We start from the raw sequence: 144179 nt of genomic DNA on the forward strand, positions 1-144179 counted from the left end.
TTGTTGTTCAGAGTCAGAATTGGTGAAAGATGTTTTCTCTCTTTTAAATGTTGTTAAAAGTTTTGCAATGTTTTCAAATTGAATTTTCAATTCAGATCTGTAGTGTTATGAATCATGTTTAAAATCTTTCTTACAATAGTGAGTGGCGACTCTATCTAAAGGATCTCTGAATCATTGTAGATCAGTGATGTATAAATTGTTTTAAAGAGTTTTCATGGGAATCAAGCAGATCTGAAAGTTAGATGAATTTGCAAGCAAGAAGAGAGATCTATTATAAGTTTCTAACAAATAAGTCTGGAAGTGTTGTTTGATCTGTTGTCACAAGAATTTTAATGATAAAGATGAATCACAGCTTTGATTTCATTTCTCTCTTCAATAAGATGGAAACTCTGTAAGGTTATGATCAGTGGTGTGAGGACTTCATGTTAGCATCAGGCTAATCAGCAGATCAGTGGTTTCATATAGCAACACTTGAGGTATTTGATACTTTCATGCAATTTTCTTTCCCATGAAAGTTAGTTCTACATATGTATTCTCCATCAAATGAAGTTTAAGCACTAAGATGAGGAGAATAGTTTTATGTTTTATACATTTCGTTGGATTTGGTTTCAATTGTTGTTTTAAATTTTTGAAGTATATTTGAAACATTTATTTGGTAGAGGGTTGTGAAGATCTACTACAAATTATGAATTCTGAAAGTTTTTAATGATGAATGAGTCTTGAGTTGAAGAATGTCGAGTTTCATCTCATCTAGTATGCAGCCTGTTAGTGAAATTCCTAGATCCATCTCCACCAGGAGGTATATGCCATTAAATTTTAATGGTATCCATGGTTTCCCGAATACTGTGCCTTGTAACCTCAGATAGTATTTGCCTAAGTTTGGTGGAAACCATGAAAATTTAGCCAATCATCATGTTCAGCTGTTTAGTGACTTGGTTGGTGATTTTGAAATTGCTCGTGAAGACATTCAAATGAAATTGTTTGTTCAAACTTTAGAGGATGATGCTAGGGACTGGTTTTCATTTTTACCAGCATGTTCAATTTCATCCTAGGATGAATTACTATTAGCTTTCATGATGTAGTTCGGGGAAAGAGTAAGCATCTCTGATTATTTTGATAAGTTTTTGAAAATTGAAATCAGGAATGGTGAGTTAGTTCCTAAATTTAATATCAGATTTACAAAGATTTTGAGTGAATTTCCTAAAATTTACAAGCCAGATGATCAAATGTGTTTAGTGGTTTATCTCGGTGCATTTGATAAAATGATGAACTATCTGTTGAGAGATAAGGAACCTAGAACTTTGCATCAGGCATTCATGATAGCAATAGAGATTGAGAATTACATAAAATATGGCTTAACTCGGAGTCACTTCTCTAGAAATTTTTGCCGGCAAGATGAGGTGCAAAGAACAAATCAATGTCATATAGAATGTTTAAATTCAGATCAGCAAATAAGCACTCCTGTTATTGCAAATAGTTTTACTGAAAATTCAGAAATAAAAGCTTGTGAACATGATATCTCTTTGTTGCAAAAAGGAAATGATTGCATTCGTGCTGATTTGAATGCACATGTTTATGGTATTACAACAGCGAATGATAGAATTGATTCATTTGATGAGTTATCTAGGCAAGATATAAATCCAGTCATTCATTTTCCCATTGATGATTCACATTATGTTGAAAACATAATGAATCAGAAAGAGGAAAGGTATTTATCTTAGTATGAGAATGAAGAACCTGGAAGTGATGCATCAAGTGATAAAGATGAAATTGCTGATCCAACATATTGTGAAGAAGCATCATGTGAAGACAATGGCAACACTTTTTTCTCAGAGGATTGTGATAGTACATATGCGTCTTCATGTGAATTAGATGCTGATTGGGAAGAAGAAAGTAATGATAAAAGTGAGTGCTCATATGTCAGTAAAGGTATGAATTCTTTTCTTAAATCTGAAAGTAAGTGTCCATTTCAGAATTGTGTAAATCAGTTTGAGATTAAAAGTTATGAAGAAAATGTGTCTACACAATATGAAGATAAAGAGGTTATCTATAAAGACGTATTACCTAATTGTGTAGAAGAGTGTCTTGAGAAGGAATGCAGTGATGATCAGTATGTGATTGATCCTGAGATTAATGCATCAAACCCTATTGATAAGATAAATGATGATTTTCTTGCAAGACATTGTAATCACCTATATGGAGACAATGCAAGAAACTTTGATTTTAATTCTACATGCTTCGTTCACGGAGTGGATGTTGAGTCTTCATATGATTCTAATTTTTCTTCTTCATATGCTGAAAGTGTCCATGATAGCGATGTTAGAAATGCTTTTAAAGTTTTCACTAATCCGTTATATGGTGAGGAGTTTGATGTTGATCAGCACATCGCTTATCCTAATGTTTACAAAGGCGCTTTGCATGGAATTATCAATCCCCTTTTTGAAGAGCACATGGAAAATTCAGATTTAGTCGAGAACGAGTTTGATGATGATACCTTGTCTTACTGTTGTAGGAGATTGGAATGTTATGCTTCTGAGTTTGATAGTGAAACTAATGATTATGTTGCATCTAAGGAGGTAAATGACAAGATATTTGATGAAGACTAATCTATTTGCTGATTGTGAAGAACCATTTGAGGATATGGATTAGTTTCAGATTATGATGTGGATGACATATGTGAATATCAGTTAGATTGTTCATTTGATTCCTATCCGGTTATGCAAAGGGATGCACATTTTGAAGGTATGAGTGGTCTTTTTCCCCAAGTTGAATATGAAGCCTTCATATCCAAGAATGATAGCATGCATGAGCCATTAAATGAAGAGAGTTTTCAGTTTCAATTTGATATGTTTAAGCATGCTAATCAGTATCTTCATAATGAGCTAACGGTTGAAGATGAAATAAGTTCTTATATGTATTGTGAAAATAAGAGTGATGATTTTGTTTTGCCAATTGATCTGTTATATAATGATATATGATTGATGAAACTGATAGGAGAAGAAATTTCAGTTTACCTCATGAAAGTTCAGATGAGAATCATGTTTATGAAAGAGGTAAACAATTCTGTTGAAGTTTGGTGACTCGAGGTCATCGTTTGTAAAGAGTAGAAGTAGTTGTTTCCTTGCTTTCAATAAGTTTTTCAAGAGAAGTTTTGTTGTTTTAGGTATGTGGTCTACTTCTCCCAGAGATCTGGGATCTTACCATGCCCACAAGGGACATGTTTCCCCAGACAGAGCCACTATTGGCGCTCAAAATTGCATTCCCATTCTGAGCATCCATTTGAAATTTTGAGAAAGTCAAGCCCTATGAATGCCAATAATTGAATGTGCACTCAGCTGTCCTTTTGAGGTCCTTAAGATGTTCAATGGCTCAGAAACTTTCCATTCAGTTTTCCTAAGCCTTCCATGATGATAATTTGTCATTCTGAGTTATATGACAAAGTCTTATTTTGAACAAATCCTAAAATCTGCTTTCTACCCCATTTAATATGTAGAGTTCAGTCAAGAACCTTTCCTTATACAAATCCACCAAGTCCTTTGGAATCCTTTAGCCCCTTCTCCTTTTCTTACTTAGAGCATGCCCTTTTAAACCTTCGGCAAACTTGAAATAATGTTTTGATTAAATCTACTTTAAGTTTAAGGTAATCAGGATTTACACCTTTTTAAATCCAAAAAGTTGTTGTTCAAACTTACCATGCAAGTCTCGGCGATCATAGATCTTGTTTAGATCGACGGACCACACATTCCCAAATTTTCAAAATGCGAGGCCATTATAAAATTTGGGGAAGCGCAAAGAGGGCATGTAGCATAGTCTGATTATGTGGGTCCAAGATTTTTCAAAAAGATTGACTCACCGTTGATCTTGGTCGAGATCACCAGATGCTGCTTGGCCGCAGAATGAAGATGAGCATGATTTAAATAAAGCTGGCAAGTGCATAAGTGACATCTGTCCCTTATGAAGACACAAGGAGATGTTCGTATGAGTGCAGAAGACAAGTTATGAACATCGTCGATATATGTGAGATAGACGGATGAGGCATTCCCGCATTTTCAAGATGATAGGCAGATAAATATTGCTGGCATGCCACTTTGCGACGCGTGGCACAGTGGGACCAAAATGCAAGGAAGTAACGATGTCATGGGTGCTGAAGTCTTGAATGCCATGGTCAGGCTTGTCAGAACATGTGTATTAAAATGTATTTTCTCATTGGTCAGGATCATGGTGATGGGCCGCCTATATTTGAAACTCTGAATCACCGTCGATCTAAGCTAGCATCAAGGGCTAGTGTTTGCCTGCATTATTTTATCTCCTTATGATTTTATAATGCAGGTAAAAGGATTGTAGACCCATGTTGCAATTAACCAAATCATTCCATTTTGAAATATCATGTGTTTTGTGATAAAGGAACAGTGCAATAGTTATTCAAAAAAAAATTCATCAACCATCGATCTTCTCTAAATTGACGGAAGGCGTTGGCCCACTATATCAACATGCTCGCAAGATATGAAATGTGGGAGTGCACAAGCCTGACATGTGGGGCAGACTCAGGTCATTGATTCAATTCAAATCTGTGGTTCTTGCACGTTTTCATTTCTTAGAAGCAAGAAGCGCGCACTAAAAGATAAATTGCACACATGGCTAATTATGATTGGGTTATTCTGGACCAGCTTGCCTAGTGGATTTTGAAGCCATCATGCTCACATTTTCAACTTATTTAATCTTCAAGATAGATGATGCATATTTTACTATTGAAGGTGTTATCATTATGCATATTAATGAGACATGAAAACCTTCGCATGTGAAAGTAAAGAATAGGGTGTAAAAAGTGAGATTTTCCCAATATCAACTTGTGCGAGTAGAAATTTGTGAGTCATCTCTGAGCAGAAAAACTACTGCCAGGATTGAGATAAATTTGGCACGAGTGTCAAGTAGTTAGCTCAAGGATAAAATGCAGAAGTTACAGAGATAAAAGAAAAGGCTTTAGGTAAGTTTGAATACCAAAGTCTCTGCATTTTTTAGTCCAGGTGATTTATTCAAAAGATGTTTCTAAAGATTTCACTAAGTCTATTGGTATAGATAGTGGAAGGATTTTTCGTTAAGAGTAGTTGGTTCTGGAACACTGATACTTTGAAAAATGATTTATTTATTTTTAGAGGATGGTTCAGAGAAGGAAAATGGTTAGCTTCATATGCCTGTGTATGGTTTTTTGATAGAGGAAACGTAGTAATCAGGTGTCATAGTCAAGTCACCAAGGTGATAAGAAGAACAAGGAATAGACTTTGTAAGCTAACAACCTTTTTAGCAGAAACATCATCTTTTAAACAAATTTTCAAAGCATCTTAGTTTGATGCCAGGGTAGCAAAGATATTTGAGACCCTGTGCATAGTTTTGGAAGAAGGTGAAGAAGATTTTATACCCTTGGGTATAGTCTTTTTCAATTTTTGTGCGTGTCCCCCCTTTTTGTGTCAGTAGATGGAAATTTATGGCAAGAAGTTGGTTAAGGAAGCAGACATGGTTGGGGATCAGAGCATCCCTATTTTGTTATTTTTAATAACCACATTGTTTTCTGGCTTATGTACTGTATGCTAAGTAATGATTCTGTTATTTCTGAACCTTGGCATGATCAGTAAAGAGTGGGAAGTAAAGATGATTCTCATTCAGTAGTCATCTTGTCAAAACCCATGGGCCTAGGTTGGTGCATATTTTTCAGAGTTGATTTTGTCATTGATAAGGCAGTCTTAGCAGTTGCGCATACAAAAAATCAGTGGTAGAGCCGAATCAGCAAAAAGTGGTAACAGAAAAGAAGCTTACAGGAAAATTTTTGATCTACACGATGTTCTGTTAATCTTTTTCTTCTTTCTCCCATTACAAACTTGTCATATCTTTTGTAAGGGACACTTGTTAGTTCTCTATGCCTGAAGCTTGTTGCATCTCATAGTATTTAAGTTAGATCCCAAGGCTAGAAAAAATGGGGGGGTTGGTTGGTTGGTTTTCTATTCTTCTAGTTTTTAGAGCTCTGCTCAGGCTGTGAAAGCCATATACCCAGCATGTCTTGTATGAATAGCATATGGATTTTGCAGATAGTTCTTATACAATAGTGTGATCTTGTATCTTGTTTTATGCATCCCTAATGTACTTATTTCAAGGAGATAAATACAATGTGCAGAAGGTTTTGAATTTCAATATGACTCTGTCTCTTTTCTTGTTGAGTTTGTAATGTTATATGTTCAAGAACAAAGATCTTGAACCTATTTGCAATTGTCTGGTTGTATGTTTGAAGTTTGCTTGCCTTTGACTCAAGGAGTCATGTAATTGTTTGTGGTTTTAGACAAGGTTGCAGATTCAATTAAGAAGGATGTGAGAAAGTATGGACTTATATTGGATATTTTTGTCTAATTCATAAGGTGAACAGACTGAACATGAATATATTAACATATGCCATATGTTGATTGATGTTCAAGGATGCATAATTCTAGAGTGTAGGGTTGCCCTAATGGATAAGGCACTGGTCATTTGTAGGGTCATTAAAGTTTTTGCTGCATATTGAACATGATGTCTTTCCTCAATATAAATCAAATTTTTCCCTTCATGTTGAAGTGGACATAAAAGTTTTAACTATCATTCAGTTATGAATAATATCGATTTGCATTTAGCTATTGTAGAATCTATGTTGTTTCATAAACCACTAGGAGATATTAGGGGTTTCATCTATTTTTCTAGATCCTAAAAGTTGTTATTACACTGGTCGCATAGTCTGATCTAAAGAGGTTCACCCGCCTAGGTTTTGCAGAGCCTGAAGAAGAAGAAGGGTCATGCGTTATAGTTTTCCCTGTGTGTAAAATGATATGTTGATAATGGGAGTTAGCTGCCCCTAGATGTGTCATGTTCTCATGGGGATAATTGGAAATGGGTAACATTTTCAAACACCAACATACCCAAGCATCTATCCCAATAGGGACCCTTTTGTCTTTGACATACTAACATACCTCTACCACCTAGTGACACATCGCCAGACTCATCAGACATAGAAATGTCAAAACTAAGTAGACATAGTTCTGACCATAGCAAATGGTCTACACATAGACGTAAAAGACTTGAAGGGAAGGCTATCATGCAAAACCATAAGGAATAATTATTACAACAACTCAAAAAACTTTCCAAATAAGTTGAGGCATTGGGAGTCGAAAAGAAACAAGCTCTATACATAGAAAGGAACCTACATCCTAATCCATTTGATAAAAGTCTATATATTTCTCCATTCCCAAAACACTTTGAGGCTCCAAGATTCAAAAAATACCAAGGAAAAGGCAACCCCATTGATCACATCCAAGAATTTTGTGCTTCTTATACCAAACTTAGTGATGAGCTCACTTACCTCATGAGATTGTTCCCTCATTCTCTAGGCATGCCCGCACTCGAATGGTACTCCAAACTTCCTAGAACTATCAAATCTTGGTCAAAGTTGGAAAACAAATTCATCTCCAACTTTTCCTTTAACATTACAAATGAGGTGACACTCTCTGATTTGTGCTCAACTAAACAAAGACAAGAGAACCATTTATCACATTCCTACTAAGCTAGAGAAGCTTGGTTAGTCAATGCTCACTAGATATTCTTGAAGAACAACAAGTCAACCTATGCATTGAAAACCTAGTCCTCAACTTAATGTATGAACTCAAAATAAAAAGTCCAAGCACCATTTCTAAACTAATGAAGGAAGGGGCTAGTATTGAAGATGCTCTTATCCATAATTGAATCCTCAAGATGAACAAGGAAAATACAAACACCAACTCATCTAATGACAAGGTAAAATTTCTCTCCAAAAGCAAGAATGTGGCCAATGATGGCATTGTGGATACACATACAATTAGCATAGCACAACCCCAATTAACAAACTCCCAACCAAACATCACCTCCACGATAGAAAATTGAGACTTCCATGAAGGATGGACCTCAGAGACATCCTAGAATGAAAGATAGAAAATTCACACCATTGGGATACCTCTTGAGATTACACTTCAAAAATCACTTAGTAATGACTTCCTACTATTACCCCAAATCAAAGGTGAGCCACTAACTAAAGCATCTTGGTGGGATGACAAAAAATTATGTGATTACCACCACACCAAAGGACAAAAAACCTCATCATGTTTCCAACTAAAGAATGCAATATAAGACCTTATTGATGATGGTGTAATCATAGTTCATCTATCACTGTTAGACTCTAACTCTAATCACACTATCTTCAAAGATCCTTTGGATAATCATGACAAAGAGAAACACTCCAGTTCAAACTCAAACTCACAAGGTAATGCGAATTACACGTGCACTGGATATGACTACACTATCAATTGTTTCAATGAGTCAAATTCCCACATATCCACATTTACCTTAAAGCCTAAAGACTCTCATTACACTAGAACTACATGCCATACCTTGATCACCCTATCTTGAGCTCCATCTAGACATACTACTTCTACTAGACCCACACCCCATAGTAGACCTATTGCTCCTACTTCATCTCATTATAGCCTTTTTGAATTGCTCAACAAGACCCCTACGAAAATATCCATCTTGGACCTCCTAAGTGCATCTCCCACACATTAAAAGATCTTAGATCAAGCCTTTAAAGAGTCAGAAGTCCCAAATAACATTGATGTTGCCTAGTTCCAATCCATGGTGGGGAACCTATCTGCATCACAACATATCGCTTTTTTACCCCAAGATATTCCTAAAGAAAAACTCAACCAAAATGATCCCCTTCAGCTTGAAGTATTTATCCATATGTACCCTTAATGTTGTCAAGGGTTTGGGTTATTTTCAAGATGATATGGATCCCTCTTAAAGAATCTCCCTCTTGAAGAATCACAATAAAGGCCTATGATGATGGTGAACACTTCTTCAAGGGTGTCATCATATTCCCTATTAGAGTTGTTCTAGTTACTAAAGATACATTATTCTAGGTCCTAGATATTGAAATGAATTGCAACATTATACTAGGATGACCTTAGCTTCATGCTATGAAAGAAGTGCCCTCTACATATCATCAATGTCTAAAGTTTTGCTATAACAATATGGAAATTACCATCCCTTGTGATCAAAACCCTTTCAAATTTTTTGCTAATTTACGAGATGCTACTACATTCTAGGTCCCAACAAATAATGAAGTGCAAGACACAAATTCTTCTAAATATGTAGATGCAGATATACTCCTTAGTAAGGCCAAAGAAAAGACAAAGATTAAAGACAACGAGTGTGGAGAATACTTTATGTCTCAAGTATCTTTCAAGCACAACATTCTGAGATTAGTACAATAAATGCCACTTCTATCGATGAGAATACATTTGTATGTACTAAGAAATCAAATGAACACAAACCCACTTTAGCATCTCCTAACAAGTATGGATCTGGGATTATTATCATGAAAAAATAAGGCTATGATGGCTATAGTAGTCTTGGATGTCAAAAATAAGAAATAATTGAACCTATCACTACGAAAGGACAACTTGATATTTTGGGTCTTGGATTTAAACCATTATGAATAGGTCCTCCTAGTACTACAATACCTATGTGTGAGACTATGGATGTTTTGAATGATGAAAAGGCATCTAAGGATATCCAACTTGAAACCGACTATCCTCCAACTTCTAAGCATGACCCTAATTAAACCACTAATTATCTTCATTATTTTTCCATTGATGTCAAACCTACTATATGAAAGGATGATATTTTCCTACAAGATCCATGCACTATCACTTAGTTGATTGATGAAGAGGATTTCATCAACAAGACGTAACAAGAGCACCTAAAGGAAGGGTTGAGTTATGATATTGTAATGAAGTGCAACAATTAGTTAAGACAATGGTCAAGTAATGTATTCATGACATACTCAAAGATAAAGAGGTTGGTCACACTTAGATACATTGGAAGAAGAAGTTGTAACAAGGTTGACTGCAAAGCTTTAACTTTGATCATCAAAAGGTGTTGAGCAAGTCGATTGAAGCCAAGCAAATTCTTAATAGAAGCCAAGTAACAAAATTTTAGTTAGTTTTGAGTGATCTTAAAGTTTCAAGTAAAAAATAAGGTGCCAAGCATCAAAAAAAAATTTAGTTACTGTCGAGTGATCTTCAGGTGCCTAGCATCAGAAAAAACATAGTTCATGCCGAGTAACACAGTATGTGCCAAGCACTAGTATTTCAATAGCACCGAGCTATTGCATTATTTCAAATAATGAAGATTCACCAAATCTAAGCTGACATAGTGGTTGCATTGAATTTTTTGAACAAGTTGGAAGATAACGATGATGAATTGTTGGCAGACAATCTTATGTAAACCATTTTTGGGAAAATTCTAAAAGATTAATAAAGAAGTTTCCAGAGGAAATAGAATATGGGATAGATACAATGTATCCTACCTAATCCATGCAAATTGAAATTGAAAAATGGAAGAATCAAGCAGGAAAAGGTATTTCAAGACTTCTATTTAAGAAGTCATAGACCAAGAAGCAAGAAGCTACTGATCATGTTTCTATAGAAGTGCCAAAATCTGCAAAGTGATTGAAAGGGTGTCAAGAAGGAGACATCTAGGAGAAGGAAGAGCATAGAGGCTATGCTTCTACAAGTGGTCATGAAGAGATGATTGCACTGGTACATTGAGTATGGAGACTCAAAAAGATAAAGCTTGAAAGAAAAATCAAGTAGTTAAGAGTTGCAGAGATAGAAGGCCAGGCAAGGATATGAGCTGAGAACTGATCTAAAATTTGCAAGATAAGTTGTATGTTGTAGTCAAGTCAATATTTTCTAATACTCTCTTGCAATTTTATTAGATCTAAAAATCATATGCACTTAGGTTGGCCTGACAACCATTTGTAAATCCTTTAACAGGGTGGCATTCCAAGTGAATGGTCTAAAGTCCTTTTACCAGGCCCACTTCTAATAGGGTGGTTAAATCCTCCAACGAGGTCACATTTAACAGTGTTTGTTGTAAGCCTTTAACAAGGTAGGCCTTTCATGGGACATCACTTCAAAAGGGTGAGAATTGAGTAGCATGTTACTAGTGGTTTTTCCCAAATTGGGTTTCTACGTAAATCACTGTGTCATGTGTTGATTTCTTGTGTGTTGTACTTGCATGTTGATTTACAGTAACTTACTATTTAGAAAAGTTATAGTTTACATGAATGAATGATTGAATGGATTTATCACACTCTGGAGAAAAGTGTACAAGGGACATTTGGACCTTGAATAACTGATTCACCCCCCCCCCTCTCGATTATTCTAAAGAAATTCTGAAAATTAGTATCAAAGCCTTCTGCTGATTCAGTTTCAAGCTATTAGAAACAAGAAGATCAAGATGTCCAAGAGAGAAGTTCCCAAGCTTAACAAAGACAACTTTGATGCATGGTAGATTTTGATGAAGTTGCAGCTTGGATCAATAGGTGACTATGCACAAACATCAATTGGAACAAAACATATAACTCTAGGAGGACCTCCTACTGTAGATGATTTGAACAAAAAGGATCAGAATCAAGTAATGCTGCAGATTGCCTCTGCACTTAGCTATTCAAAATATGATGATGTCAAAGATTGTGATGCTACATTCAAGATGTGGAAAACTCTATTAGATATCTATAGAGGAGATCAAAATATCTAGAGAACAAAAAGAAAAAGCCTAAGAGGGAATTTTGATGACATGAAGATGGAAGAAGGTGAGAATGTTGCTTAGTATGCTACAAGAGTAAAAGAAGTAGTGAGTGCAATAAGGAGTCTAGGTGGTCAACTAGAAGAAGAGACATCCATCAACAAATGCTTCAGAACTCTACTTCCTATCTATTCCATAAGAGTTTCAGTCATTCAAGAGTTAAGGTGTGTACAAGGGAACACACTAACTTTTGAAGGAATAGTTGGAAGACTGACTGCATTTGAGCTATCCAATTTTGAATATTACAGACCTAATAACCTTGAATCTTCTTTCAAGGATACAAGGACAATAAAAGATACTAAGGAGGAGACATCAAGCAAAAGAAGAAGAAAAGAAAAACATGCATCCAATGATAGCAGCATAGGTGAGGAAGATGTGGAACAGTTAGAAGTACTACTGGCCAAGAGATTTCATAGAGGTAAAGGTAAATTCAAAGGTAAGCTTCCTATCATATGTTTCAATTGTAATGAAGTAGGTCATATAGCTACAAGATGCCCATAAAAGAAAAACTTTAAACAAGGAAGCAATCAGGAACAAAAGAGAAGATGATAGCAAAGAGAAAGGCAAGAGATGCTACATTGTTGAAGAAGATTCTAATGAAAATGATGATGAAGCAGTCTATGTAGCCTTGAAGGATGAATTAGACAAAGATGAAGATGAAGCAACATCTTTGGTTACCTGTGTGAGAAAGAATGACAAGTGGATCATAGACAGTGGGTGCTCACATCACATGATAGGAGATAAAAGTAATTTCATTACCTTTACTCAATATAATGGAAATAGCATTAGATTAGGCAATGATGCCCCATGTCAAATCAAAGGAAAAGGCTCTATCTATTGGAATTAAAGGTAGAGTAACTAAGAGGGGGGCTAAATCAATTACTCACAAAAATTCATCCACAGATCCCTTAGATGTTTTGAAGATCTAGTTACTGCTGATACTCGATAAACATAACCAAAATGTTGTAACTCAATAAATCAAACACTTATTTATGTTCAAGAAAACATGCATGCAATTGAAAACAAAATGAACACAAGAGACACCAGATTTAACATGGAAACCCAATATGGGAAAAATCAACAAGTAACTAGTCACCAATTTTTCACTCTTCTAAAGTGAGCCCTATTAGGAGCCAACCCTATTAAAGGTTACAATACACACTGTTAGGTGTGTATATGAGCAATGTTAGTATGCTAATAGAAACCAAATTTAAATAAAGCTTCTACAAACTAAACAAAATTCATAAACTTCAAGATAGACTAAGATGAGCTCTCAATTGAGAATATGAGCCATTAATGGACTCTCTCAATAAGAAGCTCTCTTGTTGAGTAGCTTTATCTAAATGGATAGGATGTATGCTCAATATGCTTCCAAAGGCTTCAATGGATGATTATGGATTTTTGGTGTGGATAGATGGCTTTAGTATGGATTTGGCTCTCAAAATAGCATTATAACTTTACTTCATGGATTGTGTTATTTTGTAAAGGGGAAGGATCCAATTTATAGGCAAGAGGCTTGAGGGATTGAGGGCTAAGATGCAAGGATGGGCAAAAGCTTATGGAAGGCTCAGATTGCATGAGAGGAGAGCACATGGATTGTGCTTCCTTATAGCCAATCAAGGAGTGACACATGTCACATGGTCAAAGGATGGAGGAAAGGGAAAGGATGAGTCAACAAAGGAGGCTCAAGAGATAAAATCTTCATAAAGACCCTCATAATGACTTCTAAGAGCAATAAAAGGGCTTGTAAGAGTCATTTATGACCTAGTGGACTTCATAAAGTTTTATGGTTGAGATATTTTGAGGGTGATGAGAGAAAATTCGACTTGGACTTGATTAGGAAGGTTTTAAGCTTGCTTAGGCTTGTGCAAATGATTAGAGGATGGATTAGGATGGTTTAGGATTAGCTTAGGGATAGGCAAGTGGATGGCATTTAATGAGGGTGGGTGAAGGAGGAGATATTTGTTAACTTTGGCTTGGGTTAGTAAGTCTTAACCCATGTTTAGGGAATGTGACAAGGTTAGGAGGGGATTAGGATTAGGTTTAAAGACATCTTCTAGAAGAGTCTAGATTTTGGAGGAGGATAAAGACTTTCTAGAATAGTCTAGAATTTCCTAGGATGAGGATGAAGACTTTCTAGAAGAGTCTAGAACTTCTTAGGATGAGGATAAATTAGATTTTTAGGAAATAAATAAAGTTTTATTTATTTCAAGGGTTTGGGTTGAGGAGATATTTATTAAAACTTTTTTAATAAACATGAGGATTAATATTTAATTTTAATTAAATATTTTGAGTTGGGATTAGGGGTAGGAAATGATAGGATTAGCCTTTAATCAAAATTAAAGAAGGATTAGAAGATTTTGGAAGAGGTTATTGGTCATAAGGAAATTGGCCAACTTTTGGGAAAAAAATAAATTTTTTATTTATTTTAGGATTTTTGGTCAATTTATTAATTAAATAATTAATAAATAAGGAAATAATGTTTAAATAAGATTTAAACATTTTAGGGAGGGATTCCTTAATTAAATATTTTTAATTAAGATAAAAGGATTTAATGGCATAAAAATTAATTAATTAATAAATGATGATGTCATCAAGAATTTTTCAGAAAATAAAAATACTTTATTTTCTAAAGGATTTTTAGGTGTCTAAATTTTTCCCCTCTTTGATGTGATGCCGCAAGTGGCATGACATCAAAGATAAGAAAATAAGATGCCCAAGGCTAGAGCAGAAGAGGAGAGAATGGACTATGAGATGCCCCCTCAAGAAGGCGGCGGGGAGAGAAAGCGAGGCTCGATGGCTTCTTGAAAAGTACAATAATCTCGGATGAACAAGGAAACTCAGATTGGCAAAGAGAAGGGGCTGAATTAGCTCAAACTCTCACTATGGGAGAATGATAAAGGAGAATCAGATGCACAAGAGGAAGCAAGCTTAAGACTTTAGGGAAGGTGGAGGGTGAAGGAGCGGAGCGCTATAAAAAGGAATCTAGGATAGGGAGATGGATGAGGGGATTATAAAGCTGATGCAATAGGATTTCGAAGAGTCAGATTGGCGAAAGATGGGTTTCGGAGATCCCTAGGACTAGGATTGTGGATCTCGAAAGATGAGGCTTGGTGGATTGATTTGGATTCGTGGATCCCTAAGACTAGGATTGTGGATCCCTAAAGCTAAGAGTGATGAGTGATTCAAAGAGATACTGATGCATAAGTTGGGGTAGGAGAGACGGATGCTGGATATGGATGGGGGATAATGGAGATGAAGGAAAACCATTGAAGCTTTTTGAGCGGGGGGATACTTCAAAGAGAAGTACCACCTTGTAGTTGAGCACTAGATTTGCTATAGGACTATTGGTTAATTGCCAAGGTTACCAAGAACATCAAGGCCTTTTCACCAACCGTCCAAAGGACTGACAAACTAACTCAAAACAAACACACAAGGATTGCCCCAGCATCACACATGAATATTAGAGGAAGCAGCGTGGAAACGACACTGGAGAACCCACAAGCAGAAAAGAAAAACAAATGAAAGACCTGATCAAGACCTTACGCTCTAATTGCCCCATTCACAGCATACCATGATATAGAAGATCGTGGCAACCTTGAGGAGGGAACAAGGAGATTGCTTGGAAAAGATACTTCAAGACCCAAAAGGGAAGATCCCAAATCAAAAGAAAGTGAAAATCCAAAAGAGAGCCGTTTGCCAACGAGATGGGTAGGACAAGGCACTAACGGACCAAGATCAGACATGAGGAAAGCTATATCCTGCAAGGACCTATTGGAGAGCACCGAAGCTGGTGGATTTGGATGAGTGATGCATCTGGCAAGCTGAACTAAGAAAGATAACACTTTGGTGACAGGAAATCTAGCTAAAGGATGCGTTGGAATAGCTAACCAAGATGTGTGATGGGTGCAAGATGCTGATCAAGGACAAACTGACATGAACGCTGGATAGATACAATGGTACTAAGTTAAAGAGGATGTACAAGCTGATGGACCAAGATATGTTACAAATGTACAAGTTTGTTCATGTTTTGGTTTTTGTGAGATGGAAATGTTTGTGAAGGATGGGATGTCTATAATAGGTGATAGGTGGATAGGTAGATGGTTTGCGAAAAGCTTAAGGAAAATGGAATTCTTTGGGTGCATGTGATAGGATACAAGCTAGGATACAAGATTATCTACAATTTGGAGTATGGTACAAGCTTTGGACAAGATTTGGATATACAAGGTATGGTACAAGATTTACAAGGTATAATACAAGCTTTGGTACAAGATTTACAAGCTGTACAGGAGGTATTTACAAGCTTCATCAGATTTTGGATATTTGGTTGGAACACCAAGGGAACAAGCAAGTGTGTCTTATGGGATGGTGGGTAAATGGATGAGGGATAGGATAGTGATAGATAATGGATTATTCTTTAGTACACAAGGCGCCTGAATTACCAGGTTTTCACCAAGGTACCTATCCAAGGTGCTTGAATTGCCAAGTTTTCACCATTGGACGCTTGTTTCTCTTTACTATTTTTTTTCTTTTGTATTTTTCAAAAGCCTGGTATACCAAGGATCTTCAAGCATAGAACTTCTTGAGATGAATGATGTTAGTAGGATCATTCAAGAGTTCTCCTTCTGGTGTAGATAGCTGATAAGCTCCAGAGCCAAAGGAAGCAGTGACAACATAAGGACCAAGCCATGTAGGTTCAAACTTGCCTTTCTTTTCTCGATCTGCTTGGACTTTCATGTTTTCTTTAAGGACCATGTCACCTGGCTGAAAGTGTCGTGGAAGCACCTTCTTGTTGAAATTCCTTTTGAGATGAGTTTGATAGACTGTGAGATGATCATAGGCTTGTTGTCGCTTCTTGTCTAAGAGATCTAGCTGGGTGAGCCGAGCTACTCTATATTCTTCATCTGATATTTGCCCTTGCAAAGATATGCGCAAGGAGGGAAGTTCAACCTCTATAGGTAGTACTGCTTCGGCACCATAGACTAGGGAGTATGGAGTTGTGCCTGTGGATGTACGGAAGGAAGTTCGATAGGCCCATAGGGCTGGATTTATTTGTAGGTGCCAATCACGGCCGGAATCATTGACAACTTTCTTTAGAATTTTGAGGAGGGTTTTGTTAGTTGCCTCTGCCTGACCGTTACCTTGTGGGAAATATGGGCTAGAAAAGCGGTGATGGATGCGAAGGGAAGTGCATAATTCTTCCATGTTGAGATTTTCAAAGTTACCTCCATGGTCGGTGAAGATGGTGGATGGGATGCCGAAGCGGCAAACAATGTGGTACAAGATGAACTTGGAGACCTGAACTCCTGTAGCTGAGACTAGGGGGACTGCTTCCACCCATTTAGTGAAATAGTCTGTAGCTGTTATTATCCATTTATGTCCATCAGATGAGAGGGGTGTGATAGTTCCAACTAGATCAAGGCCCCAACAAGCGAAAGGCCAAGGTGGTGCAATAGGCTGTAGATCTTGTGCTGGAGCGTGCACAAGATTTGTATGCTGCTAACATGGGAGACACTTTTTGACAAAGTCACTGGAGTCTTCTTCAATGGTAGGGCAATAGTAGCCTACTCTAAGGATTTGTCACACTAGGACAATACCACTCGTGTGGGCACCGCAAAGTCCAGAGTGTACTTCCTTTAACACCATCGTGGCCTCATTTTGGTCTAAACATCTAGAGAGAGTATCATGATAACCCCGACGATATAGGGTATTGGCTATGATAACATAGAGGGATGATTTTCGGATGAGGTTCTAGCGTTGGGTACGTGTGAGGTGAGGGGATATGATACCATCGTTAAGGTAAGCGTGAATCTCATGGTACCAAGGGGATTGGGGACCAACCAAGATACAAACATGGTTTGAATCCTCATTCGCATAGGCGGGTGTGAGGAGTTGCTCCACTAAAAAACTCATACTGTGTAGCTGCTTGGGGAATTTCCAAGAGCGAGCCTATAGTAGCCATAGCATTTGCTGCTTTGTTCTATATTCGAGGCACTTGTGTAAACTGAAGCTTTGTAAAATGTTGGGTTAGCTGATCAACTAGCTCTTTGTAGGGTAATAGCTTTTCATCTTTGGTTTGATATTCATTTAGGGCTTGCTTGATGATGGGCTGAGAATCGCCAAAGATTTGTAGCTCAACAATGTTCCATTCTGCAGCTATCTTTAATCCTGCTATGAGGGCCTCATATTCAGCTATATTGTTGGTGCTAGGGAATTGTAGCTTGAAGGCTTTTGGAATGTAATCTCCTTGAGGTGTGACCAACAATATTCCTGCCCCTGATCCATGAGATGTGTATGAGCCATCAAAATAAAGTTTCCATGGGGGTTGTTCTTCAATTAGACAGATATGCTCATCTGGAAATTCTGTGATCAATGGATAAGCATCTATTAGAGGTGCATCAGCTAGGTGATCTGCTATAGCTTGCCCTTTGATTGCCTTTCTATCCACATACTGGATGTCAAATTCACTAAGGAGCATAACCCATTTGGCCAAACGGCCTGTAAGTGATGTTCTAGAGAGCATATACTTGAGAGGGTCAATCTTGGAGACTAGTTGGATGGTATGACTTAGCATGTAATGGTGAAGCTTTTGAGTTGAGAAAACAACTACCAAACAAGCTTTTTCCATAGGAGTGTAATTGAGTTCATAACCAACTAGGGTTCTACTGATGTAGTAGATGGCTCTTTCTCTATTGTAGTCATCAAGCTGTGCTAAAAGTGCCCCTAGAGCAGTAGGTGTTGCTGATATGTACAAAATCAGGGGACGACTAGGAACTGGTGGAACCAAGATAGGGGGATTGATGAGATACTGCTTGAGATGGTCAAAGCTTTGCTGACATAAAGGATCCCACTTGATGTTCTCATTCTTCTTTAGTAAATGTGAAAATGGTGTACACTTATCTGCAAGTTGGGAGATGAAGCGCCGAACAGATTGGAGCTTTCCTTGAAGAGAGCGAAGTTGTCGTAGTGTCTGGGGAGGAGGCATGTCTAAGATAGCCTTGACCTTCTTGGGGTCGATCTCTATACCTCATTTAGAAACTATGAAGCCTAGAAGCTTGCCAGATGTGACCCCAAAGACACATTTCTTGGGATTCAGCATGAGATGATATTTGGCTAACCTATCAAAGACTTTCTCCAAGTCAGCAAGATGATCCATGAAGGTATGAGACTTGACCAAGATATCATCCACATAATCCTCCAAAATGCTATGGATGAGATCATGAAAAATGGCTGTCATAGCTCTTTGATAGGTAGCCCCAGCATTCTTTAGGCCAAAAGGCATCATGTTGTAGCAAAAGGTTCCCCAAGGGGTAGTGAATGATGTCTTATGTTGATCCTCTTCTGCAATCTTGATTTGATTATACCCAGAAAATCCATCCATCAGGGACAAAATTTCATGTCCAGCTGTAAGATCTACAATCATATCTATGTTGGGCAAGGGAAAATCATCTTTTGGACAAGCTTTGTTAAGATCTCTAAAATCAGTGCAGATTCTGATGTCACCGGAAGGTTTAGTGACAGGGACCATGTTGGAGATCCACTCTGAGTAGTCGATAGGTCGCATAACCTTAGCAGCTAACATTCTTTCTAATTCAGCTTTGACCAATAATGCCACCTTGGGGTGCATTTTTCTAAGCTTTTGTCTGACGAGCTTGATCTTTGGATCAACTGCAAGATGATGAACTACAAGCTTTGGATCAAGTCCTGGCATGTCCTGATATGACCATGCAAATCGGCCAATGTTCTCTCTTAAGACCTCAAAGAGGAGGTCAGCTTGGTCTTGTGATAGGGATGTAGCAATGTGAACAAGTCTGGGGATCTCTGAAGAACCAATGTTGACTTCTCGAGTATCCTCAATTAGAATAGAAGACACCTTTGGTCGATTATCTTTAGGAGGCAATGCATAATCCTCATGTTCTTCTTGTGGCTCTGGATTTTTTTGCTGAGGGGTTCTCTTTATTGCCTTAGCTAGTCTCAGATTCACCTTAGTTCCAATTTTGGGTGTATCGGAACTAGGTTGGGGATTTTCTCCAAAATACCCCTTGGGATCTAGCTTGTAGATATAGGCAAAATCTGGCTTTGTTTTCTTGTGAGGAGTTTCAGCTCCCATGAATCTTAGAAGTGCCTCCTCTGATGTGAACTCATCGGTGTGTATGACACTTGGTTGGTCCCAATCTATGAGTTGTGGATGGGCGAGTGGTAGGTCAATGAGGTGGATGGATAGTTCTTGGAGAAAAGAGTCTCCGAGGGAGATTTGGTCTAGGATATTGTCGTAGGCTCTCTTTTCAACTTCCTCAGGAATGTCTTTGATTTCGACAAGGTTGTGGTGAATGTTTAAAAAAGCATGACCATTCTCATTGGTGCCCCCAATTGTGGGTATGCCAAAGCCAAGACCTGACTTCGATTCCCACTTGTGTGCGTCGATGGGGCACTGCATGCCTCTTTCTTTTGGTCCTAGACCACCACCTTGATAGTTCCATTTTTCAATGATGAGCTTATGTTCTTGGGGATACTTTTGGCTGAAGTGATCAAGGCGTGCTTGATTTCTTTGAGGTGCATCCTTATGTAACCATTTGTTGATATCTGGAGTGAGCTCCTCATGAAGAGGGATTTTTGAGGATACAAAGGTTGTTGGGCCAAACTGTTTGTATCGAGGAGGTGGAACCTCCTTAGCTTTGTGATATGTCGGTCATCCATGGGCATGTGGATCAAGTGGGAGTGCCCTGACAGCAAATGCATCTGACAGACTATACTCTCCACAACCTTTGTTATTGATCTTCATGGTAGACAGGGTAGAGGCGAGGATGGTTTCTGGGTCATTATAAGTGTGGGATGAGCTGGCAATGGATGTGCCGATATCAATTCCAGGGCAATGGTTTGTATATGAAGCTTCAACCGCATTGCAATAAGAAAAGGGTTCTAGATCGGCATGGATGGTTACCTCAGTGCCTTGATGCAGAAATTTGATGCACTGATGGTAAGTGGATGGAACGGCTTTCATGGCATGAATCCATGGGCGACTGAGGAGGATGTTAAATGGTAGGTTTAGATCAATAACATGGCAGAGTGTCTCTTGGATGACTGGCCCAACCTTGATTGGCAGCAAAATAGTTCCTTCTGTGGTTCTTTCCAAGTTGTCATAAGCTTTGATGGTGATAACCTCACTGATGATATCTGCCTCAGTATACCCAGCTTGTTTTATGAATTTTAGGGTACAAATATTCAAGGCTGATCCATTATCTATCATTACTCTTTTTACAGCAAAGTTGGATACCATGATGGCTATGCGAAGTGGAAGGGTGTGATCTGGCTCGACCACGGGTATGTCGGTGGGTTTGAACGATAGGGCACGTGAGGATGAGAGGTGTCCAAAAAGATTATGAAAATCAGTAGCATTGATATCAGAAGGGACACGAGATTCTATGAGAGCACTGTCAAGGATGTTCTTGTACACAAGACTAGTGTGAAGAAGGTCTAAAATGGAGATTTGTGCTGGCATGTTCCCAAGGTGTTCCAAGATATTGTACTGGCTTTTTGATGGAGCTGATGGTGTTGGTGTAATAGGTGGGCCTGCGATGTTAAATTGTGCTCTTCGAGTGGTGACTGCACACTCATTGTTTGGTCCTTGGATATTGATAACATTGACGGAAGGCTCTTTCTCGGATATACAACCTATAAGGCTACCATAGTCTATATAGGATGAAGTGTGGTCATTGTTCTTCCCATGCTGTTGGTTTGGCTGACGGTTGTTGGTGTTGTTGTTGTTGGTTTGGATAGGTGCTTTTCCAAGATTTTGGTTGTGGTGTGGAGGAAAAGCATTTTGATAGATCTGTAAGCCTGCATTGGGAGAGGTTTGGGCACCAACAGTGATTTCCTTCCGATCAATGAGGTCCTGCACATAGTCTTTCAGTTTCATGCATCTGAGGGTAGTGTGACCTTTTACCCTATGAAATTTGCAGTACTCATTATCTTTGTACCATGCAGCTTTGGATTGGCTTGGGTCAATTTTTTGGGTAGGAGGAAATTTGATGAGGTTTTCTTTGAATAATTTCTCAAAAATGACATCCAATGGCTCACCAAGGGGTGTATAGTTTCTAGGTGTAGGTTGGAATCTAGGCTTTTGTCCTGCAGCTACATTGATGGCATTAGCTTGATTGCTAGACCCTTGAAAGTTGGGTCTTGGAGTTTGGTTTTGATAGCTTTGGTTATTCTGTTGTTGGTAGTTGATAGCTTGTTGATTTTTTGGTTGATATGGTGGGTTGGACTGGTTGTGAGAAGGACCAACAATATTCACATGTCTGGTGCCAGTGACGCCATCTGTTGCAACGTGCTTGTTTTTGTTCCAATACCTAGACTTGTCATTGGAATGTGATTGATTTTGGTTGGCTTCCTTGTAAAGCTTGACCACACCATCTTTAATGAGTCCTTGCTCAAGGATCATTCCTTTCTCTTTGATATCTTTGTAGGTTTGCAAACAGTTCATGGTCATGTGGTGAGCTAAGCTAGGATGGGCATTATCAATAAACATTTTCACAACATGGCATTCTGGCAAGGTGCAGGATATGCGGGTGGTAAGGGTTTGCCATCTTTGCAGGTATTCGGCAAGGCTTTCTCCACCTTTTTGCTTGGTGTGGACAAGATCAACTATTGATAGCTCTGTTTCAACAAGATGGGCATATTGGGCTACAAATGCCTTAGATAATTCAGCAAAGTTTTTAATTGTACCATAGGGGATTCTATAAAACCATTCGAGAGCTGGTCCAGCTAAGCTTTTGGGAAAAAGGCGCAAGAGGAAGACATCATTCTATGCTACATCCTGGCAGTGCATGTAAAATTCTTTGATATGTGTGACAGGGTCTCCTTTTCCTCTGAATTTGTCAAATTTGGGTACCTCAAAGTGTTTGGGAAATGGTGTCATGGTAATGGCTCTGTCAAATGGGTAAGGACACACATTCTCAAACTTGAATGTCTTGATATCATTCCCTTCTTGGATGGCTTTCAGAGCTATCTTCATTTGCTCCCATTCTGAATTGATAGGTGATGGCTGGGGTGCCCCCAATGTAGGAGTGCCTTGAGGTAGGTATGTACTAGATGGGGCCACTGAATATGGATGGCTATGAGGGATTTGTTGATAGGGATTGTACATTGTTTGGGCAGCTGCATGGTGGATGACAGGTTACTGAGGGGGAGGTGGTGCATATTGCTGCATGTGCTGCGAGGCTTGCTGTTGATATGGGATTTGAGGTTGGGATTGAGGAACATAAGCTGGCTGTGGGATAAATGGATTGCTTTGTGGAGGTAAGGTATAAGATGGTTGAGAGGCTTGGGGAAAGGATCGGGGGGCTTGTGGGGTTTGACCAATATATGTGGGTTGTGCCCCCATTTGGGATGGTATCTGCAAATAATTGGTGGTTGGCTGGGGTGGTGGATTACCTCCTAGAAGTGGCATTGAAAAGTAGTTGGTAATTGGAGGTAATGGATTAGTTGGTGGTGGAGGTGGTGGGAATTGAAAGCTTGGGAATGGAACTGATGGGGTTTGATAGCTTTGTGGTTGGATTTGGAAGCTTGGTAGAGTGGTGGCAGGGGCTGGGGTCACTTGGGAGTTTGGTAGAAAATTTGTAGTAGCTTGTGGGATTTGATAGCTTTGTGGAGTGAGGGTAGTAGCTTGTAGATTTGTGGCTAATGGTATTGAGCTCCCAAGACTTAATGGAAATGATGGGATTGTGCTTTGGGCTGCAGTGAACAAGCTGAGGGTGATGAAAGGTTGATTACTTGGCCCCATGGGTGGCATCCCTGTTGTATATTGCTGAGGTTGGCCAAAGATGCTAGCACTGATTTGGGAGATGGGTGGATTTGGAAGGCTGGGTTGGGGAGCAGCAGCAGCAATAGTGAAGGGGGTGAACGGTGAGCTGTTTTGGGTAAAGGGGGTTTGGAGCGGAGAGGTATGAACCAAGGATGGAGTGGTGGTGGCTGGGTTGGCTTGCGGCATAGAGATTTCAACTTGGGTGGATGATGGTATGTTTGGGTCTATTGGATCATATGGATTGGCTGGAGGCTCTTCTTTTGGCATATATTGAGGATAATTTGGATCATAAGAGCCTATGGGTGGTGGTAGCTACCCAAACAATGGGTGAGATGGATCTGATAATGGAGGGGGTCTTCCAAAGTCAAAGGTTCCTACATTTTCCCTTCAAAAATTAGCCATGATTGTCTCTTTGTTCTTGTCTATAATGGCATTTACCAATACTGCATTTCCTGGTTGGTTCATGAAAGCTTCAATGTCAGTACGTGATGGCATAGCTTTCTCTATGCTGAAGGATGGCTGAGTGCTCAAGGGGGGTGAGGCTGTTCGATCTAAATGATAGGGCTCCATTGTTTCTTTCTTCTTGGCTAAGTGAGTGACGGGTGGCATAAAAAATGCTCTTAGGGATGAGATGCAATAATGCTGATGGATGCAAAAGGGGGAAGGCTTCTCTATGCAAATGATTTCCTAGGTTAAGGCAAAGCTATACGACAAAACCTAAGGAGGATTGGGTTGGAGATTCTAACTTCAAAGATATGTTGCCAAAGCACGAAAGGTTTGCTTTCCTATGTGTAAGCTTGGTGGTGATTGTGTCAACTTAAGGATAGACTGATGATCCTTTAGGAAGAACACGAGATTGACCACTTGTGGATCCCAACCTTTAGCTCAAGGTGATGAGGGATAACAAGTGACAAAGCTGGATCACCCTAGACAAAGCTCTGTCAAAGGGATAACCTTGGTGAGATTGATGGATTTGGAAGATTTTAGGAGTGGCAAACTTTTGGCAAAAGTGACAACAATTTTGAAGGCTTGGATGTGAGGTTTTGGTTGTTGGCTAGATGGTTTGATTCTAAATGAGATGGATGAGCTAATAATTCTTAAGGGGATAACCTAAGATGGCTGGCTTTTCTACAAAAATGACTCTAAAGTGAAGCTTATCCAAGAAGATGTGGAGAAACAAGGGTGTCTAATCATAGAAATCATGCCTAGTTGGTAAGGCATAAGCAGGATTAACTCCTGGATGTTGGCTAAATTTGATGGTGTGCTCTAACCAGGCCTCTTGAAGTGCTTCGTCGGTAGCTTTTGCCTCTACTTTATGGAGTTTGGCAATTCGTGGGCTTGGTGTTATTTCTTTTCACTTGGCTAAAAGTTCTTGGTATGCTAGAGATGGTTTGAGTTTAACTTTGTGGAACTTCTGTTTGGGTTTGGATTGCTCTGACATCAATTTCTGAATTTTCTTGGCTTTGAGAGATCTTGGTTGTTTTTCTTCAACTCATTCAACTTCTGGAATAGGCAGTGACTATGCTAAGTATGCCCTAAGCTAGGATTGACCAAGTTTGGCAAACATTCATTCAACAAATAAAAGATCAAGCAATAGATAGAAACAACCAAATAGAAGTTTTTGATTCTCAGAAAGTGATACTTGCGCCAAGGAGTGTGTATGTTCTACAAATGTTTCGATCAGTCACCTCAAACACATTAACATCCTAGATGGTTGTCTACAAGGCTGACAGTTGGTTTAGCTACGGAGTCCTCGATATACACAAGGTACGTGATGCCCAAATCTGTAGATGAAACCAAAAAGATGTCACACAGCCGAGAGGAGCGGTAACCCACTTCTCCTCTTTCACTTCTCAAGGGTATAAAGTTCCTTGAGGCTTAGCCCGAGTGACAAAATTTTGATCCCAAGAGAGGTGTCTTTGGATTCACCTCCTGATCTTTATACTCCACCGAAACGCTGGAGTTGAGGTCGTCCCAAGGGGTGATGAAATCCCCAAGTAGGCCTCCTAAAAAGCTAAGACAAGATTTTGGATCCTAATCTTATGCACCCAAGATGGCCTCGAAAGACGACAAGGGGAGAGAAGACTTGGATGATCTTGGGCTAAAAAACACACTTGTTCTTTTACCAACTGACGCTTGAGTTTTTTGATCTAGACTTTGAAAGCACTCATGTTTAAGATACAATGTTTATTCCAACTTTGAAGCATCAACAAAAATAAAATTGATCGAAGAATGCGAACAAGAAGAAGAGTTAGGGTCAACAAGAAGGTAAACTCATGTGCCCGGAGGCCCTCCACGTCAAGTATCGATTGATTTTTCTTTAAGGCATTCAAGATTTAGTGTGAGTTTATTTTAAGCCCAAAACAAAGGTGTGTGAGATTCAATCTCAAGCGCGCACCCGGAGGCCCTCCACGTCAAGATTTGTCCAATTTTTATGCCCAAATGAAGTGTGAGGGAGATTAATGTGCATTCAAGAAATTTTCTAACTTAGAAAAACCACTAAAAACCCAAGTGAGTGGAGTTTGATTTGCGTGGAGCACTTAACACCCTCTTAGGTGGACCCATACCCATAGAGGCACTGAGATTGCAACCAATGGTTAAATTGATGGGTGATTAAAGAGGGCGAGTCCAACGACAAACTCACTCAAAGCATTTTTATTTATTTTTATAACTTAAAAGATTACAAAAATGTAGATTCTTTTTATGCTCCAAAAGATGATTATTTGATCTATGGCATTCAAGATTGGATTTGTTGTTTTAATCATGCATTCAAGGAAAATTTGATTTTAATCCATGAATTTCAAGAGTGATTTTAGCAACATGCATTCAAAGAAAAGTGGTTAAACATTCAAGTGTTTTCTTTTGAGCATTCAAGATTGAGATTTTGTGTGTTATTTTAAGAACTTTGAAGTGCTTTGTTTTAACTTTAGATCATTCAAAATTGTTTTGGACTCAAAAGTGAAAATGACTCTTTGGACTCTGGTTTTCATTCAAGATTTTGTGTTCTAGTTTGCATATTTTAAGCCCAAAAATGATATTCCTAAATTGTTTTGATGCATGAAAAACCTAAGAAACATTCAAGATTTTGCAATAAGACATTTGTTTGGAACAAATAACAAAGCTTTTAGAACAATTTTTGGCAACCATTTAGGACTCTTACTTTTCATGAGATTTTTTTAAAAGAACTTTAGTGTGCACTTGGTGTTGATTTTGAACCTTTTGAAATGGAAACTTGAAGTTCTTTTTAAATTCTCAAAAATGAAGTGTTCCTAATTTTGCATGAATGTATCTAAAACCTTGATGTTGCAAGGATGTAAATGATTGGATTGGTTTAGTTTCACTTGTTAAAATATTTTTTCTTTTTTGCAAATTTTTAATTTTTCAATGGATTTAAGTATGATTTGGGGGTTCATTTTAAGCACTAAAAAGAAGTGTGTATGATTTTTCTTCCTTAAAAAAAAATGGCCAAGATCTCCCACAAGAAGAAGAAGAAGAAGTAGATGGAATAAGAAGAATATAGACAAGAAGAGGAAGAAGAATTTCAAGTTCTTTGTCCACCTATAAGCTTGAAAAATCTGCAAACACTATGAGATAGATTATGAGTTCCTTTGTCTTCTTCATGCTCATGTGGACCTACAAAACCAATTTATACAATCCTACCAATCACAAAAACAAGCAAAATTAGCCAAAATTAGAAAATGACATACAAAACTTGACTAAAAAAGCTAATGAAGATGACCCATGCGGGGTCCCACCGGGCGTGCCAAAATGTATATGAGCAATGTTAGTATGCTGATAGAAACCAAATTTAAATAAAGCTTCTACAAACTAAACAAAATTCATAAACTTCAAGATAGACTAAGATGAGCTCTCAATTGAGAATATGAGCCATTAATGGACTCTCTCAATAAGAAGCTCTCTTGTTGAGTAGCTTTATCTAAATGGATAGGATGTATGCTCAATATGCTTCCAAAGGCTTCAATGGATGATTATGGATTTTTGGTGTGGATAGATGGCTTTAGTATGGATTTGGCTCTCAAAATAGCATTATAACTTTACTTCATGGATTGTGTTATTTTGTAAATGGGAAGGATCCAATTTATAGGCAAGAGGCTTGAGGGATTGAGGGCTAAGATGCAAGGATGGGAAAAAGCTTATGGAAGGCTCAGATTGCATGAGAGGAGAGCACATGGATTGTGCTTCCTTATAGCCAATCAAGGAGTGACACATGTCACATGGTGAGAGGATGGAGGAAAGGGCAAGGATGAGTCAACAAAGGAGGCTCAAGAGATAAAATCTTCATAAAGACCCTCATAATGACTTCTAAGAGCAATAAAAGGGCTTGTAAGAGTCATTTATGACCTAGTGGACTTCATAAAGTTTTATGGTTGAGATATTTTGAGGGTGATGAGAGAAAATTTGACTTGGACTTGATTAGGAAGGTTTTAAGCTTGCTTAGGCTTGTGCAAATGATTAGAGGATGGATTAGGATGGTTTAGGATTAGCTTAGGGATAGGCAAGTGGATGGCATTTAATGAGGGTGGGTGAAGGAGGAGATATTTGTTAACTTTGGCTTGGGTTAGTAAGTCTTAACCCATGTTTAGGGAATGTGACAAGGTTAGGAGGGGATTAGGATTAGGTTTAAAGACATCTTCTAGAAGAGTCTAGATTTTGGAGGAGGATAAAGACTTTCTAGAATAGTCTAGAATTTCCTAGGATGAGGATGAAGACTTTCTAGAAGAGTCTAGAACTTCTTAGGATGAGGATAAATTAGATTTTTAGGAAATAAATAAAGTTTTATTTATTTCAAGGGTTTGGGTTGAGGAGATATTTATTAAAACTTTTTTAATAAACATGAGGATTAATATTTAATTTTAATTAAATATTTTGAGTTGGGATTAGGGGTAGGAAATGATGGGATTAGCCTTTAATCAAAATTAAAGAAGGATTAGAAGATTTTGGAAGAGGTTATTGGTCATAAGAAAATTGGCCAACTTTTGGGAAAAAAATAAATTTTTTATTTATTTTAGGATTTTTGGTCAATTTATTAATTAAATAATTAATAAATAAGGAAATAATGTTTAAATAAGATTTAAACATTTTAGGGAGGGATTCCTTAATTAAATATTTTTAATTAAGATAAAAGGATTTAATGGCATAAAAATTAATTAATTAATTAATAAATGATGATGTCATCAGGAATTTTTCAGAAAATAAAAATACTTTATTTTCTAAAGGATTTTTAGGTGTCTACAAGGTGTAACCCTGTTAGAGGATTTAATCACCCTATTAGGAGTGGCCTTTCTAGAGGTCTTTAGAACAAATCAACTAAACTATCACCTTGTTAGAGGATTTATAAAATGGTTATTAAACTAACTCTTTTAAGAGATTTGAAATCACAGCTACAATGGTTAGAAAGCAACAATTAATTAACTTGAACAAGATGCAACTGAATTTGATGACTACAGGTCTCTATTTAGCATCATTAGATCCTCTTTGATCAAGTATAGCTTTGCTACTCCTCAATGATCTATAATCATCGTTCAAATTCACTAATTAGTCTTCATATTACATTAATTCCACACAAACTTCCACTCCTTCACTTAGAATTTGCAACTTGACCTCTTAATTATACCATTCAGATTGTCAAGTTGGCCCATTTACATGTTACATTTACCAATAAACCATACATCAGTCGAAAAAAAATATTACTCTAAAAAAAAAAATGTTATTTCATAAAACAATGAAATCCTTTATTGGATGACCCTACTCGATAAATATTGCTTCCAAAAATTTCCTAAGCTAACCTTCTTGACTCGATTAACATTGCAATATCCATAAAATCCTTTGGCTATCGAGTTTACTTAGTAAGTACTGAATTCCTTCATGAGAGCTAGGTAAGAACTGCTTCTGCCACATTTCCTTTGATGACTGAGTGAGCTTGGTAAGAACTATTTCTTCCATATTTTCTTTGATGATCAAGCGAGCTTGGTAAAAATTGTTTACTCGATAGATACTGCAAGTTTTCTTCACTAACCTCCTAGGATAGGTAGATTCTATCCTTTTTCCTTGCTAACCTTTTGAGCTCAGTAGACTCATCCTTTGCCTTGCTGACCTTCTAAGCTGGATAGACACTCTCCTTTGCCTTGCTAACCTTCTGAGCTCAGTAGACACTATCCTTTGCCTTGCTCACCTTTTAAGCTCGATAGACTCTATCTAATGACTAATATGAAATTTTTGTGACATCAAGGACACCACACAATTGAACAATTATATCCAACACTATCAAACTTATAGAGAAAATTCCATGTGACAATGCATACTATATTGAAGGAATGAACTACAACTTGTTGAGTGTATCTTAGTTAGGCAATGTAGGTTGCAAAGTGCAATTTGGAAACAAAATGGCCAAGATCTATGATATTGATGGAAATTTGATAGGAAAATGTGAACAAACTAGGAGTAATCTATTTTACCTAGATACAGAAGAAACAAAATGTCTTATTGTTAGACTTGATGATGTGTGGTTGTGGCATAAAAGGCTATGTCATGTTAATTTTGATAATCTGATCAACATCAGCAGAAGGAACAAAGTCAAAGGATTGCCCCAATTAAAGAAAGCTAAAAACATAGCATGTAAACAATATCAACTAGGGAAGAGGACTAAATCTAGTTTCAAAAGTAAAGCATACACTTCCAATGAAGTTCTAGAGTTAGTTCATATAGATTTATATGGCCCAATAGAAGTACAAAGCTACCTAGGAGATAGATACATAATGCTATTTATAAATGTTTATTCCAGAATGATGATTGCTATGTTCTTAAAACAAAAATCTAATGCATTTCAAATGTTCAAGTGGTATCTAGCTAGAGTTGAGAAGGAAACTAGAAAGAACCTGAAACGCTTAAGGTCAGACAGAGGAGGTGAGTTCACATCAAGAGAATTTGAAGTATTTTGCAATGAAATAGGTATCAAAAGGATCACTGATTGACTGTGCCAGAACCTTGATGATGGAGAAAAATGTTGCACTTAAGTACTGGAGGGAAGTTGTAAGTACTATAGCCTACACACTAAATAGAGTTCAAGTCAAGAAAGGTACAAATGCAACACCCTTTGAATTATGGTAGACTCTAGAAATGGAAAGTTTGATGAAAAAAGTCATGAAGGAATATTTCTTGGGTACTCCACTAAAAGTAAGGCATATAAGTGTCTGAATATTAACACTTAAAGAGTTGTGGAGATTGCAAATGTAAATTTTGATGAGCATGCAAAAGTCTAGGATGCTGAGTCAAAGAAAATAGAGCATTATAGATCCTTTGTATAATTTTATGAAGGAATGATAGCTGAAGACAATGCTGCAAATCAAGTTGGGAATCAACAACAAACTTTAGTATCTTCTTAGTCTCGGCCTATGAATGTCAAGTTACATTTAGAAGCCAAGCTGCAGAATGGAAAGAATGAACAAACTGGTTCTAAAAATAGTATACATGAAATGAATGATGAATTATCTATTGAAGAAGAACAAAATGACTCTAAAGCTAAATAATCAAATGTGGAAAGAAGGATTCAACCCAAATTAGCTAAGTATGTAAGAAGACATCACCCTATAGATCAAATTATTGGTGACATGAATGCTAGACCAATGACAATGAATAGACTCAGAAATGAATCATGTCTATTGAGCAAGGTTGAACCCAAAACAATCAAATATGCACTACAAGATGATGACTGGTATAAGGCCATGAAAGAGGAGATATATCAGATTGAGAAAACAAAACTTGGTCTCTAGTCCCCAAACCAGCTGATAAGAATGTGATTAGTACCAAGTGGGTGTTTAGAAACAAACTTGATGAGAATGGTGAAATAACAAGTAACAAAGCTAGACTAGTTTGTGAAGGCTATGCGCAAGAAGAAGGACTGGATTATGGAGAGACATTTTCTCCTATTGCAAGAATGGAAGGAGTAAGAACATTACTTGCATACGATACATATAAAGGTTTCAAAGTTTACCAGATGGACATAAAGTCGGCTTTTCTGAATGATACTAGAAGAAGAAGTCTAGATAGAAAAACTAGAGGGGTTTGTTGATGAGAAGAACAAGAACATAGTTTGCAAACTAAACAAAGCAATCTATGGACTGAAGCAAGCACCAAGATCATGGTATGAAAGACTACACAAATATCTTGTATAGATAGGATTTGAAAGAACAGATGACAACAACAACTTATACATCAAAGCTAAGGAAGGTAAAGACATTTTGATTTCATAAATATTTGTTGATGACATAATATTTGGAGGAAAAGATGTTTTATACAAGGATTTTGCTAACCAAATGAAGCATGAATTTGAGATGTCAATGTTTGGAGAAATCAAATTCTTTGTTGCATTATAAGTACATTAGTTGAAGCATGGCATATTTGTAACCCAATCTAAATACATCAAGGAAGTACTCAAAACAGTTGGGCTAGAAGACTCAAAACCAGTCAACACACCAATGGCAACTAGACATAAGCTATCCAAAAATGATGAGTCTATTGAAGTAAATTAGACATTGTATAAGTAAATGATTGGAAAGCTGCAATATGTTGTACATAGTAGACTAGACATTGCATTAGTTCTTGGAATAGTAGGTAGATTTTTTGCCAATCCAAGATAAAACCACTTAATGGCAGTAAAGATAATATTGAGATACCTTAAACGAACTAATGACTTTGGTTTGTACTACGAAAAGAATGAGAAATTTTAATTGAGAGCTTATACTGATGCAGATTGCAGAGGTAACGTTGATGATAGAAAGAGCACTAGTGGAGGAGCACTTTTCTTAGGAAAAGGGTCGATTACATGGACAAGCAAAAAACAAAGTTGCACCTCACAGTCTACCACTGAAGCTGAATATGTGGTAGCTGCTATATACTGCACTAATATTCTGTGGATCAAACATTTGTTGCAAGGTATGAAGGAAGAGGTAATTAAGCCTATGACACTTTATTGTGATAATACAAGTGCTATCAATATATCAAAGAATCGAGTAATGCGTGCTAAATCCAAGCATATTGCAATTAAGTATCACTATGCAAGAGAGCTAGTAGAAGATAAACAACTGAACATGGAATATGTTAGATCAAAGGAACAAATTGTTGATATCTTCATGAAAGCACTACCTAAAGATTCTTTCAAGTATCTTAGAGGTAAGTTAGGGGTGATACCCCTAGCTAAAGCTACTTAAAGTAAAAGAAAGAATGCACTACATCAAATAAACCTAATGTTTAAGATTTTACACATTGATGTGGAGGATGTTTACTTTGGGATCCATGCCTAAAGTAATACAAGTACTAAAAACTTCAAATCAATGCGATCAAATTTCCACAATCCATCATAGTTATGTAAATCAATTTTTGGATTAGATTGTATCGAGATTTTTACCATCAACATTTTGAATCACACTATGTGATCCATCATCAGGATGAGAGAGCAAGAGATGTCAAAAAAAGTAGTATTATTCAAAATGTTGATGGTAAAAATCTACACACAATCTAATCTAGAAACTAATTTACATAACTTCAAATCAGTCACAAGCAAGGTGACAGAGGGAGACTGACTAAATCTATAAAAGCTACATCTGCATATTAAAGATACTAATATGACTTTGGCATTGTTGTTAAAGAGGGAGAAGTGAACAACTAATCAACAAGATTGTTAAAGATAAATGATCAAAGAAGTAGAAGGAGATTTCAGAGGTTGATCAAAATAGAAAAAGATGAATAATACAGAGGAAGAAAGATAAAGATAAAGGATACAACAGCAAAGAGAGAGAAGTGAAATGAAGATGTGGTGTTACAACTTACTTTTTGACATTTGACTTGCTGTTCTAACCTAGTAAGCTTTTGGTGGAATAGTTTAGTCTAACGGCTGATCAGTTTGGTTTGCCATCAATGCCAAAGAGGGAGATTATTGGAAATCTAATTGAAAAGATTATTGTTGTTGAAGATCAAAGAGGGAGATTGTTGTAAAAGATTGTTTTCAATCATTGTTTTTCCATTGATGTCAAACCTGCTATATGAAGGGATGATATTCGCTTACAAGATTCATGCACTATCACTTAGTTGATTGATGAAGAGGATTTGATCAACAAGATGTAACAATAGCACCCAAAGGAACAGTTTAGTTATGATATTGTAATAAGTGCAAGAATCAATTAAGACAATGGTCAAGTAATGTATTGATGACATGCTTAAAGATATAGAGGTTGGTCACACTTAGATACATTGGAAGAAGAAAATTGAAGCTGAGAAAATTCTTAATAGAAGTTGAGTAACAAAATTTTAGTTAGTGTTGAGTGATCTTCAAGTGCTGAGTAAAAGATTAGGTGTCGAGCATTAGAAAAAAATTTAGTTAGTACCGAGTGATCTTCAAGTGCCGAGCATCAGGAAAAATATAGTTGATGTTAAGTAACATAGTATGTGCTGAGCACCAGTATTTTTATTATTGTCCTAAGCTACTGCATTATTTAAAATGATGAAGATTTGCCAAATCTGAGCTGATATAGTAGTTGCATTGAATTTTTTGAAAATTTTGGAAGATAAGGATGGTGAGTTGTTGGCACATAATCTTATGTAAACCATTTTTGGGTGAATTCTAAAAGATTAATCAAGAAGTTCCTAGAGGAAACAGAATATGGGATAGATACAATGTATCCTACCTAATCCATGCAAATTGAAATTAAAAAATGGAAGAATCAAGTAGGAAAAGGAACTTCAAGACTCTTATTTAAGAATTCATAACCAATAAGCAAGAAGCTACTCATCCCATTGCTTCAGAAGTGCCAAAATCTGCAAAGCAATTGAAAGGGTGTCAAGAAGGAGACATCTAGGACAAGGAAGAGCACAGAGGCTCTACTTCTACAAGTGGTCATGAAGAGATGATTGCACTAGTAAATTGAGTATGGAGACTCAAAAAGACAAAGCTTGAAAGAAAAGGCAAGCAGTTAAGAGTTGTAGACATAGAAGGCCAGGCAAGGATATGAACTGAGAAGTGATATGAAATTTGCAAGATAAGTTGTATGTTGTAGTTAGGTCAAGATTTTCTAATACTCTCTAGTAATTGTATGAGATCTAAAAATCCTATGGACTTAGGTTGGCCTAATAGCCATTTGTAAATCCTTTAATAGGGTAGCATTCCAAGTGAATGTTCTAAAGTCCTTTTACTACACCCACTTCTAACAGGTTCGTTAAATCCTCTAATGAGGTCACATTTAATAGTGTGTGTTGTAAGCCTTTAATAGGGTAGGCCTTTCATAGGGTATCACTTCAGAAGGATGAGAATTGAGTAGCATGTTACTGGTGGTTTTTGCCAAATTGGGTTTCCACATAAATCATTGTGTCATTTGTTGTACTTGCATGTTGATTTATAGTAACTTGCTATTTAGAAAATTTAAAGTTTGCATGAATGAATGATTGAATGGATTTATTACACTCAAGAGAAAAGTGTACAAGGGACATTTGGACCTTGAATAACTGATTCACCCCCCCTCTTAGTTATTCTAAAGAAATTCTAACACTCACTCCTTCCAATCCTTCCTTATATCTACCTGTTTATCCACCAATCTTACTACCCAACTTTTCCAATAACCAAAAAACAACCTCTATACAAAAAGCCTTTGAGCACATCATCATCAATGACATCCAACAAAACATATCTATTGACCCATTTATCCTTAGACACCTTGATTTGCAAGAGGTAGACATTGTCTTACATACAGTACACAATGGTATATCTTGAGGTCTTTCTAGTGGTTTGATCTTAACTGCAGACTCAAAATGACTCCTGCATGGTTATGGTCAATTTTAGGTCTAGAGATTATTAGCTAGCACCACCAATAATAGATTTCTTATCAACATTTCTCAGCAATGTTCTTGATTCCATCTAAAAATCCTGAAAAATATATCAAAAAAAAAAGCAAAAAGTCATGAAAAAAGAAAAGAAAAAAAATGAAAAAAAGTAATGAAAAAAATGGATGCCTTGATGAAAACTTGGCAAATAGGTGTCTTGGCAAGAAAATTTGAGTCAAGAGAATAATTTTATCCAAATGTGAAAACCTAGCAAACAGGCACTTTGGGCAAGTACCATGGTGAAAACCTGGCAAATAGGCATCATGTGTAATTAGTTGTTGCTCCTCCATCTATCAAGATTCCATCTGTTTTTTTCCCATTTTGTCATTTCCTAATCATATCCTTTTTATTACAAGACATCCCTAGTCTCTTTTCATGGCCCTCAAACTAGTTAATATCCATTGTTATCTTACCTACAGGATTACTAGTCTATACACACTTTGGCATTGGCCTTTGTACATAGTTTGTGTCTTGTCTAGGGGCATATTACCTACATGGTGCATGAGTTTGAACTTAATCTAGGGGCATATCCCTAGGCACTTTTTATCCATTGGACTTATCACATAATGGATTGGAGCTAACACTTATATATGCTTTTACGATCTTCAAAAATCCTAAAAATTCAAATATGATCCTAAAAAAATCCTAAAAATTCAAATAGGATCCTAAAGAAATCCTATAAATTTAATTATGATCCTAAAAAAATTCTAAAAATCATAAAATCTCCTAAACAAATCCATAAAAATATCAAATATCTTGAAAAAAGCACTAAAAATCATAAAATATCTTGAAAATTACTAAAAATCATAAAAAGTCCTAAATGGGTTACTAAAAATCAAAAAATGTCCTGAACAAACGAGTCATACAAAAACATCAAATATCCCCAAAAACCCTAAAAACCACAAAACCTCTCAAAAATTTGTAATAAACCTTATACATAATCATCCCTTTTGCATAAACACTCACACTTGTTGTAGACTAAAACTCAAAACACTACACTTTGATGGCAATCGCACCTATTTGAGCAATGTGAACCAGTAATCAATCCAATATGTCACTATGAGCCTATCAACTGGATCAACTATCAAAACCATCACATGATCAACCTATCAAACACTATCTGAAGACTTAACACACTAAAAGGAAAGTAATAATGGACAAGAATAGTTGTTTGCTCATGCCATTTAGTGAGTGATTTGTTTTTTCTTTGTTTTTCCTTTGAGCGTGTTCCTATGCCACTCAATGATATAAACTAATCTATGAGAGTGGGCGAGATGGTTCATTGTCATCTTTTATTTTCTATCTCTTAAAATGTATCTTTAAGAGTCTAGGGAATGTATATATGCCTTAGGAAGGACAAGATCATTGTATGTCTGCATTATGCTTGTTTAAGCAAAACGTTTGCATTTGCGCTCTGGCCCTTTAGGCTATGTTGTGTTGCATTGCATTTTGCATATCAAAATAAAGCTCCATTTGACATATACTACATTTTCTAAAAGAAAAATTCTTCACCTCATTCTAATTGGTCCTCATCTCATCTCCTTGGTCTTCTATCATTCTTATCTTTATCCACCACCATGATCATGTGTTTCAATACACTAAATCATCTTCATCTTGCATTCCTACATTCATGCATCATCATACACTATCTATCAACCTTCTAGGGCTTTCCACCTAGTCCAGCCTCAGTCTAACATTTTCTTGACCAATTTTGACCAAATGTGACCATGTTTGACTAATTTTACCCATGTTATGACCTCTTTATATTATTTTGGACATGCACACAAGGTTTCAGGTCATTTTGAGTCGAATCAAGCTAATTTTGGCCCATGGAGCCTTCTAGGGCATAGTCTACACTTTTATAGTGCACTTGGGCTTCCCAAGTATGCCATGGGTGCACTTGATACTCTTTTAGTGTACTTGGGCTTACCAAGTGCACATTGGGTGCACTTGGGTGCATTTTGGGTGCACTGGGGGTTATTAGAAGCCCAAAATTACTCTTGGAGCCCCTATATTGCACTCTAGAGCCCATGACTTTTGCGTTTCAACTTTGATTTTCAATCTGTTGGTTGCATTGGATTTGCATCTTCATTTTGAACAAATTGAGCTATCATTTTCATTATTTTTTCATTTTCTTAAGTGGTAACCCTTGAAATTACTCTTGGGCCCTTGAAATTACTCTTGGGCCCCTGATTGAACCCTGTTTTGCGATCTGTTAGTTGGTATGGTTTTTTCTTCTCATTGTCGAGAAATTGACCAATCATATTCTTATCTCATTCAATTTATTAAGGGGGCACCCATATATATCATCCTTACCAAGGCATGTTGTTATGACTTTGACACAATGCTCAAAATCACATTGTATCACATATATATATCATCCCTACTAGGGCATGCTGTTATGACTTTGAAATAATGCTCAAAATCACATTGTATCACCCATATATATCATCCCTATTGGGGGCATATTGTTGTGGCTTTCTCATGAGTGTTCTTTGACACAACACTCTGAATCACATTATATCAGAGGGGCAAAATGTAGATGCTTAAAAATGGTTTGCATCTACGGTTTCATCACTTCTTCATACTAATTCATCTCATTTTCTCATTCCACTAACTCTAATCTTTTGGCCAACATGATCATATCTCAACATTATGTTTCATCATTTGCATCCTTTTTTACATCAATTTCATGTCATTTAAGAACCATTTCAAATCAACTCAAAATCATATCAAATCAACTCATAATCATCCCAAATCTACCCAAAATCACCTAGAATTAGTCCTAATCAACCCAAAATGTCTCAAACATCCCAAATAAATCATCATCTGTGCAATCCTAGCTATTGTTATGGCTTTCAATGCCTTGGAAACCTATCAATCTATCAAATCTTATCAATTTGAATTTAGTACTATCATGGCTCTCAGTGCTAGGTCAAACTATCATTCACACCATCCTATATTTGACATTGTTGAGTCTCTTAATGTTAGATCATGTCATTATCAACCATTTAATAACATTGATAGTGTTTATCAATATTATTATGATCAACCCAATCAACAATCTTGATCCTGTAGCATTTTACAATGTCAGTTAAATGTTACGTATCTTTAATTGATGTCATGTGTCCTTGGCATGTTATAAATTTTGATCAATCGATCAATTTAACCATGGCTTTGGTCTATCCATCATCATCCTAGTAAATCTCCATTATTTTCACATTTCATCAAAGGATACTATTGTACTTATTTAATCAAATTGGCCAATCATCTACTTATCTTCTCTATAGGATTAAATAACCCATAATTTAATCATATATCATTTCACTAATTATTCTTCTTTACTAACCTTCTCAATTAATTTATTTTATTAAATAATTGATTCATTATTCATGAACCATGCAAATTCTTAATTTCCTATGCAATATTTCAACCAGTAATTCCATTTTTTACTAATTTCTATTTGTGTGGAATAATGGATTCTTTAATTCAAATATTCCACATAATATTGGCATCACCATAACACATAAGCATGGCACCTCGTGGATTCTCCATTAACACTTGGTTAAGATATGTCATACTCCATATATTTTTTTTCTCTTATGCACATCCATATTTGGCTTACATTGTCATAGATTCTTGTCTTTAAGTGGCTTTGAGGTGTCATATTATGTGTCATAGATCCTCTTCCATCTTTAGCCAAGTTAGACTTCCAGGCATCATATAATCCTACACTTGGCATCTTGTGTCATATGTGTCATGGATTCTCAAAGGAATCTCTTTCCAAGTTGCATATCCAAGGTGACAATTACAATGCTCTCATCTTCCACGTTGATTATAAAATGAGCATTCTTTCCCTCATTTCCAGTCCCTAATTTTTAAGTCTTTTCAAGTCCCTAGTTTTCTTAGCTCTCTCTCTCTCTCTCTCTCTCTCTCTCTCTCTCTCTCTCTCTCTCTCTCTCTCTCTCTCTCTCTCTCTCTCTCTCTCTCTCTCTCTCATACTAAAATCACATCTTCTAGTATTCTCATAGCATTATCATCATCTTAGGCTTTTTGCTTCAACATTGTGTGCACTATAGGCAATTTGGAACTACATCATATAGATAAGAAAGAAGGACATGGGAGCTATAAATGAAAGAGGGCATTTTTTTAACTTTTTGTTTATTTTATTTTCATGGTAAACTAGAGGGTTTTGATGTACATTTATTGGGTTTGTAATTTTCTCATAGTATGTTAGACATTACCCTATTTTTTGGTCCTACACAACCCTCAATTGCCAATAATTTTTGGCCCAAGATCCTTGAAAGGATCTTTTGTAATATTTACTATTACCCTTTTGGCACAAACTTGCATGGTGTCAGTCCTAATAAAGATGTGGAAAGATAGATCTATCATCTGAATGTCTTTGACTTCCATTGGCACAAACGTGCATGGTGTCAGTCCCAATAAAGATGTGAAAAGATAGATCTATCATTTGAATGTCTTTAACTTCCATTACTTTTTTTTATGGTGTACTCTGCTTAATAGAAATATGGATTTCTCACCTTGACTTTGTGTTTTGTTGTGACCTTAGCTACATAAGTCATAGTTTACAAGTGCTTCCTCTATCTCCTTAATAACTTCTTTATAGTTTCCTCCTATCAAGAGATTAACTCTTCTTTTATTTCTCAACGAAGATTCAATACCCTTCATTATTCCAATTATATATTCATCGGTATTAACTTCACAAAATTTCCTTATCTTGTTTTCTCTAATTTTATTATCATCTCCAATAACTCTTATTCTCCTCTTAACTAGTTTGTTATATGGATCTTGAAGAATATTTTTCTATATATCTTCAAATCTCTTATTCTTTAGTATCATATTCCTGACTACAATATTTTTTAATTTTAGTATGTCCATGTTTCTATAAAAACTACAATACTTATTTAATTTATTCCAAGCTATTATCATTACATTAGGCATCCAAGGATTTTTCCCAATGGCTATCCTTGCTTATCCAATAACTTTTTGTGTGGGTATGTCCTATATTTTCTCTTCATCCTCTAACTCATTAGATATAGTCATTTGCAATTTCTTCCTCCTCTTGCCTAGTCCACTTTATAATTGTTTGGTCATTTTCTTTCTTGGTAACTCAACTTCTTGTTTTACCTTTGTGAGTCTTTCTAATTTCCTTAGAGGATTAGCTAATTCAACATAAGTAATTGTGACTTCCTCTTCATTAGTCATCTTGACCAAATATGTTGTAGAGGGTTGCACTTGAGCTACTACAACATAGGGGACAATAGGTATTTGAGAAACATATCCTACTGCTACTACCCGTACAAAGGGTCCTTCTATTGCAAGGGGCACGGCTGGCAATATCTATTTTTGACCACTTGCTTTCATTTCTAATGTAGTCCCTTTGAACTCATTGAATTCTTCTCTAGTCATACCAAATTCTTTCAGGATAATTTCTATCTTCTTATCTACCTTCTTCTTAATTTCCTTTCTATAGAGCTCACTATTAACTTCTTTCATATTTTTCTTCATATTTTACCCATCTAGGGCATTCCTTATCCCTATCAAACTCTAGGATGATCTTCCCATTAGCTTCTATCAATTGTGCACTCATTTCATATCCCATAGGGTCTACAAACTCAACTCTTGGTTCCATATCCTCCATGCATGTGACATCAATTTCAACCATGAAACATATGTCATCTTTATACTTCTCCACAAGAGATGGAGGGGAAGTAAATCTCTTCTTCATACTATATTGGAAACTCTTCATCATTATGGATGTTTGTTCAATAATCCTTTCTTTTGATTGTCTCTTGTAATGGTAAGTAATCAAATTCATTTTGCACTTGTTTCCATTCCATTCATGATCTGGCATACCTAGAAGCTTTTTGATAACTTGGGAAAATAAGTGAATTCACAAGACTTCAAATCTAAATATTGTGTTCTTTTTCTTGTTCAACTTCTCAATATTATCAAGCAATTTTTGCTTCACAATTTTGCACATATTGATCTTTTCCTTCTTTAAAGTCATAAGGTATGTTGCGTGGATGAATCTAGTAGGCATCAAGTTCAATCTTGTACTATGGTTCATCTTGTGGCCTATAATCTTACTAATTATTCTTACATCATCTTCCTTAATGAGATCAATTCTCATGTTCTTGGAATCTAATTTTGTCTTTAGATTGTTATTGATGAATTTTTTCACATTCTTCTCATTCACTAGATTACTCCCTTCATTGCCCAGCCCAGTCAACTAGTGGATCATGTCATTATCAATCATGAGAGGGATGTCTCCTACCTTGAACATTCTTGTTGAAAACATGAATGCTAATGATATGTCTATGGGGGAGAATTTTAGAAACATTATTAGATCATTATCATGATGATATGTTACATTCATGATTGTGTTTTTGATTGATGTCAACAAAGTAGTTTTCTATGGTATCTAATAGAAGAACAACAGTAAAGATCAAGTTGGTATGTACAGATCGTTGAGTACTTTGGCTAGTGAGGTTAAAGGGAGATTATACTAAGTGTCTAATATATGTAGTTAACTTCAAAAGAATATGATAAAAAGTCTAGAAAAATTTATGCAAGTTTTAGTGAGGACTATTTTGAGATAGAGTTTACAGAAGCTTGTTCTAGTAAAATTGTTATATATCTTAGCAGAGTTGTTATTCTAAGAAGGCAAAGTTAAATATGTAAAGAAGACATTCTAGACATGGTGTACCTAAGCTCACTCATCATAATATTACACGTATGGAAATTTATTCAAGGTACAAGGCAAAATATTAATGTTATAGCTAAGTGTAACATGTTCTTAATGAGGTCCTATAATAATTAATTGAGAAGGTGTAACAACAAACATAGAGAATAGTTGTATGGATTTGGTATAAAGGAAGGACATTATCCTTTATCACAAGTAGAGAAAAAAAAATTATTTTAAGTAGTACAAAGAGTGGAATGTGAATATAAGAAGAACAAAGTGAAGGTGAAGTATACTTCATTGCCAAGGTTTTATTCTATGATCTGAGGTTCATGACCTAATCTACAAGGTCTAATAGTGATTGGTCTAGTTGACAGAACATAGGAAAGAAGTTAAAGTATAGTACAGATAATTATTTTGCAAGGAATATTTGAGAGATCAATTGGATAGTGAGTTTAGTGGTCTTGCCCTAGAAGTTGTTTGGATACTGGGTCCTTCTATCTTCTGCAATTTCTAATAGGGTTGGAATCTCCTTATAGGGATTCAAAGTCTCCTAACAGGGACTTATATGTACTAAATATTGTAATAGACTCCTAACAAGATTCATCCTCTAAAAAGGAAAATTTATATTAGAACATCATCTTGTGGGCATCATTCCCATCGAGGTTTTCCCTATGATCAAGGGTTTCCCTAGTTAACATATCTGGTGTAATTGTAGGTGTACATATTTTTATGATTGTCTTTTACTTTGGTTGAATGGTTAATATTATTTAAGGTTGATAAAAGTTTTAATTACTGGATAATTGATTAACCCCCCGCCCCACCTCTCAGTTATCTTGTTGGACTATTATTTCTAACAATTCCTTCATAGGTTATGCTCAAAATTATTATGCTCTAATCATGGTTGTCAAACTCCATGTACAATGTCTACTTGATAATGTTCAATTATTCCAAATTATAAGAACTTATTACAATGATAAATCATTTTTACACACCACATCCATATCCTTATGAATATCATTATCACCAATGGTATCAAACTTATAGTGAATATATGCCCTAATATCTTCCACATGCAATACATTTTCTAGAACTTGCAAAAATGCTCCCAAGGGATCATCTTTCATTGAAACAAATGGGTGTTTTTGAATCTCAAACCTAGGGCTCTCATTCACATGACACATTGTGGGATTTTCCATCTGAAATTGATTCAAGAATTTTGAAAAAACGTAAGTGAGAAACTCCATAGAATATCTAAAATTGGTGTGACAAGGGCTTTTCTTACTTTGCACTGTGAATGCATAAAATTTGACTTTACTTTGTTGTCAAGTCACTCTCAATTTCCTCTTAATTCTTCACATGATCCAATGGTACTCAAGATATTATTCACATCACTTCAATCTTTTTAATTTAAACTTCAAATTGAGTGTGCATCTACCCAATTTTGTAAAATTTGTACTCCCCAAAGGGAATACGATCAGCATTCATGCTAATAGTATCTATACAACTTCTAATTCCTAGTATTCAATCTTTGTGGCTTGTTGCAAAAGCTCATTTACAAATTTTTGTAAATCTTTTTTCTTCCCATTTAGCTCTTCATTCATATTGTTAACAAAATTGTATGACATGGTAAATTGTTCATACAATGTTTTACCTTCCATCAAGCATCTTCTTAATTCTTTGATGAAAGCATCCAATTTTATTAGATCATTTCTAATATTTATGCACATTGTATCAAATATACGTGAATCATGCTTAGCATGTGCTTGGGTGTCTGTCACTTCTAATAATTAGGTGAATTCATTATGAAAAGTTTCAACCAATTTTATTTCTCTCATTTGAGGGTGTTATGCTATCACCTTAGCTTTTATACCACTATAAAAAATTTGAAAACTCCTCAAGTGTTTTCTCAAAGCTCTTGGCTCCTTACAAATAGTTTTCTCAAAGATGATATCAATTGCATCATATCATCATTATCACTAGAAAAACTAGCCAAAGATGATTTTAATGGTGATTTGGATTTAATGAGTGTTTCCAAGAGAATGTTTACCTCACACTGAAACATAAGATTATCAACTTATCTCTATATTTGTTTCACTTGTGACAAGAATGCTGATTCCTACATTATTATATGCCAATTATTTCTAACGTTCTCCTCTTTCCTTCTATTTTCTTCTTCTTCTTTATTTTTCTCCTCTTCTTCTTTCTTCCTCTTTTCTTCTTCTTCATCTTCTAAACTAGTAGAGTCCACCAAATTGTCAATAATGGTTGTACAAAAATCCTTAAAAGGATTTTCTGTAGTATTAAAAGTGATTCTTGTACTATCTATTTGCATAGTGTTAGTACTAATTTTTGTCTATGACATCTTTGTTGTTTATGTTCCCTCTTTCATTTATGTATCCTTTTAGGTCTCTAAAATTGTTGTAGGTTTGGTTTTTTCTTCTTTCATCTTTTCTTGGGTTGAAGATGTATGGATTTCTCCCCTATCTCCTCTGTAGGTGTCCCTATTAAAGATCTTTTTAGACATGATGACTTTATCTATGTCATAATGTTTAGAATTGTTGTCTCTATCTCTTGAATTACTTCCTCATAATTACCTCCTGTAATTGAAATCGGTCTTTTCTTATTTCTGAGGTAGGGTACAAGACTACTCAATAAGCTCTGCAAGTGGTCCTCACTATTCATTTGACAAAGTTTCAATATGATATTCTCTCTTTTTTTCTTTTTTTCTTCTACTACCCTCTTCTTTTTGTTAATAAGTCTTTCATACAAGTATTTTGGAATAAGACTTTCTATGTCTACAAACTTCTCACTATTCAATATTAAATGCCTTATCACAACATTCTCTAGCTCAAACCTCTCAAGATTACCATACAAATCATAAAACTTATTTAACTGAGAAAACTTCCCTTCAATAATGATTGCATTATTCAAGGTTTTAATGAAAGGAGGAATGGAAAACTAGGCACAAAGGCACACCTAGCTATCCAAGCCACCTTGCAAGAGTTAACATAGTGGGAACACAACACAAAGAATGACAATCAAATGAGGAAGCAGAGACAACACATATTGATTCATCAAATAATAATCAACATGCATGCCCAGTTGTAAAGGCTTCTGGGTTATGGCCAAATATTAAATACATTCAAAACCATGATCCAAATTGACAAATTTGGATCTCTAGATACATATCCTTCCAACTTCCACATCCTTTAAGTCCTCCCTTCTCCTCTAAAACTTAATCCTAGACCTCCTTAAATCCTTTTGTAGCCATGAGTCAGCCTATCACAAAACTTAAACCTTACATTAAATGCATGCATAGCCAAAATTTGACTCACATAAATGAAGGCACTACAAAATACTAGTACATGGCATCTAAAGAATGCTCGATAACCACATGAACTCGCCAACCAAACAACACTTAGTAACCACATGAACTCAACAACCAAGGAATTCTTGGTAGTAACTAATGAACTCAGCATCAACTAGAATGTCCAGCATTCACTGAGAACTCAACTAAAGATATTGCAACTCAATAGAACTAGGAAAAACTAAAAAACATGTAGGATAGAAGAGGGACCTGGGATGCTCCTACATCAGACAACCAGGGTAGAAGAAATCATTCTCTTAAATCATGCAAGTGTCACAATCTTAGTTGAATCCAACTCTGATTGAGAAATCCATGTACCATCTCTAATAAGTCTATTCTTCTACTTCACCAAATATTCATAGTAACCTTTTCCTCTTGTGTTGTTACTAACTCTCTAATCGAATATCTTTTTAACCTCCTCAATCTACTTCTTAGGATAGTCATCTAATATATAAATTTCATCATCTAACTCATGATACATATACAAATTAGCATTATTGAATATGGGAGATATATCCATGTCATTGGGTAACTCAACTTCATAAGCATTACCACTGCCAAACCTCTTCAAGATCTTGCAAGGTCCAAACTTCTTCATCTTCAACTTACTATATGTTCCAATAGGAAATCTTTCTTTCTACAAATGAACTATCACCTCATCACCAACTTGAAAAACATGATGTCTTCTAGACTTATTAGCATTCTCTTTATACTTATGATTACTTTATTCCAAACTCAACTTTATTTCCTTATGCAAAGACTCCATAAAATTAGCAAATTCTTCTCCTGCATCACTTCTCTTCTCTTCACAAGCAACATTCCTCATACTTGATATACCTCTTGGTTGCATTCTAGTAACAATCTCAAAAGGTGTTCTCCCTATACTATTACTTATAGAATTATTATATGCAAACTCAGCTTGTGCCAATACCAACTCCTAATTACTTGGCTTATTTCCAACTAGACATCTTAGTAAATTACCCAAGCTTATATTCATAACCTTTGTCTATCTATCTATCTATGAATGGAATGTAGAACTAAACTTCAACTCTATACCCATCTTCTTCCACAAAGTCTTCCAAAAATCACAAACAAACTTATTGTCTCTATCAGAAATAATACTTCTTGGTAATACATGCAATCTCACAATCTCTTTAAAGAAAAGTTCAGCGACATGCATAGCATTTGATGGCTTCTTTCATAGTATAAAATGAGCAAAATTAGAAAATCTATCCACTGCAACAAATATAGAATCATACCCCTTCACTGTCGTAGCAATTCAAGAACAAAATCCATACTAATTTCACTCCAAGGTTTATCAGGAATAGTAATAGGTGTATACAAACTAGTATTTTGACTTACTTCTTTTTGAACTTGATAAACTCCAAAACTCTTCACAAATTTATGAACATCATTATACATTTGTGGCCAATAATACTTCTCCTTCAAAAACCTCAATGTCTCATCGATTCCAAAATGTCCAGCTAATTCACCACTATGATTTTCCCTAATCAAATTCAACCTCATAGAACCTCTAGGGATACACAATTAAATTCCTTTAAACAACACACCTTCTTGAATGAAATATTCATCATACTTACTTATGTGATCTATTAGATTTTGTTCTCTATACTCTCTCCATGCCTCAGAAAAATGAGGGTCAGTATCATACAACTCTTTCATTTCATCAAACCCAAGAACTTCAACCTTCATCTTATTCAACAATGAACATCTTCTACTGAATGCATCAACAACTCTATTATAACTCCACTCTTATGTTTGATGAAAACTTTGAAACTTTTCAAGTACTCAACCCACTTCATATGACTCTAATTCCATTTATGTTGGCTTCTCAAGTATTGTAAATATTTTTATAAGTATACAACACAAAATCCTTAGGAATCAAAAAATTTCTCCACTTCTTCAAGGCTTGAACAATAGCATAAAACTCTCGATCATACACAAAATACTTCATTTTACCATCATTCAACTTTTCACTAAAGAAAGTAGTAGGTTTACCTTCTTTACTCAATACATCTCCTATTGCACTACCACTAGCATCACATTCAAGTTGAAATACCTTATTGAAATTAGGTAAAGCTAATATTGGAAACTCAGCAACCTTTTGTTTCAAAGTCCCAAAACTCTTATCAACTCCATGTGTCCAATTGAATTCCTTTTTATCTCCTCTCATTATCTCAGTCATAGCATTACAAATGACACTAAAATTCCTTATAAACTTCCTATAGAAACTAGCCAAACCATGAAATGATCTTACCTCACCCACATTCTCAAGTGTAGGTGATTCCAAAATTTCTTTTACCTTCTCAGAATCCATCTTGAAACCATCAACTGAAGTCACAAATCTTGAATATACAATCTCCTTTTACATGAAAGAACACTTTTCAAATTAATCATACTCTTCTCCTCTTTCAATCTCTTCAATACTTATCTAACATGCTCAATATTTTCTTCCTTAGTCTTAATTAATATCAAAATTTCATCCAAATAAACAATCACAAACTTGCCCAAAAATCTTTTTAGAACTTCATTCATCAAACTCATGAAAGTACTAGTTGCACTAGTCAAAAAAAAAGGCATAACCAACCATTCATACAAACTATTTTTTGTCTTAAAATAAGTCTTCCATTCAAACTTCTCTAATTCTGATTTGATGATAGCCACTCTTCAAATCAATCTTGGTAAAATACTTTGCTCTACTTAAACCATTATGTCATCCATCCTTGACGTAGGAAACCTATATTTTAGTTTGATCTTGTTAGTAGCTCTGGAATCATAAAACATTGTTCATTCTCCATTCTTTTTAGGTGCTAATACAATAGGTACAGCACATGGACTCAATATTTCTCTAATCAAACCTTTTTGCAACAACTCATGTACATTTCTATTAAGTTCTTCATTCTTTATAGGTGTCAATCCAGAGGTTGCTTTGTCTGGAAAACTAGCTCCAAGAATTAGATCCATACAATGATTTATGATTCTAATTGGAGGTAAACCATCAAGTATATTCTTTATCATGATCTCTTTATATTTATTCAGAAATTCTACAATTTCTTCTTGTACTTGATCAATGCTACCAATTGTCACTTGGTCATCACTGATTAGCACTCAGTTAATACTATTTTTTTACACTTGGTTACTATCGATAGAACTCCGTCTTGTTAGAGTTACAGAAAAAAAAACTTGACTCATTTTCATTTCCTTTTCAAATTGTTTTCCATTAATTATGAAAATCCTCATAGTAGTACAATTAACCTCATTTGGACTTTCAATCAAAGGAAACAATGTTTGTTTCTTTCCATTCACCCAAAGAGTATATTGATTCATTCTTCCATCATGTATAGCATATCTATCTTAGTTTCAAGGTCTACCCAATAGAATATGACAACAATTCATAAGCATAATATCACACAAAACTTCATCAAAGTAATGTCCAATCTTGAACTTCACAAGGCATTGTTCACTTACCAATATTTTATGTTCATCTTTGATCCATGAAATATGGTAGGGTTTAGGATGCTTCAGCCTCTGTAACTACAACTTTGTAGCTACCTCTTCTAATGCCAATTTTTAGAACTTCCACTATCAATGATTACTTTGCAATATTTTCCTATCATCTTACATCTGCTCTTCAAAAGACTTATTGTTAAAATAGGTTCCTCGTCACTTCTTTTATTACATAAGGTTATTCTCACCATCATATTTTCTCTAGCCTCGGGTCCACTTGGTGAACCCTCATTATCTCCTTAAATCACATCATTTATTTTACCTTTCCCAATTATAGATGATCTACATTCAAAAGATCTATGTCCCTCTTTACCACATCTGAAACAATCACCACAAAATCCACCTCTAGAATAAGAATTACCCCTTCCTTGGTAAGAACTAGTACCTCCTCAACAAGAACTACCACCTTTTAACTTAGCTAGGATGTATCTTTTTCTTGGCCATCCATTGCGTTGGTGTCACCATCCAAATTGATGATTTGGATAGGGGAGGTATGATTTATCACTAATTTCTCTTGTTCCTTTTCCTTTTCCTTGTCCCCTTCCTTCTCCCTAGCTTTCTTGATTTCCAGAAGAGAGCCACCTCTACAAGTAGGAATGATTAGTGCATTCTTCTCTAGAAGTTGGTCTCCACCTTGACCAATAGATTGTGATGGGCCTATAGATGTTGAAGTAGAAACATTGGTGGTGGTTGTTGTAGTGGACTAGGTGGCTCTAGAAGATACTCCACCCATTGAACCTATTCTCCCGATCCTCTTCTTCCTTTCTCTAGTCCACTCTACCCACTTATCTGCTCTTTTAATTATTCCATGCATGAGGACCTCCATAGTGTCTATGATAGGACCTTTAGGTGGGATAAACAAAATTGGGGTACCTTTGATCTTCTTATAGGATGTGGGGTGCATGTAGGCTCCATCATTTGCAATCTCAAAAACATCAACATAATTGTTATATAACTTAATCTCATCAATTGTTAGTCATGAAAAAAATTTCTCCGAGGTCTAGTATTCGTTGAGACACCTAGCCCATTAGTCCTTAATATTTGGAACATGTCTATAGGCATATCCCAACTTCAAGTGATCCCTTGCAAAGTTGACTAGATTATATTGAGACCTGAGAACTTCATAGTCAACCAATTTGATCTTGTACTCAAAGATTGATGTAGTGCAAGGCAAGCGAATCCCCAAAGGAGATTCCTAGCCCCTATAAAATAACCACACAATAGACACAAAATAACAATGCAAGAATAATGCAAGATCTAATACGAAATCACAACTCTTTATTCATAAAAGTAATTGATTACATGCAATATGTCCGAGTGTAAGACCTTCTGGGTTAGGGCCAAATACAAATACCAATTACAAAAGAATCAATTCTGCAAGATCCAACTCAAAAACCCAATCCCAACTAGATAAGAACACCAAGAAGAATCTACACTTGTGCACTTAGGTCCACAAGGAAATCCTTTGGTTCAAAAGCCGTAACCCTAGGTTTCCAAAATTCATATCTCTCTTCATTCCACTGAACCAAACTGCTAAAAGACTCAACAAGACCCTTATTTATATTTGCCAAAATGCCTTACAGAACATTCTAAAACATAAAAAAATAGGAAGGCCAACCCAAAAATGGTTAGGACACATCCCAAGGAAAGATCTCATCATAAACATTGTGATCAAAATAAATTTTGCAAGTTAGCTACCACCAAAAATGTACAAATTACGTCCAAAATGTTGACACTCAGCATAAATAAAAAAACTCAAAATCCACTAGCTACAGTAACTCGACACCCACTAGGTGCTACAGTAACTTGGCACCCACTAGAGCTATAGTAACTCGGCACCAACTAAGTGCTATAGTAACTTGGCACAAACTAGAGCTACAATAACTCGGCACCCACTAAGTGCTATAGTAATTCAGCACCCACTAGATAGCTCATCAGCAATATAAGATCCAAAATCACTAGCACTCACCTCCAACATGTAGGATTGCAAGAAAGCCTAGGATGCTCCTACATCAAATACCCTAGGTTCAAAAAGATGTTCTAATAACTGGAAGAACATCTTCTAGGATTCAACACATAAATCCCAAACTAGTTCTTCACATACATTTCCTCTAAATCTTCAACTTGTACACTCTTTCCCTTGTTCTTCTTCTGCTTCTTCACATCCATCTAAGGTGTGCTATAGGTTTTCTTTTAATACTGATCTCCAATCTTCTCAGGATCTACCAACTCAACTTGAATACCAATACTCAGGTTCCTCCTACCAAGCTCTTTATTTTACAAAGGAATTAGGGAAATCTTCCTACCACCTTTTTCAATAGTAAACACATTCCTAACACAATCATGCATAGCCCTACAATCATACTACCAAGGTCTGCCAAGTAACACATGACAACTATTCATATCCACAATATTACACAACACTTGATCCTTATATTGCCCAATCTAGAAATCAACAAGGCATTGCTCCCTCACTTCTAAAGCATGCTCAACTTGTAATCAGCTGATTCTATAAGGATAAGGATGTATCACTCTCTTCAAAACAAGTTTTTAGACCATCTCCTTAGCAAAAAGGTTATCAATACTACCACCATCCATAATCACTTTACAAAATTTACCACTAGACTTACAACAAGTTTTTAACAAACTTAGTCCTCTGACAAGAATCCAATGTCCTCTCACCGATTAGTACTCATCGAGCCAACAAGCTCTCTCCTTTCTTAGGCTAACTATTTAGGACTACAACCTCACTTAAAATAGCAGTTTTCCTTGCAATTGGACATTCAAAATATCTATGCCCTTCTTGGCCACACTTGAAACAATTACCCCAAAACCAACCTCCACCTGTCCTTTTCTATTCACCTTCTGGATTCAATTTAACTTGTATCAAACTATCTTTCTCTTTCCCTCCAAAATTACCTTGATTCTTCCTCTTTAGCTTCTCCTCTACTCTCAAAGAATACTTATAAGCATACCAACCTCATCTTAAATATTGAAACTCAAACCATAAATGTACCATGCTACCTTCTCCTTTGACAATTCTATGCTCAGTTTGGACAATCAACTTGTAGAACTCCTCTGTATAATATTTCACGGTCATATCCTTTTGTTTTAGATTCTACAACCTCTTAAGCAACTCAAGTTCATAATCAACAGGAATGAACTTAGCCTTCAACTTAGTCACCATCAATCTCCATCTAGTGATCTTTATTTCACCTTCCTCTTCTCTATCTCTTTGTAGTTATGTCCACCACGCAATAGCATGTCCCTTCATCTTAGTTTGTGCCAACCTTACTCTAAGTGGATCCTCAATATCCTCAAGCTCAAAGTAGTCTTCCAATTCACCAATCCAATTAATCAAGTCTTCAAGATTCAAAGTACCTGAGAAATTAGAAACTGAGATCCGAGTCGAGCAAATTGACTAGCCCTAGTTCCAATAGGTCCCTTCACATGATCAATTTTTTCCTCACTACTTGAACCAACAACTTCAAACTCTTTGACAACTTCTTTATAACTACCTTCAGTGCCCACATGCCTAGGTACACCACCTAAAGCACTTACAATTTCAGCAATCATTTTACTCTTCATCAATGTAATCTAAGATCTAAAACTAGCTTTAATCTCCTCCATCTTAGATCTAAAATCTACTTTAACCTTCTCTAAGATCCATTCTGCTACAGCATCACTAAGATCAGCAATTGTCCTAGGGTTCAATATTCTTGGAAGCATCTTCTAGAATTTTATCAAACCCTAAGCAACAAATCCACCAATCCAAAAGATCAATTAGCCATAGATCAACCTTCTTTACAAATCTTGGTGTAAAATACCTCAACTTTATTGATCTATCAACATACTAAGGAACAATCTTCACTCTAATAGCACCTGATTCAGTGCAAGGTAGGAGAATCCCCAAAGGAGACATCCTAGCCCCTATCAAATAACCACATAGTGAAAATAGAATAAATATTCAAGAATAATGCAAGATCCGGTTCCAAATCACAACTCTTTATTCATAGAAGTAATTGATTACATGCAATATGCCTAGCTATAAGGCCCTCTAGGCTAGGGCCAAATACAAGTAACAATGAAAAAACAATCAATTCTCCAAGATCCAACAAGATCTAACTTACAAACCCAATCCTAGCTCGTCAGGATACACAATTGGATAAGAACACCAAGAAGAATCTACACTTGTACCCTCAAGTCCACCAACCAATCCTCTTGTTCCCAAGTTACAACCCTAGCTTTCCAAAATTTGCATCTCTCTTCATTCCCCCAAAACTAAACTGCCAAAAGGCTCAACAAGACCCTTATTTATACTTGCCAAAATGGCTTACAAAATATTCTACAACATAAAAAATAGGAAGGCTGACCTAACAACGGTTAGGATACATCCTAAGGAAAGATCTCATCATAAACGTCACAATCAAAATAAATCCCGCAAGTCCACTTGCACCAAAAATGTATAAATCACATCCAAAATGCTGACACTCGGCATAAATAAGAAAACTCAACATCCACTACCTACAGTAACCTGGTACCCACTAGGTGCTATAATAACTTGGCACTCACTAGATCTACAGTAACTCAACACCAACTAAGTGCTTTAGCACCAATTAGAGGTACAGTAACTCAGCACCCACTAAGTGCTATAGCAACTTAGCACCCACTAGATAGCTTGGTAGGAACAATATAAGATGCAAAACCACTGGCACTCGACTCCAACATGTAGGATTGAAAGAAATCCTAGGTGCTTCTACATCAAAGATCTTCACTAGATGTTGAGCATTAGATCTAGAAGCATAGGAGTAGGGTTCAACCAATATGGGGAAGGAAATTATGGTTATTTTCTTTACATTAGAACACAAGGTGTTCACTTCAAAAAAATTTTGACATAATTGGACTAGAACCACCTTGTCTTTTGGATACCTTGGAAATCTCTTGGGAAAACCATTGAAGGCACCAATTTGTAAGTATGAGAAGCTCAAAAATTGGATGAATGAATATCCAAACTGACTAATGGTAAAAATTTCCCTTGTTGAAAATCACATTTTAGGGAATCCTTGCAATTCTTGGCATAGCCTCATTAAGAAGGCATCATTTATTGCCACATACTCCTTAAAAATTCTTTGCAGCTACAAATGTGGGTAGAACTCATATACCTTCATATGCTCATCATAGTTTTAAATACTAGGAAGTTTGAGCCATAAGTGTTGTTCAACCAAGGCACAAATTAAATAGGACATGTTAAATTTTTTAAATCCTCTAGTCAATTTCATCCGTGAGGTGAGCTCATCACAGATAATTTGAGCCCAGTCAATTTGCATATCTTTAGCAGAGATATCTTGCAACAAGAAATGGTGCTCAATGAACTCTAAGATCTCCTTTTTTCCTTTTAGTTTGAGCAGTAGGGCAAGGATATATACTATCTCTCTCTTCAATTTTTTTTTGAATAGGGTCTTGGGCATTTATCTCTTTTGAGCAAGGAGTCTGAAACCATGTTTTTTGCATGTCTTCCATCTAAGGGTCTTCTTCTCATTGAACATAGATGTGGAAGAGCCAAAGTCAATATCATGATAATCCTCTTTTATAGGAATGTCAAACATGGATTGTATTAGTGGCTTGTTTATTGAGATGAGGATGGATTAATCAAGAAAAAAAACTTGCTTCATTTTCAGGCTATATCTCTTGATACATTCCCTCACAAGCTTTTGTAAAAGTACTACCATCAAAAAACCAACTGCCTCAACCAATCTACTCTCTTTAAATTTTTGAGTGATTAGATGAATAGGTTGAGAATTGAGTTTCCTATGGAGATCACCCAAATCATATAATTTAAATGATTTATTTATTAACTATTTCAATTTACACTCCTAACATATTAACATATCATATCCCACAAATCTAATTACTATTTTCTTGTTGGAAATGATTGAAATAATTATAAGAAAATTTGAGGGAGATTGTTGGAATAAAATATGGAACTAGTAAAGAATGTCCTCAATCATTGTTTTGTCACTAATGTCAAACTTGCTACTTGTAGGGATGACAATTGCTTTAGTGATCCAAATACTATCAATTAGTTGATTATCAAGGTGGAGGAAATTAATAAGATGTAACTAAAATACCTAGAGAAAGGTTGAAGTTATGATGTTGGAATGAAGTACAAGGATCAGCTAAGCCATTGATGAAAGAATGTATTTGATGACATACTACAAAGAATGGGCAAACTGAAACATATCAAAGATTTAAGGTCTTAACTAAGTCTTTTGTAAAGCTCAAACTAAGTTCATTAGAGAGAAGGAGCCGAGCAAGTTCTAATTAATGTCAAGTAAACTTCAGATGCTGAGTGGTGCCGAGTAGAATCAAGTGCCGAGTAAGTTCAAGTGTTGAGTAAGTTCAAGTGCCGAGCAAGTTCAAGTGTTGAGCTGGTATAGGTGTCGAGTAACACAAAGGTGTCGAGCACCAATAACTCAATAATGCCAAGTTGCTGCATTATTTAGGAAATCGAAGATTCGCCAGATCTAAGCCGACAAGGTTGTTATCTAGAAATCTGTGAATTAAAGGAAGATAAGAATGATGAGTTGGTGGCACAGAACACCATGTAGAACATTTTTAAGATACAACTGGTGAAGTTTCAAGAAGAAAAAAAGATATGGGGTAGATACATTGTATCCTACCTAATCAATTTTGAAACCCTAAAATTGAAGAGGGAGAATTGAGCAGTAAAGGCAAATCAGACTTCTATATAAGAAGACATAAGTTAATAAAAGAATGAGAGAGTGAGAGGGGATAGAAGAAAAGAGAGATAGTGGTCAAGCATAATTTGTATAGATGACCACAAAGATGATTGCATTGGCAGAATGAGTTAGAGGACTCAAGGAGACGAAGCTTGAAGAGGAAGACAAGCAGTCAGAGCTAAAGAGATTAAAGCCAAGCGTAAGGATTGAACTGAAAGTGTGATCTAAAATATGCAAAGTATGTTGTAAGTTATATCAGATCAAAAGACCATTATCATTACTTTCTAGCAATTGTAACTGTAAGCCTAAATCCTATGGACTTAGGTTGGTTTAATAGCCATTAGAAAAATCCTTTAACAGGGTGACATTCCAAGTGAATGTTCTAAATACCTTTAACCAGGCCCATTCCTAATAGTTTGGTGAAATCCTCTAACAAGGTCACATTTAATAGTGTGTTGTAAGCCTTTAATAGGGCAGGCTTTTAACAGGGCATCACTTCAGAAGAGTGAGAATCAAGTAGCATGTTACTAGTGGTTTTTCCCAAATTGAGTTTCCACGTAAATCATTGTGTCATGTGTGGATCTTGAGTGTTTTATCTTTGCATGCTAATTTACTGTAATTTTCTTATATGATTGATTTAAGTATGGATTCATTAAAATTAGTAAAAAGGTATTAATAGGGCATTTGGACCTTGAATAACTGATTCACCCCCCCTCTTAGTTATTCTAAATAATTCTAACAATTGGTATCATAGCCTGATTGTTGATTCAATTTAAAGGGACTACTAGCAGAAAAGATCAAAATGCCAAAAAGAGAAGTTCCCAAGCTCAACAAAGACAACTTTGTTGCATGGCAAAGTTTGATGAAGATACATGTTGGATCCATAGGAGATTATGCCCAAAATTCAATTGTCACTAAAAATTTAGATCCAACAGGTGCTCCTACTGTAGAAGACATGAAAAACAAACAAGAACACAATCAGACAATGCTGAAAATTGCATCTGCACTCAGCTATGCTGAATTTGATAATATCAAAGGATGTGACACTACATTCAAAATGTGGAAAGCACTATCAGACATCTATGGAGGAGATCAGACTGTACAAAGAGCAAAAAGAGAAAGTCTCAGAGGAAAGTTTAACGACATGAAAATGGAGGAAAATGAGAATGCTGCTCAGTATGGTGCAAGAATAAAGGAAGTGGTAAGTGCAATAAGATGCTTGAATGGTCAAATGGATGAGGATACTATTAATACTAAGTTCTTAAGAACCTTGCTCCCTATCTATGCTATTAGAGTGTCAGCAATACAAGAACTAAGATGCATACTAGGAAATAATCTAAGCTTTGAAGGTATAATAGGTAGACTCACAGCATTTGAGTTATCTAACTTTGACAACTACAAACTTGAAAATGTTGAATATGCTTTTAAGGAAAAGTTATCATTGAAAGATGTCGAACAGGTAAAATCAATGAAAGGAAGAAAAATGAAGTATGTATCTAGTGATAGTAGCATTGATGAGGAAGATGTGGAACAATTGGAAGCATTGCTCGCTAGAAGATTTCACAGGGGCAAAGGAAAATTCAAAGGTAAGATGCTTATCATATGTTTCAATTGCAATGAAGTAGGTCATATTGCTACAAGATGTCCATCGAAAAAGGATTCCAAGGAAAGCAATAAATACAAGAACAGAAGAGATGATCACAAAAGAGATTACAAAGAAAAAGGTAAGAAGTGTTATATTGTTGAATAAAATTCTGACGAAAATGATGATGAAGTTGTTTATGTAGCCATGAAGGACCAATCTGATGAAGAAGAAGCCACAGCACTGGTGACATGTATAAACAAGAATGACAGATGGATCATAGACAGTGGATGCTCACACCACATGACAGGAGACAAAAGTAAGTTTGTCAACTTTACTCAGTATGATGGATATTGTGTTAGATTTGGTAATGATGCTCCATGTCAAATCAAAGGAAAAGGTTCCATTAACCTCACAGAGAAAATTTTATGTGATAATGCATACTATGTTGAAGGATTAAACTACAATTTATTGAGTGTCTCACAGTTAGGCAATATAGGTTGCAAAGTGGAACTTGGAAACAAAACTGCAAAAATCTATGATACTGATGGTAAACTAATAGGAAAAGGAGATCAAACAGAGAGTAATTTGTTTTACCTTGATATGGATGATGCTTCTTGTCTATTTGCAAAATTTGATGATGAATGGTTATGGCATAGAAGATTATGTCATGTCAATTTTGATAATCTAGTCAACATCAGTAAAATGAAGAAAGTCAGAGGTCTACCAAAACTAAAAAAGCCTAATAATATCATGTGCAAAACAATGTCAGCTAGGAAAGATGACAAAATCAAGTTTCAAAAGCAAGAACTATACATCTAAAGAGATACTTGAGTTAGTTCACACTGACTTATGTGGCCCAATGGAAATACAAAGCTATAGAGGAGATAAATACATAATGCTATTTGTTCATGACAATTCCAAGATGATGACTGTTATGTTCTTAAAACAAAAATCTGATGCTTTTCAAATGTTTAAATGGTACGTGGCTAGAGTTGAAAATGAAACTGGAAAAAGCCTGAAATGCCTAAGATCAGATAGAGGTGGTGAATTTACATCAAATGAATTTGTGATATTCTGTAATGACAATGGAATCAAAAGACAAACGTCAGCTCCTAGAACTCCCCCACAGAATGGAATTGCTGAGAGAAGAAACAGATCTATAATTGACTGTGCCAGAACATTAATGATGGAAAAGAATGTTGCTCTAAAATACTGGAGAGAAGATGTAAGTGTAGTTGTTCATACAATGAACTGAGTACAAGTCAAGAAAGGTACAAATACAACACCTTTTGAGTTATGGTATGGTTACTCACCCAATGTAAAACATTTCAAAGTGTTTGGTTGCAAATGTTTTATCCTGAAGGATACTAGAAATGGAAAATTTGATGCAAAAAGTGATGAAGGTATATTTCTTGGTTACTTCACTAGAAGTAAGGCATATAAGTGTTTGAATGTTAACACTAGCAAAATTGTGGAAAGTGCAAATGTAAATTTTGATGAGCACACAGAAGTCCAAGCTAAAGAACCAAAGAAAATGGAAGAATACAGAACCTTTGTATATTCTTATGAAGGAATGACTACTAATGAGGATGATGACAATCAAATTGAAAATCAACAACAAGTGTCAGTTTTAGCCGATTCACAACTAGTGAATGTCGAGTTGCATTCAGAAGCCGAGTTACAAAATGAAGAAAATGCACAATCTAATTTTGAAGATAGTGCAGATAATGAAGAACAACCTGACAATGAAGTGCATAGTGATCCTGAATCTGAAAGATCAAACTTGGAAACAAGAATAGAGCCAAGATTATCCAAATATGTAAAAAGACATCACCCTACTGAACAGATAATTGGTGACAAAGATGCAAGACCAATGACAAGGAATAGACTAAGACATGAATCATGTTTGATCAGCAAATCTAAACCCAAGATAGTATATGGTGTATTACAGGATGATGACTGGTATAAATCTATGGAAGAAGAATTTAATCAAATAAGGAAAAACAAAACCTAGAGTTTGGTTCCCAGACCAACTGACAAGAATGTGATTTGTACCAAATGGGTATTCAGAAACAAACTAGATGAGAATGGTGAGATTACAAGAAATAAAGCTAGATTAGTATGCAAGGGTTATGCTCAAGAAGAAGGAATAGATTATGGAGAAACATTCACTCCTGTTGCTAGAATGGAAGGAGTAAAAACTTTACTTGCATATGCTGCCTACAAAGATTTCAAATTCTATCAGATGGATGTAAAATCTACCTTCTTAAATGGGATACTAGAAGAAGAGGTCTACATTGAACAACCAGAAGGATTTGTTGATGAGAACAATAGGGATATGGTGTGTAAGCTACATAAAGAACTCTATGGTTTGAAACAAGCAACTAGAGCATGGTATGAGAGACTTCACAAGTATCTAGAGAAAATTAGATTTGAAAGAACCGATGATAACAGCAACATGTACATCAAAGCTAAAGAAGGTAAAGACATTATTGTATCTGAAATTTTTATGGATAACATAGTATTTGGTGGTAAGGAAGTACTTTGTAAAGGCTTTGCTGACAAAATGAAACATGAATTTGAAATGTCTATGTTTGGAGAAATCAAATTTTTTGTTGGATTGCAAGTACACCAACTTAAACATGGAATATTTGTTACATAATCAAAGTACATCAAAGAAATTCTTAAAATATTTGGATTGGAGGAATCCAAACCATTAAGCACACCAATGGCCACAAGAAATAAGCTGTCCAAAAATGATGAGTCAACTGAAGTCAATCAAACAATGTACAGATCCATGATTGGAAAACTACAATATGTTGTGCATAGTAGACCAGAAATAGCATTAGTAGTTGGAATAGTGGCTAGGTTTTATGTTAATCCTAAAGAAAATCATCTCATAGTAGTAAAAAGAATAATGAGATATCTCAAAGGGACTAATGATTTTGGTCTATACTACAAAAGAATGGAAAATTTGAACTCAATGCATATACAGATGTAGACTGGGGAGGAAACATTGATGACAGAAAAAGCACAAGTGGAGGTGCATTATTTCTAGGCAAAAGGCTGGTTACCCAGACTAGCAAGAAACAAACATGTATATCCCAATCCACTGCAGAATCAGAATATGTGGCAGCTGCAGTCAATTGTACAAACATTGTATGGCTCACACATCTATTGAATGGAATGAAAGAAGAAGTAAAAAAATTGGTGATATTGTATTGTGAAAATACAAGTGCTATAAACATATCCAAAAATCTAGTGATGCATGCAAAAACCAAGCATATCGCAATCAAGTATCATTATGTCAAAGAATTGGTAGAAGACAAACAAGTGAAGTTGGAATACATTCACACAAAGGAACAAACTGCAGATATCTTCACCAAACTATTGCCCAAGGATGCCAATGAATATCTTAGAGGCAAATTGGGGTTCATACCCCTAACCCAATTAGTTTAGGGCAACAAGGAAGGTGCCTTGCATCAATAGGAATAAATCATTGAAATATTAATAGGTTGATGCAAAGGATGACAGTAGGTACAGAAACTGCAAATCAGTCACAAGCATGGTGATAGAGGGAGAAAAACAACAAGAAGCCAAAGCTTATATTTTGCATGATAAAATGCTACATCTTTGGCATTTATGTCAAAGAGGGAGAAATATGTAGGGAAAGTGATCAATGCAAAGAAAGAGGGAGATATATATATATGAAACAGGGAGATATATGAGATCAGTAGTGAAATACAGCAAGACAACGTATACAATCTTGGTGGTAACTGAATTGATTAGTTGATCAATTTGGTTTGCCATCAATGCCAAAGAGGGAGATTGTTAGATATGATTGAAATAATTATAAGAAAAGTTGAGGGAAATTTTTGGAATAAAATATGGGACTAGTAAAAAATGTCCTCAATCATTGTTTTGTCATTGATGTCAAACTTGCTACTTGCAGGGATGACAATTGCTTTAGTGATCCAAATACTATCAATTAGTTGATTGTCAAGGTGGAGACAATTAATAAGATGTAACTAAAATACCTAGATAAAGGTTGAAGTTATGATGTTGGAATGAAGTACAAGGATTAGCTAAGCCATTGATGAAAGAATGTATTTGATAAAATACTACAAAGAATGGGCACACTGAAACATATCAAAGATTTAAGGTTTTAACTAAGTCTTTTGTAAAGCTCAAACTAAGTTCATTAGAGAGAAGGAGCTGAGCAAGTTCTAGTTAATGCCGAGTAAACTTTAGATGTTGAGTGGTGCCAAGTAGAATCAAGTGCCGAGTAAGTTCAAGTGTCAAGTAAGTTCAAGTGCTGAGTAAGTTCAAGTGCCGAGCAAGTTCAAGTGCCGAGCTGGTATAGGTGCCGAGTAACATAGAAGTGCCAAGAACCAGTAACTCAATAATGTTGAGTTGTTGCATTATTTAGGAAATCGAAGATTCGCCAGATCTAAGCTGACAAGGTTATTATCTAGAAATCTATAAATTAAAAGGAAGATAAGAATGATAAGTTGGTGGCACAGAACACCATGTAGAACATTTTTAAGATACAACTGGTGAAGTTTCAAGAAGAAAACAAGATATGGTGTAGATACATTGTATCCTACCTAATCAATTTTGAAACCCTAAAATTGAAGAGGGAGAATTGAGTGGTAAAGGCAAATCAGACTTCTATATAAGAAAACATAAGTTAATAAGAGAAAGAGAGAGCGAGACGGGATAGAAGAAAAGAGAGACAGTGGTCAAGCATAATTTGTATAGATGACCACAAAGATGATTGCATTGGCAGAATGAGTTAGAGGACTCATGGAGACAAATCTTGAAGAGGAAGACAAGCAATCAGAGCTAAAGAGATTAAAGCCAAGCATAAGGATTGAACTGAAAGTGTGATTTGAAATCTGTAAAGTATGTTGTAAGTTATATCAGATCAAAAGACCATTATTGGTACTTTCTAGTAATTGTAACTGTAAGTCTAAATCCTATGGACTTAGGTTGGTTTAATAGCCATTAGAAAAATCCTTTAACAGGGTGACATTCCAAGTGAATGTTCTAAAGACATTTAACCAAGCCCATTCCTAATAGTTTGGTGAAATCCTCTAACAAGGTCACATTTAACAGTGTGTTGTAAGCCTTTAACAAGGCAGGCTTTTAACAGGGCATCACTTCAGAAGAGTGAGAATCAAGTAGCATGTTACAGGTGGTTTTTCCCAAATTGGGTTTCCACGTAAATCATTGTGTCATGTGTTGATCTTGAGTGTTTTATCTTTGCATGCTGATTTACTGTAACTTGCTTATATGATTGATTTAAGTATGGATTCATTAAAAGTAGTAAAATGGTATTAATAGGGAATTTGGACCTTGAATAACTGATTCACACACCCCCCCCCCCCCTCTTAGTTATTCTAAAGAATTCTAACATTTTCTATGATTGTACAGGATTCAATTCTCGATAAACAACCATTTTAAAAATACTTGGGGAAACCAATTTCAAGTAATTCTAATAAAATAGGTATAGGAATCTAAATGTTGGCACCACATGAACAAAATTAAGTTTAGCCAACGATTATAATAGCAAGATTTACATTTAATTCAAAGACCAATGGCTATTTAAACTTTTTCTTCTCTTGCAAAGAAAAACTTGTATTTCTAGAAGCTCAATTACTTTACTTAGAATAAAGTGATATTACTAAAAAAATCACTTAACAAGACAAGTGCTTAAGTTTTGTGGAAAGTATCTTATTTCAATTTGGAATCTAGAATGCAGAAATACTTGATAATATTAACATATGTGGGGGAGAGAGATAAACTTAGCTTTTCTGCAAACCCACTTTCATTCTATTTAGAATCATAGAATGGGGACTAATCCTTTGATAGCTTGTGCACTTCATTTTTTTAGTTTTCGCCCTAAGCATTTAGCACTTACTTTTCATTGATTCGGGGTTGCATTTGTTAGTGTAAATAATTATGATTTACACTTTACTTAAGTTTAATTAGGATAAATGTATTATTTTATTATTTATTAGGTTAGACACCTAGGAATTTGCATGCTCATATGAGTTGTCATGCTAGAAAAACATGAGCGAGAAACTCTAATTTAGCACATGGTTTATATAACACTAGAGTTTGCATAATTAACTAAGTTTTAATGTAGACAACATAGTTATTCGCATTCTAAATTAAGCACATGGTGTCTACAACATAATTTTATGTGACACACTCATGTTAGCTTATCCTCTCATCATCGCACTAACTTCTGTGCTCAATGGAGGATAATCTACTCTTGGTGGACATGTGCTTGGTTGTGACACTTATCATTATGCTAACTCATAGTCAATCTAGAGGCCTTTATATTCAGGCACTCCTAGTGTATTTAGACTACATTTCAGAACATCAATCATCTATTATTAAATAATCTAACATTCAAAGATAATCAGATATTCATTCTCATATTGTTATTCTCATTATACATTATTTGGTCCATATTATGCTAGTCTTGTGCTTCTTGATCTTGGCTTCATTTTTCCCTATGGAAAATTCTTCATGGTATCATAGCTATACCAAATTCTTGCATGGTATTAGAGCCATAGAAGAATCATTTATGTTGGATACAATTGTTCAATTGTGTGTTGTCTTTGATGTCACTAAAATGTCATATCAGTCATCAAATAGTGTATACTGAGATCATAAGGTTAGCAAGGCAAAGGATAGTGTATACCAAGTTTAGAAGGTTAGCAAGGCGAAGGATGGTGTCTACTGAGCTCAGAAGGTCAACAAGGAAAAAGATAGTGTCTACCGAGATCAGAAGGTTAGCAAGCAAAAGGATAGTGTCTACCGAGCTCAGAAGGTTAGCAAGACAAAGGACAATGTTTATCAAGCTTTCAATTAATCAAAGAAATTTAGTCCTTATCGAGCTCACTTGGTAATCGAAGAAAATATGACAAAAATAGTTCTTACCGAGTTCACTCAATCATCAAAGGTAATTTGGAAGAAATAGTTCTTACTAAGCTCACTCGGTCATCAAAGGTAATTTAGAAGATTCAATTCTTACTAAGAAAACTCAACAACCAAAGGATTTTAAGGATATTGTAATGTTAATCGAGTCAAAAAGGTTCACTCTAAAAATTCCTGGAAGCCATATTTACCGAGCAAGGTCGGCCAGTAAAGGATTTCATTGTCTAATGAAATAATGTTTATTTTTTTAAGAGTAATATCTGTAGTGGACTAATGAATGGTTTATTGGTAAATGTAACATGTAAATAGGCCGACTTGACAATCTGAATGGTATAAGTAAGAGGTCAAGTTGCAAATTCAAAATGGTAGTATGTGGAGGTATGAGAAGTTAATATGTTATGAAGACTGATTATTGTGGAAGTGAATTTGAATGATGATCAAAGATCATTGAGGAGCAGCAGAGTCATATTTGATCAAGGAGGATCTAATGATGTTGAATAGAGACCTGAATCCAAAAAAATCAGTTGCATCTTGTTCAGGTCAATTCATTGTTTTTTTCTAACCATTGTAGTAGTGATTTCAAATCTCTTAACAGAGTTGGTTTAATAGCCATTTTGTAAATCCTCTAACAAGGTGACAGTTCAGTGAATTGTTCTAAAGGCCTCTAGAAGGGCCACTCCTAACAGGGTGATTAAATCCTCTAAGAAGGTCACACCTAATAGTGTGTATTGTAACCTTCAACAGGGTTGGCTCCTAACAGGGCTCACTTCAAAAGAGTGAAAAATTGGTGACTAGTTACTTGGTTGTTTTTCTCATATCGGGTTTCCACATTAAATCTAATGTCTCTTTTGTTCACTTTATTTTTAGTTACATGCATGAATTCTTGAAAAGAAAGTAATAGTTTAATTTATTGGGTTACAGCATTTGTTTACCAAGTACAAGCAATAACTAGATCTTTAAGACATCTAAGGGATTTGTGGATTAATTTTGTTAGTAACTAATTCACCCCCCCCCCCCCCCCCCCCTCAGTTATTCTATATTTAATCCCAACAATTGGTATTAGAGTTTTTGGTGCTTACAAGAAAAGATTTCAAGGATCTAAGCTAAAGATTAGGATGTCTTACAAAACGGAAATTCCAAGACTTGATAAGGACAACTTCTCAGCATGGCAAGGATTGATTAGGATTCATCTAGCTTCCATTGGTGATACAGGGCTATAGTACCTTGATGAAAAATATGAAGAACTTTCTGGTACATTATCTATCAATGATATTGCTGAAAAGAAGACTCACAATAACATTATGATAGATATAGCATCTGCTCTAATTTATGAAGAATTTGATGACATCAAGGATTGCAAAACTGCCTTTGAAATGTGGAACAAGCGGAAAGAAACCTATGGAGGAGATGATAATGTAAGAAGAGCCAAAGGAAAAAGTTTGAGAGGACAATTTGATCAAATTAGGATGAGAGAGGATGAAAACATTGCAAAGTATGTTGAAAGAGTTAAAGCATGTGTTAGTGCAATCAAAGCATCTAGAGGAGATATCAGTGAGGAGACAGTTATAAGTAAAGTTATTAGAACTCTACTTCCTATTTATGCAATCAGAGTCTCTACAATTCAAGAAAGGAGATGTGAGGCAAATCATAAAATAAATTTAGAGGCCATAGTTGGAAGATTGATTGCATTTGAGCAGACAACTATGACAACTATGTTCCAGTTGCCAAGAATGTTGAATAAGCATTTGAAGCCAAGCTTTCACTCAAAGAAAAAAGGAAAAAGATGAAGGAACCACAATAAAAAAGTGATGAAGAATCAAAACAAAGTTTAGATAGTGATGTTGAAGTGGTTGAAGCTCTACTAGCAAGAAAATATTCAAGAGGCAAAGGAAAATACAAAGGTAAAGTTCCTCTAATATGTTTCTCTTGTGAAGAAATTGGGCATATTGCTACTAGGTGCCCAAATAAGCAGAACAAAGATGAGAAGAAAATTCACAAGTACAATGGCAAGAAATATTTCAAATTATTCAAGGATAAAGGTAAGAAAACATGTTTTATGGAAAAAGATTCTAATGATTCTAATGATGAAGAAGAAGATGAAATTGTCTACATTGCTATAAAAGATGAATCTGATAATGAGGAGGAAATGGCACTAATTTCTCATATGAGCAAAAATGATACATGGATCATAGATAATGGTTGTTCTCATCACATGACTGGTGATAAGACTAAGTTTGAATACTTTGAAGACTATGATGGTGGCAATGTAAGATTTGGTAATAATGAATCTTGTTGTATAAAAGGAAAAGGAAGAATCTCAATAACCAAGGAACTTATATGTGATAATGCATATTGAGAAGAAGGACTAAAGCACAATTTTTTGAGTGTGGCACAACTACTCAATAATGGATTCAAAGTAGAATTTATGCATGGAAAAGTGAGGTTGGCTGATGGCAAAAGAAAGCTGATTGGATCTGGCACTAAAAAAAAAGGTAACTTATTTTATCTTGAACTTGGTGAATGTTCATGTTTCATTGCTCAAATTTAAGAAAGTTGGTTATAGAATAGGAGGTTGTGTCATGTAAACTTTGACAACTTAATAAGAATCAGTAAATTTAGGAAAGTAAGAGGTATTCCTAATATAAAGAAACCCAAGGTTGGTTTATGCAAGAATTGTCAAATTGGTAAAATGGGAAAGACAAGTTTTAAAAGCAAGAACTATCAGATTGAAGAAGTTCTAGAAATTGTGCATACTAATTTTTGTGGACCTATTGGCATTGAAAGTTATACTGGTGAAAAAAATTTCATTCTGTTTGTTGATGATTATTCAAGAATGATGATCGTCATGTATCCTAGAGAGAAATCAAAAGCATTTGAAAAGTTCAAATGGTATTTGGCCAGAGTAGAAAAGGAAACAGGAAAAAGATTGAAATGCTTAAGGTTTGACAAAGGTGGTGAATTCATTTCACATGAGTTCAATAACTTTTGCATTGAAAGGGGAATCAAAAGATAGGTTTCAGCACCTAGAATTCCTAAATAAAATGGAATAGTAGAAAGAAGGAATAGATCTATAATGGATTATGCAAGAACCTCAATGATTGAGAAAGGCATTGCTATCAAATACAAGAAGGAATCTATCAGCACTTTAGCTCATACATTGAACTAAGTATGGCTACAATACCCTAAGAGTTGTGGTAATTCCTCAAACCCAATGTAAGTTATCTAAAAGTATTTGGAAGCAAATGTTAAATTTTGAAAGAATTTTAAAAATGTAAATTTGATGTAAAAAGTGATGAAGGAATATTTTTGGGATACTCTTGCAAAAGAAAAGCATATAGATGTTTGAACTTATCTACTCACAAAGTCATAGAAAGTGCACATGTGAAAGTTGATGAGTTTGCAGAAAGAACAGAAGAAGAAAGCAAGAAGGAACCTAAAGACTACAAAAGATTTGTTTACATTTAACTTGATACAATACCAAGTATATCTATCAATCAGGAATCCCCAACTCTAGAGTCTTCATTAATTGAGTCACAAGAAGTTCAAACTAAGTCAACATCTACTGAGCTGCAAGAACCCAAGTTGCAAACAGAAGCTATCGAGTTAGCATCTACCGAGCCCGAGCAACCAGAATTAGAACTAGAAGTTCAGATACAAAAGGATAAAAATGCAAGTCATTCAAAAGGAAAGGAGCCTATGTTAGCCAAGTATGTCAGAAAGCATCATGCACCAGATCAGATCATTGGTGATAAATCAGAAGGAACAATGACAAGAAGTAAGTTGAAAGGCACTTGTTAACTTTCTGATTTTGAACCTAGAAATGTCAAAGATGCACTAGACAATGAAAGTTGGATTGAAGCTATGAATGAAGAAATAGAAAAAATAGAAAAAAAAAATCATGGACTCTTGTACCTAGACCCAAAGACAAGAATGTGATTGGAACAAAGTGGGTATTTAGAAACAAACTAAATGAAGATGGTAAGGTATCAAGAAACAAAGCTAGACTAGTATACAAAGGATACTCTCAAGAAGAAGGTGTAGACTATGGAGAAACTTTTGCTCTTTTTGCAAGATTGGAAGGTGTCAGAACCTTACTTGCATATGCTACATTCAAAGGATACAAATTTTATCAGATGGATGTCAAGTCAGCATTTCTCAATGGCATATTGGACGAAGAAGTTTACATTGAGTAGCTTAAAGGTTTTATTGATCCAAACAAAAAGGATAGTCTACAAATTGCATAAAGCATTATATGGTCTAAAACAAGCCCCTAGAGCATGGTATGAAAGATTGCATAACTATCTTATTTAGATTGGTTTTCAAAGAACTAATGACAATAGCAGTTTGTACATAAAGGAAGGACCAGATAATAAGATTGTTTTGGCAAAAATATTTGTAGATGATACTTTGTTCACAAGAAATGAGGATCTTTGCAAAGAATTTTTAGAACAAATGAACAAGGAATTTGAAATGTCAATGTTTTGTGACATAAAAAATTTTGTTGGTCTTCAAATTCAAAAGAATAAGAATGGCATTTACATCACTCAATCTAAACACATCAAGGAGATACTAAAAAATTTTAGTATGGAAGACTGCAAACCAGTTGGGACTCCTATGTGTACTGGATTAAAACTCACCAAAGATGATGAATCAAAGGAAGTGGATCAGACATTGTATAGATCTATGATTGAAAAGTTGTAAAATGTAGTGCACACAAGACCAGACATTGCCCTTGTAGTAGGGGTTGTAGCAAGATTCTCAGTAAAACCAAAAGAAAATCACATGATGGCAATCAAAAGGATCATTAGATACTTAAAAGGAACTGAAGATTATGAATTATGGTATAAACTTGAAGGAAAATTGGATTTAAAGGTCTTCACTAATGCAGATTAGGTATGAAATATTGATGACAAAAAGAGCACAAGTGGAGGAGCTTTCTTTCTTGGAAAAAGGTTGGTTTTTTGGACAAGCAAAAAGTAGAATTGTACATGCCAATCCACAGTAGAAGCTGAATATGTTGCAGCAATAGTAAATTGCTCAAACACTGTATGGTTTAAAAAAATATTGAGAGCTATGAAGCAAGAAATCATAGAACCAGTTGGTATGTTTTGTGATAACATATGTGCAATTAACATCTCCAAGAATCTAGTGATGCATTCAAAAACCAAACATATTGCTATAAAATATCACTTTGTTAGAGAATTGGGGCAAGAAAAAAAATAAGATTGGAATATGTGCATACAAGGAAACAAATTGCTAACATATTCACAAAGCCTTTACCTAAGGATGCATTCTTGTATCCAAGAGGTAAGTTAGGGGTCATTCCCCTATCTGAAGCTCACTAAAATATAGTTTTAGTGATGCATCAACAAGAATAGAATTGAAAATCTATCAGTTGATGTAGCAAACCAATGAATATATTGCATATGAATCAGTACATCAGGTACAATGTTATTCAATTGTTTTGAGTTATCTTTGGCATGTGTTGTCAAAGAGGGAGAATATATATTGTCATATCTATCATATCTCTCTGAAATTTGCAAATAATGAGAGTTTGTGTAAGAGGGAGAGATTATTATGAAAGAGGGAGCATTTTGTCATTAAAAGAGTTATTTTCAAATTTCATTCTACTATGACATGTTGTGCTGCCATCAATGCCAAAAAGGGAGATTTTTGGATACAATTGTTCAATTGTGTGTTGTCTTTGATGTCAGAAAAATTTCATATCAGTCATCAGATAGTGTCTACCGAGCTTAGAAGGTCAGTAAGGCAAAGGATAGTGTCTATCAAGCTTAGAAGGTCAACAAGGCAAAGGATAGTGTCTACCAAGCTCAAAAGGTCAGTAAGGCAAAGGATAGTGTCTACTAAGCTTAGAATGTCAACAAGGCAAAGTATAGTGTCTACCGAGCTCAAAAGGTTAGCAAGGAAAAGGACAATGTTTATTGAGCTTTTAGGTAATCAAAGAAATTTAGTTCTTACTGAGCTCACTCAATAATCAAAGAAAATATGACAGAAACAATTCTTACCAAGTTCACTCAGTCATTAAAGGTAATTTGGAAGAAATAGTTCTTACTGAGTTCACTCAATCATCATAAGTAATTTGGAAGATTTAGTTCTTACCGAGAAAACTTACTAGCCAAAGGATTTTAAGGATATTGTTATGTTAACCTAGTCAAGAAGGTTAACTCTGAAAATTCCTGGAAGCAGTATTTATCAAGTAGGGTTGGCCAGTAAAGGATTTCATTGTCTTACAAAATAATGTTTATTTGTTTAAGAGTAATATCTATAGCAAATTGATGAATGGTTTATTGGTAAATGTAACATGTAAATGGGCTGACTTGACAATCTAAATGGTATAAGTAAGAGGTCAAGTTGCAAATTCAAAATGGTAGTATGTGGAGATATGAGAAGTTAATATGATACGAAAATTGATTATTGTGGAAGCAAATTTGAAGGATGATTAGAGATCATTGAGGAGCAGCAAAGTCATATTGATCAAGGAGGATCTAATGATGCTGAACAGAGACTTGTATCCAACAAATTCAGTTGCATCTTATTTAGGTCAATTCACTGTTTATATCTTACCATTGTAGCAGTGATTTAAAATCTCTTAACAGAGGTGGTTTAACAACCATTTTGTAAATCCTCTAACAAGGTGACAGTTTAGTTGAATTGTTCTAAAGACCTCTAGCAAGGCCACTCCTAACAGGGTGATTAAATCATCTAACAAGGTCACATCTAACAGTGTGTATTGTAACCTTCAATAGGGTTGGCTCCTACTAGGGCTCACTTTAGAAGAGTAAAAAATTGGTGACTAGTTACTTAGTGGTTTTTACCATATTGGGTTTCCACGTTAAATCTGGTGTCTCTTGTGTTCACTTTATTTTCAGTTACATGCATGAATGGTTGAAAACAAAGTAATAGTTTAATTTACTGAGTTACAGCTTTTGTTTACCAAGTACAAGTAGTAACTAGATCTTTAAGACATCTAAGGGATTTGTGGATTAATATTTTTAGTAACTGATTCACCCCCCCCCCCCCCCCTCTCAGTTACTCTATCCTTAATCCCAACACATTTCATAGCCATTGGAGACCATTCTTGCTTCACCTCTCTAAGGACCTCAACTCAAATATGGAGTATCGCAAGCATTAGGAGTGTTTAGAGCCAAAGCAAACCTCACCATTGTGTCTAGAGTTCCAATTCAGTGAATTTTGACTATAAATTTGCCTATGTTGGGAAATAGTCAAATTTAAGGAAAATTCTTTTTGCAAACTGACACCTAAAGCCTCAATTTTTGAATTTGGTATGACCATTTTAGATCTCTGAATTTAATTTTTAGATCTGCATGTTTTATTATTTTAGTCTCTGTGTTATTTTTGGGATCTACATATTTTGTTTGAAATTTTTTTGGCCATCAGGCTTGTAAAAGAGATATTTTTTGCAGGTGAAGATTTGATCTTGTTGGTGCAAATCAAATATTGGCATAATATTCAGAAGGTCAAAAAACCCTCAAATTGACTTTTCTTTCATCAAAATCGAGCATCTAAGGTGAAATTTAGAGTCAATTGATTTTTGGAGGTGCAACGGCGACAATTTAGGAAAAATAATTATAGAGTTGATTTTCAAACAGCGATATCTCCCTCATATGGATTCCCTTTTTTGAGCTTTTTTTTTTTTTTTTGGGTAGGATTTCATGATCTACCCATTGGTGCAAGATGTTTGAGATCTTTGTTCCTAATTTTTTTTGCAAATCACAAATCCTGATTTTTGAAACCTCAAAGGCTTAGTATGGGCTCATCTAGACACATAATCAGGTTCCTTTTTTTTTTAAGTGAATAATTTTTTGTCTACTTTCTAGATCGACAATCAGATTATAGGCTTGTTTGGGTAAAAATACCACTTTCAGAAATAGGTCCTTTTTGGCATTGTTATGCTTTGATCAAACTTCAAAATTGTTGTACATCTAAGCTACATTGCTTAGTACCATATTTTACTTCCAAGAGAAGATTGTAAATAACAAAATCAAAAGTGCAGTGAGGCCTAAATAGGCAAGTGTCCTATTCTAATCACACTAAGTATAAAGTGCCAAATCATACATTGGGGGGTTGATTGATTATTTTTACATTTTGGGGGGTGTATACATTTATTGATCTCATGGAGTTTTGTTTCACATGTCAATTTGGTGTAAGATCGAGGTAGACAAAAAGGAACTATAAAAAATGTAGTTCCTTAATAATTGACCATAATCTATTTTTCTATTTTGTGCTAGTTGTTGAGCTTCTTGGTCTTGGGTGATTTTTCCCTAAGGTAAATTCTTACATGGTATCAAAGCTAATGGGGGGATCTCGTTTACTCCATCCATTCTTGCATCTTTCTTTTTTGTACTTATCTCTTTCTAAGGGAGGGTTTTTCCCATGAGGTTTACCCCCTTCCCCATTTTTAGAGATATTTCATTGCATTTGTACATAGGTACCTAACATGGCCTCGTAGCCAGGACCCATCATGAATTTTCATCATAGCTTTTGTGAGTCTAAGTGCATTCCCCTAAGTTGCACTTAAGGGAGGGTGTTAGTGTAAATAATTATTACTTCCACTTTACTTAAGTTTACTTAGGATAAATGTATTCTTTTATTATATATTAGGTTAGACACCTAGGATTTTGCATACTCATATGAGTTGTCATGTTGACAACTTAGGAGTAAGCAACTCTAATTTAGCACATGGTATCTACTACACTAGAGTTTGCATAATTAATTGAGTTTTCATGTAGACAACATAGTTATTTGCACTCTAAATTAAGTACATGGTGTCTACAACATAATGTTACATGACACACTCATGTTAGATTATCCACTCATCATCACACTAACTTATGTGCTCAATGGAGATAATCCACTCTTGGTGGACAGGTGCTTGGTTGTGAAACTTATCATTGTGTTGACTCCTAGTTAGTCTAGAGGCCTTTATATTCAAGCACTCCTAGTGTGTTTGCACTACATCAAAGAACATCAATTATCTATTAATGAATAATTTGATATCCAAACATAATTAGATATTCATTCTCATATTGTTATTCTGATCATACATTATTTGGTCCATATTGTGCTAGTCTTGTGCTTCTTGATCTTGGCTTCATTTTTCCCTAAGGAAAATTCTTCATGGTATCATAGACATATGAAATTCTTACAGAACCTTCACCATTAACATTTCCAGAAGTATCTTTTAAGCATCTCTAAAGAATATTTGCACTTTAAAGTCACTTGTGCTTTCATTTATAAAGCCCTTAGAAAAGTATCCTTTTTCATTAATTAGGGACGAAAAACCCCTCTCTCAGCATCATCTTTAGAATGGAGTAAAGTAGACAACACTTAGCCTTTTGTCTCAATCTAATGGCTTCAAAGCTAGATCTCAACCATACCCTACTGATTAAGTGCTCAAAATAGCTATATTAACATCATGCCTTCATTGCTTGTATGTAAAGAGTTTGATTTTCCATAAATCACTATAGCTTCAAAAGAAAAAGAAAATACCTTTGCTTCCATTAGTACGCAGTAGAGAAACCCAAATACTTGATTTTCTTCATGAAAGTAGAATTTACCTCTACAACTTGGATAGTCTTCTTCATGGCTTTGTTTTTTGGCTTCGTGGGTCTTTCCATCATGATACAATTATATACATAGCTTGTTAATCACTGTCATGACTTCATCCTTTAGATACATACTTGATTATATTCATGAAAAAGGAAAACTAGTTTGATTTCTTAGAATCTATAGGAAAAAGGATGTTGAGGCAAGATAGTAGATAGTTAAAAATGAACAACATACTTCTTATCAAGAACACATCCAAACATATTGATGCAATTGAGCCTAGTGGGACTGATCACAAGGTGATCAACTAGTCCAAAAACCCTCTTCACTGAAGTCCTTCAACCAAATACCTTGGTAAAGATGAAAAAATGTGTAAGCACCAATCACAAGTGCTACAAGGATGATTCTAGGTTATCATAACCCTACACCCAAACAAGGAAAACCCTAATCACTATGGAACCCTATGAAGGAGACAACTTATCACAAGTTGCTCACAATGCAAAAATTGACCAATTTTGTGAAAACAACCCTAAACTTCTTTAAATTACAAAAGGAGACTCAAATACATGGTAATAGTCTATTTAGGTCACAAATAACATGAAACAATGGTTAAAACTAAACTATGTAAGTTTTTCCACATAGTTGCTTTGTTAAGCCATCTAAAAAGGCTAGTAGCCCATTTTGATGAAAATTAGATTTTAAAGGAAATATCTCCACAAAAAATAGGTAAAAAACTCAGTTTTGGACACCCTTTTGGGAATTACAAAACATACTAAGGAACCAAGGTTTGATGACACAAACAAATGGGCTTTTGTTCATTTTCTCGCTTAGGCAACTAAGGTAATTAGGCCTCCATTTACAAAGGAAGTGAATGTTCTAGGAATCCATCCTACAAAAAAATTATTGGAACATGTGAGTTCAACCCTAGACAATTTAAAAAATTAATTTTGAGCCTTGATACCAAGTCTAGTTGGAGTTGTGGAAGATGTTGCATCCTTTTCCTAGCATGCACATGGGAAATGGATGCCTAGGGCATCAAATTTCTCAAAGAACCCTACAAGTACAAACTTAAAAACAATTTCATCTTAATATACATATCCATTACTAGGATTTCACCAAAGGCCATTAATTCCCATGGTGAAATCCTTCTCTATGCTTGAAAATGCTTAAAAACCCTAGGTTAGCAAGAAATCCAGACCTACTTACACAAAATGTGAATTTGTTGATTTGGGGAATAGACAGAGACTTCAAACTAGAAGAATTATAAATTTACTTCATCCACCTATCCGAAAATTTAGGTTTCAAACTATGGATGAATACATACAAATCCGTACAACATAGAACATCAGGGTGTTTGTAGTAAAAATAGGGTATTTTATTGATTGAAACTTGAAAATACATTATCTCTCTCTATCTCCCACCTAAAAAGGATTATTATAGGCCTTTCAATTCTCACAACAACATTTCAAACTTGTTATGACTAAAATCCTAAGATTCTAGGCCCTTTCACCATCTTTGACCATAGTTGATCAAGGGCTTATAACAGTGCCAATCTTGGAACTAGGTCATATAATTTTGTCAAGATTCCTATTTGATTTATCTTTTCCAAGATTTATTTTGGGATACGAGCTTTTATATTACGATCTAAGGTTTTTTAAGGTTTTTGATGTGACCTGGTCTATAAGGTTTGGATTCATTGTAGATAATCTTGCACCACATACCCCAACCATGCCTAGATCAACTAGACTCCTTATGGTCCAAAAAAATAGAAAACTCACATAGAATGATGGGTAAAGGTAATAAAAGGTTACCCAAAAAATATAGAAAGTGAGATACTTAGGAAAGATGAGAAGTAAGTAACCTACAGGATACTTAGACATTATTAAATTGGACACAAACCCATTAACTACTAGTCACTTTGAACTTTTTAAGCATAGAACTAAAATTTGGCAATGCTAACTAAGTCTCTAATCTTAAATTCCCTAATGTTTTTTTCATAAAGTAAATTTCATAATTAGATAATGATTGGTTACCAAGTACCACTGACCTCAATTCATTATCAAGTGCTTTATTTGACTAACTTTCCAACACAACATATAAATTTGAAGGTTTCTTATCTTTACCAAATGATTCATTAAGGTTTTCGATAAGATCTTTTACATTCTATATTTAATTGTTACTTTTATTCTCATTTCTTCTATTATTGTTCATATTTCTTCTAGGATTAGGGTTTCTTGTGTTGTTCCTCCTCTTCATCCTAAAAATTCTTGTTGTGTTTCCTATATTCTTGTAAATCTAACATTCTATAACATTGTTTCCATATCTAGGTCTTGAATAATCAATTTTTACTCTACAATCTCTAGCAATATGTCTAAAGTTGTTATAATTATAACACATGATTTCATTCCTTATAACATTGGTTCCTTCAATAGGTCTATTTTCTGCAGGGATTGTACCTCTAAATATTCTACCATTATTATTACTATTACCAAATTTAGGATTTTTACAATTAACTTCTCTATGACCAAAACAATCACAATTATAACACTAACCAGAAATATATTTAAATGATTTACCTGTGCAATCTCTTTTCATATGACCAAATTCATTGCATACATAGCATCTACCTTTAAATGCATTCCTTACTTCTTTAGGTGATTCAACTTTCTTAGGTCTCTTAGGTACATCAACTTGTTCAATTTTCTTAGGTACTTCTTTAGATTTACTTGACTCACTCTTGTTGTAATTATCTTCCTTATGTTCAAATTGATGAATTACAAAATATGATTTTTTTCTACCTTCAAACTTCTTGGCTAACTTGTTTCCTTATGTTCAACTTGGGAATCTCTCTTCTATAAGACATCCTAATCTTTAGCTTAGGTCCTTCAACCCTTTTTTGCAATCGCCAAAAGCTCTAATACCAATTGTTGGAAATATAAGAGGAAAAAATTAGAGGGGAGGGGTCAATAAGTTACTACAAAAATAAATCCTAGATCTCTTAGATGTTAAAAAAATAATAATAAACTCTGAAAACAAAACTCTGTTGACGCTCAGCAAACACACAAAGATGATAAAACTTGGTAAACATTGAGAATGCTTCGTAATTACTTAACATGTAACTCTTCAGATGTTATCTATGATTACTTATTACTTTAACTTAGTTTCAAACATAGAAAAGGAATAGCATGAACACATTTGACACCAATATTTAACATAGAAACCTAGTTTGGGAAAAACCACCAACTACAACCCTGTTAGAGGATTTAATCACCCTATTAGGAGTGGTCTTGTTAGAGGTCTATAGACAATTCAATAGAACTACCACATTGTTAGATGATTTACAAATAGTTGTTAAGACAACTTTGTTAAGAGATTTAGATGACTACTACAATGGTTAGAGAGTAACAATGACACGACCTGATTTGGATGCAACTGAATTGCTAATTACAGATCTCAATTTTGGCTTGTACTTAATCCTTCCTAATCAAATGTATCCTTTTAGCTTCACAAGGTTATTCTAATTTTCCTTCTAATTTGCTTCGTCTTTTCCTCATTAAATCCTCAAAATCTTCCATGCATTCACATTCTCACACTCAAACTCTAATTCTCAATTTGACCTTTTATTTATATCTTTTATATTGTCAATTTGACTCAAATAAAAATCATAATAATTAATATTCATCTTCTCAGTCAGCTACAACCATTAGATAAATCAATTGAAATCAATATGCCAAAATAAGAAAATCCTTGGTTAGTCAACCGTGCTCAGTAGACACTAACTTAAAAATGATTTTCCTATGTTAACCAACTGAAACTCGGTCAACACTACATACTAGAGTGATCGAGTGAGTTTGGTTAACACTGGTTCCATCCAACATTTCCTTCATTAACTAAGTGAGCTCAATTAATATTCATCTTCTACATACTTTTCTTTCACGCCTAAGTGAACTTGGTAGACAGTGCCTTCTAAACTAGGCAAACTCTAGATTTCTTGGTAGCCATAGAAAATTGTCTTCAACTCCTGAGTGAGCTCAGCATACACTAGCTAGAAATGATATGAAATTTTGTGTAACATCAAAGACAATACAAAATTAATCAATTGTATTCAACAATCTCCCTCTTTGGCATTGATGGCAACACAACATGTCATAGTACAATTTAAAAAAGAAAAATTGAGAAAGAATAAAGTAACAAACATATCCTAACTTTCATTATTATTTTTCATCCATGAGAACTCCCTTTATCAGTGTGAACTCTATCTACCTTTAGTTTCTCCCTCTGTTAGAAAACTTATATCTATTAGAACTTTTTCCAAGTTCATTCTCCTCTCTTTTTTTTGACAATTCTTTCTATCACAACAAGCGTCTCCCTCTTTTCAACAACAACAAAATTTCTATGATATATGAATAGTATACTTCTCCCTCTTTGACATCTCATACTAAAGACAATACTCAATGAATATTAATGTACCTCAGGTACTGATTCATTTGCAATATGCCCTTGGCAATTCTACATCAACTAATTGATCTTCAACATGCTTTAGTTCATGCATCACTAAACTTCATTTAGTGAGCTTCATATAGGGGAATGACCCCTAGCTTACCTCTTAGATACATCAATGCATCCTTAGCTAATGGCTTGGTGAATATGTCTACAATTTATTCTTTTGTATTTACATATTCCAATCTGACTTCTTTATCTTGCACCAACTCTCTTATGAAGTGATATTTTTATAGCAATGTGCTTTGTTTTGGTATGCATCACTAGATTCTTTGATATATTGATTGCATTGGTGTTATCACAGTATATGACTACTAGATCCTTGATCTCTACCTTCATACCTATCATCAGTTGTTTAAGCTAAATAATGTTAGAACATTTAACTATTGTTGCCACATATTTTGCCTCTACTATGGACTGTGAAATATAATTTTATTTCTTGTTTTTCCAAGACAGTAGTCTTTACCAAGAAAGAATTCTCCACCACTAGTTCTTTTTCTATCATCAATACTTCCTGCCCAATCAGCATTTGTCAATACTTTTAAGTCTAAATTGCCTCCTATTTTGTACCATAAATCGTATTCTTTAGTAAATTTCATATATCTCATCATTCTTCTGACTGCCACCAAATGATTTTCTTTGAAATTTGTTGAGAATCTTGCCACCACACCTACTGCTAATGCAATATCAAGCTTTGTATGTGTTACATACTACAATTTTCTAATCATTTATTTGTATGTGGTCTGATCTACCTCTTTTGAATCATCATATTTTAAAATCGTATGTCCAATAAAAATAGGGGTTCCAACTAGTCTTGAGTCTTCCATTCCAAATTTCTTTAGTATCTCTTTGATATATTTAGATTAAGTAATGTAGATACCATCTTTCTTCTATTGAATCTATAATCCAACAAAGATTTTTATCTCTCCAAAAATAGACATCTCAAATTCCTTACTCATTTCTTCTAAAAATTCCTTGCACAAGTCATCATTTCATATGAATTAAGTGTCATCAAAAAATATTTCTGCCAACACAATCTTCTTGTCTGGTCCTTCTTTGATATATAGACTACGATTATCATTTGTTCTTTGAAAATAAATCTATATTAAGTAGTTATGAAGTCGTGCATACCAAGCTCTAGTAGCTTAACTAAGACCATATGATGCCTTGTGTAATTTGTAGACCATGTCCCTTTTTCTAAGATATACAAAACCTTCTATCTATTCAATGTAGACTTCCTCATCAAGAATTCCATTCAAGAATATAGATTTTACATCCATTTGATAAACTTTAAATCCTCTATAAGTTGCATATGCTAGTAATGTTCTAACACCTTCTAATCTTGCAACAAGAGCAAAATTTTCACCATAATCAATACCTTCTTCTTGAGAATAGCCTTTACACACCAACCTTGCTTTGCTTCTATATACTTTTCCATCTTCATTTAGCTTGTTTTTGAACACCCACTTTGTTCCAATTACACACCAACCTTTCTTTGCTTCAATCCAACTTTTATTTTACAAAGCATCTTTAACACTTTGAGGTTCAAATTTAGGACGTAAACATGTACCTTTTAATTTTCCTTTCTGCATTACTCCATCTAATTTGTCTCCAATGATCAAATTAGGTTCATGATACCTTCTAACATATCTTGCTAACACACATTCTTTGGATTTACTTATTTCATTATGAACTTCAGTGTTAAGTTTGGGTCCCATTGTTTTTGACTCAAATCCATCAAACTCAATTTTCTCTTAAAGTAGCTCGGTAGCTTCTAATTGTGACTCATGTCCTTAAGACTATGACCCAAGTTGCACTATCTACAATTCGATAGCTGTTGGAGAATTTTGAGATTCAAGAGGTGAAGCTTCCTTTCTTTCAAATAGATTTGGTAGGGTATCAAGTTCATAGTAAACAAATATTCTGTAATCCTTGGGCTCTTTACTACTTTCTTCTTCACTCTTTTCTACAAAATCATCAAATCTCACATGTGCACTTTCTATGATTTTATGAGTAGAAAAATTTAAACATTTGTATACTTTACTTCTAAAGGAGTATCCTAGAAATATGCCTTCATCACTATTGCCACAAAATTTTTTACCCTTGTCCAAATTTTTTACCTAAGGATAACCTTGTGAAACATGGAAACAACCTCCAAGTTGTGGGACTTGAACTATGAAGTTGAATCTCCAGAGAAGGCTAGCTTCCTTCGCTATTAGGGTGCACCTAACTACACTTGGAAAGGAAAAGAGAGAAGGAATTCATGGAAGAAAATATACCTACTCTAACCTAAAGGGGTGATGCACTAAAATAGAGTGTCCAAACTAATATATGCCCATACATGCACTTTTGAACCATCATGACACCAAAAGATATACACATCCAGACTTGTTTTAATTTAACAATCACATGCAAATCAAAAAACCCAAATAAATGACACAAGAGAGAAGAGAATTTAATTATATATTAATTATAGGCCAGACAGGAATACAGTCATGCAAGATTGTAGAGATCCACAATACACTAATGAGAGGAAAATAGGTCTTTGCACAATGCATCAATGTCTGAACAGATAAAGTATAATGTCATATAGGTTTAGATGCATAGGGAATTTATAGTGAATTTTTTAGAGCAATATCAAGAAAATAGAGAAGAGTTGACCCTATTAAAATTTACAAAAACTACCTTTACAGCTTTGGCATAATTAAGATATTTTTTGTCCTAAACCAAACTCAACTACTACCATTTAAGATTGTAGAGAACAATCATGTAGATCTAGAGAAAATATAATCTAGGAAGATATTCAAATACAAGGAAATCCAATATTTTTCCAAAATAGAGCCTCAGGAAGATAGAGCAGCACCATTAAATTACTTTGAAAATAGAGGCAATGGAGTGTTTTCCTTCATTCATTGGTCATGGAATTCATTGGAGAGTGGTTAAAATTGATCATGAAGATTGGATTGTGTGATAAAACATTCCTTTCCCCTATTTTTTGGCTCATGAATCAACAAGGTTAGCAGGTCAACTCGATCACACAATGAAAAACTACCATGTGGACTAACTGTGTTATCTCTTTTTGCCACCTTGCTAGGTCTTCACATAGTTGACCACCAACTTACTAATCATGCCTACTTTCCAACTTAACCATTATGGATTGCAATATTTTTGATTTAACCATGACATTAACCTAACCACACCTACCAAACTGGGCCTACTAGGACACATGGAAAATCCTCCCTATGTCACTATTACTAAAGGTCGAGCAACCTCCTATAGAAATAAAGAGACCACCATTGATCTCTTTGCATTAGACAGTGAAAGGTATAAACTAAGAGCATGTGACCCATGACCTAGACATGTAAGAGGCTCGACCAATGAAGATTCCACTGTACTCCATGTCAGTCTAACTCACCAAAGAAACTTAGACCCACACAAACATGTGGCATGATGTTGCTATGTCACCTGAAGTAGTGTGTGTGCAATTCCACATAGAGATAAGAAAACTACACTGGATGATGAAAGATTTGATGATGAGGAAGTTATAGGAAGGAACTGGGCCACACACCTTGCATAGTCATATCATGACCAATAAGAAACCAAAAAAATGCTAATGTGTTTTTCCAATTGCCTGGCTATTCTGACAAGAAATGGGGTCCACCGAGTTGTCGCTATGTCACATGAAATAAAGGTTGTGCAACTCTGCATAGTGATAAAGTGACCACCATGGATGATTAAGGATCTGACAATGAGTAAGGTGCAAACTTGTGGAATATTAAAGTGCATAGTCACTTAGGAAATAAATTATAACCTAAAGTTTTATATGAAATTTTTTGTACCCCACTTTATTTGAATTTTAAAATATGTAGACGTTAACATGTTTAACTTCAAATATGGCAATTTTGGCAAGAAAGAAAAAATTACCAATAATCACCTTTCACATCAAATTTGTCTTTTCTAGATTCTTTCAAGATATAACATTTTCTACAAAATACATTAAAGTAACTTACATTAGGTTTGTAGTCATACCATAGTTCATAAGGAGTTTGATTTGAATCTTTCTTCAGTTGTACTCTATTGAAGGTATGAACTGCAATGTACCAGGGATTGATACTTGTCTTTTAATTCCTTGTTCAATATAAAATTCATTGAATTCATTGGAGATGAACTCACCACCTATGCCTGATCTCAAGCATTTTAACTTCTTCACATTTTCTTTTTCTACTCTTGCCAAATACCACTTAAGTTTTTGAAAAGCTTCTAATTTTTCTCTTAGATAAATTGCAGTCATCATTCTAGAGTAATCATCAACAAAAAAGAATTAAAAAAATTTCTCCACTATAACTTTGTATTCCATTAAGTCCACATAAGTTTGTATCCACAAGCTCTAAGACTTCACTAGAATGATAGTTTTTTCTTTTGAAACTAGTCTTTCCCATCTTACCAATTTGGAAATTTTTGCATAGACCCATATCACATTTCTTCAAACTAGGAATACCCCTTACTCTTTTGTGTTTTCTTATCTTAACCAGAATATCAAAGTTTAGATGACATAATATTTTGTGTCATAACCAGCTTTCTTCTACTTGAGAAATAAAACATGAACTTTCATTGAGATCAAGATAAAATAGGCCACCTTTTGTTTTCTTTCCAGATCCAACTAGATTTCCTTTTTCATCCAATAGTTTGGCCTTCCCATTCATAAATTCTACCTTGAATCCAATGTTATTCAACTCTGCCATACTCAGTAGATTAAGCTTTAGTCTTCAACCCAATAAGCATTATCACATATATGTTCATTGGTTAATGAGATGCAACCTTTTCCTTTTATACAACAAGGTTCGTTTTTTCCAAATCTTACACTACCTTCATCATAATGTTCCATGTGTTCAAACTTTGTTCTATCTCCATTCATATGATGGGAACAACCACTATCAATAATCCATGTATCATTTTTGCCAACATGAGAGATAAGTGCCATCATATCTCCTTCATCATCAAATTCATCTTTTAAAGCAAAATATACCATTTCCTCTTTAATGTTGTTAGAATCTTTAGCCATAACACAAGATTTCTTACCTTTTTATTTGTAGCTCTTGAATTACTTCTTTCCTTTCTACTTATGAATTTTCTTCTCATCCTTGTTTTCTCTATTTGGACACCGAGCATCAATATGACCAACTTCTTCACAAGAAAAAGAGATTAGAGGAATCTTGCCTTTGTACTTTCCTCTGCCTTTGGAGTATTTCTTTGCAAGTAGGGCTTCAACAATTTCAAGATCACTATCAAAACTTTCTTTTGTTTCTTCTTCACTTTTTGATTGATTGGCCTTTGGTTTCTTACTCTTTTCTTTGAGTGAGAGTTTGGCTTCAAATGCAGACTCAATATTTTTGGAACTAGGAAAATAGTTATTATAGTTATCCAACTGAAAAGTTGTCAATCTTCCAACTAGAGCATCCATTATATTTTTATTTGGATTGCATCTCATTTCTTGAGTAGTTGATATTCTAATTGCATATATAGGAAGAAGAGTTCTGAATACCTTGCTTATAACTATTTTTTCATCAATATCTCCTCCAAATGCTTTGATTGCACTAATGCTTGCTTTGATTTTTTCCACATATTTTACAATGTTTTCATCTTCTTTCATTTTCATCTTATCAAATTGACCTCTAAGACTATATGCTTTGGTTCTTCTTACATAGCCATCTCCTTCATATAGGTCTTTCAATTTGGTCCACATTGCATGAGCTATTTTTCAGTCTCTTACGTCATCAAATTAAGCATAACTAAGAGCATATGCAATATCAATCATCTTGATGTTATGATTCTTCTTTTCAGCAATGTCTTCCACTAATAATGTTCTAGTAGGAATCTGTATTCAGCACCAAGATATTTACAACTTGAATCATTGATAGTCACCAAATGTAATCTCATAAGTCCTTGTATGTTGCAAAGTTGTCTCTGTTCAACTTGGGAATCTCTCTTCTATAAGACATCCTGATCTTTAGCTTAGGTTCTTGAAACCTTTTCTACAAGCACCAAAAGCTCTAATACCAATTATTGGAAATATAAGAGAAGTAACTAAGAGGGGAGGGGTGAATCAGTTACTACAAAAATAAATCCTAGATCCTTTAGATGTCAGAAAAAAAAAAAAAAAAAAACTCTAAGAACTATAATCTACTGATGCTCGGCAAACACACAAAGATGTTGAAACTTGGTAAACATTGAGAATTCTTGGTAATTACTTAACATGTATCTCTTAAGATGTTATCTATGATTGTTTATTACTTTAATTTAGTTGCAATCATAGAAAAGAAATAGCATGAACACATTTGACACCAAGATTTAACGTGGAAACCCAATTTGGGAAAAACCACCAATTACAACTACTTACTATTTTCACTCTAGCCAACCTTGTTAAAGGTTAAAAAACACACTGTTTAGTGTGTCCCTATTAGAGGATTTAATCACCCTATTTGGAGTGGTCATGTTAGAGGTCTTTAGAAAATTCAATAGAACTTCCACCTTATTAGAGGATTTACAAATATTTTTTAAGCCAACTCTAGAAAGAGATTTACATCACTGCTATAATGGTTAGAGAGTAACAATGACATGACCTGATTTGAATGCAACTAAATTGCCGATTACATATCTCAATTTTGGCCTGTACTTGATCCTTCCTAATCAAATGTATCCTTTAGCTTCAAGAATAGTTTCTAATTATCCTTCTAATTCACTTCCTCTTTTCAGCATTAGATTCTCAAAATCTTTCATGCATTCACATTCTTACACTCACACTCTAATTCTCTATTGGACCTTTTATTTATATCTCTCATATTTTGAAGTCAGCTCAAATACAAGTTAGAATAATTAATATTCATCTTCTCTGTCAACTAGAATTATGAAATAAATCAATTGAACTCAATATGCCAAAATAAGAAAATCCTTCATAAGCTGACCCTGCTAGGTAGACACTAACTCAGAAACAATTTTCCTATGTTAACCAACTGAAACTCAATCAACACTGCATACTAGAAATGTTCCTTCAATAATTGAGTGAGCTCAGTTAACACTGGTTCTATCTAATTTTTCCTTCATTAACTAAGTGAGCAAAGTTAACACTCATCTTTTGTATACTTTCCTTTGACACCCAAATGAGCTCGATAGACACTGCCCTCTGAACTAGGCAAACTCTAGATTGCTCGTTAGCCACAGAAAATTGTCTTTAATGCCCAAGTGATCTTGACATACACTAACTAGAAATTATATGACATTTTTTGTAACATCAAAGACAATACACAATTAATCAATTGTATTCAACAATTTCCAAGCTATACAAGATTATTCCTATCATAAGAATGTCTCTGTATAGAATTCTGTTCATCAATATTTTTATTGCTTGAGTACAACTTCTCAAGATGGTGCTTAGATTGGGTTAACTCCCATTTCACAAAAGTATTGCACTTCTCAAGTTTTGCATATTACAAATTTGTAGACTCAAGATTAGATGCTGCTTTGGTAAGGTTGGATCTCATATTTTCATTTTTAGCTTTCAAATATGACTCAACTTTACTATCCTCATCCTTTAAGCTCAACTTCAGATCCATAATCTTTAGGTCATGCTTCAATATCTCATTTTCTTTATTTGGCCTTAAAACTTCATCACTGTCTTTGATCTAAACTTTACACTCTTGCTTGGACTTAACATAATCTATCTTATCTTTTAGCTTCACAATGTAGTCTTTAGCATCTTCATACCTATCTTTCAAAGTATCTCTTTCTTTGGTGAGAATATCAATTTTCTCAAGAGATTCTTCTACATGTTTATGTAACAGTTCCATATTCGTAAAGATCTTACTTAAGTTTTTAGGCCTAATCTTAGTAACTATTCTTTGATACCCATTGTTAGAAATAGGAAATATTGAGCAAGGGTGAATCATTATTTCACAAACTTTTACCCAAAAATAAATAGCTTTAATTACTTTATAACTTGCATAAGAAAGTAAACTAATTATCCTAAGCAATAAACATAACCATAAAATAATGAAAATCATAACACCATGTTTTATTAACTACGGAAACCCTAGACAAGTGAAAACCCAAGTAGGGATGGTACCCACAAAATGGTCTACTAATCAAAAGTATCATGTGAAAGATATTGACATTGTTAGTAGTCTATTGCATCCATATAGTATTTTAGTCCTTTTTAGAAGCCTCAATCATGTTAGGAGTTGTTATTAAAATTTATAAATGTATGCAAGATGAGCCCACTACCCAAATATGCAATATACAATGAAATTTAGTATACAAAGAGCAGATACTAAAACCACTTCACAAATTGCTAATATCTTCAATATATGATATTTTTCTTTACTTCTCTTCACAAAACTCGATCAGAATTTGAATTTTTTTGATCATACATCAGATTTTTATCACATATAATAGGTTTAATATTATTGATACCACACAAAACTTTTCATTTCAAAACTAACTTAAGGTTAACCTCTAGGATATGATCCCTAATTAGTTAAGTAATTATTTTGGTAAACAATACAATTCCTTAATGCAAAATACTTAACTATTTATCTTTACTCTGTTTAGCGGCTCAACACTACAACTATAAAATTGAAATATCTTCCTTTGTACTATTCATACTATCCCACACTCTTGCACACATCATCCTGACATACTATACTTCCTCTACATAAGAGCATGCCTGAAATAGCTCTATGAATTTTTTTGGGAAAAAAAAAGTTTTTTTAGTGGTCCAATATCCCTCTGAGGATTCACAACATGTCTTAACCTCCTATTGTGGTTCTATAACACTATTGGTTATATCAGGAATTGAGAGGTTGATCTTGCAAATTATAGGGAGTAACATTGGGAGATGGATTATTGGTAGTAGGATAGCATCCATCATAGGATTCATGACATGGCTTAACTACATCATGTGGTTTTATAATACTATTGGTTGTATTAGGCATTTCCAAGTTGATCTTTTGGTGCAACAAAAACTTTGGCCGTTCTAAAAAAAGGTTTTCATTCTCTCAGATATACTCTATGACAGATCATTTTCCAAGTTTACATCTCAAAACTCTATCTTCAAGTTTTTTAGTCTTAAACATGATTATATGTTGCCATAAATGAAAACATCATATCTAGTTAACCTAGCCAAATTTCCAACATGCAATATCTCTGCTATTAATTTTGATTCAAAATTTGTGATTAGAGCAGTAAGAGCCAATATATGTGAAGTTGATACAATGAGCTATAAAGATCATAATAGATATTGAAGATATCAATAGCTGTAAACAAATTTTTGAGTCTATACTTTTGTATATTGAATATCATTGTATATTGCAAGTTTGGAAAGTGGGCTCATCTTGCATACATTCTATAATTATAATAACAACTTCTAATAGGGTTGAGTATTCTAAAAAGGCCTAGTTCTCTAACAAGTACTAAGACATTATATGGACATAATAGACTCCTAGTAGGGTCAATATCTTTCACAAGATACTTTCGATTAGTGGATCATTTTGTGGGTACCATCCCCATTGGGGTTTTCCCTTGGCCAAGGTTTCCCAAGTTTAAAAAATTTGGTATTATGAGTTTTTTTTTTTTTTTTTTTTTTTTTTTTATGGTTATGTTTACCGTTCAATAGAATTAGTTTTATTTCTTATGTAAGTTACAAAGTTTTTAAAGATATCTAGTTTTGGAAGAAAGTTTGTAAAATATTGATTCACCACCCCACTCCCCCTCTTAGTATTTCCTATTTCTAACAAGAAGACATGTTGATGATGATTTTAGTGACTAAAAAATGTTCAAATTCACAAGTGTGAAAGATTTGAGAGTGCTATGTAATTATGAAAAGATGTAATGAGGCATGTTATCTTAATGAGGTCATATTTGAATTAGGGAAAGCCTCAAGGCCAACTAAATGAATTATTTTGAGGACTTGGTATAAAGGAAGCTTTATTTCCTTCATTGTTAGATGTATCAAGTGGATCAATTGTGTGTATGTGATAAGTGAAGAACACTAGTAAATGTGAGAAAATTATTAAAGGGATTATTGTGATACAAATTTCTGAATCTAGTATTGAGATCTAAGAAGTGTTTAGCATTAGAAATGCATGGTAAGAGGATATAGAAAGAGTTTGAGTTGCTAAGATCAGCTGTATTTTCTATTATTACAAAATAAATGATAAAAAGGCTAGTTGGTTCATTTTTTATTCACAAAATTTTTACAAGGGTGTTTTACAGTTCCCAAATAGTCTGAATAAATATCACATGAAATCCCATATTCATGGTTTGGCAATTTTGTTACATAGAGTCAAGGGTTCACAAGAAGAATTTATGTTTGAGGGTTGGATGTATCATTTCATTGACATCATACTAGATGGAAAATAATATCTACATTGGTCTAAAATCATAGCTAGGCCAATGAGGGAACAATTGAAATTAACTCAAACCATTAAAAAATATTTCTTTATGTCTGGATAATTCATTTATTATTTTGTCTCTACCCAGGACCTCTCTACCTCATGAACTTTGGGATAATTATATCATTATATAAAATAATTAGCCTGCCCTACAAGTGAATTAGGTTTTATCTAATTATAGAAAGGTTCATGATATTTTCCTAGATAAATTATGTTTTAAATTAGCAGGAAGGAGAGAGGAAAGAATCTTATTAGAAGCCCTAAAACTGACACAAGTTTATGGTAGTTTGTTCATCTAATTTACTAGCTTCACATATCTTAGGCTAGGAGGTCTTGATGAATATCCCTTAAGATTACCCAAATTTTTGTTGGATTGCTTTATTTTTCCAAAAAAAATTGGCATCTTGCTATGGTGACAATGAGATTCTTTCCTGAAGATAAATGGGATAGTTTGTTTCCTATGAGGATTGAAAAAGTTTCATGCAAGAACCTAGAGGATGCTATTAATATAGGGAGTGATTTGTGTAATTTTAATTTCAAATATTATCATGCTAGAAAATATTTCAATAATAAATAACTTTCCAATAGTGTTTTGCAGGTCAGAGATCAATTCACACCCTTACCTCATTTGGAAGATTACTATGACTAATTGAATGAAAGAGAAATTCAAAAGAGAGATAACTTCATGTCATTATTGTCACAAATATCTGATTTGGACTTCAAAATGAATACCAAGCAAGTTCAAGAAGATGATTCAATGGTTGTTGAACCCTGAGTATGTGAAACAACAAGAACTTTGTCTGCCTCTCATTGAATGGTCAAAACTAGAGAAGGATGATATAATGCAAAGGCCTAGTAGTGTTATTGAACACACTAAAACTTGGCTTCAACATAAAAGAAAAGAGAAAATGCCTTGGAATCAACCTGAAGATGTTGTTGAAGAACCTCCTTCTCACAATGCTAATATTATCTTTTCTACTAGTTCTACAATTAATAAGAAGAGTTTGAAAGAATTGGTCACTAAACTAGTCCAAAATAAACCTATTGTGCAAAGAACAAGGTAAAAAACTATGCTCAAGAAATAGGAAAAAATGGCATCTCAGGAACATGCTCAAATAAACCTCGATACTAAAAAAGAGCAAGATGCAAGTCCAATAGACAATAAACAACAATTTTAGGCAACCTTGGATATTATTTCACAGGTTCTAAATTCAATTAACACATTGATAAAGGAACCAACAAGAGTTAAACCTTATCTATCGGTACCAAATTAGCTCATGAATTTAGTTTAAAAAGAAGAGGAGCCTTATACCAGTCTTTTTTCATATGAAAGATATGGTAAGAGATTACACCTCTAAAACCCCAATGCCAAAAAGGATGAAGAATGTTACTTGGTTAGTCATGGATGCTAAAATAGGGGAGGTTATAGTAGAGGTTTCCTTATATAACCTAAAATATATTTTTTAGATCTCAATGTTGGGGACTTTGAGATTACAAAGGTGGACCTTGGTGTACTAATGATGAAAGGTGATCTCTTTAATATCACAAACACACAATAGAAACAAATAAATAACAACCATTTGTGAGAACAAAATATTGGCTTCTTATTACTGTCCCAAATGCAAAATTATAGAATTTTGAAATGCAATATGCAGACCCACATGGGAACCTTCTTACAGTAATCTGCAACAAAGAGCTGCAAACTATCATGTAGATTTTTCCTAAATAACGAATGGATATTCCTTAAATAATCATTTTTACACCACTTGGGAAGTTTTTAGACATCAAACCCTAACTCTTTAGACCAACTAACTCTAAAATCACATATAGATTTGGACCAATACAACTCTAACACTTATTTTGGAAATTTAAGTTGGCCCAACTTTGGAAGGCCATACCATACGTATCTATTTGGACCAATACAACTCTTACACTTATTTTGGAAATTTCAGTTGGCCCAACTTTGGAAGGCCATACCATTCAAACTATTTCTTTGATTGGCTATTATAACCACTTTTTCAAATCCTTAGCTTGTAATATATAGGGCTAGCTCATTTAAGCTCCAATTGACCCTATTTGGAGCCCATCCAAGGCCTCTCAGGTTTTTTGTCATGCCCTAAATTTACGATGCAAAAAGCACAACCAAGAATTTTTCTTTTGTACCATATTTGATTTGTAAATTTATTTATGTCACTTTCAAAAGTATGGTGACTTTGGAAATTGACTTATGAGATCTAGAGTTAAGGGCTAGGTGCTATAGTTCTAACACAGTCTCAACATATAAATATATATTTATTTGAGAAGGATGTGACAATAGTCATGTGACTCATATGAGTCATTGGTTTTTCAATTGTTTCTAAGTTAAAGGTTTATTGTTTGGGGATTTCTATATTCTAATGTCCTAGTTTTTTTTAGTGTTTTAAGTATTAGAAGTATTAGATCCTCAAGGGTATATTCTCTTCAATATTTTATTTCTCTATATTATGGGGATAGAATTACATTTCTTTCCCATAGATTTTCTAAAGAGGAAATGTGTCCCTACAACAAGTCCTCTCATAGGTTTTGACTATGTATGTTCTTTTCCTGAGCAGATTTCCTCTTAATTCCACCATAGCTTTTTAGTGAAAATGTGTAAAATGATGTGATGATGTTATATAACCTAGGAAGTTATTAGAGCTTAAAACCAAATGATCTAATTTACATATAGACACAAAATGAACTATCAAGTACAACAATTTTCTTCCATTATATTGCAAACATAACATACAAATTTCACAATGCAACCATCAAAAGTTAAATTCACTATATCAAGAGAAACATAAACATTATGAAAATTTTCCACAAATTGAGTTATGGGAAGAAGTGTCTCATTTACATGATCCTCCATATTACATAAGGTAAAATTTTCAATGAGTACTTCCTTACAAGAACTATATACAAATTCTCAATCTATCCTTACGCCAATTCAACAATATACAATAATATGAAATTTTCATTTTTCATCACATTGAAAGTAAAAAGGAGACTTAACATCATGACACAATTTTTGGTTGCATGGAAAGCTTGGTCTCTCTAGACCCTTGATCTTTATACATTGTCAAGGGTAAAACCATAATGTCTTCAAGGATTCCATCTTCACAAAACCTGAACACATACACAAACTAGGAACCATGTAGGCTCACCTCTCATCCTAGGCTTCTATGAAGCCACTCAACAAGTAGGGGAAACAAGATCCAAATGAGTTACACACATACATCACTTTACATTACATGAACACAACACATAACACAAAACAAATCCCTCTCATGGCTTGCATATTGATTCACCATTGGAATCATTTTGCATTGGGTAAAGGTGGGCTCTACAAAGAGATGACATAACAACTCATAAACATCATATTAAAATTGCATTTACCTTTATAGGCCATCATAAACATCTCCTCCTTCTTACACACAAAACTTTTGTATCTCCAAAAACAACAAACATATATGGCTTCAATGGGGACCATACTCCATGAAAGAAAACAACTCCTCATCATGAGATATCTCTTCTCAACTACAAAGTCAAGCCCAACTATTCCCTTCACCCCAAGGCTTCTCTTCCCTCCCAAGGGTGAGTGAAGCCTTCACACCCATGATCACATTCAACATCCAAAGCAAATAAGAAAATATTCAAGAAAGAAAACCAAGAGAATTTACAAGAACACAATACACATCTATAACATCACAAAACAATGTCAAATCCTTCAATACAAGATTCACAAGAACATTGCATGAACCAACAATAATTCCTCCATACTTTGAAATTCTTTATGCAATACTAAAAGAAAAGGAAAAGAACATGGTTTGAATCACCAACCTCAGTCCAAGCTAAAGCTAATGATAGTTTTAGTAGAGCTCCCTTAATCTCCCTCCAAAAACCCTAACTGTCTCTAAACTTAGAGAGTGGGTGAACAACCCACCAATTTAACCATGGCTCTCTAATAAAGCCTTCTCCCTAACTATTTTAGAAATGACACCTAGCCACTTCCTCTTACAAACTTGTCTCCTCTAAATTTGCTATATTTGACTTTGTGGGAACATGGGAGAAAACACATGTGACAGTTCCAAATTCGAATTAATGGAAGAATGCATGGGTAAAGGAGCCCCCTAGGCTATCTAGGCATTCATATGTCAAAATTAGATCCCTAAAATGACATACTATCATATGAGTAACTTATTTTAACATAAAATACACCTTGGGATCACCTATTGACCCCTCAAAACAATAGCCAAGTCCAAATTCGAATTTCCTTTGATTGTGACCCATCCTACCCCTTGCCAAGTTGGTTTACTTACTCATTAACAGGGTAATTCATTTTAGGGTAAATTGCCACCATTTTCAAAACCCTAAATGACATGTCAATTGCACACAAATTTCATAAGTGTCAAGTGACAAATAAAAACACATTCCACATCACCATGGCATCTCCCTAATGCATCTTTATGATTAACAGTTTCCACATGCAAGAAAACTCACATTTATGAAGAAAAATACTTTCACAATGAGGCTTTTTGAATCTTCCAAAGATTCAGCTTGGTTAAACTATGTTTACAAAGGTTTGGAACCTGTTTCACCCAAGAATTTCCATGGTTCCACTTCCTACATATTAAACTCAAGCATTAGTAGTCCAAGGAGGTCATATAACATGTATATCATAAAATGCATAATTAAAATTTTACAAAATCCACATTAACATAATTCAAATTAAATTCCCTTTTCTAACCATTTCAATTAAATTATTCAAAGTGTTAGACTCTCAAATCTACATATCAGAAACCATCATAATAAATTTAACAATGATCTGCATATCACAAATCATCATATTAAATTTAACATTTATTTGCATATCATACATCATCATAATCTAATGAACAATTTACATCGCATTAAAATCTAATACTATTATGTCATAAAACTACATTCATATGTGTTTGATCATTTCATACACAATATCAGGTTCTTATTGCACATCATAATGTAAAACACTACTTAAGTATTGAAATCAATAGATAAAATAATCCATTGTCCATCTAAGTCTCGAATAGCTATCAAAATACCAAAGTCTCGAATATCAAAATGTCACTAAGATCTCTATGCTATGATGGGTTCAGGTGAGGCTTCACATCCTCCCCCCTAGGCATGAACTTCCTCTTGGAGTTCATCAAAAAGATATATGTACTAAGTCTTAATCTATGCTACATCCTCCCATGAAGCCATGACCTCATCATAACAATCCCACTAGACCCTAACCTGGTCCAACTCTCTACCTCAAAGTTTGAGGGTCCATTGAGCCAAAATGCAAATGGGCTCCAATGCTATCTATTTGTTTGACTCCACCTACAAAGCATCCCAATCTATGATGTGAGACTCATCATAAATATACTTCTTTAATATAGATACATGAAATATATCGTGAATGTGTGATAGGCTAGGTGGAAGGGCTAAACGATAAGTAACTAGTCCTATCCTCTCCAAAATCTCAAAAGGACCCACAAAGTGAGGTGCTAACTTCGAGCCTTTTCCAAAATGGATTGGGGTCTTATGTGGTAACACTCTTAGAAATACTCTCTCACCAACCATGTACTCTCTATCCACCCTCTTTGCATCTACATATTTATTTTGTCTATCTTGGGCTTCTCGAAGGGGTTGTCTGATGAGTACCACCTACTACTCCATGTCCTTGACTAACTGTGGCCCTATAGATATCTTATCTTCAATCTTATCCCAACTTAGGGGCATCTTGCAAGGCGTACCATACAAGGCTTGAAAGGGTGGCATGCCTATGGAAGTATGACACCCATTGTTATAAGCAAATTCTATAAGATGGAGATACTCTTCCCACTCTGATTGGTGGTCAATCACATATATCCATAGAATATCCATAGGATTTGGCTAACTCTCTCTATTTGTCAATTTTTTTGATGATGATAAGCTATGCTAAAGTTGAGTTTGGTACCTAGTGATGTCTACAGTTCCCTCCAAAATGAGGAGGTAAATAGGGAGTCTCTATCTCATATTATCTTATGGGGGATGCCATGGAGTCTAACAATATCTCACAAAAATACTTGTGCGACTACGGGTGTTGTGAAGGTAGTACGAATGGGTGAAAAGTGAGCAACATTAGTCAAAGTTTCAACCATCATCATTATGGCATGATGATGACAAGAAGACATCAGAAGACCAACAATGAAATCCATAAAGATAGTGGCATGCTTCCACTCAGGTCTCTCATGTGGCTGCAAGAGTTCACCTAGATGTCTATGCTCTACCTTAACCCTCTGACACTCTATGCATTTGGCTATGATTTTTTCCATTTGCATTCTCATTCTCATCTAATGATATCACTATCTTAAATCTACATGAAGTTTCTTGACTCCTAGATGTACTACATAGGGTGCTCTATTAGCCTCCAAATTGATGAACTCATGTAAGTCACCTAGGGACAATACATAGATGTGCCCTTTATAGCATAGTAATCCATCTAAACCTAATGAAAATTTGAAAAATCTTCCCTCTAGGGGTCTCTGAGAGTGTACTAACGTACAAACTTCTGCATAATATACATCTTTGGGAAGGTGGTGTAGTATGCACTCTCTCAAATATTTCTCAGAAATCATAGAAGATATCTCGTGATGTCTCCTACTCAAGGCATCTTCAACTTCATTTTTCTTTCCCTTAATGTAATTTACATCAAAATCATATTTTCATAAGAACTCCATCCACCTCCTCCTCTAGGCATTCAGGTTTGGCTGTGTGAAAATGTACTGCAAACTCTAGTGATCTGAATGAAGTTTAAAGTGATGTCCTAGAAAGAAGTGGTGTCATCTTGCCAAGGCATGAACTATTGTTGCAAGCTCCAAGTCATTGGTGGGATAGTTGATCTTGTGAGTCTAAAGTTTCCTATACTCATATGCTATGAAACGATCATTTTGCATGAGAACAGATCCAATACCATCCAAAGAAGCATCTATGCATACGACAAAATCTAAGGAAGGATTAGGTACTACTAGGATTGGTGTGCTTGTGAGTGTCCTTGTTAGTTCTTAGAAGGCCTTCTCACACTTTTCTATCCACTCAAACATCTTCCCTTTCCTCTATAGGGAGGTGATGGGATGAGCTACTCTATAGAATCCTGCCACAAACTACCTATAATAGCCTGTTAATCCGGTGAAGCTTATAACTTCTAAAACATTAGTCAGTTTTTTCCAATCCATGATAGCCTAGATCTTAGATGGATCCACTAAAATTCCATCACCTAATATCACATGACCTAAATAATGCACTTCCTTCCTGAAGAAGGCACACTTGGACAAATTGCCATATAGATGATTTTCCCTTAAGCATTGCAATATCTACCTCAAGTGTTCTTTGTGTTCCCTCTCATCACATGAATATATCAATATATCATCAACAAACACTACCACAAACTTATCCAAAAATTTATGAATAACCCCATTCATAAGGCTGATGAATATAGCCAGGGCATTTGTAAGACCAAATGGTGCCACTGTGAACTTGTAGTGTCCATACCTAGTATCGAATGCCATCTTATGAATGTCACTTTCCACAATCTACAATTAGTGATATCTCAACTTCAAATCTATCTTGGAGAATACTTAGGCACCTTGCAACTAATCAAATAATTCATCAATTGTAGGGAGTGGGTATCGATTCTTAATCATTAACTTATTCAATTATCGATAGTCAGTACACAATTTGAGTGATCCATCTTTCTTGTTCACAAAGATCACTAATGCACCCCAAGGTGATACACTAGGATGGATATGTCCCTTCTCCAAGAGTTCCTCCAACTAAATCTTAAGTTCATTGAGTTCATGCATAGCCATCTTGTATAGAGACCTTGAAATGGGCTCAGTTCCTGGCACAAAATCTATGTGAAGATCAACTGCCGTAGGTGGTAGCATACATCAGAGCTCTAAGGGAAACATGTCCTTGAATTCATCTAGTATCAGATAGTCATCCAAAGAAGTTTCCCTCTTATTTTCTTCTTCCTCATTACTAATAGATACTGCATACAACTAACATCCCTTTCATAAACATCGCTTAAGCTGCATGGTGGAGATCATATGAAGAGACACTAGTCTTTACACCTTTGAAATCAACATATGAGTACCATAATCATTGAAACACTTAACCTTCTTCTATCTACAGTCCATCTTAGCATTGTATGCACATAGCCAATCCATACTGAGGACTTCATCATATGATCCTAGGGAGGTAACTCGAAGATCTGGGGTCATATTCAAGTTTCCAATTTGAATATGGAAATCGTGAATATAGGAATTAACTATCACCTTAGCCCCATATGCCATTTAAACTTCCTAATTATTGTTCTATGTACCTACCACTAGTCCACAACGCTTCACTACAAAAGGAGATAGAAAAGAATCGGTGGCACTAGAATCAAACAATATAGAAACCTTCATACCTTGGATCATAATTGTAGCCTCAATAACTGTAGTCTAATGCTTAGCTTAGAAATTATCAACCATTGCAAATACCCTGTGGGATCTACCCATGTCTCTTACCATAGGCTTTGAAGTAGCTCCCCATTGATTACTAGTTATTAGTCCCTAAGGGCACTCTTTGGCTATATGTACCATACCACCACAAGCATAACAAGGCCCATGAGTCTAAATTTGAATGCCATGTGACCTAGGCTACTACTAACCACCTATCTTATTGGATCTACTATAACATCCATGGGAGGACTCCTAAGTCCTACCTGGCTATGCATATGGAGCTTGTGGCCTCTAATCTCATTGAGACCCCTATTATTTCCACTGCTTGGGCTTAGAGCCCTGATACCCCTATGCTAACTTTTTCCTATTATCTTGTTGTGAATTTTGATGTACCTATGGGGTCTTAGAGGACCCTATTGAATGACCTTTATTACCCTTCCATGAGGGTTTATGCTAACCTAAATGTTGGGAGTAATTCTAGTTGTGAGATCGATCTCAAGATTCCTAATTGTTACAGAGATCTTTTGCAACCAATACTCTCTCAAATGCCTCCCTAAAAGTGCTAGGAAAAGCTACAGTACTAAATTCTAAAGACATATGTTAAGACCCTTGGTAAATCGATAGATTCATAGCTTCTCATCCTTCATGTACTTGACATAAGGAAGGCACTCTAGAAATATGCTCTCATACTATGCTACAGTAAGGCCTCTCTGCTAGAGATCATGGAACTCCTCAATCTAACTCTGCCTGAAATGCTTTGAAGGATACCTATCACTGAACCTAGCCACAAATTCCTCCTAGGTAAGTGTTTTTACTCTAACTCTACCTATGGTCTCCTCCTATTTCCACCAATTGGAAGCATTGTCTCGCAATAAGTGGATAGAAATTCAAGCCTTCAAATTGCTCCCATATGGCCGCAACCTGAAGCACTACTCTAAGCTCTGTTACCATGCCTCTTCTTATGTACCATCTATGGTTCTAATCAAAAGAGGTGGTTTAGGTTAGATCAAATCCATAATCTAATTCTATATGTCTCTTGATGCTCTCACTATGGCTAGTGGCTCTATGACTGGTGGTGGATCAATCTAATGAATTAAGGCCTCTTCCTAGTCACCTTGTCCCTCTACATTTCTAGGAGGGGGACTCCTTCTTCTTTCCCTATTATCTACTCCATGCTCCCCTATTCCTTTTTGTTCAAGCTATGGGATTAATCATGGCATCCTCTCCTGCACTACTTTGATAAGATTCTGAATGGCTTTAAAGAGCTGATTAAGATTTTGAGGCTACTTGGGTGGGGGTTCAAAAATTCCATGTCCTACCCCTCCAAATGTGTCTCATGCACCTCTAGGGCCTCTATCCCTCTAACAACCACTATAGGTAATAGCAAGAATCCTTCACAAAAGTTTCAATTTTAATGTGCTAAGCAGAATGGGTTAGGCTCTAGTGTTGTAACTAATTGCTCTGATACTAGAATGTCATGCCCTAAATTGACAAGGCAAAAAATATAACCAAGAATTATTTTTTTGTTGATTTGTGAATTTATTTATGTCACTTTTAGAAGTATGGTGACTTTGGAAATTGACTTACGAGATTTAATTTTAAGGGGTAGGTGTTATAGTTCTAACATAGTGTCAACATATAAATATATATTTATTTGAGAAGAATGTGACAACAGTCATGTGACTCATACGAATCACCAGTTTTTCAATTTTTTATAAGTTAAAAGTTTATTATTTGGGGAATTCTATATTCTAATGTCCTTTTTTTTTTATTGTTTTAAGTATTGGATCCTCAAGGTTATATTCTCTTCAATATTTTGTTTCTCTATATTATGGGGATATAATTACTTTTCTTTCTCATACATTTTCCAGAGAAGAAATGTGTACCTATAGCAAGTCCTCTCATAGGTTTGGACTATGTATATTCTTTTACCAAGCAAATTTCCTCTTAATTCCACCATATCTTTTTAGTCAACATGTGCAAAATGATGTGATAATGTTATCTAACCTATGAAGTTATCAAAATGTAAATAAAATCTCTATGCTATGATGGGTTGGAGTGAGGCCTCACATCTTCAATGGTGAGCTTGAAGCTTTTTTACCAAAATTAAACACACAAAAATCCACAATAAATCCACAAATACTCATGATATGGAACCAAGCCTCAACAAGTACATTGATATATCCAAGATGAACATCCACCTCTAAAGTTAGGACTTTCTAAACTTGTATGACCAACTTAATAAGTAACAAGCAGAGCATCCTAAAAACCAAGAAATCAATGGAATACATACTTATCCCTTTAACATCCATTGATTAAATTCCATTGTTAGACATCTCATAAGGCAAAACAAAACACTTTCCAACACAAGTTTACCAATGTACTTCACCATTTACATAGTCTGATATCTATTCCATAGAATATCATTCATAACTTTTGTTTCTTATATTTTCTTGTAAACCCCTTTGGATTATTTTTAATAAACAAATATCAATTCAATCCAATAAATACATTACAAGTTATGATCTATTTACTAAGACCCATTTTTACTATCATAAACCAATCACAAAACTTGTAACCCTACCTAGGGCATCCAATATCTTTCCCAAAATAATGAAAAATGATAGCAAACCAATTTCCAAATAATCATACATGAGTTTATTTTCTGAATCTATAAGACATAAAATTTTCCAATGAATAGATAATTTGCTAAACACAAATCTTTTCCTATCACTTCAATGGAGATCCTTAAAAAATACTCTTCACTCCAATAAACTTAACTTACACAGATATTAATTAAAAAAAATTGAAAAAATTTTAAATGAAATATAGTTCAAATACAATTAGATTTCTTGATTCATCAACATGTGTTAGAACCAAACATTTCAATCCGATTGTAGTTAGGCATCCTCAAATATACAAATAACAATGTTTACCAAAACTGCCATAACTTATTCATTTCTTGATTCAAACAGCCCAAACCAAAGACAATAATATTTTTATTCATCCTAATATCAAAATTTATATATTATACATGGTTTCCAAGTAGTACATGGGTATACAATACCTTGAACAAATACAAAAACTGAAATAAAAAAAATAAAAATAAAAATAAAAAACCAATCAAAACAACTTAGAATCACTCCAAATTTGTTTCAAATGTAACTCTTTCTTTCCATTATACCCATACATCATTTTTTATAGACACTTTGGTATTTTAAAACTTCACAACTTCCTTTTTAATCAACTCCTTACATTCTTTTAATCATGATGCATTTTCATGACAATATTTTATGTATTTTGCATTACAACTTTTACAAGCTTAACTCTAAAATCGACAAATATTTTTATAGACACTTGAATCACCCTAGCATAGACTCAAATAGAATTTTTACAACAATTTTATCCTTTAAAATGTGTTCTTTCATATTTTGACCTTCTTGACCACTTTAAGATCTCCTTGCACAATTTTGATACTTATTACAAATGGCGTGTCTAGCCTTTACACGTTGACCAAAATTGACTCAAATGAATTTAAATATCTCATATAATATGTCTTATCCTCCTTATTTTCATGTTCTTAAGGTGTCCTTGAACCATACTCCCAACCTTGAAAATTTTCCAAGTCTCTTGGAAACATGGAATCAATAAGCTGCAAGAAAAAAATTAGACCAAAAATCCTCGTCTTTACCATCATTTGTCTTTCCCTCTCCATGTCTTTATCATCATCATATTTTCCTTTAAGTAATATTTTTTTGATACCTATCCATGGATTTTATGTTGGCTTCCTCCAAGGTGCATCTCTCATTTGAAGTCCACTCCTCCATATTGCTATAAACACCAACTTTTGTCTCTCACCTAGGAGTCCTCTCTTGCCTCTCTCCCGAGTCTCTTGGAAATACATAATGGACCACCTCCTATGGCCCTAGACCATCTACTATGTTCTTTTTAGTAGACCCCTATGTCAACCTATATACAGTGAGTGAACTTGCACCTACAACCAAGTAAATTCAAAACAATAATCAAAATACCCAACACTACCTACTGTAGATTGTCTTCTATCTACATGCACAAAATCTTTTGAGCTATGATACATTTATCATTGATATAATATCATTCATAAATTTTTTTTCTAATACTTTCTTTCAAAACCCTTTGGTTTAATTTTTAAAATCTAGGAATGTTAAAACATATCCAAATCTCAGTCTAATCCAATAAATAGATTACAAGTTATGGTTTTTGTACCAAGATCTATTTTTACTATCATAAACCAATAGCAAATCTTGTAAACCTACCTAGGGAATCTAATATATTTCCCAAAAAAATTAAAAATGCCACCAAATAAATTTCCAATTGATCATACATGAGTCTAGTTTCTGAATCTATAAGCTATCAATTTTCCCAATGCATAGATAATTAGAAAAACACCAATATTTTCCTGTCACTTCAATGGAGATCCTTAAAAACTAGTCTTCACTCCAATACACACAACTTAAACAAATATGAATGAAAATGACTCAAAAAAATTGGAAATGAAAGCTAGTTAACATAAAATTCCATTTCATACAATTATAATTCATGATTCATTCTAATGAGTTGACACCAAACATTTCTATCTGACTATAGTCAGGAATCCTCAAATCTGCAAATAACAACATTTACCAAAACTACCATAACTTATTCATTTCTTGACGAAAATAACCAAAACAAAATCAAAAAGAAATTTTATTCATCTTAATATCACAATTTATATATTATACATGGTTTCTAGGTAGTACATGGCCATACAAGACCTAGAACCAAAACAAAAATAGAAAAAAATAATCAAAACAACAACTTAAAATCACCCCAAATTTATTTCAAATGTAAGTACTTTGGTTCAACCATAAATCATTTTTTATATACTCTTTGGTATTTTAAAACTTCCCAATTACCTTTTGAATGAACTCCATACATTCTTTTAGTCATGATGCATTTTCATGACAACATTTTATGCATTTTGCATTACAACTCTTTCAAGTTTAACTCTAAAATTGACAAATCTTTGCATAGACACTTGAATCACCCTAACATAGACTTAAATGGAAATTCTACATAAATTTTAGTCTTTATAAGGAATTCTTTCATATTTAGACCTTCTTGACCACTTTAAGACCTCCTTGCACAATTTTGATAATTATTACAAATGACTTGTCTAGCCTTTACACCTTGACCAAAATGGACTCAAATGACTCAAATGAATTTAAATTTATCATATAAAATATCTTATCCTCCTTGTGTTCTTGTTCTTAAGGTTCCCCTACACCACCTTCACAAAAAATAACTCTGCACTAAGACAACCCTTATTTAAGAAATAAAAAGGAAATATTTTTGGGTGATGCAAGTTTTCTTTTACACTCAAGATGTTCCTACATTAGAGACTTGGGTTAATTTGAGAAGTGGCTCTATCATGTCTCAGGTGTTTAAAGAAAAATTAAGATGATTAACCTTGTCCCTTTCTAGCCATGATGAATCTTCTATTGTCCTCCCTTTCTATTTGACCAGGTACTCTTTATTAGTTTTGTTCCCTATACTTTTTCCAACATGGCTATCAAGTATCTACTCAATCTCCTTTGTAGAAAAAATAGTGCCTAGAATACTCTATACACTTTTGCAACTTCATTTCCATCACCTCCTTTATAATATTCTATCAAATGTGAAATGTTAAATACTGGTGAAATATTTAGTTCAACAGACAACTCCACTTCATAGTCATTTCTAGAATCATCCCTTTTCACTATCTTGCATGGTCCAAACTTCTTCATTTTCAGCTAATTATATGTACCCATTGGAAAATTCTCCTTTCTCAAATGAGCTATGACTTCAACTCCAATCTTAAATTCCTTATATCTCCTTTTCACATATGCCTTAGCCTTATACTATATATTCCTATTTGAAATATGCTCCTCGCCTCCTCATGGATGTTCATCAAATGTTCAACAAAATATTCTACTACAACACTACTTATCTCTCCTTTATCAAACTTCCTTAATTTAGAATAATTTCTAGGATTGCACCCATATAAAATTTGGAATGCATAATTGACATCCTTTGAACAACCTATCATCTTCGATTATGAAATTCAACCACTTTTTCCTATCAAGTGTAATAGGTTTTGTACAAGCCTTCCAAGCTTCACCAATATTAGGATCCTCTAGATTAAAATTATTGAGTTCCTTAAACCCAACCACCTCAATCTACATCGATGTTAGCAAAAGGTATCTTCTAATAAGAGCATTTACAACTCTATTAGACTTCGCAATCCTATGTTTGAAAACAATTGTGTAACTCTACAAAAACTCAACCCACTTTAAATTCCTTTGGTTAAATTTTCCTTGACTATTCAACTATTACAAAGCTTGATGATCAATATACAAAAAAAACTCTGTAGGAAGAAGATAGTGTCTCCAAGTCTTCAATTCTTTAGCGATAGCATAAGATTCCTAACCATAAAAGAATATTTTATTTTGGCATTGTTACCAATTTTTACCACCATGCATAAATGGGTAGGTTGACCAACCATATTTCCTAAGGTGGTGAAAATAATATTTCTAACTCATTAAATACCCATGCAATCAAGGGATACATAAAATGTTGACCATGATTTACAATTATATCCCTAGGTTTTAATCTTCCAAATCTGCATAACTTATGGTTACACAAATTTCATTATGATCTTCATATTCTACAGGTTCCATTTGTCACAAATTCAGAAGAATCATGAGGACCTTTCATCTTCATCAAATTGAATGGTTTTTTTTGTTTCACAACAAAAAACTACAAGTTCTTTATTTATGGTGACAAGGTGACAAACAGATATGTTGCATGGTGGACCATGTTTCCCCAATTCTGGCAAGAAGAATCGTACATCTTTTGGGTCCTTGATCTTTATCAAATCAATGGTGGTCACTTTTTCACTTTGGAGAGTTGCAAGGTATTTATCCAAAGGAACATAGCAAGCACTCACCACATGGATATACAAGGTTGACTTTAGGTGGTGGGCCGCAATGTGACAGCTTGATGTTAGAACAAGCCAATATATGGATGAATTCCTATTGGTCAGAGGTCTCAAGGGGCATAGAGAAGATTCAATGACTTTTCTCACCATAGATCTCTAGTAGATCTACGGTGATCTCTTTGTCACCAAAATAAGCTACAAGGTCCTTATCTATGAAGACAAGGTGATGAAGTGACACATGTCCAAGTTCTAATGTTAAGGTTGTAGTTTGTTGTATGATCGCAAATTCCATAATGAAGAGGCATGATGGCATGACAAAGGATGGTCATAAGAAATTAAGAGATAGGGAAAGTTGGGCCTAGGAACATTAAGAGAAATAAAGCACATGTGCTATTTTCAAGCCTCGATACTATGATAGGTAGCATATCGTGAGATCTCAGGCACCATTCACATGGATTACAATCTTATGATACATGGTTTATCATAAGATCATCATGGATAAATATCAAGCCACTAATGTTATGCAAATAAAGGAAAGGAGTGGTAGTAAGGTTGTAAAGGGGCCAAAAGGCATTTTTTGATGCTACGACGTGTAATTTATGGTATGGTCATAGAGCTATTTGCATGGGCTCACAACGTTGTGATATCAAGATAATTTTGAGTTATTGTAGGATCATAAAGCTAGGATTTTCATGGTGAGATATTATAAGGGGTCCTTCTCTCAGTATGTCGTAAGTTCATATTATTGAGAGATCAGGAGTTAGAGTTAAGTTAATTAAAATTTTGCCCCAAGGTGGTAGAGTATCAATGCAGAAAGAAGCGATACATGTTGGCATCGATTGGGGAGACAAGTTGTTGATCTAGATGGCCCATTTTAATTAATGTTTGATCTGCATTTGAGTATGGGGATGGTGGAGATTGAATTAGATTGCTTCCCTAGGACAATCACCAAGAATTACATGATTTTTTTCTTAAATTCAAGTTGTGACTGTTAATGTTGTGCCGACAGGATGGTTGTGGATTTGAACTTTCAATGACACAAGGAGCACAGGGCAGTTAAGGTACTCTTGTAGAATGTAGCAGATGGATTTTCATGTTTATCTCCTAGTGTTACCCATGAGGGGAGGTGTAAAATTTAATGGTAAATGTAATTCTCTAAGATATCTGTACTCTTCCATTGATTTTCTAACAAATGCCCCTCCCATATAAAGCTTGTTTTAATCCTAGTCTATATAAAGATTCCCAAGATATGGAGAAGAGGTTGGCAATTTTGAAGTCTTATGAAAGATAGTATTGTCAAGATCTCTTAGGAGTCCATACTTTTCTCAGCACATCACTTTATTTTTGCAGACAATCTAGATGAATGTAGTTCAGTGAGGCTTGATATTTGAATGAAGGAATAGACTTAGAACCCTTATTATGTCTTCTTTTGGTTTAAGTTTTTGATTTAGTATAATCTCTTTAGATTTTCTCTTTGAATCCCTTGATTTCGTCTCAATTTTAACTATAAGTGGGATTTGATTATTCATGTAGGTTATTGTGAATGTTAGCATTCCCTTTACTATCTTGTCTAAATTTCATCCCTGTGAAATATTTATATGTGAATGATTCTTTCCAATAATGAGTTCTTGTTAGCTTCCTAGAAGTGTTTCATTGAGTCAAGCCAGCAATATCTTCATCCTATCATTCAATGTATCACCCCACTTTACTTTTTGAGTATTTACTTTTCAAGCAATATACCTTTTCCTTTCAAGTTATTTTCCTATTTGAAGAAGTAAATAAGTGAAACATCAAGAGGAGTTGGCCTATAACTTGGAGATTCACTCCTAACTTAGGTATTTCCCACTATCTAGGAGTTTTTCCATGTTATTCAGAATTGATTGAGTTAGAATCTAGTTATAGGTGCAACTTTTAGAGATAACATGCATCATTCAATTTTTCACTAAAATAAACAACAAATTGCCTTATTGGCTCAAAAACTCCTATTGTATTATCACTACCATCACAAGCTACTTGAAACACCTTTTTAAAATTTAGAAGTGATAACACGTATTCCTCTATATTTTTTTCTTTCAATAGATTATTACTATTATCTACACCTACCATCCACTTTAAGTATTTCCTATCTCCTCTCATTGTTTTAGTTAAAGGTCCATAAATACTTTTAAAATCTCTGATAAAATTCCTATAAATACTAGCTAGTTCATGAAATGATCTTCCCTCGGTCTCACTCCTTGGAGTAGGCCATTCAAGGATAGCCTTCAGTTTCTTAGGGTCCATCTTTAGACCATCCACTAAAACTACAAATCTCAAGTACACCAACTCATCCACAAAACTATAGTTCTTTAGATTTATTAGAAGCTTTTCTTTCCTCAACTTATCAAACACCTTATGAATATGCACCAAATGCTCGTCCAATGTCTTGCTAAAGATCAAAATATTATCTAGGTAAAAATGGACCAACTTACCCAAAAACTCCTTTAGGATCTCATTCATGACCCTCATGAAAATACTCATTGTATTGGCTATCCCAAAAGACATGACTAACTACTCATACAATCCTTCCCTTGTCTTAAAAACAATCTTCCACTCATCTCCTTCTTTGATGTGAATCTAATGGTACCCACTCTTCAAATCTATCTTCTTGAAATATACTACTCTACACAAAGATTCCACAATATCATCCATCTGTGGAAATGGAAATTTGTACTTGATTGTGATCTTGTTGATAGCCCATGAATTTGTGCATGTCTTGTATTCTTTGTTCTTCTTTGGTGCTAATATTTTTAGTACAACACATGTGTTGGCTCCTAATTTAACAATCTTGGAAATAACCAAGAATCTAGACCAATAAATCTAAGGTTACAAAATTCCTATGATGGATGCACTTGACTATAGTCTTGGACCAATTATAAGGATAATTCCTTCTTCTTCTTCTACAAGTTCTATAAGACCTAGGTGGGTGGACCTCAGAATCTTTATATGGTACCAGTGTAAAGGTATACAATTGAATCTGGAAAATAGATAAAATCCCTTAATCTTTGATGTTTATGCAAGAATTCGTGGGTGAAATAGCTAATAATAGAGCACATGAACCTGATAAACCAAGTGAGGGAAAACTCTTTTAATTCTTAAACATAAAGGGAAAGATATTCAATTAAAAAATTTAACTCAGCATAACCTGGGTATGCAACAATAGAGGTCATGTAATCTAAAAGAGGACTAGTCCCTTATCCATTGGGCATCACTTGAACCTTGACATATAGATGGATACCTGAAGTATACTCATATATTCAGACACATGATCTATCTATTTGACATGCAAATAGACATCAAAGGAAGAAAAGGAAGATATAGGAGAGAAGATATTTCAAAATCTGGAATATGAAAATGGCATCTGTCCCCCTAGAAATGTCTTCAATCTTATTTTAGTTAAAACTGAAAAATAAAGTCACCGTGCCTCCATATGCGTGGGTTATTCCCTATTCAAAACTTTTGCTCCTACCATCAAAACTTGGGCAGCTGATTTATGCATTGGTATATCATTTATGACCAGAACAAAGAACTACAACATTAAAATTTGATGTAGGCTTATGTCTATAGCATGTGGCTTCCATTTTTTAAAATTGTGGGCTGCTCCCTATTCATGTGTAGCTAGGGTTTGGCCTTCTTTCTTAACGTGTGGGTGCTCTATGAGTTAATATATCTCAGTAATCAAATTGCCCAATCACAAAGGCTTGTAAAATGATGCTCAAAAAGTATGAAAGTGATCTTGAATAAGGATAAAAAGAAAAACCCTCCCACGATAGAAAGATGGATCCCCATATTCACACATATAATGCTATTTTTTCTTCAAAAATGAAAAAAAAAAATTCATTCCAAGACTTTTAACAATCTCCACTTTGCCGGAAAAAATTGAATGGCCAAGAGTATCAAAATGCTCTTTGAATCCTTGTACATTACTTCTACATACTCCCTGGATTTTGATTAAATGAAAATGAAAATAGCATGCTACTGATCTGATGGAATTAGTCAGCCCCCAAAGTGGATTTGGCTAAAAAAAAATTCATTTCCAAAAAATTAATTCTGCAAACTAATCCACCGATCATCTCAAATTGTCTAAAACCAAATTTGACTACTGATTGATCATTAAAACTTATTTTAAATCATTTACTCACCATTATGAATTTTGTGTCAAGAGGCATGTTGTCTGGCTTTAAAAACTAGTATAATCAAGTAACCAGGCCACAAAAATAGACATGAGTTTCCAATCCTACATCCTCTACCATACTACAAATTCTTAGCCAATGATGAATTTCCATTCAAAAGATTTTAATTGCCAAACATCCATACTTCAATTATCTTGTAGGAAAACAGTGTTAAAAAACATAAATTGGGCTTGGGTTCAGCATTATAAACTAGGTTATTGATCACTTGGGGTTCTGGAAACTAGGGTATAGGTTCTTTGTCATGAGGAGAATATAATTTTGTGATTTGGGCTTATGAAAAATAATGAGGTGAGTTTGGAAAGTGCATAAATTTGGTTACCTGGATTTGCAGGATAGTGAACATCAGTAAAATAGTATTTTTTTGTAAATGAAAAGACCCTCGAAAAGTGTGCAGACGGATTCGTCAAGACTTGAAAACTGGCACAATTGAAGTGTTTTTAGAGTATAATGTAAGGGAATAATCCATTTGATCTAGGAAATCATGAATTCATAGTTATAACATCTTGAACAGGGCTATGAATCAATCTACATTTTTTATTACCAATGAAACTCTAAATTGCAAACAGAATCATGTTTGAAAATTGATGAAACGGATTTTTCATAAGCTCAAATAAAGAACGTAGAAAGTATTTGAACCCTAGAATATGATGCAAAAGGAATTTTATTATTTGGGTCAACTAGTCGAAAGTTATAACTTTTCAAAAGCGGCTACCCGAAATTATGCACAATATGCAGATTTATGAAAACAATAAATCTCCAACTTTGAGAGGTTCAAAACCTAGCTAAATGGATTCAAAATGACTTGAAAATTGGAACATAGGTTCTTTGATATGCATACTAAATGTCTTCAAAGTGGTGTTTCATTAATATCAATTGGCTAAAATATATTCAAAGGCAAATTGGGCCTTCTATCATTGTTTGACACTTAAGCAGAAAATGCGAAACTGACACCACTCAAAATGGGACTTTGCAGAATGGTTTGGAATGTAATTTTATCATCATAGAACACATGGAAAGGCTAAATGAAAGGTGTTAGAAACATAAAACACCACTTATTCATTACTACAATAGCTAGGTACATATGCATGAAAAGCATTCATAGGGGCTCAAAACTTCAAATGGACACTCAAAATGGGAATGCAATTTTGAGGACCAACAGTGGCTCTATTTGGGGATGCATGCCCCTTGTCTTTAGGAAATAATTTAGATCTCTGGTAGAATATGACCACTCAAAAACTTTCTCAAAACAAAATTTTGAAAACAACAAATCTATTTTAAGTGTACAAGATGGTGACCCCAGGCCACCCAAACTTCTTTGGATTTCTTACCTCTATCAAACACTTGATTTTCATTTATATCTCTCTGAGGTACGCTGGAAAAAAAAATTCCATCAATTTCACCAAATAGATCAAAATTCTCCACTAACTTAGCCTACAAAACAAATTAACTTTCCTGACTTTCATAGTGCATACTAGGAACATCCTTAACATAGTACTCACTATGATACTAGGGGTCAGCATGCTCAACTATACCAAGATCAAACTGATAAGTGTCTTCAATAGATGAATTATGCATGCTATTAAATTTGGGAAAAATATTAGACACACCTTAGGAATGTGTATCTCTATGTACAGTCGGTTGACATTCAAATGAGTAATCAGATTTATACTCACCAATTTAATCCTTATCAATGACTGAAACTAATCTAAGGCTCTCCACTGATTCTTCATAATCAGCAAATGGATCAGTCACATTAAAACATTCATCATAAAACTCCATGCAAGGGGGGGAGGGGGGGGGCATAATTTAAATAACCATTTCATCTAACACCTCGCCCTCATAATCACAACTGAAATACTGATTAGTTCTTACCTCATATGAATCATCATGAAACTTATTATGAAGTGTTGGCTTATTTTCAAAGACAACCCGATCAAACACCTCATCTTCGAGCTCACAAAATGCAGCATCATTAGAATATTCACTATCACAAATGGAAGAAGAATAATCTAATTTGTTACAGCAATATGACAATGTATCACCATTAAATTCATCCTCTACTAAATCTAAAAAATCCATGTCCTCTTCAAACAATGGATTGATAACTCCATGCAGGGATCCTCTTTGAACATTCTAGCAAAAGTTGGTCTGATCATCATCAGAATCTTCAACATTTAAAATATTAGTATAAACCTTGAAACCATTTCCACCATTATTGTAATGAGAACTTTCAGCATGTGAAGAGGAAAAATCATAATCATATGAAGGCTCACTTTCCATTTCTTCTACCATGATTATAGTATCTATAATTACATTATCTTCATTATCTTCATTATCATGTTTATGATAATCATTACAAATAGACCATGATTCATGCTTAAACCCTTCACTACATGCTACAACTTTATTTTCTAATGTAAAAATACTTGACAACCCCTCCTTCAAATTTTCATACTCAAATTCATTAGTATCAATTGGATTCATCATTTCTTTATCTTCATACCTTGAGGACAAATCACTTTAAAATTCTTGATCGACTAACTAATTTATATAATGCAAAAACTGAGATGCATTTTCATTTTCAGATTCAGAAAAGTAAATCATATCTTCACTTTCATATGAATGTTCACTTCCATCATTGCTTTCTTTTTTTCCTATTGCATCTGACTCATATGAAGACATCTCAACATCACTATCATCATCATTTTCATTTATATGATCACTTTCAACATTTTGTTCTTCTAACTATGATTGAGATGATTGTGTTTCACATTCAATATCTTCTACTACCTCTCTATGGAATGTCAGATCAGCAACATCAAACTCATCATCAGAGAAATAACTCTCAGCTTCCTCACTTGCACAAGATTGAGATCTAGATGCAACAACTTCATGTCCAAAAACATTAGCAACATCATCATATACATAATCAGTACTACAAGAACTCGCTATTGTAACTAATCCTTGATCTATAATATCATCACATTGTTCATTTCTATCAAAGTCTAAAATAAATCTTACTATTGTAATATCATGAACAAATGTGTCTTCATTTGCAATAAAATCATTCTTCTCTACACACATTCTGATTTGAAATTTCAATCTGATTATACACTACAGCAAGGGTGTTGATATTTTTATTTGGAATTGAAGTGTCAACACTATGTGCAACTTTTCTTTCATAACAATTATACCGATAGTCATTCATAGAAAAATGACCTCTAGTCAATCCATACTTAAATTTGTTTTCAATATCCATAGCAGTGATAAAAGCCTGATATAAAGTTTGTGGTTCTTTATCCCTTAATAGATAACTCATTTTATTATCAAATTGATCAAGATAAACTATTAGACACACTTGATCGTCCGGTCTACATTTCTCAGGGATCTCATTCAAGGTTTTTACAAATTTGATATTAAATTGAGGAACAAGTTTACCATCCTCAATATGAATCCTTAAAAATTTACCATATGAATTAGATATGCTTACCCTCTCACCAAATTGCTCCATGAAGGCTGAACGCAACTCACTCTAGGATGATATAGGACATGCTAATAAAAAGTAAAACTAGTCTCTAGCATCACCTTCTAAATTTTGAACAAATAACTTCATGTGCACATCCTAATGAGCAAACTCATAGTCACCCATCAAATCACTAAACATTTGAATATGATGACTAGCTGAAATAGTATGGTTCCCAATAAATTTAGGCAAAAAAATTCTAATATCATTAGTAATGATATTTGGAAAACCATAGATACCATTAAAAAATAATGGCATGTATCTCTTGGTAGAAAAAGATCTATGATTTTGGTCAATGGACTGCATATTAGGTAAAAGGAAATCTACCATGTTTTGCAAACTTAAACCTCACCAAAATAACTTTCAAAATTTATAGCTTGTAGTAGATTTGAAAACTCATCTAACTTAATCTCTAACATATTCCTGGATGTAAATACATTTTTTGAAAATACCTTTCATAGAATATGTTGATATCTATTAAAAAATTCTCCTACTTAGTATTGAAATATCACCTGATGGAGAAACCGTTCGTATAACTTACTTTCCTAAAAAGAAATCTCAAGAAAAAGGGAAATACCTTAAATGTGATGTCTACAAACCTCTTCAATGTTGTGAGCAATAGTAAATTCAAATCTTGTCTTGGTTTAATAACTCTTGCGTAGCATCACCCAATTTATTCATAACCATTGCAAAGATCCTAAGATGACTTCTTCAAATCTGCATTCCAACTGTTGCAACCTTCACAATACCCTTAACTTCAAAATTGCACTAGTGTAGAGATATAACTTTGAGTCACCACTCACAAAGTGAGAAAAGATTTTTCCAACTTGCACAAACAACAAGCTTGTCCAGAATTTATAACAGGTATTTGAAAACTCACACACAACCTTGGAATTTCACACCCTTAACAAAGTGAATGAAAACCTATTCTTGACCTTTCAATGCACAACAACACTTTGTGTTCACTTATATGTTACTAATCTTCAAAGTTTCTGCTGTCAAGAATAAGGCACAAATAAGAGACACAAATCCAGTAGGGAGATGAAAAATAGCTTACAATTCCTTATTGTTGTAGTATTTTCATAGTGTCATTCCCCAGTAGAGTCACCATTTTGTTAGCTCCTAATTTAATAGTTTTGGAAATAACCAAGAAACCAAACCAATACATCTAAGGTTAGCAAATTCCTATGATGGATGCACTTGACAAAAGTCTTGGGCCAACTATAAGGATAATTCCTTCTTCTTCTTTAGGCTCTTAAACATGAAACATTGTAGATAATAGAAGAAGGAGATGAGAATCAGAATGAAACTAAAAGAAATGAAGCTCTTGTATTAATTTCATTGAAAACAATAAATCATCTGTATGCCAAAATTTAGAAATGAACACAAAGAATGACTGTGTGATATGAAATGCTTCAAAAGAAATACAATATGTTTTTTATAATAGAAGATATTGAGAAAATGGTATCATAGTAATGGGAAAGCATTTCAACCTGACTAGAACCACAAAGAAGTTACACTATAACGAAAAATATCCAAAAATTGGAACCTCTACAAAGAGAAGAAAATGAATATATATAGGAGAGAAGATATTTTGGAACCTAGAATATGAAAATAAGATCTGTCCCCCTATAAATGTCTTCAATCTGATTGTAGCTAAAATTTAAAAAAAGTCACCTTGCCTCCATATAATTGGGTTGTTCCCTATTCCAAACTTTTGCTCCTACCATCAAAACATGGGCAGCTGATTTATGCATTGGGATATCCTTTATTACTAGAAGAAAGAACTACAACATTAAAATTTGATGTAGGCTTATGTCTATAGGTTGCGGCTTCCATTGTTTTTTATTATGGGTTGCTCCTTGTTCATGCATGGTTGGGGCTTGACCTTATTTCCTAACATGGGGGTGCTCTGTGCCTAACATGAGTTAATATATCTCAGCAATCAAATTGCCCAAGACAATCACAAAGGCTTGTAAAATTCTTCTCAAAGAGTATGAAAGTGATCTTGAATAAGGATAAAAAGAAAAAACCTCCCACAATAGAAAGATGGATCCCCATATTCACACATATAATGCTATTTGTTCTTCAAAAATGAAAAAACAAACATCCATTCCAAGACTTTTAACAATCTCCACTTCGCCCCAAAAATTTGAATGGCTAGTAGTATCAAAATGCTCTTTGAATCCTTGTACATTAGTTTTACATACTCCCTAGATTTTGATTAAATGAAAATGAAAATAGCATGTTGCTGATCTGATGGAATTAGTCGGGCCCCAAAGCAGGTCCGACTAAAAAAATAATTGTTTCTAAACAACTAATTCTGCAAACTGATCCACCGATCATCTTAAACTATCTAAAATCAAATTTGACTGCTGATTGATCATTAAAACTTATTATAAATCATTTCTACACCACTATGAATTATGTGCTAGGAGGCTTGTTGCCTGGCTTTAAAAACTGATTCAATCAAGTTACCAGGCCACAAAAATTGGCATGAGTGTTCAATCCTACACACCCTACCATACTACAAAATCTCAGCCAATGAAGAATTCCCAGTCAAAAGATTTTAATCATTGAACATCCATACTTCAATTATCCTATAGGCAAACAGTGTTAAAAAACATAAACTGGGCTCAGGTTTTGCATTATAAATTGGGTTATTGATCATTTGGGGTTCTAGAAACCAAGGTATAGGTTCTTCATCATGAGGAGAACATAATTCTATGGTTTGGGCTTATGACGAATAATGAGGTGAGTTTGGCAAGAGCACAAAGTTGGTTACCTAGATTTGTAGGATAGTGAACATCAGTAAAATGGTATTTTTTTGCGAATGAAAAGACCGTAGAAAAGTTTGCAAATGGATTCGTTAGGACTTGAAAACTAGAAAACTTGAAATTTTTTTGGAGTAGAATGTAGGGGAACAATCCATTCAATCCAAGTAATATCAGATCCATAGTTATAACATCTCAAATAAGGCTATGAATCAATCTACATTTCTAATTACCAGTGAAACTCTATAAATTGCAAACAGAATTACATTTGAAAACTGATCAAATAGATTCTTCATAAGCTCAAATCAGGAATGTAGCAAGTCTCTGACCTCTAAAATATGGTGCAAAAGGAATTTTCTTATTTGGGTCAACTATTCAAAAGTTATAACTTTTCAAATAGGGCTACCTAGAATTATGAACAATATGCAGATTTATGAAAACAGTAAATCACCAAATTTGAGCGGTTCAAAACCTAGTCAAACAGATTCAAATTAACTTGAAACTTAGAACATAGGTTCTTTGATATGCATACCAAACATCCTCAAAGTTGTGAGTCATGAATCTCAATCAAATAAAAGATATTCAAAGGAAAATTGGGCCTTCTGTCGCTATTTGACACTTTGGCAAAAAATGCAAAACTAACACCACTCAAAATGGGACTTCGCAGAATGGTTCAGAATGTCAATTTATCATCATAGAACACATGGATAGGCTGAATGCAATGTGTTAGAAACATGAAAAACCACTTAGGCATTAATACAATAGCTAGGTACATATGCATGAAAACCAGTCATATGGGCTCAAAACTTGGAATGGACACTCAAAATGGGAATGCAATTTTAAGGACCAACAACATGGACTCGGATTCTCCTGAATCATCCCCCTCTACAATAACTCATCTACTTGTTTGTTTAACTCCTCACTTTCTACTGGTGTCATTTTGTATATTGTCTTATTTGGAAAATGGGCTTGTGGAATCAATTCCATCTACTTACTAGTCTTCATCACAGGGGTTAATCCATTAGGTACATTATTTGACACAATATCAAAAAATTCTCACAACAAATCTATAGTTTCTATAGGTTCCTCCTCTACTTCTTCTTTACCATCTTTTGGGATTATATCAAACTACATATACTCATGCTTCATACCTTTGATAAAATCATTTCCATCAACAAAACATATTCTAGAAGCACTACATATTTTTTCTTCTTTCTCCTTCAACAACTTCAACTTATGTTTCACTTCATCCTTTGTTAAAGTGTTGGTATTTTCTCACCCATCATGTACAACATGCCTATCAAACTTCCATGGCTTACCCAACAACATATGATATATATCCATAGGTATGATATCACAAAGAACCTCATCCTAGTAGCTTCAAATCTTGAACTTCACTAAGCACTATTCATTGACCATGACCTTGTGCTCATCTAGCTCCTAGGAAATATGGCATGCATGCAAGTGTTTCTACCTCTTGAGATTTAAATTTATGACATATATATTGACACCAAATTTTTAGTTCTTCAACTATTAATGATCACATGACAACACTTATCTTCACTTTTTCACCTTGTGTAAAACAAACTCCTCCTTTGATCAAGTTCATTCTATTCACTTATCAAGACCCTCCTATTAATTAAGAGTTCTCCAATTTTAGCATTTTAAGAATAGGACAATTTTGCATCTTCTTCAACATGCACAACTTTAGCTTGGCCATTAATTCTTCTAGTATTCCTTCCTTGGTACTAGCACTATTCAAAGACTCTGTGCCCTTCTTCTCCATGGTGAAAAATTTTTCTAGAGAATCCTCCTCTTCTGAATCCTAGCTCCTCTTCCTCTCTAATATTTATTATTTTGATCAAAGAAATGATTGGAATTATTTCCCCTCTAGTTTTGACTACTACTACCAACCTCATCCTTGTTCCTTTGATCATCATTTTAGCCTCCATAAAAGCATCCATAAGATCTTCCACTACGACCTCTTCCACTATTCTTGTTATCAAACTTCTTGTTAAGCTTTTCCTCCCTTCTTAGGGACAAATAGTATGCCTCTTCAATACTATTCATTTGAACCAGAATGATTTCCTCTTGAATGTTTGACCTCAACCCATTATGATAATAGATAACTTTCTATTGACAATTGGCTAATAGTGATCTGTAATTGTTGTCATTTATGCAAACACATGATACACATGTTCACAGGAAACCTTGGAAATAAATATACTTAGTGTTTGGTAATCAAAAAATTGTCTAAGCATAGAATTTGGTTTACAGCAATATATTGTTTTGTTTATAACATGTTGCAAACATAATATTATGACTAGAAAAGTTACATAGAGATAGTATACATGTTGGGTATGATATGTATAACCTTAGAAGTTTGTACAGATTGTATGGAATAGAGATAATCATGTTTTGATGAGAAAAACAATTAAATTAAAGGAAAGAATTGTTTTGTTTAAAAAACAATTGCTTGTCCAATTAGGGTTGAAATCCTAGATGTTTACTCTAACTTGGAAAATTGAATTGTGGTCTTAGCTGACCCAGTAGTAATTTGTGTAAAGGCATGGTATTTATGCAAAGGATATTTTGCAATAAGACTGTGAAGTTGTGAAGTGCTTGCAAGTGTTATCTTGTAAGATTGTGAAGTGACTAAAATTTTGTGAAAGTGATATATGTGAAGTTTTATCTGCTGATCCAAGATTGTGCTAAAGATCAAAGATCAGTCAAGGAAGGAAGATAATAGTAAATTACTTGCTTGAGAAATGAGCTCTTCTTGTAGTTGAAATTGCATGTTTCAACAGTGGGCTCTTCTTGCATACATTATACCACAACTCCTAATAGGGATTCAAAGTTTCCTAACAGGGACAACTTATACTAAATTTTGTCATTGACTCCTAATAGGGTCCATCCTCTAACAAGGAACTTATATATCAATATATTATCTAGTGGGTATGATTCCCACTAGGGTTTTTCTTTGGCTAGGTTTTCCCTAGTCAATAAAATATGGTGTTATGAGTTATCTTTGTACATTGTTACTGTTATTATTTAGCATTATTTTATTGCTCTGTTATGCATGGTTTAAAGTAATTAATAATATCTATTTGGTGACTAAAGTTTGCAAATTACCAATTCATCCCCCCCCCCCCCCCCCTTTTAGTAATCTCTATTTCTAACCATTGGTATCAGAGCATAGTTACCTTGAAGAGGCTTAACATCTTAAGTAAGATCCCTATGGATATGGAATAGTTGATTAAAAACCTTGAGGAAGCTCTTGAACAAATTTATCTCCTTACTAAAGAAAGAGATAATTTGAAGGATAGATATGAAGACTTCAAAGTATAAAATGGTCAATTGAAGGAAAATATTGATCATTTGAAACCCAAGCCTAAATCTACTAAATCTGAAACTGGTGATGATGACTATTCAAAGTTGAAGACAAAATACAAGATCTTGAAGCATGAGTTGAAGATTAAAAATTTGAAGTTGACTTTGAGAACTAATCCTAGCAAAGTTGAATTTGATTTGAAGAATGAAAATGCATATCTAAGAGAAAGTCTAGCGAAGAGAACATCTAAGTATGAAACATTGAAAGAAGATCATGAAGAACTCCATAAGTACAATACTATTGTGAAAGGTGAATTGACACAGTGCAAACAATAGCTTGAGAATCTTTATTCTAGCATAGAAAAGCTTGATGATTCAATGTCAATATAAAGACCTACTTATGATAAGAGTGGTCTTGGTTATCTAATTACATGTCTACAAAAAACCTTGAGTTTAGATGAGATCTAAAAGAAAAATAAAAATCTGATGATAAGATTGAATCCAGTCAATCTTAAAAGAAACATAAAAAAGTTGAGCAAAATAATGAAGTTGAAATCTTGGATGAACTAAAGCAAGTGGAAACTCCTAAGACAACTAGGTATGAATTTGAAGTTAAGTGTTTTTTATGTAATGAAATAGGTCATATGAAAAGAGATTGTACTAATAAGTCATTTAATCATGTTAAGGACTTTGATTGTCATAATTTTGATGGTATGGGTCAAAATGTAATTAATTGTAGGAAACCTAAGTATGATAATGATGGAAGAAATAGTAGAATGTCTAGAAACACTAACCCTGTAGATACAAAAATATCTAATGAAAGAACATCAAGAAAAAGAAGATCTTATGAAGATAGAAGACAAATCATGTTTTATAAGTATAACAATTTAGGACACAGTCCTCATAATCGTCATGCACTTGATGAACACCAAAATCCTAGAAGCAAACAACCTATATGGTGCACATTGAAAATAGAAGGAATAATGGAAGAAACTTTGGGAATAGAAGGAATGATGGAAGAAACATCACCAATGATAGAAGGAACCATGAAAGGAACTCTAGAACTAACAAAGACAATGAAGAACAAAGAAACATTGCAAGTGAACTTTAAGAAGAACTTAACGGAGCATTAATGAAAGGAACAAATATCTCAAAAGAAAATTTGGATGATGATGAGATGGGAAGATCAAAGGCAGTTGTTGAGTTTGATTCAATTAAGCTGAATTAAGCTTGTTCATAGCAACAAATTTTGAGAACTTCATTCAAAGACTGAATTAGAGCTAGTGAAGTTCGAAAAAGGTGTATCCAGTTATGTTTAGATGGTACCTAAGCTTTCTTGTAATTTGGAGCTCATCTAAACAAGTTATGATGAAATTCAAAGTTATCGATATTATAGTAAAGGTTGATTCTACAGCAGAAGATGAAAAGTATGTCTTTGCAAACAATTTCGTGATGCGAAGTCTTGAGGATGTTCATTATGATGGAAGGAGGATATAGTAAATGTTGGGTGAAATTTGAAGATTGAATAGATGATCTTGAGTAGTTATCTAATTACAAAACATAATTGACAACTTTTTCATATTTGTAAAGTATGTAACTAATGCAAGTTCAAGTTGATTTTGAAGCAAACCCTATTTTTAGAAAGAGGTATTTTGTCATTTTTTTCATAAATTTGTTTGGTAAAAGATATTGTTTGATAAGATCATGGATATTTCAATAGTACATAGTGTTGAGAATGAAGAGAAACCTAAGTTAAAGATATTTTCTATAAAACCTACGGATGGAAACCCCAACTCAGTGTTGTTTATCACTCTAAACAATGTAGTTTACCTTGAAGATGTAGAAAGTTATTTGAATTTCAAATTTGAGTCGATTGGTAATGAATTCATGAGCAAAGATATGGACCTAGTTTTTAACCACGACATGACAGTGAAGCCCAGATTTGAACATCTAAGGGAATTAGACTTGTTTAAGTATCATTTCTACCATGACTTAGACACAAATGAATGGACTCAAATCATATTGAGTAGGATACATGATTGGAAACTATGGATGCAAGATAATGTAGTAAAAAAATTTGCCGACCTTATTCATGAGGTAAGTAGTCTTAGCAAACAACATAGTGTACCTATAGGTGAGAAATTGGTAAAGAAGAAAGTTGAAAGCTACACTAAGGAAGTATAAAATGGTAAGGCTATGGTGATAAGGACCATCAAGAAAGATGATGTGAGATTTCTTAGTAGAATTATTAGTTATATAGTTTGTGTAATTTCTAAGATTGATGAATTTTGAGCAAGATTCATATATGTAGCATATAAGTTATGTGTTGAGAAAGAACAAGTGAATCTGAGTGAAATTTTGAGAATGCAAATCTTAGAAAACATTGAAAAGATTAAGAGAACAAAGAATGGTCTATTTAGATTCAAATTATTAATAAATTGCATATTATTTCATGTACTTAAGAGATTTCCCTACTTATTAGTCACAGAAATAATGAGTAGTGATAGATGCACTGTGCAGAAGATTTCAGAGGTATGCAGAAGGCACCTTGCAGACAAGATATTAGACAATGGCAATCTAATAATGAGGAAATTTCATTATGAAATGAAATAGAGATTTAGAATTGCACCTACAATTGTGGATAGATTCAAGGAAGACATTTATATATTATTTGATACATATCATACAAATATTTAAGGAGTGAAACCTCAAAAGACATTTCTTGATCCCTTGATCTATGAATTGAATGATGATGTTGCAGTTGGTTATATTTATTTATTTTTAAATTTAGATAGAGACAAAGTAGAATATAGATTTAGCACATTTGATGAGATCACATAGCATGTTCATCAAGAAAACTTGGAGAAGGCATCTCATAAGAAGGTTGAATCAATATTGAAGAAGGCACTATCAAAGGCCAAAATGACAAAGAGTGAATCTGAGGCTATGAGATAGACAATGAAGCAAGGTATACTAAACATACAACCCTTGTTAGTATCAATTGCTAAGACATCTTTGAAATAGAGCATTTCATATGCAGTAGTGTTTGATGTTCAGCCTAGTGAATAGAAAAGAAAGTCTGAGAGATTAGGTAAAGTACTGTTTACAAAGACAAAGAGAGTCAAATAGTTGGCCACAAGACCAGGACAGAGATAGAAAACATTTTTGAAAATTGTCTCTAGTGATGAAGAAGAAGAGGAATAGGAAACTAAGCCATCAATAAAGGTGACTCCACCTAAGCAAGTAGCAGGAAAAGCTCAGTAACTTTGGAAGCTAAAGATTGGGAAGATCAACATAGCAACTGCCAAATGAAGGTAATTTTGTTCAGATGAATAAGTTATATGATTAGTACAAAAAATTTGATAATCATAAGATTGATATATCTTCTGTGATAAATATTGTATCAAATAATCTAAAATTGAAGGACCTTGAGAGAATTATTAACAAGAAAGTATATGAGAGACTCATTGAGAAGAAGGCTCCTACAAGGGAAGAAGACCTTGAACTTTGGAATTATATGCTAAGAACCATTTGCAAGACTAATGATGAAGATGAAATAAAAGGACTTTTGAATAACCTCACTCCATATTTGAGGAACAAACTAAGGCTATTTTTATTCATGATTGATGAGGAGGATAAGTTGAGAAGAGAGATTGTAGCAGCAATTAGTCAAATGATATTAGAGGCACAGGTAGCATCTCCTCTAGCTCCTAGAACCTTAGAAGTGTCTGTAAGTGGTGACACTATGCAGGTTGATCAAACCAATGTTACCATTAACATTGATCATACCAATCCATTTGGTGGTTTTAAACCAAATGAACTAGCCACCAAGGATATTGAGGATAAGTTGAGAAAAATTGAGGAATAAAAGAGGCTCTTGGTAGTAGAAAAGAAGAAAATAGAAGAAACCAAGCAACAGTTGCTTGAAGATGATAAGAAAATAAAGGAAGATGAAGAAAAGAAAATAATTGTAGATGAAGAAAAGAAAAAGAAAATTGAGGAAGAAGAGAAGAAAAGATTGGAAGAAAAGAGAGAGAGGAAAAGGAAACGAAAGAAGAGGAAGACAAAATAACTAAAGGAGAAAAGGAATAGAGGGAGGATGAGACTAAACCATCTAGTTCATCTACTCTTCTCTCTCTTGCCAATTTGTCTACTAATGATGATGATCAGAAAAATCTAATCTCATCCATGACCAAGTTAATTGACCAAAATAGGAAAGTGAAGAGTTTACAAAGGATATTAATGGAAGAGACAGACATACTACATAGCACATTGGTAGTTTAGCACACTGAGTTAGATCTTGAATAGAGAGCACAAGTAGTGATGATATCATTTGATGAAGAGTTTACAAATTTATCAAATGTTGATGAGGCAAAAGCTCAAATTTCCCATGATGCTAACTTGTTTAGCACCATTTTTCATAATATCAAGAATGAATTAGTCAATCTTGATACTTGTATAAAAGAAATTATGAAATGTTAGCAAGAAGGGAAAACTATGTATGTTAAGTATACCTTATCATACAAGATGAATAGAGACTTGGATAGTTAGATAGAGATAAAGATGAATGAGCTAGATATTGTATCCATCCTAATCCATCATCCATCTAGCAAAGTAGATGATTTTGAAAGTCAAGTTGCCAGTATCCACAATGACATCAGGAAACTATAACTTCAAAAAGAGCAGATGTTGAAGAGAACATTTGATTTCAGAGAATTCATTGCTCTAAAAGTATGTTGTGTTGAGAAGTAGTTAGAGGAATGTGTCAAGTCCAAGGACACATATTCAAACATTTTGTATTCAAACATTAATGTAGTTGAGATTTCATCATATGCTTTATGTGCAATTCTCACATCAGCTAAGTCTACCAAACAAACATGGTCCAAAGGTATGAATAGTCTAAACACTATTTTTGATGATTGTATGAAGAGAATATTAGCATAAGGAAGGACAGTACTTTTTAATGTTTTTGGACACTATCTTGACATTTTGACCTTTGTCATTGATGTCAAAGGGGGAGAGATACATGTGAAAATTCTATACATATCAACAGGAGAGATTGTTAGGAGAGATACAATGGGGAGAGATGCAAAGTGAATAAAAGTAGTAAAGTATATTTTAAGGGTGAGCATAAATGTAAAGATGAACAAGTTGTAATAGATGTAATGTTTATATATTGTTTATGTTAAGTATTTGTCACTTAGCCAATGTTCCCTATTTTGTTGCCATCAATGCCAAAGGGGGGATTTTTGACAATTGGCTAATAGTGATATGTAATTGTTGTCACTTATGGCAACACATGATGTGCATGTTCATAAGAAACCTCAAAAATAAAGATACTTAGTATTTAGTAATCAAAAAATTGTCTAAGTATAGAATTTGGTTTACAACAGTATATTGTTTTGTTTATAACATATGGTAAATTTCATATTATGACTATAAAACTTACATGGAGATAGTATACATGTTGGCAATGGTGTATATAACCTCAAAAGTTTGTATGGACTGTATGAAATAGATGTTAAGTTTTTGTCAATTAGCCAATTTTCTATATTTTGTTGCCATAAATGCCAAAGGGGGAGATTGTTGAAAATTGGCTAATAGTGACATATAATTGTTGTCATTTATGGAAACACATGATGTACATGCTCATAGGTAAACTTGAAAATAAAGATACTTAATATTTGGTAATCAGAAATTGTCTAAGTATAGAATTTGGTTTACAACAGTATATTGTTTTGTTTATAACATGTCGCAAACATCATATTATGACTAGAAAATTTACATGGAGATAGTATACATGTTTTCAATGATGTGTACAACCTCAAAATTTTGTACAGACTGTAAAAAATAGAGTTTATCATGTTTTGATAAAGCAAGATAGTAAAATTAAAGGAAAGAATTGTGTTGTTTAAAAAACAATTACTTGTCCAATTAGGGCCGACATCCTAGATGCTTACTCTAACTTGGAAAAGTGAATTATGGTCTTATCTGACCCAATATTAATTTATGCAAATGCATGTTGTTTATGCATAGGAAATTTTGTGATAAGATTGTGAAGTTGTGAAGTGCTTGCAAGTGTTGTCTTGTAAGATTATGAAGTGAGAAAACTTTTGTGAAAGTGATATATGTGAAGTTTTATCTGGTGACTCGAGATCATGTTAAAGATCATAGATCAGTCAAGGAAGGAAGATAATAGTAAATTAATTTTTTGAGCAATGAGCTCTTCTTGTATTTGAAATTGCATGTTTGGGTAGTGGGCTCTTCTTGCATACATCATACCACAACTCCTAACAGGGTTAGAATCTCCTAACAAGGATTCAAAGTCTCATAACAGGGACTGTTTATACTAAATATTCTCATGACTTCTAATAGGGTTCATCCTCCAACAAGGAACTTATATATCAGTATATTATCTAGTGGGTGTCATCCCCACTAAGATTTTCCCTTGGCCAGGGTTTCCCTAGTAAACAAAATATGGTGTTATGAGTTATCTTTGTGCATTATTAGTGTTACTATTCAACATTACTTTATTGCTTTCTTATGCATGGTTTAAAGAAAGTAATAATATCTAGTTGTCAACTAAAGTTTTTATATTACTAATTCACCCCCTCACCCTAGTAATCCCTATTTCTAACACTTCCTCCTTATCATCTTCTGCACAACCAATTCCAATGACAACTTGGTATACTCCTGGATAGATCTTCCTTCTTCCTTTAACCTTTGCATATTCTTTAGTAATTCAAGCTCATAATCTAGGAATGAATTATAGCTTCATTTTAGTTAACATCCAATCCCATCTAGTGATTTTTTCCTTCCCTCTTCTATTTTTCTCCAATTAAATATTTTTCCACCAAATGTTTGCATATCCTTTCAATTTCACATACACAAACTTGACCCTATCAGGATCCTCAATATCTTCATACCTAAAGTATTCCTCCAATTCATTGATCCAATTAATCAAATCCTCTTAGATAAGATTTCTCAAAAATGTAGGAAACTCAAACTTGGGTCTTTTTCTAATCTTGGAGATGCATTGTTGATATCTCTAAGTCTTATTTTCTATCAGTGTCAAACACTTACTCATAGATAAGGCATAGTCAATCGGTCATCATAGTGACTGAGCTACTCTATATAGGTTGAGTTATGTAAAGACTTCTAAATAATCATGTATATGATGAGCTCTATAGGATCCAAGAAAGTCTTTAGTTACCAAGTGCTTTAAGTATAAGCTAAGCCTAGTGAATATTGAGCAGATACAACACATTGATATGGAGTTATATAAAAACATTAGAGATATAGTAGGAAGAACAATTATGACCAAGCATTAGAGATAGAATGTGTTGAGTAAGATAGGAAGAACATAAAAGTCTGGAATGATACAAATTTTGAGGTAAATTATTTCCAGCCAACATGGAAATAGCATTTAGTAATCATAGAATTTTTTACAGAGTTTGTTACACATTCTAGCATGGATCATCAATCCCTATGAGGAGGAAAAACCAATAAGATGAAGAGGCAAAAAAGGAAGAATTGAAAATACTCTAGAGATGTCTTTAAATAGGTAGATTTACACCCTTGTTTGATATAAGTGTGGAGTAAGCCATCATAGAAGAGAATGTGAAGTATTGTGTGAAGGAGTTAAGCTTTGGATGATGCATGTGAAATATGTGAAGAATAGAGTTGGAAAACTAATGAAGTAGTAAAAGATTGAGTAAAGACATATTAAATTGGAGATCAAATCAAAGATTGGAAGGGGGAGATCTCTACTCAACAATGATAATTGTAGACTAAAGGATCAGGCACTAAATCAATTTTGACAGATTGAATCAGGGTAAATCTCTTAACAAAGTGGTTTTAACGAAAATTTGTAAATATCCTAATAGATTCCTTACTTTGTTTTCAATGCAAAATCCTTTAGTAAAGGTAAGATTGAATAGTCTTAAGAGCTTTTAGCAAGGTAGACCCCTCATAAGGTAGATAATCAAAAGTGATCAAAATTGTAACCTTAATAGGTTAACTTTGTTACTATGGTAGTGAAGATTTGTAGGTGTCATCCCCATCCTAGTTTTACCTTCACCTTGAAGGTTTTCTAGATTACCAAATCTTTTTTGTTATGTGTTTATAGTTCATGGATGTGATGCATAGTTAAATTTATTACAACATTTGATTTTTCAAGTTATGTTATGCATAAGATAGATATGAGATGGTTAGTGTGGTGAAAAAAATAAAGATGTTTTGAAGGATAAAATTTTTATAGAGCTTAATTCAACAACCCCCACCCCACCCCTCTCTTAGTATCCTAGTTTCTAAGTTAAACTTTGAACAATTGGTATCAGATCTATTGGTTCTTTGGAAGGAAGTCTAACAACTTGATAGTTTAGATCTTGGAGATGGAGGCCTACAAATTGGGAAAGGTTATTAACAATCAAGTGATTGACATCCAACTCATACTATAGGATCTTGAAGTAGCAAGAGAAGAAATGAGGAATTCCCTTAGAAAGAGAAAATATATGGCCATTCAATAGAATGACACTTTATGAAGAAGTTGATACATAAGGATTTTTTTACATTAGAAATTCAAATGAAATTGATGCAGCCATTGTAGATCTACTGGAGAAGAATAGTATCCTAAATGAAGAATTCATAGGATTGAAAAGAGAACATGGAATCTAGTTAGTGAGGTTATGTGAAGTGACTGAATAGAAGAAGAAAGTTAAAGAAGACAATTTTTTTGTTGAGGAAGAAAAAAGATAAATGGCTATCAGACTAGAAGAGAGGTCATCTGATGTGAAAAATATTACAAACACTCAGCTAGACATGATGAATCAATTGATGCTTGTGAATTAGGAATTGAAAAGGAAAGATGTGGAGATGTTAATCTGAGATCACAAACTAAAAAACTAAGAAATGAGTTAAGATCTAAAAAAGAGCTTGTGGAGAGAATGAACAAGCCCACTAAAGTACTAAGATACTTTGAAGAATTTATGAGATCACCTAGGTCATCTGGCAATACTTATGGACTAGGACATACAAAGCAACATTTATCTTCTAAAGAAAGAGATTCATCCAAGAGTGGAGAGATAATGTATGAAAAATCAAAGGAAAAACCTACATGTTATCATTGTGGTAAACTCAGACACACTGCAAACATTTGCAGAGGCAAGAATAGAATGTCAAACCCTAAACCTAAGTTTACTATTTATTCTTTTTATTGTAAGAAGAAAGCACATCAAATACATGAGTGTAGATCAAGGATGAACAATATGCCTAGTGCACCTAGATTTTAAGGATATTATTACAATTGTCAAAAGTTCGGATATAGAGAATATGAATGCAGATCATAGGAAAAACCCTTTTGGACAAACAAAAGGAAGAATAATGCACCTAAGAAAAAAAAATTTAATCATCACAAGATTGGATATATGAGTAAGGACTATATGACCTAAGCACTGATACCAAAAAATGAACACAACCAGGGTAAAAGAAAAGTAAATGTTGAAAAAACAAAGAAGGAGATGGATCAAACCTAGAAGAAAAAGGTGGAAGAACAAAATACTAGAATAAATGAAGCTCGAATCACCCAATCCAATGGAGAAGGTGATCACATGACCTCAAACTAATCAGGAAAGCTATGTAAGGAGCTACGTACTTAATTATTTATCTTACATCAGATCCTAACATAAGTGGTGAAAAAGTTCATATCTACATGAGAAAAGATGTATTAGAATAGATCTATAGAAAGAATAGTGCAAAAGAATTAGTTATATTTTTAGTGTCAAACATCAATAAAATTTTACCCTAAATATAAAACTAATGTATATGCTAAGTTAGATGGAATTGATTGAGTTGTACAATGAAGACCAAGTTCAAAAGTTTAGTAGTGACTGAGATAATTTGATTCCACTTAACAAAAGATATAACATTAATGGAAACCTTAACTTGAATGAATAGAGGTATATATCAAGAATTTGAAGATATTTTATACACCTTGCATTCCAATTTCAAGAGCACATAGCTATTTGAGAAAATAGTGAAGCAATTTCAAAGGCGATTCGAAGTGAGTTAGTAGTGGCAAAGTGATAAGTATTGATTTGTGTTGAGTTGTTCAAAAATAAAAGTTTTAGAAACCTAACATGAGAAAATGGAATCCTCATCATCTACAACAAAGAATCAAGGTGAAGAGATAAGAAATATTCAATTCCTAAAAAGTGACACTTGTCCTCTACCTAAGTTTCATGATATTCCTAAGTTTTCCATGAAAGGAGATTCAATGGGTGTGTTATCATCGATACCACCTAAAGTCATTATGATTCAAGATGTAATACATGTGCAAAATTCCCAAATTTGGAGACTATGATATTAGTGTAGCCTATGATAAATTGTGTGACAAAGGAATATTAAAGGATGAGTATAAAATTATTGAGAAGAAAGGGTTAACTTGTGCCCTAGATTTTTTGAGGAATTTCAAAATCAAATGGATTAAATTTGTGCTAAGGAGAATTAATGATATGGAAATGTGGTCAAAAAATGAACCAGTAAAGATTAAAAAGAAGGCAATTCATGTTGCTACTAGTAACCCTACATTTGAACAAAGAAGACAATGCAGTGCCAAACCAAAGAAGCTATCAAGGAAAATACCAAAGCTAAGTGGAATGGACGTGCATTATCTATTTCTAACATAATTGATCCATTAATCAAAATTGTAGTGAGATTAATCTCTTATAATTTTTATCAATCAAGCTAATTGAATAGTGTGTTATGTATGGGAGTTAATCAAGCATTGAAGATCATGATGAAGGATCATGAATATGAACTTGTCAAGTTGCAGCAGTTGCAACTAACAAAACACCTGACATCAATCAAGAAAGCAAAGAATTCAATATATAAGTTTGGATCATTGATCATGTGTATTTTTTTTTACACATAATTATTTTCTTGCTATTGGAAATGTTGTATGGGAACAAGACAAAACTGTTACAAGGAAGATTAATGAGTATAGAAAACACTTGGGAGAAATTTTTGAGAATGTCCTTGATGGATATTTTGAAGAATCCAAACTAAATATGAGAAAGAGATTAAGGATTTCTCCATCACTAGTAGAGAAACATTATAATGATATATGTTTTCTAGTTGATACAGATAACATATTTGTACAAGTAGTTAAGTCAAGGAAAGCCTGGCTTAAACATTTTGGCTATGAAATTGATAGCAATGATGTGAGTGCAAGTATTGTTGCATTGCTAAAGCAAGAAATTGATGCAAAGGTCAAGCCTATTGGAAATTATGAAGAAGAAAAGGATGGAATAATTAATGATATCAATATTTCCTTGACTAATAAGAAGAGAAAGAAGATGATTGAAGACCTAAAAGAGAGGCAAGGTACATAAGAAAAATGAAAATAACATTTGATGATCACTCAAGATTGTAGAGAAGGCAAAGAAAATGATGGTGGTGAAGAGGAAGAGGAAGAAAGTGTAGAGAAATAGGGCAAAGCCACAAAACTTGTCACCTCACCTATCAAGAAGGCTAAAATAGTAAAATCCACTAGGCCCATGGTAAGGAAAGTTACAAAGAAGATTTCATCCAAGTCCCTCTCTCTCTTGCACCAAAAAGACCAAGGACTAGGAAAGTAGCAAGAGTAAGTGTTGAACCACCGATCAAGAAAGGAGTGGTTAAAATCACATGAATAGAAAGTTGAACCCAATGTTGAGAGTCAAAGGATTGAACTTTTTTGGCAAAATATGTGAGAAAGAACCATTCACCAAAACAAATAATTGAAGATAGAAGTGCTAGAGCACATAAAAGAAGAAAAACAAGGGAAGGTACATGTTTAATAGCCAATTTTGAGTTTAAATCAGCTAAATATTCTTTTAATGATGAAAGTTGGATCAATGCTATGAATGAAGAGATTTATCAAACTAAGAAGAAAAATATATGGGCACTTGTAACGAGGCCTACTAATAAGAATTTGATTGGAACAAAGTGTATTTTCATAAACAAGTTGAATGAGAATGGAGAAATTGTAAAAACCATGGCAAGATTGGTCTACAAAGGTTATTCCCAAGAAGAATGAATTGACTATATTGAGGTTTTTGCACTTGTTGCAAAATTGGAAGGAATAAGGAATCTATTATCTTATGCTACCTATAAGAAATACAAGGTATATCAAATGGATGTTAAATCTGCATTTCTAAATGGAATACTTGAAGAAGAAGTCTACACTGAACATCTTGAAGGATTTGTTGAACCTGGAAAGAAGGACATGGTTTCCAAGTTGACTAAAGCACTTTATGGATTGAAACATGTCCCAAGAGAATGGTATGAAATGTTACACTCTTATCTAATTAATATATAATTTTCTAGAACAAGTGAAAATAATATTCTGTATTTGAAGAATGAAGCACAACATATGGTGTTAATTGCTAAAATATTTGTTGATGATATAATATTTAAAGTAAATGATATGTTGAGTAAGTCATTTTCTGATCAAATGAGTATTGAATTTTAAAATCCAATGTTTAGAGAGATAAAGTTTTTCATTGGATTACAATTCTATCAAACACCTAAAAGCATCTATGTTACTCAATCCAAGTATGTGAAGTAAATATTGAAAATATTTGGGATGGATGAGTCTAAACCATGCAATATACCTATAGTGATTGGAGTGAAATTGTCAAAGGAAGACACTACTAGTAAGGCTGATCAAACACAATATTGATACATAATTAGAAATATATAGTATGTTGTACATAGTAGATCATATATTGCCATAGTTCTTAGAGTTGTTGTAAGGTTTTAATATAATCCAAGGAAAACACATTTGACTGTTGTGAAAAGGATATTTAGATCACTAAAAGGAACTAAAGATTATGGCCCATGGTACAAAAAAGAGGATGACTTTAATCTTAAAGTATAAACAAATGTTGATTGAGCTGGAAATGTTGATGATAGAAAAAGAACAAGTGGTGGAGTATTTTTCTTAGGATAAAATTTGGTCACATTGATAAGCAACAAACAAACTTGTATTTCACAATCTACTATTGAAGATAAATATGTTGCTACTATAACTATATGTTCAAATATTGTATGGATCAAGCAACTATTGGAAGGAATGCAAGAAAAGATAATCGAGCCTGTCACTATTTACTATGATAACACAAATGCTATAAATATTTTTTAAAAACCCCTCAATGCATGCAAATAAAAAGAACATATTCATCAAGTATCATTACTTGAGGGAGAAAGTACAAGAGAAGCAAGTAAGGCTTGAGTATGTAAAGTCTAAGGAGAAAATTGTTGATATATTTACCAAGACATTGCCTAACCTGATGCTTTTGAGTATCTAAGAGGTAAATATTTGATCATACCCTTGTCCAAAATTTACTTGATAAATTTGTATGTTGCATCAATTCATGGATGAAATGAAATATCTAATGGATTTGATGTATAATTCTTCACACTATAAGAGTATCTCGTTTTTTTAAGTTAAATGTGATGACATTGATGTAATCGATACAGGCAAAGTACAAATGTAATTACAAGGTTTTATAAATTTCTTGAAAATTTTTATAATTACCTCGAGCATTCTTATCAAAGGGGAAGAATATATAATAAGGGGAAGAATAACTAGATGAATAAGAATTATGTCCAAGGGCTCTCTTGATTTATTGTTCTTTACCTAAAAGGTTGGAATGCCTTGGTAATGGCTATGAATAATTCAATTTCTAGATCTAATACTCTAAAATATGATGATGTGAGCTGTGTTATTTTGAGTGAGGAAACTCATAAGAAAACCTCAAGCGGATCTACATTTAGAAGTGCTTTGAATACGCAAAGTCAAGGTAGAATGACTGAGAGAAGAAGTAATTTTAGAAATCATGGGAAATCAAGAGGAAAGTCAAAAGGGAAGAGGTCTCAATCAAGAGGACCAAATGACTACTAGTACTATGGGAAACCAAGGCATAAAAAGAAAGATTGTTGGACTCGAAAGAAAAATTAAGTGGAAAAGAAAGATTGAGACAAGGAAGAAAATGTGGTAAGTAACAAATCTGAAGAGGATGCTTTGCTTCTATCTTTAGAAAGTGTTGATGATTCATGGGTTTTAGGTTTTGTTGCTTCATTTCATGCTAAAACTCATAGAGGTTATTTCATTAATTATATCTAAGGAGATTTTGGGCTTTTTTATTTGGGGGATAATGAACCCACTTAGATTGTTGGAAAGGGAAAAGTTAAGATTAAGTTGTAGAATGAGAATCATTGGCTACTACATGAGGTAAGAAATGTTCCAAGGTTGAGTAGGAATTTAATTTTAGCATGGTAACTAGGTGATGAGGATTGTGTAATTACTTTTGGTAATAAAAATTGGAAGGTTTCAAAAGATTCCCTTGTAGCAAAAAAAGGTGTGAAACTAGACACCTTATATCTTTTTATAGGTCATATTGTTCCTTCTACTTTGATTGTTTCAGACAAAAATGAATGTTCACGAATATTTGTTGCAGTTGAGTAAGGAGAACAAATAGTTGTTGCAGATTATGATATAGCATTGTGGCATAACAAACTTGGGCACATGAGTGAGAAATTTTTGAAAGTACTTCATTCAAAGAAAGTTTTCCAAGTTTAAAATGTGTTAATATGGATTTTTGTTAAAGTTGTGTGTATAGAAAACAAAAGAGAGTGAGTTTTGTGAAGACTGGGAAGGAAAATAAAAGTGAGAAATTAGAGCTTGTGCATATAGATGTATGGGGACTGGCTCAAGTATCTTCCCTTGAAGGCTCTCATTATTATGTTACATTTATTGATGATGCAACTATAAAAGTATGGGTTTATTTCCTTAGAAAAAAATCAAATGTATTTCAAACTTTTAAGAAATGGAAATACTTGGTTGAAAATGAGACTGGTAAGAAATTCAAATGTCTCGGATTTGATAATGGTGGTGAGTATTATAGTCATGAATTTGAATATTATTGCTCCACTAATTTTATTCATAGATAGAAAATTGTTCTAAGGACTCCAAAGGAAAATGGAGTGGTTAAACACATGAACAATACTATAATGGAGCGTGCAAGGAGCATGAGGTTGCATGTTGGATTGCCCTTAAACATGTGGGAAGGGACTATTAATACTATTGTATATTTGATTAATAGATGTCCCTATAATCCTTTGGGTTGTGGTATTCTAGAGCAAGCATGGACTAGTAAAAAGGTGATATATTCTTTTCTCAAAACCTTTGGTTGTGAAGCATTTGCTCATATAGATTTTGAAAATAGAACCAAGTTGGAAGCTAAGTCAAAGAAATGTATATGTTTTGGATATGGCATTGATGAATTTGGTTATAGTCTTTGGGATTTTGCAAATCATAAAATTGTAAGAAGCAGGGATGTCATATTCAATGAGAAAGTGTTGTACAAAGATCTATTGCAGAAACATCAGAAGAAAGAAGATGATTATGTAGTGTTGGATGATACTCCAAAAGATAATCTTCTAGCAATTCCTCATGATGTGCAACAACTACAAAAAAAAATACCACACATCCCAATAAATATCTGTTAGAGTTGAGGAAATCCAACTCTGAAGATGCCCAAGATCACCTGCATGCAAGAACCTCTCAAAGAGAAGCCAAGAAGAGGAAGAGCATGGAGCAAGGGAAAACCCCTAAACGGACATGAAAGACAACATATGCAAACACAATGAAAATGTATTTACAATATGCACCAATGATGTGATCAAAATACAATGAGAGAGAGGTCACTTATAAAGACCTCAAGGAAGCTTGTAGAACAAGCTGGAAGGTGGTAGAAGATAAGGATGACAACTCAGCACATATCCACAAAAGGTGGAACATGCTAGAAGGGAACAAACTCTCGTGTTGTCAACAACTAACCACAACATGCATTAAATACTAAGTATTAAATAAATGCATTAACCTAAGCAAGCTTAAGTAAATAGAATAAATAAATAAAAATTAATTATTTACTCTAACACCCCCCCTTAAGTGCAACTTAGGGAAATGCCTTAAGCTCACAAAACTAAGATGAATGCAAAATGGCTCTTGGCAACGAGGCCATGTTAGGTACCCAAGTACAATGCAAGAAAATGAAACCTCTAAAAGTGGGGAAAGAGAGAAAACCATGTGGGAAAAACCCTCCCCCAAAAAGAGGTAAAAAACCTAGTGAAGAACTGAAGAAGCCTCCAATTAGGGAAATGTCCCCTAAAATAGGAACAAGGAGTGATCATGAAGAGCATCATTGAAGCATGAAAAAGCTGCAAATCTGTCAAACTGCTGATCTAGAGAACCTCCATGGAAGAAGAAGTCACGAACTGAGCATGTCTATATGGTAGATGATCCATCTCACCGAAATGCATAGGTAGCCAGCCACTGCAATCGCCTTGTACATAGGATCAACCACTGAATACATAGTTCACACTATCAAACCATCGAACCATGGATGCATTAGAACAAAGCATAACCCCCCCTTAATGCAAACGGGGTGTGATGACAGGCAACTGAGAAGGTGGGCCAAAGTCTCCTTCAAACAAATCAAGAACGAGGAGAGAGGAAAAGAGGTACAGACACCTATAAAGACATGGTCAAATTGACTCTACATGGGGCTAATGTCATGGAAGGGACACTCACTTGACAAAGGGAGAATGCCTAAAACAACAAACAAAGATCCCCCCCATGGTGCTTTATGAAAATAGTGCATGTACAATTGACTCAAAACAACATTCATGACTCCCAGAATGCAAACGTGGCACTTTATCTCAGTGCGATACATAAAAGTGCTTCAAAAAGATAGCTACAATGATCAAAACTAAAAATAAGTTGATACAAAAGAAAGTACAGCCTAAAATAAGAGAAACCATGTAGGAAAATGATCCTTGGGCCTAAAACACTCAAAATATCCACCATATAGCTAAAATGCCAAAACTATGATAGAAAGAGCATGGACCAAAATCTAAGAAAACGAACTACATTTTTGAAAAGGTGATAGAACCAGCTTTCCAAAAATATAAAGTTTTCAAAAAATAGGCATGGGATGCAAAAGATATGCTTGCTGGAGTCAAAAAAAGAACTTTGTATTTTAACTAAAAAAATAGAAAATAAAAATGCATCAAAACCTAAAAATACCTACACCAAAGCCTCTGTCTCGAAACCAGCTTTTTGGCACTTCTTTTGGATCAGAAAAATATCTCCATATGCAAAAGTTATGGCCAAAAAACCACAAGTAGGTCCAAAACAAAATTAGGAGAGGTGCATGCAAGGATGGATGATGCAAGGATGATGTCATGATGATGTCAACAATCCACGAGATTGAGTTTGATGGCTAGACAGCCATTTTTGCAAAAAAATGTGCCACATGGCAAACACAAATGATGTGGCAGTGGCCACGTGGTAAAGTGCCACGCGGCACCCGTGCCACATGTCACACAGATGGCAGTGCTAAGTGGGAGCTGATGACTGTGCTACGGAATAGATGACGCAGAGCTGACACCTGTCTGTCTCTGTTAGCACTGAGTGCACTTAAGGGGGGTCTTAGAGTAAATAATTAATTATTTATTATTTATTCTATTACTTAAGCTTACTTAGGTAAATGCAATTATTTAATATTTTGTATTTAATGCATGTTGTGGTTAGTTGTTGACAACACGGGAGTTTTTTACCTTCTAGCATGTTCCACCTTTTGTGGATATGTGTTGAGTTGTCATCCTTATCTTCTACCACCTTCCAAGCTTCCTTGAGGTCTTTATAAGAAACCTCTCTCTCATTGTATTTTGATCACATCATTGGTGCATATTGTAAATACATTTTTATTGTGTTTGCACATATTGTCTCTCATGTCCATTTAGGATTTAATTATTTATTCTATTTACTTAAGCTTACTTAGGTTAATTCATTTATTTAATACTTAGTATTTAATGCATGTTGTGGTTAGTCGTTGACAACACGGGAGTTTGTTCCCTTCTAGCATGTTCCACCTTTTGTGGATATGTGTTGAGTTGTCATCCTTATCTTCTACCACCTTCCAGCTTGTTCTACAAGCTTCCTTGAGTTCTTTATAAGTGACCTCTCTCTCATTGTATTTTGATCACATCATTGGTGCATATTGTAAATACATTTTTATTGTGTTTTCATAAGTTGTGTTTCATGTACGTTTAGGGTTTTTCCCTTGCTCTGTGCTCTTCCTCTTCTTGGCTTCTCTTTGACAAGTTCTCGCATGCAGGTGATCTTGGGTGTCTTTGAAGTTGGCTTTCCTCAACTCCAACAATATCAGATGGTCAACAAAGCTAAGTAGACCTCCAGAAAGATTGTATCCCTCTTTGTATTCTATTTTACTTATTGATGCTAGTGAACTTGAATTCTATGATGAAGCTATGCAAGTGGATACTAAGATTTAGTGGGAGTTTGCAATGAAAGATAAAATAGACTCTTTGCTGAAAAATAAGACGCGGGATTTATGCAAGTTGCCTGTAGGTAAAAGGGCTTTATAGAATAAGTGGGCTTATAGGTTGAAAGAAGAGGATGGAGGTACAAAAAGATCTAAATTCAGGTTAGTTTTAAAAGGATTTGCATAGAAAAAAAGGCATTAATTTTGATGAAATATTCTCTCCTATTGTTAAAATGACTTCTATTTGCATTATTTTAAGTGTTGTGGCTACTAAAGATTTTCATTTGGAGTAGCTTTATATTAAAATAGCCTTTCTTCATGGTGATTTGGATGAAGAAATTTATATGAGATAGCCAAAGAGATTTGAGGTCAAAGGTAAGGAGAAATTAGTGTGCAGATTGAAGAAAATTTTATATGGCTTAAAGTAAGCACCTCAGCAATGGTATCTAAAATTTGACAATTTTATGCATGAGCATGGATATTTTAGTAGTCATTCATATCATTGTGTTTACTTTAAGAGGTTGGATGATGACATCTACATTATTGTATGTTTATATGTTGATGATATACTTGTAGTTGGGTCTTACATGGATCATATTAAGGGGTTGAAATGTCAGTTAGCACATGCATTTGCTATGAAGGATTTAGGGCAAATAAAAAAAATCCTTGGTATGAAGATTTGTAGAGATAGAAAGAACATAAAATTGAAATTATCTTAGGCTTATTATATTGTGAAGGTGTTGCAATGTTTATTTATGGAGAATGCTAAAGATGTTAGCACACCTTTACCTGGTCATTTGAAGTTGACTAAGGAGATGTGTCTAAAGACACAAGAAGAGGAGGACATGATGTCCAAGGTACCTTATACTTTAGCTATAGGAAGCTTGATGTATGTTATGGTATGTACAATGCCAAATATTGCACATGTAGTGGGATTCATTAGTCAGTATATGAGTCATCCAAGAACTAAGCATTGGAATGTAGTCAAATAGATTCTCAAATATTGGAGAGGAAACATCCAATAAGTGTTTACACTTTGGGGGCTCTACTACTTATTTATATGGATATGTTGACTCAAATTTGGTGGGGAATATTGATACAAGGTGGAGTACTATAGGTTATGTATTTATTGTTGGTGGGGCAGTTGTGAGCTATGTTTCTGGATTACAAAAGGTTAATTCTTTATCCATTGCAAAGTAGAGTATGTTGCTACTACAGAGGCAACCAAGGAGGTGATATGGCCTTAGTTCTTCTTGGAAGGACTAGGACATCCTTAGAGGGATAATTATTTGTTTATAGATAGTTAGAGTGTCATTCATCTTGCAAAGTATTCAACTCTGCGTTCAAAGAAAAAACACATTTAGTTGTTGTACCATTTCATTTGGTCAGTTTTGGATGATGGACAGTTAAAGATGGACAAGATACATATAGATGAAAATCCAACAGATATGTTGACAAAGCTAGTAACAAGGAAGAATTTGAACTCCTCTTTAGCTTCATTTGGTCTTGTATACTGAACAAGAATAAAAGAATAACAGAGTCTAGGGTGGTTTGATCTAGTGGGAGCCTCATGGAGTATTGGGATAGCTACAAGATCAGTCTCCAAGTGGGATATTGTTGTTTAGTGTAGATCCTAATCAGTTCCCAAGTGGGAGATTGTTAGATTTTGGTGATCGATCAGGGAAGTACTGTACATACTCCATAATTCCTTGGTGGAATTTTGGGCTAGGCTAGGCATCGAGCAAGGGGTTGGGGGCAAAAACCCCCAATATAGTTGGGGCCATTAGGTCATGACTATCTGAGGGTTCGGGGGTAGAACCCCCAAGATAAAAAAAATTTGGGGGCTATTTTATTGGCATTTTATGGCTAACATGTTGTAACTAATTTTAACCCTAAAGTGGTAAAAATACTTGTATAAAAGGTCTTAGGGTTAGGGATTGTTTCATTATGGGTGATGCAAAAATTGCTTCTTGTTGTGGTATTCAGTTGTAAGGGATTATGGATTGTAATCAAGTTGTAATCACTAGATCATAATAGTATTAGACTTGATATTTGGTGGACATAGCCTAGGGGTTGGGTGAACCACATTAAATCTTGGTGTCATGTGTTCTCTTCTGTGCGATCGATTATTTTTTGTTATTTTTTATATTTGCATGTAATTTTTATTTATGTTCATGGTTTTATCCTAACAATTTTTAGGTAATCATGCTATGAATGTATGTAAAAGAGTCACATCAATTGTTATATTGTCATTTATGTCAAATTCTTAATTGGTTGAGACATTGTGCTAACTTAGGAGAGTACCATATCATTTGATTGATGAAGAGGATTTGACGAAAGTATGATGAATTCAGATTTGATTTCTAATGTTTTCAATGAGTACTTGAATGAGCTAGATAGTGATTATATAATATTGGTTTTGATTGTTTTACAATTATTTATTTTTGGAAAGTATTGAATATCACAAGCTTAACTGAGTCACAAGGTTAGTGATACCAAGTGATACCTAGATGAACAAGATTGAGAAATTAGATGAACAAGATTGAGAAATTAGAATCTAAGGCCAAATTTTGATGGAGATTTGGAAAGTTTAAGAAGGTCTATTATGAGAGTAAATTTTAGTTTCAAGATCAAAAATGGAGAAAATTCAAGAAGGATCTAATGAAGGAAACTAAAGAAGAATAATCATGGACACAAAGATTTATGTAAAGTTATATTTTCTATGTATCTAAACTCATAGTATAAAGGAATTTCATTGTAAACCTAAGATCACATATTCTGACTAAATGGAAAAAGATGGGATAATTTGGAAGCATTGAGAAATATATTTAAGGAGAAGAATAATGAAATCTTAGGTTGATCATTTGCTAAGCTGATTTTGAAATTTTGTAGAGCTAATCTCATTTGGCTAGTTAGAAGATAATTATACTGAAGTGTTAAAGTTGCAATGAGTGTGAACCATTGATAAAAGTGATAGAAAAAATAATTGTTGAGCCAAGTGAACTGAGCAGAGCAGAGAGAAGAGAAGAATAATATTTTATGGAAGAAAAAATTAGTTGAGTGAATAAAAGATAGAGAGGGAGTGAGAGCATAGATATGAAAAAGAATATGTGGTTTTTATTCTTAACAGATCACTTTATATTATTAATCTTTAACCATTATAGAAGAAAATATTGGAAGCATTGAGTGGACTTAACAAGTCTATAAAATCCTATATGGTAACATTGATTAGTGGTGTTTATAAATCCTTTAAATTATACCACTCTTTTAAGTCCTAGACAAGGAGTGTTAAGGTCTACATGATATTTTGGTGGAATCCTCTAACAAGGTCACTTTACCAAATTGTATGTAACCCCTAAAAAGGTAGTCTCCTAAAAGAGATTACTTCAAAAGAGTAAATTTTTTGGGTTGTCGATCCTAAGTGGTTTTTTCACTTAATAGTTTAGAGATACATTGATGTATAAGTTAAGTATTAATTTGGATATGTTTACCAAGTGAATGGATATATTGAAGTTATTGTTGTTAATATTTATGTTGCTTTGACTATGATGAAAAGTTTGAAGGGATTGTGAGATAAATGGACATAACTGATTCACCCCTGCCCCTCTTAGTAGTTGAAAATTTTGAAGGGATTTTACTAAAATGTTTCCTCCTTATTACTCCTATTGAACTTTCTTGTGGTATGTTTGTGGAGTAGGGTTAGGTTTCCTAGGTGAGTGGCTCACTATAAGTGCTAGGACCTAGAAGTAGCACCGTAGGGGACCATATCCAATAGAGACCAAAGCCTTGAGTTGGTTGGCTCTACATGTGAGTTAAGTACAAGTGGAAACATTAATTAAATGAATGGGTCATGGGGGTTTGGGTTAAAATATTACTAAAGTTAAGAGATATTTGAGTTGCACTTGTTCTATTAGAGTAATGGGACTAAATTTCATCCTATATAAGTTATGAGAGTGGAAGGAAGTCATTAGTGCAAGAGGTTGATCTCAACATTAAGTAAAGTGTAATGACACTCATCTAGTAGCATCTTAAGCCATCAGTCTTTTATGGTGCCTATTGGATTTTATACTAGTAAGGAGAATATTGAGTGAGTTTAAACCTAATACCAAGAAATAATAAGATAGGGACAAGCCTAAGGATCAACTAAATCCTATATTTAGCAAGGCTAAATCTTAGTTCTAGGCCAACATCAACAAAGTCATCAGGACTCACTTCACTTTAGGCTTTGCAGGGCCAAGGTAGAAAAACCTTAGGGATTGATGTTGCTAATTTGATATTCTTCTTCTTCAAATATTATCCCCTACAATCAAAATAGTCAATATTCTTCTATGATTTGCTGATAAACTTGCTAGGCATAGTAGCTAACTATAACCAAAAAAATAGATGCAAATAAGTAATGACCAGCTCTTTTAGTTCTTAGCACACAAAATGGTAAATCGATTTGTTTATTATGTATTTCCTATAATCAGGTGAATCATCAACTTGTTCTTGAACATTAATAGACCACTATCTTATCCATTGGGATATAGAGTCAAAAATCAGCAAATTTGGACCTTTTTAATGAACTTATGATTAAAATGTCAACATTGAGCTCTAAATTTCATTCTTACCATATCCTTTTTACAAACCCTAAACCTTATCAATTACAAAAAGTGATTACCTAATTCTTTAAATCAGTAGCAATTAGTAAGAGATATACAATTTGTGTAATTTGCATTAAATTGAATGAAACTTGTTCATATCAGTCTCAAGATTATAGATACATAATAAAGGAGACAAAACTCAAAGACAATGATATATAAGGGAAATTATTTCTCTTGAAAATGTTTGTAATACTAACAGAGACTTATAATATAACTCAAAAACAAGCCATTGGTACTAGATGTTGATCACTTTTAATATTCAAGCATACAAGAATTGAATTCATTCACATAATTATAGAAGAAATGGATGGACTATAAAAAGAATGTGAGAATGAGAAAATTCTACAGATAATTGACCTCTACTCCTCATATTGTAAATCCATATATAGGATTGCAACAAGCTATAGATGAGAGGAGGACAGATTTCAAAACAAGAATGGATACAAAACCTGGAAGGATGGGAATAAAAAGAAATATTAAACATTCTTTAAAAGTTTGATCAGAAAAATAGAAGTAGTTGAGAGAGTAAGTGAACATTTATGTCATGCTTTTTTACGTTACTCTTCTTTTTCCTTTAGTGTCCTCAATGAGTAATATCTCAACTACTTCCTGATGGTAGAGCTTTAATTTCTCCTACCACCTCCCAAACATAAATCTCCCTTTTTGTGGGCCACTCTATTATTTTAACCTCTTCTAAGTCCTGAGTGGCCTTAGTCCACCTAGCATCCATAATGGCTTTAGATTCAACAAAGAACTTGTTCAAGTCTATTTATACCTTTAAAAGGGAATCAATTAATTTATTATACGAGACATCAGGGGTATCTTCAAAAATTGCCATTGTGGCCTCCTGAGTTAAAATGGCACCAAAGGAATCAAACCATTCCTACCAATCTATCACTGTACTAGTGGCATCCAAGAACAATGGTATGTAGGGTTGTACTCCCTAAGATAAAACTTTTAATTTTCCTTGTATAATCTACAATTTACTAGGGAAGAAACCAATTAATTCCTTAACTATCTCTGAACCCTCCTTCATTGTGATTATCTTATCAGGCAAGTATGGCTTTTTAGCCATCAATACAATGAGCCTCTCTAAGAATTGTGTGTATGGCCTGTTGGTCTGACTTTTTCTGTAACAGAAGTTTTTTGTTCAATTGTAGAAAGTCATATTTTTTATTTCTAAGTGAAACATAGGGTTTCTGGATAATCCATCCATTTAAAAAAAAAAATCATGAAAACCCTATGTTCTCTCTATTCATAAATTGTTAGGCGTGAAACTTTTGAATTTTCAAATGAGACGAATATTCTGTCACTTTTTATCTTCTGTTCCCCAGAGACACCTTTTTTCTCATTTTTCCCAGCCGTAAGATCGAAGTAGATCTACCGCTGTCGTTACCTCGCAATGCAAAATTGCATGCTTTTTAAGTATGGTGAGGTAGTGAATCCTGAGTATTTTACGAGGCAGGACCGTAATGTGAAGATACAGTGGTCAGAGCTTTGTTTCTTGAATGATTTATTGTGTAGGTACACGTTGCAACTACCATTCAAACTAAAAAGGGACCTAGTAGAATATCTGAAATAAGAGCCAGAATGATGATTTTTTTGACGCTTCACCACCTCGCTATCAAAAAAATTAGACACTTCGCCGTTAGCGAAGTAGTGAGGCCCCATGAAATTTGAAGGTCGGCAAGACCTTTGGTGATGTGGAATGATAATTAGGACTACAGTAAATTTTTGACAGGCGCCAACTATGCAGAAACCTATTTTTCATTAATGCCCTTCTAACCGAATGTACAAAGAGATCTTGAATGTCAGATTGGAACGGAATCAACTGTCCTCGCTACCTCGCTTTGAAAAATTGCATGCTTTTTAAGCCATGCGACATAGCGAATATGAATCAGAAGACCCCGTGCAGTTTCCTCACCCTTGATTGAGTATATGATCAATGGTTGTCGTCTTCTCACTATGAAGAGTTGCAGGGGAGATAATTATAGCGACATAGTGAATAGGGCCCACCGCCTTCTTTCTGAGCAAACCCAGTAACATATCATTTGATCGATTTTGGATCAGATCGACAATTATCACTGCTTCGCTATGGCAAGGTGCTTTTTCTTTATGCATAACAAAGTAGCGACATGCTGACACGTGTCCTCAGTTGTCAATGGGTCCAGATACAAGTGCCATCAAGGAAAGAATTATATACATGGTAAGTTCTCATTGGGTAAATTGATTGACATGTCAAAGACAACTCCTAGTTGTTCTCTCCATATCACATGATCGTAGGATCTTTGAAAATTGACGGCACAGTTTTAAACACAAAATGTAGTGCCACTCCCTATATTAATTAGACATGAAAGCATCGTCCGTGAGAAAAAATAGAGTATAATACAGAGAGATTTCATCAATTTCATCTTACGCGAGCAAAGATTTGGAGCCATTCTTGTGCAAAAGCAATTATTGAAGGAAAGTGTGCCAAAGCCTGGTAGAAATTGTGAAGTTGTCTGTTCACGAAAAGTTTGCAGAAATACAGAGGAAAACAAAGACAAAATTCAAGTAAGTAGTACTACCATAATCCTCATAGGCTTTTCAGTTCTGCAAAAAATAAGTCCAAGATGCCTCCGAAGAAGGGATATTTAGGTGCAGCAAATTATTTGGATAGGAATGTGCATGATGATTTGCTTAAGTTGCTTCCTGAGCCTACTATAGAGACAGTACAAGTTAAAAGGTTAACCTCATTGAACCCTAGGCTAAGGATAGCTGATGGATTGTATGATAAGGGTAATTGGATTCAGGATGCTCAGACTTCTCAAACTGGTTTGAGTTTGTTAAAAAAATGGTTCGCAGAAAGGAAATTATATGCCCCTCATGCCAATATATGGAATTTTGATCTTAGAAAGCTTGTTGTTCCTAGTGTGTTTATGGATTATGACCTGCTTGAAACTGTAGCAAAAAGTTATGATCAAG

Source organism: Cupressus sempervirens, chromosome 2 (assembly GCF_028749045.1).
Source record: "Cupressus sempervirens isolate cs-2001-9-10 chromosome 2, ASM2874904v1, whole genome shotgun sequence".
Lineage (NCBI taxonomy): Eukaryota > Viridiplantae > Streptophyta > Pinopsida > Cupressales > Cupressaceae > Cupressus > Cupressus sempervirens.